This window comes from Sorex fumeus, unplaced genomic scaffold, assembly GCF_029834395.1.
Source record: "Sorex fumeus unplaced genomic scaffold, SorFum_2.1 ptg000042l, whole genome shotgun sequence".
NCBI lineage: Eukaryota > Metazoa > Chordata > Mammalia > Eulipotyphla > Soricidae > Sorex > Sorex fumeus.
Genome location: NW_026606099.1, coordinates 1,401,324 through 1,518,749, shown reverse-complemented (window position 1 = coordinate 1,518,749; position 117,426 = coordinate 1,401,324). Strand labels below are relative to the sequence as shown.

Genomic DNA, 117,426 nt, shown 5'->3' with positions numbered 1-117,426 from the left:
AGCATCCGGAACTGGAAATCTAAAGAGAAAAGGTGCAAAACAAACAAAAGTGCTTGAAACCCACTTTCTCTAGGAGGTTTATGAAGTTCCAAATTCGCCCACCAGATGGCGGCCTTTCCCGCTAATTGCTTTAAGTGCTACCCGGGTAGGGGAGGAGGCAGAAAAGCGAGTATCTTGTGTCCCAAGTTGTCCCAGGAGTCGCTTGCTTGCTTGCTTGCTCGCTCGCTCGCTTGCTCGCTTCCTCGCTTGCTCGCTTGCTCTCTGATACTGGCACCCATAATGCCTATGGCCAGAGAGACACTTTTCTCTCTCCCACCTGACTCTGACTAGTTATCAGGGTTTATTCATTCTTTAGTCAAAGCAGCTACGGGACATTTCGGCCGAAATATAGTTTCTTTGGAGCCAGAACAATCGGGCAGGGTCCTTGTCTTTCATGTGACAGATCAGGGCTCAATCCCCAGCACCACATATGGTCCCCTGAGCCCAACAGTGGCAGAACCAGGACTAAATTCTGACTGAGCACTGCCAGATGTGGCACAAAAACAAAAACAACTATGTGTTCCAGCATACTGCTAAGCTCTCTCTGGCCCTCACCAGTGGGGGCAGGGAAGGGGCACACCCAATGGTACTCAGGCGTGCTTCCATCTCTGTGCTCCTGGTGATTCTCAGGGGACCATGTGGGGTGCCAAGGATTGAACCCAGATAAGCTTTGCGCTAGGCGAATGCCTAATCTGCTGTGCTCTCTCTGACCTTCAAGTGACTTTTTTTGAAGAGGTCCACATTCTGCAGTGCTCAGGTTACTCCTAGCTCTACACTCAGAGATCACTCCTAGCCTAGCAGTACTCAGGGGACCAAATGGGGTGCCGGGGATGGAACCCAGGTTGGCCGTGTGCAAAGAAAATGCCCTACCTGCTGAACAATCTCTCTCTGGTCCCTCACCTGACATTTTGGGTCTTTGGGTTTTGGGAGTTTGCTTTAAGTGCCACCCTGTTGTTCGTTTTGTTTTGCTTTGTTTGCTTTTTCTTGGGGGTGGGGGGGTTAGGTCACATTCAGCGATGTTCAAGGATCACTACTGGTTCTGCACTCAAAAATTACTCCTGGTGGGGCTGCACAGCAGGTAGGGTGTTTGCCTTGCACACAGCCGACCTGGGTTCGATTCCCAGCATCCCATATGGTCCCCTGAGCACCGCCAGGAGTAACTGCTGAGTGCAGAGCCAGGAGTAACCCCTGAGCATCGCCAGGTGTGACCCAAAAAGCAAAAAAAAATTACTCCTAGTGATGCTCAGGGGACCATACGGGATGTTATGGGATGTCAGCAATCAAACCTAGATGTGACATGTGCAAAGCAAATACTCTGTCTCCAACCCCTCACCTGACATTTTTTGGTTTGTTTGTGAGTCACACCCAGCAATGCTAAGGGATTACTCCTGGATCTGAGTTCAGGAATTATTTCTGGTGAGCACATATTATTCTGGGGGACCATATGGGATGCCAGGGATCGAACCCAGGCAGCTTTGTACAAGGCAAACACACTACCCACTGTACTATCACTCCAGCTCTCACCTGGCATTTTGACCAGTAAGGTTCGCCTAGTGCTGTGTCAATTCTATATGCTCCCTGAGGAAAGGACTTACTTATCTCTGTTTATTTTTATTTATTTATTTATTTATTTTATTTTGGGGTTTGGGGCTATCCTTGACTATGCTTAGGACTTACTCCTGGTTCTGCGCTCAGGAAGATCACTTCTGGTGGGCTCAGGGGACTATATGGGGTGCCAGGGATTGAACGTAGGTCAGCCACATGCATGGAAAATAGCCCCCCCATCTTTATTTCATGGATTAGAAGTAAGAGGCACACCGGGTAGTGCTCAGGTCTATGGGATGCCAAGGAGAACCTGAGTCTCCTACATGCAAAGCATATGCTTTATCCATATATATATATATATATATATATACATATATATATCACGATCACGATCACGACCACCCTGTTGTTCGTTGATAGCCTCGAGCAGGTGCCAGTAACGTCTTCTTCGTCCTAGCCCTGAGATTTTTTTAAAAAGTGCCATATTCAAGGCTTTTTCAGGGTTAGGAGAATGAGACCCATCATTGTTACTGGTATTTGGCATATTGGGTATACCACGGGGAGTTTGCCAGACTCTGCCGTGTGGCAGGTTACATTCGGTAGCCTGCCAGTTTGTCCAAAGTAGGAATGAGATGATAAGATGTTGCGCGCTTCCGGGAGCTGAGTGTGATAATCTCTGGATCCTGGCCATTGTTGGAGTTACACGACAGTTGGTGGGTGTAACTGTCTAGTTACTGGCAGGTCCAGTCCCAAACCGTGCAGGTTTGGAGATCTCAGCCCCAGGTCCCACACACCTGGGTTCCTCTGCCAGTTCTTTTATGCGTGAGGCTCATCCAAGTGTGTGGAGAGTGGTCCCAGCATGGCCCTGGCTGGGCCCCGGAGGTCTTCAGCTGTTGGGCCCTGGTGGAGACAGTCAGGCACAGGATAGGAGACTCTGCCTTGTTCTCTCCCGGGAGCTGAGTGTGATAATCTCTGGATCCTGGCCGTTGTTGGAGTTACACGGCAGTTGGTGGGTGTATTAAATATATATTTAAATAATTCCTTTTTATTTATATATTTATTTGGCTTTTTGGGTCATACCCGGAAATGTTCAGGCATTTCTCCTGACTCTGCACTCAGGATTTACTCCTGGTGGTGTTCAGGGGACCAGTGGGTTGCCAGGGACCGAACCTGGGTCTGTCGCATGCAAGGCAAACACCCTCCCCACTGTACTATCACTCCAGCCTCTATTCATAATTTTTGTTTTTGTTTTGGGGCTAGGGCTTACTCTAAGCTCTGTACTCAGGGGCTTGGGAGGGAATATTTACAGTGTTGGGGATCAAACCCGAGTTGGCTGTGTGGAAGACAGATACCTTAACCTCTGTACTATCTCTCAGGTTATTTATCCTTGAATCTCTCTCAAACCTACCACATATTTGGTGAGAAGGTGAAGGCTGTGCTTTCTCCTGTGAGGGAGAAGGAGAGTCCATGACGCCTTTCCTCACAGGAATCTCTAATTTTGCTGAGGAAATGTTACCAGAGAAATATTCTGTAGCACGGGATATGCCAAGATACATGATAAAGGCATGATCTGCTCTGAGAGATCAGAAAGGAAAGAAAAAAGAATCACCGGGGCTTGGAGCAATAGCACAGAGGCTAGGGTGTTTGCCTTGCACACGGCCAACCTGGGTTCGATTCCCAGCATCCCATATGGTCCCCCGAGCACCGCCAGGAGTAATTCCTGAGAACATGAGCCAGGAGTAACCTCTGTGCATCACCAGGTGTAAGGGGGGGAGAGGAGGAGGAGGAGAAGGAGGGGGGAGGAGGAGGAGGAGGAGGAGGAGGAGGAGGAGGAGGAGGAGGAGGAGATCATAAAGAAGTAGTCCATGGGAGTGGTTAGGGAATTTGCCTTGCCCTCTTATGAGCCATATTTGATCCCGGCATCCCCCAATCATGGCCTGGAGTAATTCCTGAGCGCAGAGCCAGAAATAACCCCCAAACATCATCAGGTATGATCCAAAAACAAAAAGAAGAAAAAAAGAGCCCATGATCTCCAGTTGTTAATCTCATTTCTGGAGTAGGGAACCTTTTTTCTTCCAAAGTTTGATATGTATTTTGGAGAAGGTCACACCCAGGTGTGTGACCAGGTGTGTCTCTATCCCCCAGTTAGATATTTAGAACATAATTTGTGGGTCATACAATACAGGCAGATGAATCACAGGCAGCCAATGAGAAGCATTTGTGTCCTGGGCCAGAGTGATAGTACAGTGGTTTAATCCCTGGCATCCCATATGATGTCTCAAACACCACCAGGAAGAATTTCTGAGCACACAGCCAGAAGAAAGCCTTGACCACAGCTGAATGTAGCCCCCCCCCCCAAAAAAAAAAAGCATCCATGTCTATCTCATCAAGTACCAGTGCCTGATCTTATATGGCCTGCGGGCTAGATGTTCCCCAATCCCCAAGTGAAGAAACTTCTTGAAATGCTAAAATGCCCATGTCTTAGTTCAAAGTAAGGTCAGGAACCTGTTGTTTTGTGTTTGTTTTCCATTCTGTTGTGGTCTTCATGACTATCCTGCTGAAAATGGATCCTTTAAAAAGAATGTTTGGTTTGGGCTTGTCCAAGGGTTATTCCTGGCTCTGCACTCAGAAATCACTCCTGGTGGGTTTAGGGGACCATTTCATATGCTGGGCACTAAATGTGGGTTGAACACATACAAGGCAAGTGCCCTAGCCACTGTACTGTTGCTCAGACCCTGATCCCTTTTTTCGAAGTCCCAGGTTGGTAATTCTTACCCTGTATTTCTCCCTCAGGCTTAGACACCCCAGTTTCTTCCCTCATCCCATTTCAGTTCCCTGCCCAACACTATTCTTACACCTAATATTCCTTCAAACCTACCTTTTTGGGGAGGGGAAGAGGGAACCATACCCAATGATGCTCAGGGGTTACTTCTGGCTCTGCACTCATGAATCACTGCTGGCAGTGCTCAGGGAACCATATGGGATGCCAGAGATTGAACCCAGGCGGGCTTCATGCAAGGTAAATGCTCTATCCGCTGTACTATCCCTCCAGCCTTCAAGCCAACTTTATAACACTCTATGGGGGCTCGAGAGATAGTAAAGTGGATAAGACTCTTGCCTTGCACGTGGCCAACCCAGATTTGATCCTTGGCCCCATTTGTGGTCCCCCAAGGCTCACTAGAAGTGATTTCTGAGCATAGAGCCAGGAATAAGCTCTGAGCACTTCTGGGTGTGGCCCAAAACACCAAATAAATAAATAAACACTCCATTGGGCTCTGATCCAGAGAGGAAACCAATATCCCTCTGTTGCACCAGAGAAGCCCATTAACGTTCATCCTCTTATTAATAAGCATTGTGTTCCAGGAAATGAGCCAGGTCTGAATCCCTCAAGCATTTTCAATCTGTTATTTGTCTATTGAGCTCCAAGACTACTTTGTTTTTCACACATATATGAAGTACATATATACATATATATGTACATATGTGGTAATGGGGGGCAGGGGAACCACACCAGGCTGTGCTCAGGGTTCACTGTCAGTAGTGCTTAGCTAATCATACGTGGTGCAGGGATTGAACCAGGGTTAGGCCTTACCCACTGTACTATCTCTGTGGCCCTGACCTCCAAGGCTTTGGACTCAAAGAAGAAGCCTGAAGAGAAATGGGGCAAGGGCTCAAAGCATTCGAGGGCATGTTTGATATCATGCAGGAGCCCTCGGGTCAATCCCCGGCACTGCATCCCGCGCCCCAGCGTGGCACAAGAACAAGAACAAAAGCCCAAAAAGGCTGGGAGAAAATTTTTCTCTGCAGCATGGTGCTTCTGCTTCAGGAGTTAGCGGCTTCCCTTCCCCTCCTCATCCCTGCCGCTCCTTCCTTCTCTGACTTCCAAGCTCCTGCAGGTCCCTAAGTCTAGCTGGTACCCAGAGGTCCTGCAGACAGACAGCCCCTGGCCTTGGCTGCTTCCCCTCCTACGGAGTCCTTCCCACCCCGGGACGCCGTGGTCCCCACGCAAGCTTCAAGTTCACATTCTTCCCAGCTAAGGCTTCCTCTCGGCCTCTCACCTCCTGCCCACCTCCTGGGACGGTCCCCAGCCTCGTCCTCTCCGGGGCGCCCTCTCGACGCCCCAGGTCCAGCCCTTTCATCTCACGCTTCCCGCTCCCCCTCCTGCCCCACTCCGGTCTCCTTTCGGGGTCGGCTTTCCCCGTCTTCTCTCCGGATCTTTTCTTTGGGCGTGGGGGCGGAGAGCACACCCAGAGACACTCGGGGGTTTCGCCGGGCTCCGCACGCAGGATCACTCCGGCGGGACCCCGTGGGCTGCCGAGGACCGAACACAGGTCGGCGGCAGGCTCGGCGGCGGGTGCCCTCTCCGCGGTGCTGTCGCTCCGGCCGCGCGGGGCCTCTTCTGGGCTCGGCCGGTCCCCTCCTCTGCTGGGCACTCCCTGCCCTCCCGCGGACGGACCGGCCTCGGGGTCTCCGGCGCGGAGGGAGCCCCCGGCGCCTCCCAGCCTCCGCCCGGGGTCCGGCCGCCCCGCTCCCCTCCCGGCTCCGGGACCGCCGCGCGGCCGCCGCCCCCTCCCTTCCACGGGGACCCCGCCGGTGCGTGTCCCCACCTTTGTCTGCACTCCGCACTTAAGTTCCGCGCGGCGCCTCCTCGGCCCCCGAGTGTCCGCCCCCTGCGCGGCCCTCGCCTCCCCCTTTGTCCCTCCCGCGCCCTCCCCCGGCCCCGCGGGGGCGCCGCCCGCGCGCCCGGGCCTCCCCCAGGTGCCCGCGGGCTCCCGGGCCCCTTCCTGCCCCCCACGCCCGTGTCCGTCCCTCCGGCGCTCGCGGGGCCCTCGCTCCCTCCCTCTCCGCGACTCCCTCTCTCGCCTCGGATGACAGCGCTGCCTCTTTTGTTGGCTCCGCAGCCAATCGCGGCCGCTGACGACACGGGGGCCGGGGCTATAAAGGGCCTGGCCCGGGCCCGGGCCCCCCCAGCCGCCCGCCCCGGCCGCCCGCCCGCCCCGCCCGCGCGCCCGCCGCCCCCGGCCCCCCCGGTCCCCCCTGGGCCGGGCAGCCCCCAATCCCGCGCCGCCCGGGCCCCCCTCCTCCTCCTCCTCCTCCCCCCGCCCTCCGCCCCCGCCCCCTCCCCGCGGGACTCCGGCGTCCCCGCCCCCCAGTGCTCCCTCCCCTCCCCTGCAGCATGGTGCTCGCGGCCCCGCTGCTGCTGGGCTTCCTGCTCCTCGCCCTGGAGCTGCGGCCCCGGGGGGAGGCGGCCGAGGGCCCCGCGGCGGCGGCGGCGGCGGCGGCGGCGGCGGCGGCGGCGGGGGCCGGGGGGCAGCGCTCGAGCCGGCCGGCCGCGTCCGCGGCGCCCGAGCCCGACGGCTGCCCCGTGTGCGTGTGGCGGCAGCACAGCCGCGAGCTGCGCCTGGAGAGCATCAAGTCGCAGATCCTGAGCAAACTGCGGCTCAAGGAGGCGCCCAACATCAGCCGCGAGGTGGTGAAGCAGCTGCTGCCCAAGGCGCCGCCGCTGCAGCAGATCCTGGACCTGCACGACTTCCAGGGCGACGCGCTGCAGCCCGAGGACTTCCTGGAGGAGGACGAGTACCACGCCACCACCGAGACCGTCATTAGCATGGCCCAGGAGAGTAAGTGGGCGCCGACGGGGGGCGGGGGGCCGCGGGCGCCCGGGGCTGCGGACGCCAGGGCTCCCGGCTGGGCTGCTCCGGCCCGGAAGCCGTTTCTGCAAAACTTGACGGGCTGGGGGCGGGGGCTGCTCCGTGGAAGTTGTTTTCCAGCGGCGGAGGTGGGCTGCGGAGTTGCGGGCACGCCCATCGCCCTGCGGTGTGGGAGGGGGCGCGGCGGCGACCCTGGCCCGAGCGAGGTTCCGCTTCCCCGGGAGCCCCGGGTTTGGCGGGGGGCAGCCGTGGGGGAGCCGCAAGGGGAGGGGGTCGCGGCTCGCGGCGGAGAGAGAGGCTGGGGCACTGGACCTGCAGTCCGCGCCCGCGGCGGGGCCCGGCGACCCCGGGCCGCCCTGGCACTAACTCTGCACCCCGTGCGCCCCGGCTCCCCGCCTCGCCCCGCGGACTGCAGAGAACTGAGCGCGGCGCTCCCAGGAGCGAGGTCCCGGGCAGGCGGCCCCGCGGGCATCCTTTCCGCCCCCTGCCCCTCTGACTCCGGTGCCCCGCGCGGGCCGAAACGCCGGTTCTTCTTGGGACTCAGGAGCCCCGAGACTCAGCTCCGCGCGGGCCGGGGCTGAGGACACCGGTTTGAGGCGCGTTTATGCTCCACCCGCCCCTACCCTGCCGCCTCCCTCGAGAGGAGAAGACCCGGGGAGAAAGAGAAAGAAATAGATGGGGAGGGAGGGGGAACCCCAGCATCCAAGCCCCCGGCCAAACGGAAGATGAACATGTTAATAGACTTGAGCTGCTTTGAAATTTTATGGCCTGGAAAATCTAAGCCAATACTCCCCCCCCACCGCCCCCCAGCTCTCCCTAAGGTCAGATGACTGCCCCTTCCCCTCCCCCACTCAGGCCCCCCCACCCCAACTCCAGAGAAGCTGGGTCCCAGGGGCTTTCTGATTTCCTAGTAGATTGGCAAAGCCCCCCCACCCCCCCAATACGCACATACACACACTCGCTTCTCTGTTTGGTTTTATGGCTCTGAACAGAAGAGGGGGAGACTGGTTTATTGGCAGATGGGTCATAAAAAGCTGGGGGCCGAGGGGCGTCCCAGCGGCCCACCCCCCCACCCCCCGTGGGAGAGGCGGGAGCCCAGGTGTGCCTGAGGCTGATGCCCCGGTGCCGCCTGCGAATCTGCACACCCTAACTCCACAGGACTTGGCCAGGGCTGTAAAGAAAGGAAAATTCAAAGGAAAGTAACCTGAGGTGGGTGGGTGGGTGTGTGGGGGGAGGCCCGAGGTCTGGTCTTGGGTTCCTCCGCGCCTCTCTGTTCTCCAGGCTTCTGCTTTATGGAAGCTCGGGTCAGTCCGAGATTGACTGAGGGCAGGGGTGGGGGTGGGGATGCGAGGAAACCGTCGCGGAGGAATTCTGAAGAGTTTGCTGGGGAGCATGAAGGGGATGTGGAGAACAGATGCTCCGGTGTCCTTGGCACGGAGTGTGAAGGCTTCCCCGTGGGCGACGGACTGGGGACCCCTTCTGCCCCTTCTGTGCTGAGCATCCCTCGGCCAGTGGTCCTAAGCTCAGCCCGTCTGGCTGCAGGAAGCAAACAGACCCTGCACTCATGGATTGGGAAGTGCAGGCGGGGTTGACGGCAGGAGAGGGAGGACGGGGGCAGGTGAGGTTCCACCCCAACTTCCACCCCTCTGACACCCCAGGACTTGGCTCTCTAGGGAACTGGGTCTCGGGCCAGGTATTGTACGTCCCCTTTAAGAGGCAAACGGCGCTCGAAAGGGAGGGAGGGGGAGCCGCGGGGAGGGGAGGGAGAGAGTGGAAAAGGAAAAAGGGACTTTTATAGTCTAATCCCCAGGGACCCGCTTTAATAAGAGACTTGTGCTCTGCTAATCGGGGGAGGTGTTTGTCAGCAGAGATGGCCTCCGCTCCCCTCCTCCTCCCTCCCCTCCCCCAGCCCTCCACCCGGGACCCCAACCCCCACCTCCCCGAGGCGGCAGTGCCTGCCCTAGTTCCCTCCACATTCTCTCGGTCTCTCCCACCCCGCCAGCATCCTGGGAATCCAGCCCCCTTCCCTTCGGGGAGCCAAGCCCGGCCCCTCAGTTTCTCTCTCCTCCCCAGGCCCGGAGGCCCCTGCCCGCGCGGCGCAGCGCAGCCCGCAGCCGGGGCAGGGAGAGTGGCCGGGGAGGGGTGGCCCGGGAGGAGGAGGAGGAGGAGGAGGAGGAGAGGGTGAGCGGGAGGGGGTTGGGCTTTTGCTGAAAATAGTGCAATGACCTCTCTCCAGACCAGCGCCGCCTACTAAACCTGACCTGCCGCCAACCCATCAATCCAACACAGATGTGGCTCCTTCCCCTCCCCTTGCGAGCCCGCCTGTGTGTGTTGGGGACTCTCTCCAGCCCCCTTGTTTCCCTGTGTTCTACCTGCTCCTCCTTTGTTCCTTCTCCGCACCCTTCCATCCTTTCTCTTTATCCCTCTAGGCTCAGCAAACCCCTTTTAGCTTCTTAACCTCCACTCACTCCCATCACCCCCATTGCCTCCCAGTCTTCTCCGACTCCCAAACTTACTTAGTTCCACTGTGGAGTTCCACGCTCTTCCTTCTCTCTCTCACTTCTTTTCTAACCTGCCCCTCACCCGACTTCTCTTCTCTGTTCTCTCTCTTACCACTTCACCTCCCCTTTCCCCCGTTTCTCTGTACATCAGCACTGTCCCTCACCGGGGAGAAGCGATCCAGACTTAGAGAGGTGGGGTCTGGGTATCCACAGGGCAGTGTGCTGAGAACACTACCAGCAAGCCAACGTTTGCTGAGAAGCTACTTACTTGTTCAGTGCTCAGGCTCCCGTGAAGCAAGTTTGGCTGGAAGTTTGGGTAGTTAAGGAGGCGGTGATCAAATCGACTCAGACTAGTCAAGAAAGTTTGTTTACTTCTGAATAGTTCCGGAAGACTTTCAGGCACTCACCTGAGTAATTTAAGATTGGGATTCAGGGAATCCATTCATCTGTTGAGCACTGTATGGTATAATTGCGAGGCACTTATACCATTGTGAGACTCATGGCAATTAGTACCCAGTCATTAAGATGGGCAGAAAATAGACGGATCCCTCTGCCGAACTGAGGCATACGCAGTGTGTCTTTGGATTGATGGCTGCTTGTCGCTCCCAGCTACTCTCCTGTTCCCACCCCATTGTACATATGCAGCTCCAGCAGGAAGATAACTAGGACTACCAGAATCCTGGGGCCTCATAAAGCAAAACGAAACAACCTGCAGGAAGTGGGGGTGGGATGCGTGAGACTTGGGATTCAATCCCAGCACTGCACGTTTCTTCCTTCACCCTTCATTGCTCCCCAGCACAGACCCAGGAGTAACCCCTGAGCACTGCTGGATGTGCCCCCCCCAGTAAAAACAAAGAACCAAGGGAAAAGAAGCTGAAAGATAATTCTGTCAGTCTCATGACCTGAATGTTGAGAAACATTAAGCACTTTCCTCCGCACCTCATCTTGGAGGGTCCACCTTCTCCGGGGGGTCCGGGTTTGGAGAAAACAGGTGCTATCTTTCACACTTATGCAGAACTCACAAGGCATTGGACACGGGGGTGTGGATTTCCCGATCACACTTACATGCTTCCAGAAGCTTTCCGCTGATTCTCCTTTCAGTCTATCTTAGAATAAGGATGTGTACAGCAGAAGCATAATCTTTTATGATTTAAGACCACAGAAAGAGAAACGGAGAGGATCTAGAATGGAGATAGTAGGGGGACTCAACCGTTAGCTAGAGAAGGTCAGTTTAGGAACAAAGGAGAAATGGCCTAATGTCACATGGCATGTTAAATTTTTGTAAAGATTTACTGGCACTGCACTGCGAAAGTAAAAAGGCTCAGGGCGGGAAATAACGGATTACGCTTAGTTTGGTTGATTGGATATTATTTCTGATGCAGGGGCACTAGAAAGCAACAACATGGAGGTCGTTTTCCCTTCCTCAAAAACTGAGGCAGTGATGAAGCTGCCGAGAAAACTTACCCTCAGGACTAAGGGACTGGGTTGTCAGATGCACTGCAGGGTGTTACTCTCATGGCATTCATGTAAAAAACCTAGATTCAAATTCTAGCGGACTTCATAAAATAAATTCTCAACCATCTCCCTCTCTGGATCCTGGGTTGTCCGCTCAAAGGCCATGCATTTCGGGGAGTTGTGCCAGGTTGCACCTGCTCACCAGAAACATTAGCAGAAATGAGGCAAAACTCACCTGAGGCAAGCAGGTGTGATGTGAGTGCTTCGGCTTCTAGGGAGAGTCAATAGAGCAGGGGGAAAAAAGTGGAGCCCTGTAGTCTGAAGAAAGTTGGAGGGGAGAGTGCAGGTAGAATTCCCTAGTAACCAGGAGCTGGAGTGATAGCACAGTGGGTAGGGTGTTTGCCTTGCACGCGGCCGACCCGGGTTCGATTCCCAGCATCCCAAATGGTCCCCCGAGCACCACCAGGAGTAATTCTTGAGTGCATGAGTCAGGAATAACCCGTGTGCATCACCAGGTGTGACCCAAAAAGCGGGGAAAAAAAAAAAGAATTCCTAGTAACCTTCTTCGTAAATGATTCTGTGTCTGGTGGCAGGCCAGACACAAGTTCTCGTCTTGCCTGTGGCCAACCCGAGGCATGGTGCGGTCCTTTGAGCACTGCCAGGAGCGACGATTTCTGAGCATGTGGGAAAGGGATGAGGGAATGGGTACAGATCATCAGGAAGGACTGATAGTCATCATCCTGTAGGGACCAGAAGGCTCTGTACTGCATGCTAGCAACAGGCTAGTCAACGTGAAGAGCATAGGAAGATATGGAATTGAGGAGTCCAAGAGTGAGGAATCCAAGTTGCCAATACCATCCATGGCCACTTGGCCCCCACCTGTGCTGACGCTGTGTCCCTTTCTCTCTCATCAGCGGACCCTGCAGTGCAGACGGATGGCAGCCCCCTTTGCTGCCATTTCCACTTCAGCCCCAAGGTGATGTTCACAAAGGTACTAAAGGCCCAGCTGTGGGTGTATCTCCGGCCTGTGCCCCGCCCAGCCACAGTCTACCTGCAGATCTTGCGACTGAAGCCCCTCACTGGGGAAGGGACTGCAGGGGGAGGGGGCGGAGGACGGCGGCACATCCGTATCCGCTCTCTCAAGATCGAGCTGCACTCCCGCTCCGGCCACTGGCAGAGCATCGACTTCAAGCAAGTGCTACACAGCTGGTTCCGCCAGCCACAGAGCAACTGGGGCATCGAGATCAACGCCTTTGATCCCAGTGGCACAGACCTGGCTGTCACCTCCCTGGGGCCAGGAGCTGAGGGGCTGGTGAGCAGGGAGCGTGAGATGGTGGCCTAGCTAGTGGAACCTGGCCCCGAGGTGGGACGTTCTAGCAAAGGGAGAGCAGGGATGCCAAGGGGACTGGGGAACCAGCGTGATTTCTCTGGGATGAGAAGCTGATTGCGGAGGAGTTGGGGAGGGAGTGGCAGCTATCGTTTTTCAGAGATTCAAGCCGGGTGGCAGCTAAAAATTGGAGTTGGGTGACTTAATGGAAGATCCGTGGGAACACAAGAATGGGCTATTGAGGAGGCCTGGGGCCAAGGGCTGACGAGGGTCAGGTTGCTAGGTCAGGGAGAATTAGGGAAGGCGGGCGGGAGGGGAGATGGAGCCCAGCGGCCAAGAAAACTGGGTGGAAGATCCAGGGCTGGGAGCCGCTGAGGCTGAGGTCGGTGTTCTCTGTTGTGAGCGGGAGATGCTCCCTCAGGCACAGGGAGTAGGGCTGCTTCGGGGCTGGCTCACATCTCTTTCTCCTCTCCTCACTTCCAGCATCCATTCATGGAGCTCCGAGTCCTGGAGAACACCAAACGGTCCCGGCGAAACCTGGGCCTGGACTGCGATGAGCACTCGAGCGAGTCCCGCTGCTGCCGATACCCCCTCACAGTGGACTTCGAGGCTTTTGGCTGGGACTGGATCATCGCGCCTAAGCGCTACAAGGCCAACTACTGCTCCGGCCAGTGCGAGTACATGTTCATGCAAAAGTACCCACACACCCACTTGGTGCAACAGGCTAATCCAAGAGGCTCTGCCGGGCCTTGCTGTACCCCCACCAAGATGTCCCCAATCAACATGCTCTACTTCAATGACAAGCAGCAGATCATCTACGGCAAGATCCCTGGCATGGTGGTGGATCGCTGTGGCTGCTCCTAAGGTGGGGGACAGAGGATGCCTCCCCCACAGACCCTTCCCCGAGGCCCCCAGCCCTGACCCCTTCTCCCCCCAGCCAGGCCCTAGAGCCCCCTCTACCTCTTCCCATGGACGTCACACCTTGTTCCCTGCCCAAGCAGTGTGCAATACAACAGAGGGAGGCAGGTGGGGACTGGGGGGTGAGGGGTTCGGGGGGGAAGGTAGGAGAGGGGCACCGTCAGGTGGGGAGTATTTGAGGTTTGCAGGTGGTTTGGCAAGACAGAGAGATGTAGAGACAGGTAGAGCAGAGAGGGATAGAGACAGGAACAAAATGCGCAACAGCGAGAAGGCAGAGGGATCGAGATGCGGAAGAGACTGAGACTAGGCAGAAATAAACAAGGAGAAAGAGACGGAAGCGGAGTTCCAGGAGGAAGTCCCACACCTCCCTTCCACTGGCAAGGGGAGGGCCTGCTGGGGTTTAGGGAGATCCCTTGATTCCCATTCTCATTAGGAGAGGAAATAAAGAATCCATTCCTGGCTTCTTCCCGATTTCCCTCCGACAGTGGCCAGGGGAAGGAAAGTGAGGACAGGGGCAAAAGTGAGGATTTGGGAATTTTATTTATTTATTTATTGTGAATTTTTTTTTTTTTTTTTTTTTTTTTTTGGTATTTGGCTTTATCGAAATAGGCCCTGCTCACCGTGCCCCATTTGTTCCTTATTCCCCAAACCCTGTTCTCCCTCAATACCCGCCTACTTAAGCACTTGTATAAAGCCTCCACGGAGGGATGGGAATGGGAGGAGAGGGCCAGAGGACTGACACGTGGAAGTTTCTAACCCATAATCACCCTATCTTCCTGAGCCAAACGGGTTGAACTGAATTCCAGTGGTCCCAGAAACAAGAGGTTAGAGTTTAAGAGCTGGGGAAGAGGGGAGAGAGAGCCCTCAGCATCCAGGATCTGTATGAGAGCCACCCAACTAACCCTCAGGCCCACCCTCCCTCAGAGCACCGAGATACTCAGCCAGAGGGTAGGGTCTGTTGATGCCCAAATTTTCCCCAGCCGAGAGAGACCAAAGAGCCTGTGGAAGGCCCCTGCTCGAAGCCTCTATCTTCAGGTCAATTAAAGGGAACGTAGACAGATCCCAGAGCTCCCAGGTCTGGGAAGGGACAGGAGGGGTCAGGAAAGCAGCAAGGAGGCTGAAGGGGATCGGGCATTTGAATCCAAATCATTGCTCTGGGCTAGGGGTAGAGCCAGCAGACCAAGGTGAAAGGAATTCTGGAGAGGGGACATTTTCGTTCCCCAACCCCAAAGCTCAGGGTGGAAGGGGGGGGGGACAAGGGAATAGAATGTCTATAATTATTTTTATCTTTATTTTTGGAATCTAGCAGTAACTGGCAGCAGGGAGGGGATCATAAGCGGGTGGGGGGAGGGGAGGGATGCATCTGACAAGGCCGGTTGGAACAGAGGACAGGAAGGACGGGCTCCGTGGCTTGGAAGGCTGGAAACGAGCAGGGGCTGGCTGTCAGTCCAAGCCACTCGCTGGGCCCATTCATTCCTCCCACAATCCTGCCCCACCTTCCTCTGGACTCACTGTGCCTCAACGGATTGAGAAATAGCAGCACCCGCCACAGCCAAGAGATGAATTCTGAGCACTTACCACGGGCACTTTATGGACAAAAAAATACCTCTCGCTGTGGAACAGATAACCAGGGCACCAGAATAGTGGTGAAGAGATGAGGCTTAGAGGAGTCACAGGCTTCAGAGAACAAGTCTTCCCCTCTGCCTCCCAGCTGGACAGTGCCTACGCCTAGGAGTCGAGAATCTCCTGTCCGTACCTATCCATACCTCGCCATCAGACCTCTTGGCCGCAGGCAAGCGCCTCCAGGACGACAGGAGAGGAGGGGAAAAGAACCTTCGGCAAAACGATCTAAGTGGAGCCAGCAATGATGAGTCGGATGCAAACAGTACGGAACTGAAGCAAAGCCCGAGTTGGAGAGATGGTGGAGGAGGCTGTTCTTCCCCAGAGCGTGACTCCCACCTAGTCCAGCCGGGGAAGGGGCAAAGGTATGTGACTGCCCTTGGGAAGGCATTGTAGAGCGCCTCGGCAACTTATTCCTGTTCCCGTACTGGAGAGACAAGGTGTTTCCGTATAGGAACGGGCGTGTGCTTACCAACTAGCCTTCCACAGAGCAGCTATGCCAACCCGCTGCCTCTTCTCTGGCCCTGTTCTTCATCCTGCCTTCTACTCCCAGTCTTCAAGAGCAAGTTTCATCCAACCATTCGCATTTCCTTAGTGGAAAGAGTGGAACAGAGAAGAACAGAAGATGCCTCCTCCAAGGTCAAATGTCCATGTCTCTTGATCTTGGCACACGGCAGGGGCTGGGCAATAGGTATCGGGTGATTTCCCTCTGCAAGTTTTAGAGAGCTGGGGCATTAGAGTTGGGGGACACTTAGAATATGTCCCTTAATACCACCAAATAAAGACCTTTGTTGGGGAGGGGGGGTGTCTTTCTCTTATGAACAAAAATCTAGGAGTTCAAGTCTCATTCCCCTGGTCCTCCCCACTCCTAAAGAGGCATGGGGGTAAGTAGAGGCTTGGGGGCACAGCCCAGAGACCTATAGTGGAAGGTAGCACCCCCTTCTCCCACCTTATGATGTGTGGATCTGGCCAGTGCCCCTCTGATCATAATTAGTGTAATTATTATTTGTGTTGTTACACCATGTGCGTGATTGCCTTTGTTTGTTAAGGATGTCTGAAGAGGACGGGGCTGACAGGGGCACTGGAATGCCAGGAAAGGACTTCTTCAATGAGATCAAGGCTTCCTGGAGGAACCACTGCAAAAGGCCATCAGGCAGTTTTCAAGTTATGTGACAGAGGGCAAAGATGGCCATAGGGTGCTCTGAGTTTTGGGATGGTCACATGACACAATCCAGCACTTGAAAAAAAGAAAAATAAAAGCAGTCAAAGAGTGACTGATGAGTCATGAGTCATCACTCATTCAGTGATGAGCTCTTCTCCCTAACCAAGCGCCACATTTTTTATACCCTGGAGACTAGGAACAGAAGAGGATGTGAGAAGAAGCTGCATCTCCGGGACGAAAACGATAGCCCAGGGGAAAACACTAGGGGGCATCTGGGATGAGGGGTTGGGACATCCACATGAAGGGAGAATGGGCAAAAGATGGGGACCCAGAATAACGGTCATCTGGATATCCTGTCCAGAACAGTCCCAAACATTACAAAAGCCCTTCCCGACCTCCAAGGAATAGCTAAGGGTTTTTTTTTTCCTTCCCCTTTTGGATCACAACCGGTGATACACAGGGGTTACTCCGGGCTTTGCACTCAGGAATTACTCCTGGTGGTGCTCATGGAACCATATGGGATGCAGGGAATCGAACCTGGGTTGGCCATGTGCAAGGCAAACGCCCCATATATGAGGTTTTTAATTTTTTTTCCCCCTTGGTGGGTGGTGGTGGTGTTAATACCAGCTCATACCAGCCGATGCTCGGGGGTTACTCCTGGCTATACACTCAGGAATCACTTGGGGTGGTGGGCTTCTGGGACCATATGGGATTGAACATGAGTTGGCCACATGCAAGGTAAGAGCCCAACCTGCTGTACTATCTCTGGCCCTGATCTGAAAGTACCTGAGATGATTTAGCTAATGTGAGTTTTATTCTCCTGCAGTTTCAATCCTGGGTTTTCTGTTTCACCCAAATCCACAAAACAAGTCATTTAACTTGCCAGTATACCTACCAAGAGTAGTTAAGCATCTCAAGTATTCTTTATGACTCTATCATAAACCTAGGTACCTATGTAGTATCTCTCCCAGGGTAAGACAGTTGAAAGAAGCCCAAGAATATTGCCTAACATTTATTTTTGTTTTGTTTTTTTGCTTGTTGGGTCACACCTGGCTCTGCACTCAGGAATTACTCCTGGCGGTACTCAGGGGACCATATGGGATGCTGGGAATCGAACCCGGGTCAGGTGCGTGCAAGGCTAACTAACGCCCTACCCACTGTGCTATTGCTCCAGCCCTAATGTATTTTTTAAAAAACAAAACACTTCCCTGACAACCTGATCCAGAAGACAGTACACGGTCACTGGTCAATGTGCTATTAATCTTTCCCTGTCCTGTGAATGGACGGATCAAATCTCACCGCACCTTACAGCGGCTGTAGTCCCTAAGCTGATAGGGCTGAAGAGTTACATAGTGTATCCATAGAAAATGAAATTAATAAAGTTTTTTTCCTTGGGCCACACCATACCTGGTAGTGATGGATTGGACATGTGCCACAGAATTGCCCACATGCAAGGCAAATGCGCCTCCCCCCACACACCATTTTTTAGGGCCACGCCTATTTGTGCTCAGGGCTTACTCTTGGCTCTGGACTCAGGGATCACTCCTGGCAGGGACTGGGGAATCATATTGGGTGCTGGGGACTGAACTCGGGTTGGCTGCATGCAAGGCTTGTGCCCTACGCACTGTACTATCTCTCCAGCCCCAAGGCAGGCACCTTAACCGCAGTATTCCTGGACTAAGGTACTTTTGTTTCCCCCTCTACCTTCACCCCTCGACGAACTATTTTTGGCAGAGGAACGGAACTCACGAACCAGGCTTGCTTAGAATTACTCCTGGCGGGGCTCAGGGAGCCATATGGGATGACAGGGATCAAACCTGGGTTGGCTGCGAGTGCAAGGCAAGCCCCCTACCCACTGTACTATCTCTCCAGCCCCTCAAGGAAACGTTCCCCCCAATACACAGAAAAGTTTATTGGAAAGTAGAGGAGAAAGGAAAAGGATCTCCTCATGTAGGGAGGAACTTAGTATAAGACTGTTACCCCAAAGAAACTTTTACTCACATCTACCCCTAGCTTTAAGCCTGGCTAGAAATACTCTCTTCTGTACTTCTTGCCTTGAGAGGATACCCTTAAGAGGCTACAAGATGACTTTTATTTTTATTTTGGGGGGCCACACCAGCTATACCCAGGAGTGCAGAGCTTACTACCTGGCTCTGCACTCAAGAGGTCACTCCTGGCAGTGCTCGGGGGGCCATATGGGATGCTTGAGACGAACAGCGCAAGACAAGTGCTCTGCCCACTGTTTTACCTCCAGCCCCAAGATAAATCAAGCCCTTTCCCCCTTTATCCTCAAGTACCCTCCAATCCCAATGTATGAGTAGCGACCCAATACTCATATATATATATATATATATATATGTGTGTGTATGTATTTTTTTTTCTTTTTGGGTCACACCCGGCAATGCACAGGGGTTACTCCTGGCTCATGCACTCAGGAATCACTCCTGGTGGTGCTTGGGGACGATATGAGACGCTGGGAATCGAACCCGGGTTGGCCGCATGCAAGGCAAATGCCCTACCCACTGTGCTATCACCCCAGCCCCCTACTCTTGTATTTTGGATCAAGGGTCCCATGCTAAGAACCAGTAAGGAATGGCATTTACACCTCTGTTGTGTGCAGTGAGTGAGTCAGAGGCAGGGAATCAATGTCCCAGATCACTTCGAGTGAGAGAAAAACGGGGTCTCCTTCACGTCTCTCTGAATCTCCATATGCAGCTCTGAATCTCCGCATGCACATATGATGAGACGACGAATGAACTCAAATCCCCTAACTGTCACCTACTAGGGAGAAAGTATTTCCAATGTAAATCTCCTAGTAAAATAAAGAGTGAATATTTTCTAAAAGATTACAATACAGACTACATATTCTAAGTACACAATAAAACAATTCTCAGGACAATCTTTTTGTGTGTGAACCACACTGGGCAATATTTAGGGCTTACTCCTGGCTCTGTGTTCCTGGTTATGCCTGGGGGACCATATGGAATGCCACGGATTGGACACGGGATGGCCATGTACAGGGTAAGAGCCCTAAACCGCAGTACTACCGCATCACTCAGGACAATCTTTTTTTTTTTGCTTTTTGGGTCACACCCGGCAATGCACAGGGGTTGCTCCTGGCTCTGCACTCAGGAATTACTCCTGGCGATGCTCAGGGGACCATATGGGATGCTGGGGATCGAACCCGGGCCAGCCGCGTGCAAGGCAAATGCCCTACCCGCTGTGCTATCGCTCCAGCCCATAGACAATCTTAAAGAACAGGATCGCTATTGGTAGTATAGAAAAAGTCAAAGATAAAAGGCAGGGGAGACAGCTTAGAGGGCTGGAGAGAAAGCGTTGCATGTATAGCTCAAGAGTTTGATCCCCAGCACTGCACGGTATCAGGAGTGGCCCTAGAACAGCATGCTGGGCGTAGTCCCCAGAATCAAGGAGGCAGGAGGAATTGGGTGACCGAGTATGACCCAATTCCTCCCACTTAAAAAGAAAAATGATTACATAATTAATCTGCTCTGATTCTCAGACCCAGTGTAGTATGACCAAGAATTATACCTAAGTAATTGCCACACAATACCTCATTCAAATCTATCCTATTAATAGTGCTCTAAAGGAAATAGTGAACTAAAGGCGGAGCTGCCTGGACTCGGCAAAGCGTGAAACCTGTTACTATTCAATCCCTTTGGAAGGACAAACAAGATGTGTGTGGACATGTGAAGCATGCGAGGGGCAAGTAACGTTTAGTCAGAGGTGAGTCACACTGTGTATCAGAGGCCCTCATTAAAGACAATAAGGAAAAAGCTTTCTCCCTTATTTATGTAAATCCCTTCTGTAATTTCCTTAACCCCCTCGTCTGTATTTCATATGAAATCAGACAGTACTCAACACCAAGTCCGGATCTTAGTCACGTCTTCCCTCTTAGAGACTTACCACCGTGGGTATAGTAGTTTCCAGGAACTGGGTGGGGGAAAGGGCAGTTTATAGTGATGATGGAGAAAAGAAAGAACAATCCTAGAGAACCATAAAAAGGTGCAGATTTATAGCTGAGGAAGCGAGTTCCCTCCACATCTTTTATAGACTTTCTCATTAAGAATGCTCAGGCATGCAGAGAATGTCACAGCTTCAGGACAGGGAAGTCTGGAGCCAGCTACACTCGGGACACTGGACGATAGGACGAAGGTGTAACTAAATCCAGGCAGAACTGCAAGCTGCCCGCCACACGTCCAAGGGGCTTACAGCTTGAGGACGTTAGCAGGAAGACATAGGTATCATGAACTATTCTTGCTCCAAACACCTGAATAACGGGATGGAAAGGATTAGCAAAAAAGTCCACACTAATTGAGAAGCTGACTCAAACAGTTACAGGAAAGTGAGTGAAAGGAATAATCAGGGCTAGAAGAAGGGCTCTTGACTTGCAGGCCGCCAACCTGGATTCAATCTCCAGCCTCTCATAGGGTCCCCCACATACTGCTAGAATTAATTCCTGAGTGCAGAGCCAGGAGTAACCCCCGAGCATTGCTGGGTGTGGGTCCCCCGACCCAATAGAGAACATTCTGCACGGGACTGTGGGCAGGCTGCAAATCTTTCTCAAGATAGAAAGAAAAGTCAAGTGAAGAAGATACCTGAAAAACCTAGGTAGGACTCAATTCTATTCTGTTCTATTCTTTCTATACTATTCTTTTATATTCTGTTCTATTCTTTCCCCCTTCTCTTTTGGTAGCCAATCTTATCATCTCTCCTTGGTCCACTTGTTTTCAAATGAAGACACAGATTCTATTGTGAAAAGTTAGCCTCTAATCGGGACCTGAAATAAAAAGGAAGCATAATGAGGTCAAAAGCGAGAGAAAGAAAAATTAAATAAGTTTTTACTTTTACTCTTTTAAAATAATTTACCACTACAGTTCTATTTTATTTACTTATTTTTAGTTTTGGGCACTGTGATTTATAATATTGCTTATGATAGGGTATTTCTGATCATTTCTCCTGTCTCAGAATGGGGCAAAATTCACAAGGCAAAATTTTTAGATTCTAAAGTACTTAAAATTAATTCTCTAGCCTACCACAACCAAAGAAACTTTGTGGAAAGTGACTCCTATTAGGAAGGGAGATCGTGCCATTTATTTACCACAAAATCACATTTTATTTGTTTTTTGGGACACATCCAGTGGATATCAGGGCACACTCCTAGTGATGCTTCAGGGACTATCTGGGATACTGAGATCAAATCCAGGTCAGCCGTGTGCCAGGCAAAGGCCCTACCTGCAGTACTACTACTCTGGCCCCCAAAGTCCCTTTTTAATGAAAATAATAATACAGATCAGACTGTGATCTTTTTGTTTTGGTTCTTTTTGCCCTACCAGCAATGCTGGCTCTGCATTCAGAAAGAGCCCTACCCACCGTGCTATTGCTCTAGCCTCCAGATTATGATCTTCAGGTAAAGTATCAGACTTCCAAAAAAAAGAAAAATCAAAACCAAACCAAAAAACCATATGCAGACATGCAGAAATAAAGATTAAGAGAGGAAAAAACCAAAACAACCTGGGGCTGGAGAGATGTGGGTAGGGTGCTTGCCTTGTACACAGCTGACTGGGTTCGATCCCCAGCACTCTAGTCCCTTGAGACCTGCCAGGAGTGATCCCTCAGAACAGTCAAAGAGTAAATCCTGAGCACTGCTGGGCGTGGCCTCAAAATAAAAAACAAGACAGAAAGAAGAAAACCCTCTATATCAACACATCCCAAACTAGCAAGTCTCAGACCTGTAGCACCCTCTCTCCCACCCTGAGGAGCAACTCTTGGCCACAAAGCTGGGAAAAGCCACTCTAGAACTGCCAGGTGTGAGGTCCCAAAATAAAAAACAATCTTTTGAAATGACAATACTATACTTCTTCAATAGAAGAAGACCAATAAAATGCGGGGCTTGATTAGAAAGCTGAAGCCTAGCAGAAGGCTAAGGATAAATCTCAAGCGGCAGAGCACATGCCTGGCATGTTCGAAGACCTGAGTTCAATCCCCAGCAGTGTACGGTCCCCCAAACACCGCTGGGTGGCAGTGGTGGCCTCCAAGCACTGTACTGTGGGCCAGAGAATCAACTTTCAGGGCACACTGCTGCGTCAACAATAACCAGAGTGACCCAATTTAGAAAAGGTCCAGTACCACTACTTAGGTTCTCAATGATTAGGTAGCAATACTTAATGATCGACATTTTCTCATGCTTTGAATCTTCCCTCTAACTTTGAGGGGTATCTTCCACTTCTTTCTTGAACTATGTAACTACAAGGGTCCTACACAGTGGCACCTCTGAAACAACACAGTATCGTTATCAGATCACTCCCCCCAAACAGAGTATGTCTGGAATCCATTTTATCCAACAAAAACAATTCATAATTAGCCCATAATAGAGAAATACAAATTATTAGTTCTTGGCTCTATATCCTTTGCATATCCTAAAACAGTGTTCTCTCTATTTTATTCCAATTGATCATGCCAATTTGCTGAGGCAAAGATTCTGGATAAAACTTGGTCTTCTCTTGGAGGATAAAAGGAAAAAGGATTCTTGTGAATATGAGAGAAAGGACTAAACAGGCTTAAAGGGACAGATTCAATCCTTTTCCTTGTCCTCTTTTTCAAAAATGCCTTTTAAAAGGCATTATAGAGAATTTGCTATCCCTGAATTTCTTCTTATGTGGTCTAATCTGGTTCTAAAAACTCAAAGAAATACCTAATAAAACAAAAAGTGCTATCCTTTAAAAATTTTTTTATTAACAAGCAAAATAATAGTAAGAAAAAAAAACAAAAAACAAAAAAACAAACCACACAACAAACTGAAAGTTGAAACAGCAGTAAGTCAAATGGCTGCCTAAGTTCACAGATGCACCTGGGGTACATGCTCCCTTATTGCGAGACAAGACCTAGGCACATGACTGTGCATTGAGATACACATGTGATCAAGAAGAATCAGAGAGCCGGAAACCACTGGAGAACAGAAAGCAAAAGCTTTTCATCAGGCAATTCCAAAGCGCTCTGCTCTTTTCCTCTTCTTTGCCTGTAAGAAAGATGCAACAAGAAAACATTTAGATTGTTAAGACAACACTGGCCTAGGTTTTTGGCTGCCTCAGTCCAAACTCACACAGATAGTCACAAGGTCCAAGGAAGAGGGAAAGCCCAAGCTCAAGCTTGGCAGGCCAGAGATTTCATTTCTGAATCTCTCCAGTTAATTCCATCAGGGATAGGGAGGTTTGGTGGAGAAGGAGGGTGAGGAAAGGACAGGAAGGAAAGAGGAGGAGTAGAGTGGTAAAAACAGAAAGACTTCTGAAGGAGAGGTTCTCTCAGTCTTAAAACAATGAACGGCTCTTAATAGGTAGAGTATGCTCTGGGCCCGAAGGGGTAATACAGCGGGCAGGGGAGTTTGCCTTACATGCAGCCAACTACCTTGGGTTTGATCCCCAACATCCCATACGGTCCCTTGAGCCTGCCAGGGAGTGATCCCTCAGTGCAGAGCCGGAAATAAGCCCTAACCATAACCAGGTATGGCCCAAGCCCCTCCCCCCAACAAAAACAAAGGAACAACAGGAAAAAAAAACCCGTTGAGAATGTTTTCCAACCAATGTGAAGAAGGAAGACCTGCAAGGAAAAAGGGTTGAGCAAAGCCATGCAGGGAGTAGGTGAGCTGTTGCCCTTCTGGACAATCTAGTTCCAAGCAACAGTAAGTAAGTCCTTAGCTCTCCAAACCCCCAAAAGGTAAATCAATTTCCAACGTCAACAGAATACAAGTTGGGTGAGGGAAGGCCCCAACATAGATCTTTTAAATATGAGACCATAGACAGCACTGGAATAGGGTATAAAAGCATGAACAGTTTTGTTCTGGGAGTGATTTACAAAACAGTACCAAATCCTACATTTTCACTCTAGTCACTGCCCTGCAGCAAAAAAGGGGAACTACTCCCCACTTCCACCCCCCACCCCCAATTGCTCCATTCACAAAGGAACTCTTAAATAGAAAAGCTGACTGGAGCAGACAGGAGGCCTGGGTTCAAACCCTGGCATCACGGAGTTCCTCTGTACTACTGGAAGTGAACCCTCAGCATTGCCAGGATATAGCAGCAAAACCAAAAAAGGAAAGAAAAAAGCAATCTACAAACCCCAAATCCAAGCGTGGAAATCTGCCCTAAGGCCTCCAGTAAACCGCGCGCTTCTCTGCCTTCTTTTCCTTTCTCTTAAATAAAATTTCTTGAATTTGGTGGGGTGGGGGTGGGGAAAGCGAAGTGTTTGTAAGCAAGTCTATTCTACCTATACGATTTACACAAGTCTGGCACTAAAGGAAAAGCATCCGGTTCAAGTGAACTCCGTTATACTCCCTAATATATACCTCCAAAGCCATCATTCCTTTCTACCAAACTCCTCACAAAAGTGATGCACTGGGGGGAGAGAGGGAGAGACGTGGTGCTGAGGATCAAACCCAAGCCTCTTACATGCAAAAAAGCCTTTGCCCATGCTCAGCCCACTGAGCTATCTCTCTGGCCCCAAAAGCCTCATCTTTTTTTTTTTTGGCTTTTTGGGTCACACCTGGCGATGCACGGGGTTACTCCTGGCTCTGCACTCAGGAATTACCCCTGGCAGTGCTCAGGTGACCATATGGGACGCTGGGAATCGAACCGGGGTCGGCCACATGCAAGGCAAATGCCCTACCCGGTGTGCTATTGCTCCAGCCCCAAGCCTCATCTTTGAAAGGTCAACTGTACCAACTTCATAAGCATATCTGGTGTTTAATAATAACTTTCTTGGCAAAGGGGGAGTAACAGTAACTAGATTTAAGACAAGTCAAAGTTTATTTCAAGCTGATCTTGGCAAGTAAGTAAACAAACAAAAATTCAAAGGACAAATATTTTGTCATTTGCGCTTAAAAAGCAAGCAGGGGGCTTGAGAAAATAGTACTGCCCCTAAGGCAGTTGCCTTGCATGCAGCCAAACCGCAGTCAATCCCTGAGCAGAGCCAGGAGTAAGTCCTGAGCACTGCTGGGTGTGCCCCTACCCCCTCCAAAGAAGCCTTTGCTTAGGCTTAGGCCCAGACATATGGCACAGTGATCTGTCTGCCTTCCAAGACAAGACACCCCTAGTTTAATCCCCAGCACTGCTGTTGACTGTTACATAGGTTGACTGAACTCTTGGAGGTACTGCATGGCAATCCCTGCTGCCAAACCGTGCATATGATTTCTGTTGCACCATGACTAAATGTGTGAGATCTCCAATCATCACAACATAAGGGACGAAGAAAAATAAGTGAAAGAAATAAGTATTTTTCCAATTGAGCTTTTTCACCCTTAATCCCCTTCAAGGGTTCTACTAAGCACTATGGGGTATCTTACCTCTGTATCTTCTGTAGTTCCGGTTCCAGCAGAACTTGTGACAATCCCAAATCTCTCCTTCCTCTTTTTCAGCTTCTCATCATCTTCAGACTGTTCAGGGATAAAGAAATTGGTTGAAACAAGGAAGGTAATTTGCAAAGTAAATTGCAATGAAATCACATCTTATTGCACACACACACACAAACGTGTGCACAGAGATAGTACAGAGATTAAGGCATTTGCTTTTGTATGCGGCTGACCCAGGTTTAAGTCCCAGCAGCACATCTGGTTCCCTGAGTATCCCCAGTGACCCTGGAGCGCAGGGACAGAAGTAAGCTCTGACAAATGAGACCTAAACTCCTCTTCCTCCATCCCCACAACAGATAGAAAGCTGAATAACTAGCATTTTTGTTCCTAAGCTAACAGATCTTAATTTTAATAGAACCTCAACAGATCTAAGAATAAACAAACAAACATACAAAAAACAATAAGGGAGGAGGGGGAATAGCTCAAAGAAGAAAGCTCATGCTTTGCATGCTTGAGGCCTGGCTGTGGTCTCCAGTACCATATGGTCCCCTGAGCACCAAGCTAGTAATATCTCCCAGAACCTCCAGATAAAGCCCCAAACCCCAAAGTAAAACCAAACAATATCAAGAACGAGCCTGCATGGCTCATTTGACCAGAGTGACCTCCACCACTGACATTTGTGACCACCAGTGCCACAACAAAGTGTGTGATCTCCTGATCTCCAGAGAGCACTGCAACCAAAAAGTGTGAGACCCCTGGTGAGCAGTGAGACCAGTAAGCACGAGCACAACTAACTGTGACCAAGGTCATTATAACCACCACAACAGGGGCTAAGGGCTGGGAGAAAACAGTAAGAACAATAAAAAAAAAAAATTGCACTTAAAAAAATATTTTTTGTAGTTCAGATGTGTGGAAAACAGGCTTCACTTAAAAATGAAACACAAAAGGCACCTATAGGGGCCAAAGTGATGTTGGAGCAGGTAGGGTGTTTGCCTTGCATATGGCCAACCTAGATTTGATCCCCGGCATCCTATGTGGTCCTCAACTCCTTGCCAGGAGGGATCCCTGAGTGCAGCACCAGGAGTAAGCCCTGACCGCAGTCAGGTGAGCCCTACCCCCCCCCCCCCCAAAAAAAAACACCTATAGGAAGCAGGTTGACTGGAGGCATAATTTGTTGAATGATGCTTATTCTATTGCCAAGGGAAGTAGAGCATTGAACATGAACACTAAGCAAAATTATAATGAATGCTCTGAATAATTTCAAGGAAGTCTGATTTGTTTGTAGTTCATTTATGTGGCTACACTCAACACTACTCTGGGACTACTACTGACACATTGCTTGAGGTCCCTCGGGGCAGTGCTCAGAGACTATGTGAAGCTGGGGATGAAACCTGGGCCTCCCGCATCCAAAGCATACACATTAGCCCTTTGAGTTTGCTCTCTCCAGGCCCTGAACTGAATTTTTTTTTTTGGCTTTTTTTAGCCACACCCAGCAGTGCTTGAGAATAACTCCTGGTAGTGCTTGGGGGACCATATGGGATGCCAGGAATTGAGCCCAGGTCAGCCACATGCAAGGCAAGCACCCTACCTGCTGTACTACTGCTCTGGGTCCTGAATTGATTATTAAAAATTATTTATTAATTTTTTGGGTTTGTTTTAGAGTCATACCTGGTGGTGCTCAGAGGTTACTTTTGGCTCTGCAACCAGGCCACCATATGGGATGCTGGAAATCAAAACCTGGCTGGCCACATGCAAGGCAAGTGCTCGCCTTGCTAGACTATTTCTCTGGCCCCCCTGAACTGATCCTGAAATAAGATGCATCAAAGAAAGGGCTGTAATAATTTCTTCTTTTGGTTTTTGGACCACACCCGCCATGGGGTGCTGGGGATTAAACCTGGGTTGGTGCTGTGCAAAGCAAGTGCCTTACCAATGTACCATTTCTCTAATCTTAATTAACCTACTTTTTGTTCGGTTTTGGGCCACACCTAGTGAGGCTCAGGGGACCATATAGGGTGCCGGGGACAAAACCATGGTTGGTCACATGCACCCTACCCACTGTACTATCTCTCCATCCCTGTATCCCACTTTTAACAATTATTTTGTCTTGTATATCTTCCCCTCATACCCAGACACTAGCTATCCAAAGTCTAGTGTAAGCATATAAAATCAGGTGGGTTCCAGGAAAAATATAGCTCAATAAGGATTGGAGCAATAGTACAGAGGGCAGGGCACTATTTGCCTTTCATGTGGCCAATTGGGTTCCATCCCTGGCATCCAAGATGGCCCAAAACCAATGAATAAGGTAAAGGCAATCAAACCAAATCAGGTGGGTTGCTTAGCTGACATGCAGCTCAGTGGGATAACACATGCTTTGTCATATATGTACAAGGCCTTGGGTTCAATTCCTACTACATAAAGTAAAACTAAAACAAACAAGAAAAAAAAAAAGAACTGGGATAGGAGACTTCAATAGAACATACTCTCTGCAGGCAGGAATCCTGGGTTACACTAGATCACTGGCATCACATGGTCTCCTGAACACCACCAGGTGTGGCCCCAAAACAAAACAGACAAAAAAAAAAAAGAGGGGATGGATGGGATGGGATCATGGGACATTGGTGGACAGAAGTTGACACAGGCGGTGTGTATGGTGAGGATTCTATGCAGTGAACTACTATAAGTAGCACTGTAAAACAATGCCTTGGAGTCAGAGCAATAGTACAGTGGGTAAGGCGTTTGCCTTGCACGTGGCCAATCTGGGTTCAATTCCTGGCATCCCATATGGTCCTCCGAGCACTGCCTCCTGAGTGCAGAGCCAGGAGTAATCCCTGTGCATCGCCGGTTGTGACCCCCCCCCAAAAAAAACCAATTAAAAAAAACCCCAAACACAATGTCTTAAACACGGGAGGCAGGGAGCAAACGGAAAACTGAATTAGGTAGGCCCCATAAGCATTTCCCCCTGCCCAGTGCAAGAACAGTTTTCTAGAATGCAGCACATCCAGAAAAAGATCTTATTCTTGTATGTATTTACTTCTTTTGCAGGGATAGGGAGTACTCCTGGCAGTGTTCAAGGGCCATAGTCAGTGTGAGGTACCAAACCAACGCACAATCTACCTACACAAGCACCTTCCTCCAATCCTATCATATATTTCAAGAACATTTCCAATTCATACATATATTCTACCCTCATCATTGGCCTGGAGAGTTTAAGTTAATTTTTGAAGACTTTATATTATTTTAGATTTTTTGCTGAGTGGCAACACCAGGTGCAGTGTTTGGGGATCACTCCTGGTTGTGCTTGGTACAATGTAGTATCAGGGATTGAACCTGAGCACATGCAAAGTATGTGCCCAACCTGGTGCTCAGGGTTGCTCCTGGCCCAGCCAAGGTGATGTGATGCCCACCTCAAACTAGGGACTTTGGTATGCAAAGTAAACACTCAGTCCACTGAGTTCTTTCCAACCACTAATTTAGTTTTTTTAAAAAAAATTTTAAATTTTGGGTTTTTTTTGGGCTACATCTGACGATGCTCAGAGGTTACTCCTGATTGCACTCAGAAGACACCCTGTAGGTGGTCGGAAAACCATCCAGGATGCCCCAGGTAAGTTGCGTGTGAAGAAAGTGCCCTACCTGCTGTACTATCACTCTGGCCCCAACTAAAGTGTTGTTGCTGTTTTTTTTTTTTTAAGTTCAATGTTTCCAATTTTGACTATTTCATCTGTTGAACTATAATACAAGAATTAAGTTGGGGTCAGAGAGATAGAAAAGTGGGTAAGATGCTTGTCTTGAATGTGGCTGATCTAGTTTCAATCCCCAGTACTGCATATGATCCCGAAGCAAAGGCAAGGACCACTCCTGACTGGAGAGCCAGGAACACCCACTGAGAATCCCCAGGAATGGTTCAACCACCCACATAGCCCCACCCCCAACAAAAGTTTTAAGAGGCTTACCAATGAACACAGGCATCTCTAGGTTTTTTGTTACCAGACATTAGGAAGTGTTTTGTTTACCACAACTAACATGCATGCAACAAAATGATCTAGATGAGTAAATCAGAATGAAAGGGACCAGAGATAAAGCTAAAGTGGTAAGAGAAGGTATCTTGCAAGTGCTAAGTTTGATCCCCAGTACCAAATGTGGTGGCTCTGTGAACCCCTAGAAGAAGTTCCCCAGTGGGGGAAAAAAGACAGTGAACCTCTAGAGTATTTTGGATAAAATAATGCCATTTTGCCCAATCTCAAGGCCAAGCAGAAAATTTCAGGGGATGATATACTCTCCGACGGAGGAGGTAAGATTTGATTTAACCATGATCCATTTCTTCAGGGGTGGCAGGGCTTGGGCCACATTTGGGGGTGGTTCAGGGTTTACTCCTGGTGCTGTGCTCAGAGACAACTTCTGACAGGGCTCAGGGGACCATATGGGCTACCAAGGATAAAACATGGGTTGGTCATGTGCAAGGCAAGAGCCCTGCCTACTGTACTATTTTTCTGGCCCCTGTTCTTAGCTCTGTGTCCAGAATCACTTCTGATGGTACTTATGATACCATATGTGGTACCAGGGATCAAACCAGGGTGGGTCACATGCAAGACAAATGCTTAACCCTTGTACTAAGTCAGATCTCCTGACCACTATTCTTCCTTTTTCCCATTCAAACCTTAAGTTCCAATTACAGACAGTGAGATGCCACCTAAAAACCCCAGTGATTCTGTCAGTTCAAACCAAAGGACTACTCCTTTCCAAATCTTATTATAAAGTCTATGTCCATTTGCCTTGAGTCGTCTTTTCTCTAGTTCTCTATTTGCAAAGATGTCAAACAAGGGGGAAGGAAACCTGACTTCTAAATTAAATTCGCTGTACTTCCTTTGCAGCTCAAAGAAAGAATAAGGGAATAAGGAACAACAGGGGATGGTTGGTATGCCTCTGTGGCCATCAAGGCTAGTACCTGAAATTTTCCCATGAATTTCCTTCTTTACTTAGATTGCCAGGGCCTCTCCTAGAGATCCAGGCAGAGCATCTGCTCCAAATCTACCAGAGGCTCCAGGGGGAAGAGAAACAATACCACTCCCCCCACCTCTTACCCTCTACAAATAGCCTGACCCACACCCCTCACCCTCAGAGACTTTATTCAATTTTATTTAATTTGTGCATGCTTGTCCTTCCCTCCCTACCCAGCACCCCTCATAGCTCCTCCGAAAGCCTCTTATTCCTTGCCCTGCAGGGAAAGCGCACAACAGGCCCAGTAAATCAACACAGTTCTAATGATCTCTCTCACTTGACCCTTCTAGCGTGACGGTGTCGCATGGAAACAAGCATACAATAAACTTCACTCCATCTTTAGCTCCTTGCTGACAGGATTTGATTCATGGGATGGTGAGACCCCATCTGAGGGAAATTACCTCAATCAAAACGCATCCCCGTCTGCATTCATCAGGCCAATACTCCCCCAGGCCATGCTCAAGTGCACAAATGGGGTTGTGCATCTGGAGGCAGCAATGACCCCTCGAGCTCAGTGTCATCTGCATTTGCAAACCTTTCCCTTCTTAGCCCTCCCCCACTTCCCTGCACACCCTCAACCACTAGCCAATCCTTTTTTCCCCCAATCATCCTCAGAGTAGTGTTTGAATCGGAGTATCTTTTTTTCCTAAATGCAAACCTTCTGAACATTAACATACATCCAAGACCAGAGACAGAAATCTGTCCTCACTAACTCAATACTGGCACTGGATGAACATTCAGACTGTGCCACATACTTCACTTTCACCATTCTTTTACTCAAGATTTAAGTAACAAGGAATCTGATGTCAATTTTTTCTTTTTGGGGGCCACTATAGGGTGCCAGGGATTGAACTGGGTCGGCTGCATGCAAGGAAAGCTGTATCTGCTGTATCTCTCCAATCCTGATGCCAATATTTTCAACATACATAATTCTACTTCCCAATAAGTGCTATTTTTAAAGAAAGGCTCATTAATAACAAAGAGAAAGGTGGTTGTGCAAAAGGACAGAAACACAGCTCAATGGGCTAGAGTCATGATCTGCACATAGGCCAAGACTTGGGTTCAATCCCTAGTACCAACTGGTCATCTGAGCACTACTAGGAAAAAAAGCAGCGTGGAATAGAAAGCCTATTATTTAACATTAGCAAATTCAAATACTCTTATGCATCACCATCATTGTGTTTTCCGTCAATGAATAACAGAATTCCAAATTGGGCCCTCCAGAAGAAATACTCAATTTTCCAATATTCTTTTTTTTCCTTACCACCCTTCATATTTGGAAAATCTTCAGGCAATAAAGAAACTACCTCCTGAAAGAAAAAGACGGCAACATCCAAGACTGCCCCAATACACAAACTACGCGAATGAAAGTGCTTACTACAGAGAAGTTCTATTCCATAGGCTTTCCATGAATGTAAGCTATTATTATTACTTTGAGGTCCACACATGGTGATGCAGAGGGAAGAGGCTACTCCCAGCTCAGTGTTCTGGGGTAAGGTGGTGCCATCCTCAAACCTGGGGATCCTGCATACCAAGTGCGTGCTCCACACATTTGAGTCATTTCACCGAACCTTCCCTATTATTACTTTTATTGTTTTTGGGCCACACCTGGCAATGCTTGGGGGTTACTCTTGGCTCTGTGCCTAGGGATTATTCCTGGTGGTCTTGGAGGACTGTATGGGATGCCTCAGACTGAACCTGGGTCAGCTACATGCAAAGCAAATGCTCTATCTGCTGTACTATCTATCTGGCCCCTTACCAAATTTTTTTTTTTAATTTTTTCTTTTTGGGTCACACCCAGCAATGCTCAGGGGTTACTCCTGGCTCTGCACTCAGAAATTACTCCTGGTGGGTGCTCAGGGGACCGTATGGGATGCTGGGAATCGAACCCGGGTCGGCCATGTGCAAGGCAAACGCCCTACCCGCTGAACTATCGCTCCAGCTCCCTTACCAATTATTATTTATTTTTTTTGCTTTTTGGGTCACACTTGGCGATGCACAGGGGTTACTCCTGGCTCTGTACTCAGGAGTTACTCCTGGCGGTGCTCAGGGTACCATATGGGATGCTGAGAATCAAACCTGGGTTGGTCGCGTGCAAGGCAAACGCCCTACCCGCTGTGCTATCTCTCCAGCCCCCTCTTACCAATTATTTTTAATGCAACATTCCTCTCTTCATCCTTGAAACAAAGTCTGAGAACATCAACAAAACTCGAAGCTAATAACAATACAATTTACTCTTCTATATTAGAAATTGTCTTCAAAAGTTAGTAAGACAGAAGCATTACCAAGAAAACAAGAAATTCCCTTTAGCTGAAAAATTTAAATGCTGATTTAGAGTACAAACACTGATTTAGAATATAAAAGAATATCTACTAGACAAAGACTTCCAGGAAACACAAATCAAAACAACAATGAGCTACCATTTTCTACCAATGAGAATGGAATGTATCAAAAAGACTAGAAACACCCCCATCAGTATCGGTGGGAATGTGGTGAAAAGGAACCCTTTTTCTCTGTTGTTGGGAATGTTGTTTGGTCTAGTCTCTATGCGAAATATACTAAAAAGTAAGAATAGGGGCTGAAGAGACAGTACAGTGAATAAGGTGACCTGGCATGTGACCAATCTGGGTTTTATTCCCTGAAGTGTAAAATAAGGAGCAAGAATTGCTGGGGGTGGACTAAAACCCAAAGAAGTAAGACCTGAGCTTCCATACGACCCGGTGAGTATACCCTGACATCTATCCCAAGAATACAAATATGTGTGTGTGTGTGTATATATATATATATATATATATATATATACACACACACACACACACGTATATACACTATGTTCTTTGTAGTACTAAGTACAATAACAATGATATAAACAACCTAAGTGAATGGTTAAAGAAGTTGTAGTATGAGCCAGAAGAAATAGTACTGAATTCTTGTTTTCCACATGTCCCATCTGCCCCTGGCTCACACCCCTGCCACTACATATGGTCCTCTAATGATCAGGGGTCATTCCTAAGGAGAGTGAGAAATAGCTTCTGAGTACCACTACAGATGTGGCCCCAAAATAAAATGAAACAAAGGGGCTGAGGTCTGGAGCATCAGTAGTACAGTGGATAGGGTACACGCCTTGCACGCAGCCAAGCCAGGTTCAATCCCCAGCAGTCTATATGGTTACCTGAGCCCAACAGGAGGCATCCCCGAGTGCAGATCCAAGAGAAAGCAAGAGTAAGCTCTGAGGATAGTTATGGGCTTGACCCCTCCCCACTCCCAACAAAAAGCGTCAGAGAGACAAGGGGTTAAGGCCTTGCATTGCACATGTTCAACCCTGGTTTAATCCCCAACTGTCCTCCGCCAGGCGTGATCCTGAGCAAAGAGTAAACTGTGAGCCACCAAGTGTGACCTAAAAAAAACCCAAAATCCCTCAAATGTCCACTGAGTGTCTGCTCTGCATTAAGCACTATTATGCACTGAGGATAGGGAATCATTATCAGTCCTTTATCTGTGGGGGACACATCTAGCAGTGCTCAGACTTATTCCTGGCTCTCTGCTCAGGGATCACTCTTGGCACTATTAGGACCAGATGTAGTATTGGGGATTAAACCCAGGTTGTCAAAGGAAAGTGTCTTAAACCCCTATACTATCTTTCCAGTCCCATAATAAAGATCCGTAACCCATTGGCTTATAAATTCATGACTGAATTACTTCCTCTTTGTATTGACTGCTACAAAGCCTGGAGTCACATGTTTCTGGTAAGTGGTTCTGAAAAATCTTTGTTAGAAAGAAGAGACTAGAAAAACAGAGAAGAGAAATATGAAAGTTCAGCAATGGAAATACAAGACTATTTTGTGTGAAGGTGGGGGTGGGGAAGGGAGCAAACCCACCGGTGCTCAGGGTTTATTCCTAGTTCTGTGCTAAAGGGAGGGACCACTATGTGGTGCCGGGATTTGAACCGGGCTAGCCATATGCAAGGCAAATGCTCTACCCGCTGTACTATCATTCCTGCAGCAATAGAGGTCCAAAACTCAGATCTTGAGGTAGAAGCTTAAAAGATGAAGCATGCAGTTATTTATAGGGCTGCTGCTAGTCACTTTAACTCCTTTCTAGATATCATAGGATTAATAAAATATCACCTTGATGCCCACAAAAGAAAAATAAGGGGCAGGAGTTAACAGATTGTAACTATGGAAATAAATGGAGGGGGCTAGGGTGGGGGAGGGAGAGAAACACTTGATGGTGACCAGGGACTATTCCTGGCTGTGCTCAGGAGGAATCCCTGGCAATGCTCAAGGATCAAACTGGGGTTAGTTATACACAAGGCATGTACTGGAGCACTGTAGCACCGTCCTCCCGTTGTTCATCAATTTGCTCGAGCGAGCACCAGTAACGTCTCCATTGTGGGACTTGTTACTGTTTTTGGCATCTCGAATACGCCACAGGGAGCCTGCCAGATTCTGCTGTGTGGGCGGGGTATTCTCCGTAGCTTGCCAGGCTGGGGTGGGCGGGCTGAAGGCATGCACTATCTCCCCAAATTCATAATAAAAATTTTAATTAAGAGTGCACGTCAGGGGTTGATGAGATAGCACAGGGGGTAAGGCTCTTGACTCGTAAGCAGTCAACTTGTGTTTAATCCCCAGTATTCCATACAGTCCCCGGAGCCCCAGTCAGAAGTGACCCAGAGCACAGAGTCAGGGTAAAGCCCCAAGGCGCCAATGGTGTGACCCAACCCAATCAATCAATCAACCTAATATACAAAACACCAATATATTGGAGAGATAGTACAGCTGGAAGGGTGTTGCCTTGCACAAAGCCTACCCAGGGTTCTACCCCAGCATCCTATATGGTCCTCTGAGCCCACCAGCAAGCATCACTGGGTGTGGCCCAAAAACAAAATGCAAATTAAAAAGGAAAAGAAAAAGAAAAGAAAATTCAAGGGCCAGAGAAGTAATACAGGAGTCAAGCCTTACATGAAGTTAACCCTGGTTCAATCTCCAGAGAACAGAGCTAGGAGTAGCCCTGGAGCACTTCCAGATGGGCTCATACCTCACCTCTACCAAAAGATTAACCTTCAAGGGAACATATTCAAGATTTAGGAAGTTTATCCAGAATATACATTAAAGCATACTTGGAGACGCTTAGTGTGCTGGGGCTACTTTGCCAAAAGCACTTCACTTTGATTTAATTAGCATCCCCAGGGGCCATGTGCTACAAGTGTTATATATTCTTCAGTCTTATTATAAGTGCTGCTCTTTAATCATAAAGAAAAACTAGGAGAAACAGTGATACAAATGTCACTCAAATTTCTTTAGGGAATCTGAAATCTGAATTATTTTCCAAAACACAAAACATTGACTTAAAATATAAAATAGCTTCATTACTCTCAGGAGACTGAAAGAACTATCCGAGTCGGTTACTTTTCAGATCAGTGCAATAATCTCTCACAAATATCATCTCACTTTATACTATGAGGAAAAAGCAGAATTCCAATCTAAATAGTTTAGTCAGAAATATACTTACAAATGAAAGAAGCATGTCAGAAAAGCTCAGGTACTACTATAAGTATGAGCTGGCCATTCTCCAACAGCGTTTTTAATGACTAGCTATTATTCACATCCAACCCTGTTCAATGTACTCACATACATTCCCATTAAGGCCTACAGACTACCCACTTTATACTGCAACAGTTTTTTCCCCTCACAAAAATTTTCCCAGAACTGGTGACAGAGAGGTTAAGAGTGAACCATGAAAATTATATCCTACAAAAACAATAAATATTTTTTTCCTTTTGTAAATGAATCGCCATACTATTATGTTAATAGTTCTCAGCCAAGCAAATGTAAGGTAAGAGTGAGGTAAAAAGGAAAAGCAGCGGCTTTATGGTCACTTTCCTCTCACTGCACGTGACTGATGGCAGGATGAAAAGCAGACCCTGGAGGCTTTTCAGGCGATGGTAGATTAATAATGACATGGCCTTGACTTCCCAGAGGTAAAGGTTATGAAACACTCCAGGGTAAGTGGGCTTCCAATTTCATACTCTCAGTGTGAATGACAGCAACTGATGGTTTTTCTCTCAGAAACACTTCAAGGCTTAAACACACAGCTGTCACCTCCCTGCCCCAGTTTCAGAAGTTCATTTGAACATGTTTATTCCTGAGTCTTTATGTCAACCAGACTGCAGAACATGGGGTGGTCCTAAAAACCAAAGCTCAGAGACTATGCAGGGCTGAAAGCAAAGGACTGGACTAGCAGAGGGTATTCAATTGTCGTAAGTACACAGTAAAGAGATTCCAACACTCCCCATACACATATTCATGATGCAGTTTCCAGCACAGCCATCATATATCTGTCAACAATATCTTTCAACTGTGAGATAAGAATCAAGTTTTTAAAACCGGAGGGGTGCCAGGAATTTTTAAGCTACACCAGAATTAGAGACCACCAGGAAACATATCTTCTATCTTTACAGGATTGTAAGTCCCCAGACACAGTCACCTCAGAATCAAACATTCTTCTAAGTCACTTATTCCCTGTACTTCCTCATGTCCAAAACAAGCTTTCTCCCCAACCCCCCACTCCTTTCCAACCCCAGAGGAGGTCGTTTCGGTCTTGCTCTAGCTGATTGTAGGACAAAGCAAGGCAGGTGGAGGAAATGAAGGCTTCACACTTGAGACCCCCGGAAACCAAGTTTCTATGAAAAGTTCCCACCTCCCTCCCTTAAAAGTCAGGAAGCTGCCCCTTTTAGGATAAGTGATGCAGAGCTTGGCAGAAATGTCACAAAGTTAATAGAGTGAAGCTAAAATCTTCTGAGAGTTGAGACAATTTGACTAATATACAATAGAGACAGAAGGATAGATACCTAAAAACTCTGGGGAAAAACAAACAAACAAACAAACACTTTTCTCTTGCTAAGTCCACTTGTACACTCTAACTTTTCCCTACAAGCACTAGGACCATATCAAAAGTTTACTTTCCACAAACAAGGTTTCTCAATCACAAAGATATGAAGTAAAAAAAAGTTATGAAGGAATCATAGCTTGATTTAAGAGGTATTATTTGTCTCTGCTGCCTTCAGAGTTAGAAGAATAGACAGACTCTTTTACCAGAGGATCTCAATATAAAAGAACATGTAGGGGCCTGGGGAGATGGCTCAAAGGGCTGAAGTGTAGGGTTTGCACGTGGGAAATCAGGATTCAATCCTGCACTGCATGGTCCCCTAAGTGCATGCTGGGTGTGACGCCCAAGTACTGAGACAGGTGTGGCTCACCAAAACAGAAAACCAAAACAAACAAAAACAACATTCCAAAACAAGATCAGGGAGCACCTCAACATCTCAGGTTCATAGGAAAAAAAGGAAAAATAAGTACAAGCACACAGAATTTTTTAAATTTTGGTTTGAGTTTTTAGTATTCATTGGTGCTATTTTACAGAAATGATAGAGAAGAAGAACCTCAAGCTGGAAAATACAGAGGAATTAATAGGTTTTGCTGGAACTCTCACATGTTTTGGTTATTTATTTGAAGTATTAAAGAGGTGCATCATGGGCCAGAGCGACAGTACAGTGAGCAGGGTACTTGCTTTGCATGCAGTGACCTGCGTTTGCGACCTGGGACCCCATATGGTCTCCCGAGCACTGCCTCCTGTGGCCCCCAAATAAAAGCAAAAAAGAAAAGAATTGGAGCACATGTATTGCATGCACAAGACTTGTGACCAATGTCTGGCATAGCACGGACACTCAAGTACTGCCTGGTGTAGACTAGTGACTCCTAAACACCACTAAGTGCTCACTGAGTTAATTTATCTACTTGTTATTATGGAAGGGGGTTGGTCTATACCTGGTGGCTCATAGGGCTTTGCTATACTGTGCTCTGGATCAAACAGGTTGCCAAGCACCTCAATGAGCTACACTAACAATAATAATAATAAAAAGAATCAAAAAGCAGTAACACATGCCCCCTCACATTCTTGGGAAGAAGAAATAATGTAAACCATACTTCGGATTCCTACTTAGTCACCAGATTGGTGTTTTTTAGAAAAAAAAATCTTTATTTGTTCATGTTCTGGGGCCAACCCCAGCTGTACTCAGGGATAGAACAAGGGTCTCCCTCATACAAAACATGTGTTTAACCTACTGAATAACCTCTGCAGTCCCAGTGTGTTTTAAATACTTCCCTAGGTACATTTTTGATAATTTGCCTTTTCATCTTGGGCCACATCAGCATGCTCATGGCTTACTCCTGGCGGTGCGGGGGGGTCACATGGGGTGCTGGGGATCAAACCAGGGTTGGCCATGTGCACAGCAAACACCCCTCCCTCTTACAAATATTGTCCTGGATGAAATTTTCAATAATTTTTCTAAATTTATTAATCTCTGGCAGGGAAGGGATCCACTTGTTTTTTGTTAAACTTTAAGCCTGACTTACTTTGAAATTAACTTATTTTTATTTAAGCACCATAATTTTAATAGCATTAATACTGTTTTCAAAATATGTTGCTGTACCATATCTTCCAGAGTGCCAAAAATTCCTGTCTCTAGATCCTTTCTCACCCCCTTACTCTGCACCTAAAAAACTCAGGTTTACAAGCAGAATCTCAGGTCTGTTTACACTTTGTGATTGTTTATTTCCTTACTAAGAAGTTCTTTTATTTGGTGGTGATAGTGCTGGGAATTGAACAGATTATAATATGTTGTTAACTGGTCTGATTTCCCATCTTTATTTCTCTATGCTTTTCTCATTCCTTTCAGAGATAATTTTTTTTTTCAAATGCCAGGTCAAATCCTATTGTTCACCTACAGGACCAACTCAAATACTACTTCTCGGGAAACATGGTGGGGGGGAACCACCAGTTAAGCACAAGACTGAAAAAATCTAGCAGGTGATCAATCACAACCAATTAGGCAGAAGATATTTATCTGGGTTTTGTTTGGTTTGCAGGGGTGGGACGTTTCTGAGCCCTTAGTCACCACGAGGCTTCTATGAGAAAAGACATGCCATTCTATCCTCAAATAGTCCAAAGAGTTGGAGAGGACAATTTACAGCCTCTTGTGTAAAAAAATGTCTATAAATGCCAGGGTCATTCTTTTCCCCATCACTTCCCTTTATTCTAAACCAACAGGACTCTATTCACTGAGATTTGAACTGGAAACATGAACTAACAGGCCTTTCTTAGGCAGGAGAAGAAAAGGGAAGATGACTGGGGGGTGGGGGTGGAAGACGAAGGGAAACCAGATTTCTTTAAGTTTCTGTGTACTGTGTACCTAACAGTGATAAAGTAGAAGATCAAACTATATGAGTAGTCATGTAAGAGTCAACCTAAGAAAAACTGACATGATACTTCAAACGTACAATACTGCAGACCACAAATCGAAAATATAAGAAATCTGCAGTATTTTTTTTTGGTTTTGGTTTTGGGCTACATCGGTGGTTCTCAGGGGTTATTCCTGGCTCTGCATTTAGGAATTACTCCTGGTGGGATCAGGAGACCATATGAAATGCCAGGGATTGAACGTGGATCTAGCCCCTGCAACGCCCTGCCCGTTTCAGCCCCTAAAATACAAGAAATTTGGAACTGGGAGGAGGCGGTGTGAGGAGCAAAGAATAAAAGGGACCAACGAACTGCGGCGGAGAATTCCTGATATTTTACTGCTGGTGCTAATATATACAGAATTGCATCCAGTACTGTAAACCAGTGTCACCTTCTAAAAAATATCAATAGCAAAAATATCAGCCACCTGAGGAGGGCAGGGAAGGAAAGAAATCAAGAAGAGATAACAAGGGGAGGGATCAGGAGATTCGGACACAACAGTGGTGGAGAGGTATTAGCTATATATATAATAACCAGAGACAGTACTGAAAGCCTGAGATCTAATCTACAACAACCAAACTTAATGTGTCTGTCAAGGAAGCAGACTGGGGGTGGTAGGGAACCCGCAGACACTGATGAAGAAAAGTTGACACTAGTGGTGGGACTGACTGAAACATTGTTTGCCTGAAATTCACTAACTTTGTAAATCACAGCACTGCTATTTAAAAAAAAAAAAAGGAAAAAGAAAAGAAAAATTGAGGGGGTATTTGGGTCTTACCCAGTGGCGCTCAGAGTTTGCTCCTGGTTCAACACTCAGGGACCACTCCTTGTGGGGCTTGGGGGATCCATATGTGGTACAGGTATTGAACCCAGGTCAGCTGAGTGCAAGGTAAGCATCCGACCTGCTGTACTCCAGCTCAATTTGAAAACTGCCAAACAACAGTCATAAATATGGCTTACTTCCTGACATACTTTCCTTATTATATCTAATAGTATGCAGCAGATTCTAATTACAAGAAATCAGCAAACGATCAGGGTCTTAAAAATTGGGTCAAACAGAATGATCTCTCCCATATGTCAAATATAAAGATGCATAGTAAGGGGATTACAAATGACTCAAAACAACAGATTATGTGACACTAGTCCCATCAATGTGGGGAGACAGGGGTGTTTGAGGCAGAACCGTAAACAGTGGTGGAGGCAAACAGACACTCTAGTGGTGGGGTATAGTGTTGGGATGTTGTATGCATGAAACCTTATCATTGACAGTACTGTATATCATGGTGACTAAAAAAAAAATTTTTTTTTAAATTAAAAAACAAAAAACTGGATTAAGCAAACACAAACTATGCAATATAAATGATAGGAGGTGAAATGGTCAATGACCTTTTTAGGACACTAGGGCAAGGAATTTTATCTATACCTTATTAATTTCTACTACTTACACCATACCATTTTTAATCTGTACCTTAAAAATGGTCAAACTTGGGGCAGGAGGGACAGTACTACAGGTAAGGCACTTGCATATGGCCAACCTGGGATCAATTCCCAGCACCACATGTTCCCACATAGTCCCCCAAGTCATGCCAGAAGTGATCCCTTAGCATACAACCAGGAATAAGTCCTGAGCACTACTGAGTATGGTCAAAAAAAAAATAAAAAAAGGTGAAACTTAAAAGGCAAGTCAATAGGGCTGAGAGGAAGCTTAATGGGCTGAGCCCATGCTTTGCATGCCGAAGGCCCAGGCCCTGGCATCACATGGTCACTTAAGAATTGAGCCCAAGAATTAAAAAAAAAGATACAAGTGATCAAATTTATATAGAAGGTTATACTATAACCTCAGGATGAAGTGCACAGACACCTGCTGATCTATCTGTCCCAGAATACAAACTTAATCATGTCATTAACCCTATGTTACTAAACATAACCAACAAAACACCAGCAGCAACTTATTTCTGGTGAGATGGTGAGAGAAAAGTTAAAATACTAGATTCTGAGTCAGGTAACTCTCACGAGGTAACAGCGAGCTGCAATCTAATCTCACTCCCTTGCCTACAATTTTTCTCCTTTTAGAGATTCACTCTGGTATCACATATTCTGTAAGTAAAAACTTCTGACACAAAAAAGTAGTTCTCAAAAAAGTAGTTCAAATCTGTGGTCTGTTAGAGGATTTCAGCCTTCTTTTTGTTTTTGGGCCACACCTGGCAGTGCTTAGGGCTCACTCCTGGCTTGCACCCAGGGACCACTCTAGCAGGACTTGGGGAATCATTTGGTGCCAGGGATTGAAAGCAGGTCAGATATAAGGAAGGTAAGTGCTTTCCCCGCTGTTCTATCTCCCCAGCCCCAATTTCAACCTACTTTCAAATGTTAACTCTGTGAGGGAAATAAAAGCTAGTCTTGTGTTTAATGCGGCTACATAAAATTTACAAGTTCCTCTAGTAGACTTCATCCTGGGTGTTTCCCAGAATACCTGTATTTCAGGTGTGCAACTTCTTCCTTTTATTTTATGACAACTCCATTTTTGGAATTCGTCAGCATTCTATCTTGAGTTTTTATAATTCTTTGTTTTTTTTTAAGCCACACCTGGCTCTGCTCAGGGATCACTTCTGATGGGGCTTCAGATGTGCTGTAGATCAAACCCAGGTCAGCCATGTGCAAGGCAAGCTGTACTATCGCTCTGGCCCCATGTAATTCCATTTTTTAACTTTATGAGGTTCCCTTCTCTCTCCTAAATAAAATTATTTTATTTCACATAAAAGATACTTCGTTAGGGGCTGGACTGATAGCACAGTGGGTAGGGCGTGTTTGCCTTGCACGCGGCCGACCCGGGTTCAATTCCCAGTATCCTATATGGTCCCCCGAGAACCGCCAGGAGTAATCCCTGAGTGCAGAGCCAGGAGTAACCCCCGTGCATCGCCAGGTGTGACCCAAAAAGCAAAATAAATAAATAAATAAATAAATTCTTCATTAGAGGGCCAGAGTGACAGTACAATAGGCAGGGCATTTGCCTTACATGCAGATGACTCAGGTTCGATCCCTGGCACCAAATATGATGCCCTAAGTCCACCAAGAGTGATCCATGAGTGCACAGCCAGAAGTAAGCCCTCAGCACTGCTTGCTGTGGCTTCCAAGAAACAAGAATAAACAGTTCCTCAGTTACACTAGCTACATTTTAAGTCATCAATATATGTGACTAAATGCTACTGTACTGCTATAACGGAATTCGCTTTTCCAATCACACCAAAAACATAATTTAGGGAAGAAAACAAGGAGATGTAATTATTAAATGTCAAAACAGAATGCAGCTGGGCAATCAACTTCGGCTCAGAATAGTTCAGAGCACTTTAAATAGGAAGATTCCTGGTAACATACCACACTCATGAGACAAAGGGGTGAAGAGCAAAAAGATGGGTTTTGCAATTGGTTACTTGGTGACAATACACTGAGTTACTCAGGCAGGAAGGGCACAACAAAGACTTAAAGCAGGGCCTTACTGCTGAAAATCTCTGTGGTTGATACAAAGATTTAGGTCCTGTATAGGCATTAATCTATTAATTGCTTCGGTGGCCCCACTCCCCTTCTAGCCCAGGTGGGTTTGGATCCTCTGTTCTATTCTGGCCAACTTCTTGACTTATGATTTATTCATCGTTGCATGGCTCCCAGAAAAGGACACTCAGAGCCCCTGCCTTTGGCCACCTCCCACCTGTGCTTATTTATCTGCTCATGTTTCTAACTTTCTCATCACTACAAAAACATATAAAGATAAGGCATTCTTAATTCAAAAAGTACAAAAAGGATCAAGCAAAAGCTACAACTTAAACCTTATATCATGGTGTCAAAGTCGATAGTATCATTAGGGTACGAAGAATGAGACAATTTGGAGGGCAAACCTCCAAATTTTATTTCTAACTAACTTTTCAAAAACAGCACTGTCATGGGGCCAGGGCTATAATACAGCAGGTCAGGTGCTTGCCTTGTACCCAGCAGTCCCAGGTTTGATCCCCAGAACCCCATATGGTCCCCTAGCACTGCCAGTCATGATCCCTGAGCACCACTGGGTATGGCTCAAAAACAAATAAAAAAAACCCAAGATGATATAATTTAATTTCAATTATGCCAATTTTAGAAGTTTATGCAAATATGTTATACCATTGAACTCTACATCTACTTCTGAATTCTACCAGGGATTTATTCCAATAATTAAACATTCATAACAAACATAACATGTTAAACACCAAATTCAACATCTACATCTGAATTCTACCCAAGAAATATAGACAATAAGCTCTAATAGCCAGGTTAAAGCAATGAAAACCGCCTGTAGTAAAAAATTATTAGCTCTGAGAAACAATTCTTACATGTAAGCAACAGTCAGCAAGAAGAAGACAATCAAATCACAGTGTGAAATGAGTGTTGAGTAGCCAGCTATATTCTCAGTATGGGCTGGAGTGATAGCACAATGGGTAGGGAGTTTGCCCTGCGCGCGGCCAACCTGGGTTCAATTCCTCCGTCCCTCTTGGAGAGCCTGGCAAGCACCCCATGGCATATTCGATATGCCAAAAACAGCAACAAGTCTCACATTGGAGATGTTACTAGTGCCTGGTTGAGCAAAATGATGAACAAAATGATGGATGACAGTGCGACAGTGCGACAGTGCTATTCTCAGTACAGTTATTTCTAGTCTATGTAGTCAAATCCCCAAGTTCTCTAATGTTGCAAAAACAGAACCTTACCTTTCTGGAGATTGAAGAGACATTCAAACCAAATCTTTGTGCTCGTTCCTTTAGCTTATCCAGATTAACCTACGTAAACATGAAGGGAAAGAAAAAATTATTAAAAATGAAACAAAATGTAGAAGGCAATGGTACCCAACCCTCTATACCACATAAAGAACTAAAGCAATTCCCATTCAAGCTACTAAGTATTAAACAGTGTCGGAGCTAGAGAGACAGTACAGAGGGTAAGGTGCTTGTTTTGCACGCAGCCAACCCTAGCATCCCATACGGCCCCCTGAGGACTGTAAGGAGTCATTCCTGAGTGAAGAGCCAGGAGTAAGTCCTTAGCATTGCTGGTGTGGCCCAATAAATAAATAAATAAATAAATAATAATAATAATAAAAAGTATTACAGTCTCTTCTGGAATGCAGTGAAATATTCAGCTCTGCCTCCTTCAACTCATAAAGGCAGTAAGAGCCTAGAGAAGGTTTAACATCAAAGCAGGCAAAACACTGCTTGAAAAAGCCAACAAATGCCTAAATCATCACCTACAAGCAAGTCTATCATTTATAGTCCGAGTCATTAATTCCTATACATGTGCTATAACAGTTCTCTACCCATTTCCCATCCCTGTGTTGTTCCTGCAATGACTGGGGTTGCACGTTTTGTTGTGGCCTCAGTGATCCCAAGAGCAGAGTCACTGGGGTTCCAACCCAGGCATGTGGAGTGGCAAGGATAAAATTTGAGGTATCACAGGCCTCTATTGTTGGGTTACCCCCAGGGCTCCTTAATGAATTCTTCACTATACCTCCTGGTATAAAGCAACTATCACTGCAGCTCTCCTCCCTTCAAATTATAAATCTATGATCAGTACCCAACTCAATCTTCTTCCGTTTTCTTGGACGACTTGATGAGTTATTATTGTCAGGGTAGATGTGGAGCATTTTTATTTCCAATGAAAGCTGTTACTGCGATTGTTTCTGCTGCTGCTACCACCATAATATCAGTACAACACTGACACATTACAGCACATTACAATGTTGAACTGTAACCTGAAGAACAGAATTTCATAAAGCTGAATGCATTTTCCCCACAGCATTTGTTCCTATTTCCTGAACATGCCTAATAGTCACAATGGTCTAGAATGTGTCTTACAATAGAATAAGCTTATTATCCCCTGAAACAGTTATAAGTATTGTACTTTAAGTTCAGGAAGAGTGCTGAAAAGGAAGATGTTGATAATGGCTTTGTTTTGGGGCCACTCTAGTGGCGCTCAAGGATTACTCCTGGTGGGACTAGAGAAACCATATTAGGTACTGGGGATTTAATCCACGTAAGCCCATGCAAGGCAGGCACTCTACCCATGGTACTAACTCTCTTGTCCTTATAATGACTTTAAAGATACGGTAAGATACGGTAATTTTTCTGACCTCTCAGTATTTGAATATTTTCTAAAATTCAGAACTTCAAACATGGTAGCACTGTCCTCCCGTTGTTCACTGATTTGCTCCAGCAGGCCCAGTAACGTCTCCATTGTGAGACTTGTTGTTACTGTGTTTAGCATATCAAATACGTCACGGGTAGCAAACATGGTAGTGGGGGGAAAAAAAGGTCACCATGTTGATCTTTTCTCAGAGCTTCCTCTGAACTGGAAAAAGGGAAGTATTAAACTGGAAACTGTATAGATTTAAAATTTAGCTCTCAAAGTATAAAAAAAAGATTTCTTACCATAGGTTTGGAGTCAGATGACAGTCCTACGGAAGCAAATAAAAAATTTAATTTATTGAACATATTTAAAAGACACAAAGGAACTGAAAGTCTTCAAACCAAATTCAACAATATAGAAATAGTATAGGACTAATGTCCATTATCCTATGATGAAAAAAACAAAAGGCACAGACTGTGTTAAGAGATCATGTCTGAATTTGTAACCGATGGGAAAACTAAATGGTGTAGTAACTTTAGAAAAGTTGGGCAGTTCCTCCAAAAGTTAATACATGGAACTTACCATATGACCCAGCAATTCCACTCCTAGCTATATATCTGAGAAACAAAACCATACATCCACACAAAAACTTGTATATGAATGTTCAGAGTAGCATTATTGGTATTAGCCCCAAAGTAAAACTATCTCAACACAGACAAATGAATAAAATGTGACAGTCACGCAATGGAATACTGAAAACATAAAAAATAATCTGGACTGAGGTAATAGGCACACAACTTAGAAAAAGAGTAAAAGCCACTGAAAGTTTCATTTTGAAATACTTTAATGATACGTGAATTTTGCCTCAATTTTAAGAAAAATTCATAGTAATAATACATGTAGGGCTGGAGTGATAGCACAGTGGATAGGGCATTTGCCTTGCAAGTGGCCAACATGACTGACCCGAGTTCGATTCCTCCGCCCCTCTCGGAGAGCTCGGCAAGCTACCGAGAGTATCTCGCCCGCACGGCAAAGCCTGGCAAGCCACCCGTGACGTATTCGATATGCCAAACACAGTAACAATTGTCACAGCGGAGATGTTACTGGGCCCGCTCGAGCAAATCGATGAACAACGGGAGGATAGTGACAATGACAGCAGACAGTGACAATAATACAGCAGATAGAGTGCTCGCCAGAAATAAATAATTCCTGAGTACAGAGCCAGAACACTGCTGGGAGTGCCCAAAAACAAAAACCAAAAAAATCTAAGGGGAGGGGGAGGGAGGGGAGGAAGAAACAAAATGGGGCAGGGAATGAGCTCAGCAGTAGAGCATACGCCTTGCAAGTGTGAGGCCTGGCTTAGTCCCTGGTACCACAATGCCCACCACCCCCTCCCAAACCCCACCTTACAAAAGTCCCCGCATATGCTACAACATGGATGAATGTTTATTATGGTAAGAGAAAAAGAAAAGCCAATCATAAGAGACCAGATGGCTGATACCATTACTTATATCTGGCACAGTAGCACTGTCTTCCCATTGTTCATCGGGGGGGAAAAAAGGTTTTTTAGGATTGAAGGAGAGGTTTAAAAACTTTTTATTGGGGGGTGGGGGCTGGAGCAATATCACATTGGGTAGGGAATTTGCCTTTGCAGGCGGCCGACTCGGGTTCGAGTCCCAGCATCCCATATAGTACCCCAAGCACCGACAGGAGTAATTCCTGAGTGCAATGCCAGGAGTGACCCTTATGCATTGCTGAGTCTAAAAAGCAAAAAACAAAACAAAACAATGTTTTATTGGGGGGGGGGGTTATACTTGATGTTCTCAGGGCTTACTCCTGGCTCTATGCTCAGGGATCACACCTAGCAGTAATGAGGAGCCACGTGGCACCGGGAATTGAACCTGAGTGGGCAGCGTGCACAGCAAACACCCTACCCACTGTAATATGGGTTCAGCCCTACAAGGTTTTCTTTTAATGGCATGATGAAAGTCTAAAAATAAATAACTAAAAAATAAAAAATTTTTTAACCCACTAGATTATATGGATTTTAATTGTGTAGTGGATGAACTATTTGTCAATGAAGCTGTTAAGAAGAGAGATTTCAACAAATAAATGTATTCAACAATAGAAAAACATGGCTTAGAATAACATTACAGACCAAATGAACCAACACACATACACAGAACATTCTATCCAACACTGATGGGTTACACTTCTCTAGCGCCTATGGGATAATTTCTAGGGAAGATCATATGAAATGACATTAAACAAGTTTTAGCAAATTTAAGATTGAAATCAGATCAAGTACTTTTCTCTAACCACAAAACTAGTATAGAAAACAAGACAAAATCTGGAAAGCCTGGGTCTGGAGAGATAGTATGGGGGTAGGACGCTTGCCTTGCACATGACTGACCCAGGTTTGATTCCCAGCATCCCAAAAGGTCCTTTAAGCACTACCAGGAGTGATTCCTGAGCAGAGCCAAGTGTGGCCCCAAAACCAAATAACAATAAAAAACTGGAAAGCCCCTGAATACATAAAAATAAAAATTACATCTTCCTGAACAACCAATGAATTAATGAAGAAATTAAAGGGTAACAAGCAAAAATGGAAACACAACTTGCCAGAATGTATGGGACAAAGCAAGAACAGCTCTAAAAGTAAGTTCACAGCAATAAACACCTACCGATATTAAGCAGCATGATTCTAACTCTCTATACCTAAAGAAACTAAGAAAAACAAATTAAGGGGCCGGAGAGGTATCTCGACAGATTGAGCACATGCTTAACTTGTGGGAGGTCCAGGTTCGAGTCCCAGCACTGCACAGTCATCAGCACCACTGTGAGTGACCCTTAAGCATAGTCAGGAGCAACCCCAAAACACCACCAGGTGTGGTCCACCCCAAAAAAAGAAAAACAGAGGCCAGAGAGGCAGCACAGGAAGCAAAGTGATTGCCCTGCAAGGGGCCAGTACTAACATTGCACATGATTGCCTGAGCACCAGCAGAAGTGATCCCAAAACACAGAGGTAGGATTAAGTCCTGAGCACCACTGACTGTGGCCTAACCCCTTCCCCACCCCTAATATCTTACAATAAAAAAAAAAAAAACGGGGGACAGAGAGACAGTAAAGAGAGTAAGACAACTGACTCACACATGGCAGACTAATGCCATGCCCCAAACTCCATGTGGTCCTCCCAGCCCTACCAGGAGTGATCCCTGAGGACCATCGGGTGTGACCCAAAAATAAAAATTTTTTTGAAAAAAGAGAAAAACCGAATTCAAAGTTTTTGAAGTAAAGAAACAACAGTAAATCTTCAGCTTAATTAATGACTAATAACAAATCAACAAGATAATAAATGAAAAGAGGAAGCATTGTAACTGATACCACAGAAATTCGTAGGATTGTAAGAGGCTAATAAGAATAACTATACTATAACTAAAGAATAACTAAACTATATAACTTTGTAGAAATAAAAAAAATTCTTAGAAACATACAACTAAAAATCTGAAGACTAATTACGGGTGGGCTCGAGAGCTAGTACAGTGGGTAGGGCGTTTGCACACGGCCAACCTGGGTTCGATTCCTCTGTCCCTCTCGGAGAGCCTGGCAAGCTACTGAGAGTATCCCCCTGCACAGCAGAGCCTGGCAAGCTCTCCGTGGCATATTCGATATGCCAAAAACAGTAACAACAAGTCTCAGAATGGAGACGTTTCTAGTGCCTGCTCGAACAAATCGATGAACAATGGGAGGACAGTGCTACAGTGCAATTATTGGTAAGGTGATTAATCAGTAATCAGACTCTCCCAACAAAATAAGTCCAAATGGAGTCACTGAAAAAGAGATTTGACAAAGGAATCAAGAATACTCAAGGGAGAGAAAACCATCTCTCCAATAAGTGATGCTGGGATAATAAGAAAACATAAACCTGAATGCCTATATACACCACTCATGTATCACAAACCTCCTGGGAAAACATCAGAAACGAAACTTCCTTAACCATTTTGGGGGCATGAAAAAGGGAGGGGCTGGGGTACGGAGCCAGAGAAACAGCATAGGAGGTCAAGTGCTTGCCTTGCATGTAGCTGAGTCTGGATTCATTTTCGGTCTACATATGGTTCTCCTTTCGAGTACAGAGCCAGGAACAGCCCCTGAGCACCACTGAATGTGCTCTGACCAAAACAAAAAAAAAGCCACACAAACAAAAAGGGCATCAAACTAGAAGCTACTGTACACCAAAAGAAACCATCAATAATAAGGTGGAGCCCAAGTGACAGTACAGTGGGCAGAGTATTCGCTTCATATGCAGCCTTCCCAGGTTCGATCCCCGGCATCCTATATGGTCCCCTGAGTACCGTCAGGAGTAAATCCTGAGTGCAGAGCCAGAAGTAATCCCTGAGATTCACCAGGTGTGATCCAAAAAGCAAAAAAAGTAAAAAAACTTTAAAAAAGAAACCATTAATAAGGTAAAAATTAACCTACATAGAAAAGCAAAATGATCGTGGCAAGAATTATGTTGACTGAAAAAACAAAAAACTCAGAAAAACACTGTATTCTTTTTTATTATTTATTATTATTTTGGGTTTTGGGACCACACCCAGCAGTGCTCAAGGGACCATATGGGATGCCAGAAATTGAACCAGATTGGCTGCGTACAAGGCAAGCACCCTACCCGCTATACTATCTCTCGGGCACCAAAACACTATAAATACTTAGGAGACATTTTCTTAACACACTCAAAACATTATAGGTCATTAGGAAGACTGGATCGGAGGCCAGAGCCATAGAAGGAAGGCTGTCTGCTTTGCACATGGCTGACCCAAGACTGACCCCCAGCATCCTATATGGCCCCCCATGCACCACTAGGAGTAATTCCTGAGTGTAGAGCCAGAAGAAATCCCTGAGCATTGCCAGGTGTGGCCCAAGCCCCTCCCCGCCAAAAAATGGAAGACTGGAATGAACCAGGAAACGCCATTTAAAATGCTTAATTCTCTTCAGATTGGAGCAACAGTACAGGGGGTAGGTTTGCCTTGCATGTGGTCAACTTGAGGTCAACCCCTGGCATCCCACATGGTCCCCCAAGCATGCCAGGTGTGATTCCTGATCACTGCTGGGTGTAGCCCAAAACCCAAAACAAAAAAAAAAATACACAGATCAAAATCCCACCAACCAGAAGTGTTAAATATATATATATATATACACACACATATATATATAGAGTGTTATATATATCCTTCTAGTTTTATTACTAAAAAGGGAACATTCTGCTAATATAATTTTATAACATTTTTACTATATATCTTGCTGGCAAAGAGTATTACTTTTGACATATGCAGCCTTCTATAGTACACATTCACTTAGCTAATTGTCTATTGTATATACTGATTACTGAAAATAATGCAGTGTTAATCCCTATGGATAAGTACCTAAGATTAGTCCCTTGTAAGTGCTTAGAAAAGATCGCTGACATTAAAAAATACTCTTTTCCTTTGTATCACTCATACTAGGTAGCATTGCACTGAACAGGTACACAGGAATTATATGTTGATTTGAGACACTAAGTAAGCAAGAAACAAAATTCTTTTCTGGAGATGTGCAAGAAAAATAAAACAAACTTAGTATTTCCACCTATTTTCTCACATTTTCAAGGCCTTCTCTAAATTGCCCAGGAAGGCTTAAAAATGTATAGTTTTATCTAAAGAAGACAAACCTCTAAAATATTTCTTGAGCTACCACATTTATGTTAACTTAGAGAAAGAAAAAGATAAATATATTTTTCTCATGAGAATCTGTGTTCTTACCTTTTGATGAAACTGTGGAAATTCCAAATCTGTAGAAAGAAAAACAAACTCAATTTTAGGAAGCTGTTCACACTCCTGGTGTCTGTCTTCATGTCAAGTGTACATATGGCACTTCTTGCTTGTGATCTCAGCCTTGCAATCATTAGCTAATTCTAACAACCCCATGAAAGAGGTTCAGTGTACTTTTTTTCTCACCAAGAGCTCAGAGAATCGGATACAAGGAAACCTTATTAGAATTGGTAGTAGCAGCCAGTTCCTGCTAACATTTACCTATTAACACACACACACACACACACACACACACACACACACACACACACACACACACACACACACCCCCATTATACCATCACTACTACAGACCCAAAACATTCAGGATACTCACCTAGCTGCTCGGGCAGCTTTCTTACTCTCCAAACTCACAGGTACATTGAATCGTTCGGCTCTCTTCTGCATCCTCTAAGTGAGAACAGACAAAAGGAGGAAGAGAAAAAACTTCAATTTCTGGTTTATATCTTTTAAGAGAAAGAGGATATATTTTTAGAACATCACAAGTAATTTCTTGTCTGTAGTGAGAAAACTGATAATCCTAGAGGATATCAGTTGTAGCGATCCTAAGGTTTAATTCGACAGCTCTATCCTGAAAGCAACACAAAAAGACTATTATTGTATTCATGTCCTCAAAAACAAAAGGGAAGGTATAAAATAAAACCCACATTCTGCATGAAGTCAAAGAAGACAAAAGCTTTGTTTGGTTGACCTTTGAAAAGGGATCAAAGGAACAGCTTGGTTCCAACACTAGCGGTACTATTTCAGTTAGAAATGAGGAGGCCTATTTCAGTTAGAAATGAGGAGGCAGTGTTGTCCTATGCCCTTGTTACTTTAATGGTAACTAAAAAAGGGCAAAGATCTGACTAACTCCTAGTTTTGAGATTCTAAAAGAGAATTCAGAGAAATTTCAATTTTACCTGCTAGCGTAAGAGTGACATATTTCCTTATTATTTTTCATTTCTTCTAAGGTATAATTCCCCCAGTATCTGATGTCAAATTGTAAACATCTTGAAGATCTACTAAGAACACAGTACTGTGCACATTAAAAAGTAGGGTTTCATAGCTAACTCCCACTTAGTCCAAATATTTTCTTAAGTTTAACTGGTAGGAAACTGTATCAACACCAGAATCTGTCAACAGAGATTTTTGCCTATGAGTAAAATGTCCAACATGAATATAGAATAAAGGGCCAATACAGATCAATACAGAGCCAGAGATAATACAGAAGAGTAAGGTAACTGATTTGCAAGCAGATGAGCCAGATTCAATTCCTAGCACTGCACAGGTTTCCTCCTACCCCCACCAGCCACAACAGGACCGATCTCTAAGCAGAGCCAGGAGTTAAGCCCTGAGCACTTCTGGGTGTGGTCCAAAACCAAACAAAAAAGAAAGAGAAGAAAAATCAATATAGAGGGATAGAGGGGCTAGAAGGACAGTACAGTAGGTAGGGCATTTGCCTTGCATGCAAACGACCTGGGTTTGATCCCAGCATCCCATACGGTCCCTGAGTACTGCCAGGAGTAATTCCTGAGTGGAGAGTAAGCCCCGATCACCTGATCATCACACTGGGTGTAAAACAGAAAGAAAAAAAAAATCAATCTAGAGACTACTATTTTATTAAGGAGCAGAATACCAACCTCAGTCTGTGGTATTTCAGATGTAATTTTTACCACTTTTTTCTCTGTTGCCCTAGAAGAAAAAATTTTAATAAAACTTGAGAACAAATCATCAAAACCAACTTGTAGAACTAAGAATTTACCTTAATCCTATCTATTACCTCATAGCAGTGTCACCTACTCTTTGGTGCAAAACAAAACCATGATGCTCATTAGAACTTTAGTTCCTTGAATTCATCTATTAAATAATAAGTTTCTATTACAGACTAAACTAAGGGATGAGAACGTCAACAAGAAGTCTGGTTAAACACACTGAACTAAAGGACACCAAAAAGCATTTCACTTATTTTTTTGAAACTTGGCATTTATTTCTGGACTAATGACTATTACACTAACCCTTATTTAAATAGCATATCATTTCTCAATTTTCATCACAACTACTAATGAGTGCTCTACAATTTCTGGCTTCTTTAACAAATCCCTTGTTTCTTCACAGGGACTGGAGCTCCAGTTGGAACAAAGCGTAACAAATAAAAATGCCAAAGGAGGTGGGAAAAAAAAAGCTAAGGAGAGTTTGAATTAGGAAAACATTGTAAGTTACTAGTCAAAAGGTTTAAGGAAAAAAAACAAAAACAAAAGAGGGGGGACCAGAGGGGTGGGAGTCAAAGTTCGGAAGTATCCAGGATAAATGGGAGGGCATTAACCTTCCACCAAACAACTCCCATAAAACTGTGGGTCATAACCAGTCTCATTAAGGTCCCTCATTTAGAGACATGGGCAGCTTTTGTTCCAATATCCCGGACACTTTTCCCATTTGATGCCCTGAAAGGTAGTAATGGTTTAATGGTATTTTCAGAGGAAGCAATTCTAAAACAGGAACTTACTCTCTCCTCCCTTTTGTTGAAGTTTCATAGACTGACAGACAAGCAATGGGTGCCCCCTGTTGACCATAGCTAAGTCTTACAACATTTAACTGAAGAAAATTAAAAATCAAACTAGAAGCAGATATATTTTAAAGAACCTCAAGTCAACTATGAAGCAAGGGGAATACTCAAAGAACTTAAAACTCGGCCTGAACATTTGGACTTTTGAAGATATTTCTGAATTCTGTTTCCCACTCATTCTCCAACTCTATCCGAAAAAGGGCACTGAAGTTTAATGTTTTACTTGAAGTCCAATGCCATTAAGAAAGCAGTCTTCTCCACCAACCTCACGTTAATGACTTCCTCCACATTCCCATCTTAAGCACAATCATTGCAGCACACCTCATGGCAGAAAAGGAACCCCAGAGAGGAAGCTTCCTTGTGCTATTCCAACTCCCTTAGGCACAATTAAGCTCAAGCAGTAAATACACATCACACCTAGGAATTCATGGGGAATGCCTCTCATTTAAAGTCACACACAAAATATCCTACAAATTGCAAGGACCGGAACCTTTCTGTTCATGTACTGGCCTAACTATAACCCTTAATTTTCTTGTTTAGAAATGCACCAGTAAAATTAAAGCCGCCTAAAAAAAGAACTGCATATCTTCCATATACTAAGGATAATGAACTTTTACAGTTTTTAAACGTCAAGATCTTTAACCCATACAAGCCAATTATCCCTGAATTTTATTTTTTGGTTCTGGGGTCACACCTAGCAGGGCTCAGATTTGGTCCAGGCTCTGTTGCACAGGCACCATCACTCTTGGTGGGGCATAAGGAGATCATATGCGGCACCAGGGAAAGAACAGGGTAGGGTGCAATGCGAGCACCCTACCCACTATATTATATCTCTGTCCCCTATTAAACAACGCCAATGTTGCCTTTTATTATTACAAATTCATGTAATTATGAAGAACAGAAATGTTTAAAAGACGAAACTGCCTTAAAAAATATATGCCACTCTTTCTTTCAGTTAAGAGTAACCCCAGTGATGTTCAGCAGGCCCAGTACCACTCCTGAAAATTCTGAGCTGGGCTGTTCAAATACTCCTGAGCCTCAGGGCTATAACCGGCAGTGCTCGGGTACCCGTACCCATTCGTTCAATAAAGCCAATCCCCAATACAGCCCCAATGTCAGGCATGACTCTCGCTGGCACTACTGTTATGATCCTTGACACAACTGGAAGTGTGCAATCCTCACCAAGCACTATCATCACAACAACAAAAGAAAAGCAGGGAAAATCCAGAACTGCTTTGTATTCAGATTATAAAAACAATAGTTACACATCAACTGTTTTTTCAGAGGGTTCTTCCTCTTTAACGGGCAGTTCTAAGGGCTTTGGTTCTTCCTCCTAAAATCAAATGAAACAAGAAGGTTAACATAGATCCATAGTACCCACCCACCAATAGAATGAGAACTCCCAAAATGAACCAGTCTTAATCTTTTTTTTGGGGGGAGGGGGGCGAGTAGGAGGGATGGGAGTGGGCGCAGAGAACATTTGCTCAGGGCCTACACCTGGCTCTGTGCTAAGGGCCCACACTTGGCAGTGCTCAGGGGAACCTATGTGGCTCCACGCTTTGAACAGTTGTGGGCACAGCCACGTGCAAGGTAATTAATTTTTATTTAATTTTTATTAGTGAAACACCATGAGGTACAGTTGTAGACTTTCAAATTTTTGTGCTTGGGTTTCAGTTATACAATGATCGAGTACCCATCCCTCCACCAGTGCCCATTCTCCACCACCACTGATCCCAGTATCCCTCCCACCCCCACACACACCCTACCTCTGTGGCAGGGCATTCCCTTTTGTTCTCTCTCTCTGCAAGGTAAATGTCTTAATCTCTAAACTGGCACAGACCCCAAAATGAACCAGACTTCCAGAACCTTCATTCAATGCACCTCTAAACTCTTCTAATGAGTTAGTGTATTTAAGCCCTCTATAGTAAGCAAGGTAGCAAAGGTGGTGGCATGCTGTCAGGTCAGTGACTAACCAGTTTTTTCCAAACTCACCTCTGTTTCATCTCCCAGTACATCTTCTTCATTTGCCTCCTCTTCAGCTAAAGAATAGTAAAATATTTGTCAAACCCTGCTTAAAAAAAACAACACCTTGATAGTGATTCTTAGGATAAAATTATAATCGCTTGTTTTATCATAGTAAAATTCAATAATGAAGGCAGAGCTGACATTTAAGAAACAGTTCCAAATGGATAAGACTCCATTTGGAGAATACATAAATCCAAATGGATAATATATAAATAGTATTAATGTTTAATACCAAGCTGAACTCTTTTTCTTTTTTGCTTTTTGGGTCACACCGGCAATGCTCAGGGGTTACTCCTGGTGGTGCTCAGGGGACCATATGGGATGCTGGGAATCGAACTCGGGTCGGCCGCATGCAAGGCAAATGCCCTAACTGCTGTGCTATCGCTCCAGCCCCACAAGCTGAACTCTCAACTGAACTAAAGTACTAATTGTGATGATGTTAAATGACAGCATTAATTAAAGGTAATGTGAGGAAAAATCTTTTAAAATTTACTCTGTAAATCAGTGTTTATATAAAGTGTAAGGGGAAAATAAAATTTAAATTAATAGAACCTATCAATAGAAAAGACTAAAAGCTAGGTTTCTTGCACCTAACAGTTAAGTTGTGAATTCAAAGGAAAAGATTTTTAAAAGAAAACTAAAAATGCTGAGCCAGTGAATACACGTATCACAAGCATCACCAGCAGTCTTATTTTGTTATGAAGAAAGTCTTAACTGCTTTAGTTTAACTGTATAAGTTAAACCACCCACAACTCCCTTACATCAAAGCTTAATCTAAATCAAGGTCCTAACCCTTCAATTTTACACAGGCTGTGTGAGGTTGAAAAGCTATAGAATAGTTTGAGCTAGATGACATTCTAGAAGTTTAAGGAAAAAAAAAAAGCTGTCTCCTTAACATCAAAATGCAAGGTAAAGCAACAAATGCTGATAAAGGTGGCTACCCTAAACAGATTTTCAAAACAGACAAAAGATGCCATCTAAGACTCCACAGCCAGAGGGAGTTAATACGGTTTCAAAGCTTCAGGAAGCGAGTCTCTTGTTAAGGGCACCTGAAGCTGATGCTGTCTTTTTTTTTTTTTTTTTTTGGCGTTTTTGGGTCATACTCGGCGATGCTCAGGGGTTACTCCTGGCTTTGCACTCAGGAATCACTCCTGGTGGTGCTCAGGGGACCATATGGGATGCTGGGAATCGAACCCGGGTCGGCTGCATGCAAGGCAAACGCCCTACCCGCTGTGCTATTGCTCCAGCCCGCTGATGCTGTCTTAATGCTTTTCTGAAACCCATTCATTCTGAAATCCATGAATTGAGGAGTAATTTCTACTTTCAAGAATTTTTCATTTGCTCTTGGAGAAAGAAAGCCTCCAAAGTAATATTCAGGGGATCCTGGGGTCACTTTTGACAATACTTAGTTAACCAAACAGGACAGTTCAATGTTTGGGCCCAGCAGTGCTGGGTGCCATTAGGGCCACACTTGGAAATGCTGGGAGTGCAGGGAGAGGAAGGCAGGAGAGGGCAAGGGGTCCATATATTGCTGAGGACCAAACTTGGGGCACTTCACCCCTTTCCATACCTCCCTGGCCTTGTTTTTATTAAATTTAAACACACACACACACACACACACACACACACACACACACACACACCCCATAAGGCTATAGTTGCCATAATAATTTCTAACAGATCTGGATAAAAGAAATTAACCTTCAAAAAATGATTCACCATTCTAGATGCCAATATTCACAATTCACAAGAGGAGAAATGTATTGAAAGAAATTTGGAAGAAATGTGTACCAAGCCTCATGAATGACTTTGAGGTGTTGAAAACCTAAGTGGAGGCAGGCAGAGGATGTAGTGCAGTGGTAGAGCTACACTATCTTGCCTTGGGTTCCATCCACAGAACCAGGAAATCTCCAGAACCTGGAGTGGGGGCGAGGGGATGACTTCAGCTAAGAACTGAGAATATAGCTCAGAAGTACAAACTCAACCAGCAAGTGTGAGACCCTCTGTTCAAGGGAGGGGAAACTTCTGTGGAATAAGTAATTGCAGGTCTGGGACATAAGCAAGAGAATTAGAAGTAAAGCCCCAAAACGTGACTGAATTGCTGAAATCGCAAGATAAAATTTGAACTATAAGGAGTTGTTTCTTATGCATTGGTTTAAAAAAAAAAAAGCCACGTCTCCTGAGGTAGATCTACTCCTGGTGAAGATACCGTGAACACAGGTGAAATGAGAACGAAGAAATTGGAAGATGACACAAACTTAGTTGATAAAGCAGCAGTATGGTCTGAGAGCACTGACTCCAATTTTGAACGGAGTTCAACTGTGGGTAAAATGCTACCAAAAATCCTAAACAAACCAAAATAAAACTGGGGCTGGAGAGATAATACAGTGGGTAGCATTTGCTTTGCATGCTCCATCTCTGAACCAAATATGCCATGTCCCCCAAGCCCCACCAGGAATGATCCCTGAGAGCAGAGGCAGTAGTAAGCCCTGAGCACTCCCAGGTGTGATCCAAAAATTAAAATAAAATGCAATCAAAAACATCACATGCTACTGTGAAATTTTTGTGAAAGGAATCAATCTATGCAGCAAACTATACAGAAGACTGAAGAACTGCCACAGTCACCCAACACCACCCTGATCAGCCAATAGCCATCAGCAGTAAGGCCAGAGCTTCCACCAGCAAAAACAGGACTGGGGAAGATTTACACAATGGTTAGCATTTCTAGCAATAATTTTTAATTATGTATATTTTATTTTATTTTAGCTTTTTGGGTCACACCCGGCGATGCATAGGGGTAACTCCTGGCTCTGCGCTCAGGAATTACCCCTGGCGGTGCTCAGGGGACCATATGGGATGCTGGGAATTGAACCCGGGTTGGCCGCGTGCAAGGCAAATGTCCTACCCGCTGTGCTATTGCTCCAGCTCCAAGATACATATATTTTAAGTAGATAATGCTATTACATATTTAACAGACTACAGTGCAATACAAACATAACTGCTTACATGCATTGGCAAAGAAAAAATTTCTGACTCACTTTACTATATTTACTTTATTGTAATGATCTGGAACGAAACCATTAACACCTTCGTCATGTGACTATGTGCCTTAAATGAAGTTGCCTTAGTTTGCAACAAGCATTTAGAAACTGTCAGGATGCTTACCACAGGGGAGGGATGGCAAGGGAGTAGGGGGTATTTGAAATGTGGGGAAAACATGGTAGAAGGTAGTGGACACACTGGGGGAGGGTGTGGTGAGAGATCATGTTAAGCATGAAGCCCTTACCATTAACACAATTATAAACAGTAAGTCTCCAAAATAAAATTTAAAAAGAAACTGTCAGTGCTGAAAGGGACCAGAGATTACCAAGTTTATTTTTTTGGGGGGTGGAGGGTGGGTGGGTTTGGGCCACACTTGTTGGCACTCAGGGCTTATTCCTGCTCTGCTCAGGTGACCATATGGGATACCAGAAACTGAACCATGTCGGCACTTGCAAGGTGCTTTACTATCTCGCCAGCCCTCAGATTTATTAACTTCTAGAGTAAAAGACATTTATCTCATTCCACAGATCAGAACATTATCTAAAAACTGTGACTATCCAAAGCAACCTAGGTACATTTCTGACATAAGAGAAATTAGAATCAAAATCTAATTCTCAATTTAATACTTGTTTTAACATACTTCCTTTAATTTGCTGAGAAGCTGGGGATACAGTAGCAGACCATTATATATATATATAGCTCTTGGTGTAATTCCCAGCACTCCCCTTCCCTCCAAAATTTATTTATTGAAATAAAGTCCTAAAAGAGTGTATGTGGGGGGAAACTTTCTTGGCATTGTAGCCACTCTTATTTTTGTACTTAGCATGTTTATTTATATTTACTAAGATAATAATCAAAAGGGTCTCCCATAGGTGAACAAAACTGTATGCATATAGGTAATGGACTATTAGCACTGTAGCACTGTCCTCCCGTTGTTCATCTATTTGCTCGAGGGGGCCCAGTAACGTCTCCATCATGAGACTTGTTACTGTTTGGCATACTGAATACATCAAGGGTAGCTTGCCAGGCTTTGCCATGTGGGCAAGATGCTATCAGTAGCTAAATAGCCATAGAGCCATGAAGACTGAAGGGAATATAAATGCATACTGTTGTAAGAGAAACTAATCTAAAACGGTTAATTCATGGAGTCAATATGATCAGTTATAACCACTGTTTCAGGTTAAAAAATTTCTTGATAATTAAGGGCTTCCATCACAAACTACCACAACAAAAAGAAAACTCCATAAGTGCCTAAAATTTTAATCTCCTTATATCAATCTTTGTGTCCACAAAGCACTTACCATGCTCTTCAAGATACGCTTGGAGTCTGTTAATGAGATCTTGTTTTATTCCCTTGGTCTCCAATCCACGAGCAAGACATTCCTGCTTCAGCTCAGCAAGCTGAGAAAAAAGATAATTTTTCCTTTAAATAAACCTAATAAATAAAAAGAGGTCATTCTCACAAAAAGTTAAAAGAAAATACAATTCCTAGGGGTCAGAGAAAGAGTACAGTGGGCAGGGAACCTGCCAACCCATGTTTGATACTTGGCACCCCAAGGATACTCTCCCCAAGGATATCCACCAGGAGTGATCCCTGAGCACACAGCCAGGAGTAAGCCCAAAGCCACACAGGGTGTGGCCCCATGAACCATGAACAAACAAACAAAAACAATACAAAAAATAGAAAGCAAACAATCCAAAAAAATAAATTAATATATTCTATTTAGAAAGAAAAACGTGTACTTATAAAGTATTGTATTTATATTAGAAAATGGTTCAAAAATCAGTTAAGTTTTGGCTCAACAATTATTGAAAAATCTGAGGGTTGTAGATAATTACCAAAGCAGACAGATATTACTATGTGGAGAATTGTCCCATTCAACAAGTCAACATCCTGGTGGAGGGAAGTGTACACTGGTGAAGAGATTGGTTTTGGAATATTGTAAGCCTAAAACTCAATCACAAATAACTTTGTAATTCACAGTAACTAAATTAAAAAAAAAAAAAAAGTCAAGAGCGCCTAAAAAAAATCTCTACTGAGAAACTGTGGTGTGGGGCCTAGGAGATTGCTTAAAGTGCTGGAGTGCATGCTCTGCACGTGAAAGCCTTGGATTTGCTCCTAGGTACTCCACGATCTCCTACAGTGCCATTATGTGTGTTTCCCACACTCAAAAAGGTGGGCGAAAAGTGTGGCGTGGGACACAGAGCAAAACATGGTCTCTGAAGTGAAGACTTCAAATTCCAGCTTTATTACTTAAAAGATCTGTAACCTTGGGTACAGTACAAGTAATTCTTAAATTTCTTAGGAAATGGCAATACAACTATACTTTGCCACAGGATTGTTGGAACCAGTGAATATAACGTTATTTAAGATAATCCTGGCAATTAATAGCACTTTTAAAATGGTTATCGGGACAGGAGTAATTGATAGTGCAGCAGGTAGAAAGCTTGCCTCGCTCATGACTGATCTAAATTCAATTCCTAGAATCCCATATGTGGTCCCCAGAGAACTGCAAGTAGTAATTCCTGAGCACAGAGCCAGGAGCAATTCCTGAGCATCACTGGGTGTGGCCCAACACAAACCAAAAAGACTCTTGGTCAGAAATAAATGGTCAAGAAAATACAAGAGGCCATCTTACCAACAGAGCTCCACAACTAATCTCGGAAAGAACATGATGTTGCCCAGTCTTCCCAGGCATACTGGTCTGGACTGACAACGCTAGGGCCTTCTAGAAATGGGGTAGATTACCCTTTCTCCCAGAAGGTACAGAAGCCTGCAGCCACACCTGACACCCTTTGACACAGAAATGGTCCAGCTCCACAACTGACACTCCTCAAACTGCTAAACACCAAAAGGTTCCAGCTCTATGGTTCATCGAACAATCTGTACTGTCAGCCCAGTAGGCTCACAGCAAATCTGATGGGAAAGTTGCATAAAAAACTAGCAAGCTCGAGGCTGTAGCGATAGCACAGTGGGTAGGAGCGTTTGCCTTGCACATGGCCGACCCGGGTTTGATTCCCAGAATCTCATATGGTCCCCTGAGCACCGCCAGGAGTAATTCCTGTGTGCATGAGCCAGGAGGAACCCCTGTGCATCGCCAGGTGTGACCCAAAAAAGCAAAAAACAAAACAAAACAAACTAGCAAGCTCACTGAGCCTAAACAAAAACACAGAAAGCTCAATTAGGGGCTGGAGAGGTAGTACAGCAGGTATGGTACTTGCCTTGCACATGGCCAACCCTGAGCATTGCTGGATGGGACTCAAAAACCTAAATAATTTTTTTTAAAAGAAAACTCAACTAGTACCAACCAGCCCAGTAAATCCTCAAAGACTTTGTGAGATACTGTGAGACTGTGAGATACAGCAATTACCACAAACTGAGTTTTACTGATCTAAGTTTTGATAATTCCATTTGTATTTGTGTTATAACCAACAATATGAAGTAAATTTGTGCCCACAAGGGATGGTGAATGGAAAACTGGATGCTGGGGAGGGAAAGGCACACTGATGATGGGACTGATGTTGGAACATTTATGGAAACAACTATATTATAAAGCACTTGGTAAATCACTGCATTATAATAAAAAAAAAATTTTTAATTCGACAAGATCTTGGGGGATGGAGATGGGACCACACTCATCAGTTTTCAGGGCTTACTGAGCTCAGGGGTCACTCTTAGCAGTAATCAGGATATAATAATCTAGTGCCAAGGATTAAACATGTATGGGTTATATGCTACAAGTTATATGCAAGGTAAATGCCTTAACCCTGTATTCCCTCTCTCTAGTTAAGACTGACAGAACTACTGCTTCTCAAATTTCTGAAATTCATGGATCATACTTTTAAAAATGTATACTGGGCTCCCAACTTTTTATAATATTCCAACCAGCTTGCAGACCAAAACTTCTCATCACTAACAAGTTGTAGAACAGTGCTTGACTGCAGTTCATATCTTAAATAGTATTAATCTAAAATCTAGACTCTAAGTGATCTCTAAGATTAACTTTTTTGTTGCAGTGTCTGTATTCAAAAGTAGGTCTTAGGCATGCAACACATGCATTCCAGGGACTGGACAATAGCACAGCGGGTAGGAAACTCCCAGCAATACATAGGGTCTCCCAAGTCCACCTGAGAGCAGGGCCAAGAATAAGTCCTGATCACCACCAGGTGTAGCCCCAAACCAAAATGAAATAAAAACAAAATTGACTTTCTAATAGAACTTTTCCTCCCTTCACATTCCCATCCAAAACTGTACTGATACAGGCAAAAGTTTACCAAAAACTTCCACTTAACAAGAAAATGGATAATTAGTACTGTTTTTTTTTTGCATAGGATATTATCAGTATAGTCTGCTCTAAACTTAAACAGATTGGTACAACTGGTGACAATAACTGTAAGTGTAAGTTCTGCTGATCACGATCACGGACTTTGTCAGCCGCCTTTGGTCAAAGAAACCTCAAGCCCCACAGGCACTCTTCAGTTCCTAACCCCAGATCTCTGCCTCATTCATGATCTTTTCAGCACCTCCATGTTCCCCCTTGGGTCAATGCAAATGTTACAGTTTGTGCATATTGTTTTACTTAGTTAGGTTATGTATGTTTTCATATACTGAGACCTTTTCTGTTGTTTCTGGGACCCCTGCAGCACCTGGATTGACTTAAGTTCACTCATCTGTATCTTCAGTCCTGAAATATTATGTAATAAGGGAACTACTTCAGGAGTATTTGATCTATTTCTAATAAATAAATGGGAAGCAGAGGGGCCAAAAGGCTGTGTTTGCTTATACACGGCCAAGCCTAGTTCTATCCCTAGCAACACTTAGGTGGTCCCCTAAGTACCACCAGGGGTCACTTCTGAGCAGAGAACAAGAAATAGCCCCTGAGCAGTACCAGGTATGGCCCAGCAATAGCACAGGGCTGGAGCGATAGCACAGTGGTAGGACATTTGCTTTCTGCACAGCCAGCCCGGTGGAGTCGAGCCGGGTTCGATTCCTCCGCCCCTCTTGGAAAGCCCAGCAAGCTACCGAGAGTATCTTGGCCGCACAGCAAAGCCTGGCAAGCTACCCGTGATGTATTCAATATGCCAAACACAATAACAACAAATCTCAAGATGAAGACGTTACTGGGCCCGCTCGAGCAAAGCCTGGCAAGCTACCCGTGATGTATTCAATATGCCAAACACAATAACAACAAATCTCAAAATGGAGACGTTACTGGGCCCGCTCGAGCAAATCGATGATCAACGGGAGGACAGTGTTTGTTTGACAGTGACACTTTCAAGTTACAAATAAGAACTTGTAATATCAAAACTTACTCATGTTTATGGTACTTACTTTATAATATTTTAAAAACAAGGTATGTGGCCAGAGAGATAGCACAGCAGGTAGGGCTGACACAAATTTGATTCCTGGCACCTCAGATGGTACCCACAGACCACCAAAAGTGATCCCTGAGTGCAGAGTCAGGAGTAAGTCCTGAACAGTGCAGAGTGTGGCCCCAAAACAAACAAAATAGTCAGATACATTGAACGTTTTATATAGTGCGTAAGTTATAACTCAATAAGGCTGTTTAAAAACTAAAATTTAGGGGCTGGAACAATAGCACAGCGGGTAGGGCGTTTCCCTTGCACACGGCTGACCCAGGTTTGATTCCCAGCATCCCATATGGTCCCCTGAGCACCTACGGGTGTGACCCCAAAACAAAACCCCTAAAATTTAGGGGCTAAAGCAATAGTACAGTGGGTAGGTGCTTGCCTTGCACATGGCCAACCAGAAGTGATCCCTGAGCATCACTAAGTATGGCCCAAAAAAATTTAGGGGTTGGAGAGATAGTACAGTGGATGGGGTATTTGCCTTGCATGTGGCCGACACGGGTTCGATCCCCAGCATCCTATATGGATCTGGAGCCCTGCCAGGAGTGATTCCTGAGTACAGAGCCAGGAGTAAGCAAGGGGCACCACTCATATTGTAAATAATATAAAAAATATACAGAGACAGAGGTTACCTAGACAAGGAACAGATAATTATACTTGAGAAGAAATTTGTTGGGGAAACTGTAGCCACTTTCTAACATGTATCTTTTGGTACCTTGAGAATTGTGACTTTGCACATGACTTATCTATTTGAAAATTAATTTCTAAAAATCTTATTTTTCAGCGTTATTTTTAATAGTACCTGTCCAGCCTGCAAAGAAAAGACTGAACTAGAAGGCAGCTGGGATTGAGAAGGGATCACTAAGCCAATGATGGTTGGAGGGATCGCTTGGGATGGGAGATGTGTGCCGAAAGTAGATAAAGGACAAAAATGTTGGCCTCTCAGTATCTGTACTGCAAACCATAATGCCCAAAAGTAGAGAGAGAGAGAGAAAGAGGGAAATTGTCTGCCACAGAGGCAGGGGTAAGGGTGGGATGGGAGGTGGGGAGGGATATTGGGCACATTGGTGGTGGAAAATGTACATTGGTGGAGCGATGGGTGTTTGATCTTTGTACAGCTAAAATTCAAACATTCAAACTTTGTAACTATATCTCATGGTGATTCAATAATAAAAAAAAGACTGAACTGACCATACATTACATTTGACATTAATCATTTTTTGCCCTTTTGCTTTCTTCTACTTTACTACTCCTGAATTGATTAAAAACTTTTTCATGTTATCTTATGATACGTTTTAAACTTTTTGAAAGCAGATGCTATCTCTTAAAATATTCATCATGGGAATTCAAATTTATTTATTTTGGGGTCGCACCTGGTGATGCACAGGGTTACTCCTGGCTCATGCACTCAGGAATTACTCATGGTGGTGCTCGGGGAACCATAGCAAGATGGTGAGATGCTGGGAATCGAACCCGGGTCGGCCTCGTGCAAGTGCAAGGCAAACACCTTACCCACTGTGCTATTGCTCCAGCCCCGCCCCCCCCCCCTTTTTGCCTTTTGGATCACACTTGCTGATGCTCAGGGGTTACTCCTGGCTTTGCACTCAATAATTTCTCCTGGCGGTGTTCAGGGAACCATATAGGATGCTGGGAATCGAACCCAGGTTGGCTAAGTGCAAGGCAAACGCCCTACCTGCTGTGCTATCACTCCAGTCCCCAGAAATTTATTCTTAAGTGCTAACACAGTCAAAAGCATAAAGATACTGCAATAGGGGCCAGAGTGATAGTACAGCAGGTTTGGGATGTGGCTCACTGGTAAAGGGAAGTGCCTTGAATGTTTAAGGCCATGGTTTCAATTCACATACATATAAGAGAGAAGATACTGTTCAAGAGACTCAGTAACTTGCTTAAAAATATACAGCTGGGGAGATGGAGAGATAGTATAGCATGTAAAGTGCTTCCTTTGCACGTAGCTGACCCAGGTTTGATTTTCAGCGCCACAGAGGTACCCCCAAGCACTACCAGGAGCGATCCCAGAGCACAGAACCAAGAGTAATTCCTAAACACAGCTGGGTGTGCCCCCACCCCACTCTGGGCTGCAATAATGCAACTACAAAATAGTGAAGCTGATATACGCCAGTTCAGATCAGGTCTCTAACTTAAATCCAATCTTAACTACAAAGTAACAGCCTCCATTCTCATGCTCCTTTTCTCTCTTGCTTTCCACCCAATCCATTTTTTCTATATCCATTTTCCTTTCACCTCTTACCCATTCTCTCTCTCTCTCTGCTTTTTGGGTCACACCTGGCAATGCACAGGGGTTACTCTTGGCTCTGCACTCAGAAGTTGGGTGCTCAGGGGACCATATGGGATGCTGGGAATCAAACCTGGGTCGGCCGCGTGCAACGCCCTACCCGCTGTGCTATCTCTCCAGCCCACCCATACCCTCTCTTCTTGCTTCCTTTCTTCCACTAAGATTCTTCTTTCACTAAGATTTCTTCCACTCCTGACAGTGCTGGGGAACCAAATACAAACATACTCATTTCCATTCCTGGTATTGTATACGGTTCCCTATTCAAGCCAAGTGCCTTAATCCCTATACTAATCTCTCCAGTCCTACAATTTTTTTTTTTTTTGAATAAGGGCCACCCAGAGAACTCAACCTGATACTATAGGTCAGATGGGTCAATGCAGTGTCAAGGCAGTTGTTTGGGATGGATGGTGCTTGGGGACCACACAGCCACATTATGTAAGGTTATAGGGGCCATAGGTGCCAGGGACTGAACTCGGGGCTCTGAGCATCCTAGGCATATGCTCTACCACTTGAGCAATCTCCCCAGGCCCTACAAATACTCTGGGTGGATCACTACTTTTTTTTCCAGGTCTTGCATGCTCATTCACTTGACAAAGAATATTCACTGTCTATCAGACATTATCTTACATACAGGAACATAATATAAAATAGACTTGAAATCCAACCCACATGGAGCTTACTAGTATGGATATTTTTAGCAGATTATTCATAACAAGCAATACAAAATTATTTAGGGCATGCTTTTGGGGCAGGCTTAGGTGGTAGTTGCAAAATTTGAAATAATGGTGGTGGGAAGGTGTAATGGTGGTGGGATTGGTGCTGGCATATTAAATGTAACAAATTATTGTTAACAATTTTATATTAAAAAACTAGTATGGGAATAAGACAATCATGTTAAATTTTTTCTTTGTAAAATGTTTAATTTTTTAATAAAAGAGGGCCCTATGATCACATTGTGGGGGAGGTTGGGGTACACATGCAGTGCTCAGGGTTTATTCCTGGCTCTGAGCTCAGGGACCACTTCTGGCATGTTCATATGCAGTGCTAGGGATTGTACCATGGTCAGCCACATGTAAGGCAAATAAACCAATATATTCTCGCTGGACCCTATGAACACATTTTTTAAAAAGTGTCTAGACCCCAGTTCAAAATCAAGCACTACATGCTCTCCTGAACATCACCTAGAATGACCCCAAAGCACAGAGCCAGTAGTCCCTAAGTATTATAGGGTATAATCCCAATCTTCCCGCCCCCCCCCCCAAAAAAAGGGAGGTATGTGTCTTCCCCCAAAGACAAGGGAGATGGATCAAAGTGTTGGGAGTACACTGCATGAGGAAATCCTGGTTTTGATGGCCAGCATTGCATGGTCCTCCAAGAACTGTCAGGAGTTAGCCCTCTAGCACCTAGCACTACAAGTAGTCTCTGAGCACTCATTGGTATGACTGAAAAAAAAAATTTTTTTTAGTGGTATGGTCCAGATACAAACATCATTCTGGAACGTGTAAAAGTTATGTCTCAAAGTCTTCACACTTTCATTTTTCACTGAATAAGTAAACTATGGTATTTTCATTTTTCAGACAGTTATGGTTTGGGGGGAATTCAAGTCTTACACTTGCAAATAAAAGAGAAAAACATAGGATGGATCAAGCTTTGACACTTCAGGTGCCCCTAGAGAGCTCTGAATTTACAGATGCTACAAGGCATATAAGTGGTATGGGATAGACCGTCTATATTGCTATTTGTTTGACTCAGTGGTATTTTCCTGCTTGCCAGTTACTGCATCACACATGGTCCCCAGAACCCTGCCAGGAGTGATCTCTGAACACAGAGACTAGGAGTAAGCCTAGCACAGCCAGCAGTGGTCCCAAAACTAATAATAATAATAATAATAATAATAATAATAATAATAATGCCTAACTGATACAAAAGGGCAATTAGCAGTTAACTGAACAAAGATCTGGGGACAGAGGTGGCAGGAGCCAAGTGTGAATAAAGGTCTGGATTCTGGGGTTGGGAGCGATAGTACAGCGGGTAAGGCGTTTGCCATGCATGCAGCTGACCAGGGTTTGATTGCTGGCATCCCATTATGGTCCGCCAAGCACCACCACAATAATTTCTGAGGCAGAACCAGGAGTCACACCTGAGCATCACTGGGTGTGACCCAAAAAAAAAGTATGGATACTAAGGTAAGAGAGGAAATAAGGCAAAGTGATTTTTTTTTTGCCTTTTTTGGGTCACACCCAGCGAAACTCAGGGGTCACTCCTGGCTCTGCACTCCTGGCAATGCTTGGGGGACCATATGGGATGTCGGGGATCGAACCCGCATGCAAGGCAAACGCCCTACCCGCTGTGCTATCGCTCCGGCCCCCAAAGTGATTTTTTAAATCACCCCAGCCCCCACAAAGTGATTAAGAACATGAATTTTGAAAAGATTGCCAGGACCTGAGCATCACTTATTAACTAGGTGACTTAGGACAAGTTAATTAATCTGAGGCTATTTTTCTCATTTTGAAATAAAAATAATCAACACATTTACGTTATAAGCTTAAATGAGTTACTGTATGTAAACAGTTTCCAGCAGTGCCACATAATAAATGCTAGTTAAGTATTAGCAATTACTGGACACACATACTGAGGAATGAAAAACAACAAAGTCACAGTAGTGGGAAAGTGAGAAATTAAATTGCAGAGACTGGCAGGGACATAATTAAAAAGTTTTAAATAAGGGGACTGGGGATATGACTCAGTGGCAGAGTACAAATCTTTTCCATATGGACAAGCTTTTTGCCCTGGGTCCAATTCAAGGCACCACAGAAACAACATAGGTGTGGCGAGGAAACCCAGAGAACAGCTGGGTATAGTACAAAAAACAACAAAACAAAAACCCAGCAACAAAGATTGGGGCCAGAGGGCAGGGCATTTGCCTTCAGCTGACTCTTAACTTCAATGCCCAGGATCCCTTATACCTTCAAAGCAGAGAGCCAGGAGTTAAGTCCTAAGCATCACCATGTGCTGCTCAAAAGCAAAACAAACAAAACGAAAAGGCTGTAAGAGAGGCAGGGTTTACTGTAATAATTACTCATGGGACTAGGAAGATCAATGGGAAACTCCAGGTTTGATCCCAGCACACGGTCCCCAGAACCATCAAGAACAACCTGCAAGAACCAACAGGTGTGACCCCAAATCATCATCATATCCAGGTCGGGGCTGTGGCACTTGCTTTTCAAGTTTAGAGGCTCTGGATTAGATCCCAGCCTTGGCATACCCTTCAGCACCCCTAAATGTGGCCTTCCGATAACAATAAAAAGTTGGGGACTGAGAGGTTACAACGCAGTGACTTAAAAGTGCCTCCCTTGTAAGTGTAATGCCATCAAATTCAATCCCAGTTGCTACAACCTGTTCTGAGAAAGGTCTGAACATCTCTAATTGGAGTTTTGTTCTGTTTTGTTTGGGGACCTCACCCTTTGGTGCTAGGATGAGAAGGGGGTGGAGGGAGATATCTCTAGATATGTGCTCAGGGATTGCTCCTATGATTAAAAACTGGGTCAACCATATGCAAGGCAGACCCCGGTATTATAAATATGGCTGCAGAAAAATTGGTGTGGAAGAAACGCAAAGGGTACAACCCCCCTGTAAGGACCAAAACTAAGAAAGATGTGTGATCACCAAGGACAGGAAGTATGACCCCTAGGTAGCATTATAACCAAAGTGTATGAGAGGCTAAGGAGTGTGACCCACAAAGGACAGTAGCTAAGTACTGTGAGCAACAAAGTCAGGCATGTGTATGTGACCTCAGGTAATCAGAGTAGCAACAACTTTAGCTAAAGAAAGAGAAAAAACCCTAGGCCATTAAATTCCCCATCCCCATGCCAGACCACACCTTTCATAAATTAAAGTCAGTTTGTGATGTTTCTTTCTAATCTATGTTCAGCTACCAACAAATAAACACTTTATGTTTCAGTATTCCAAATGTCTCACTGTTCTCATCAGTACTAGTCCACCTTTACTCTTCTGCAGTAGTTCCTTTCTCACCACTGATTTGGAAATCTAATACTTTTACAATTTACAATTCAAAATTCAACAAAATTTACTACAATTTCATTTCCACATTTTCACTCACACCTTTTTTTCCTGCACTCAGGAATTACTCCTGGCAGTACCTGGGGGACCATATGGGATGTCAGGGATTGAATCCAGGTCAGCCACATGCAAGGCAAACACTGTACCCGCTATACAATTGCTCCAGCCCCATAATTCATATCTCTTTCCAAGTAAAATGATGCCATTTCCACAAGCACTGTATATAGCACTGTCCTCCTGTTGTTCATCAATTTGCTCGAGCGGGCACAGTAACGTCTCTGTTGTGAGACTTGTTGTTACTGTGTTTGGCATATCGAATATGTCACGGGTAGCTTGCCGGGCTCTGCGAGATGGGCGGAGGAATCGGACTCAGGTTGGCCAAGTTGACTGCGTGTAAGGCAAACACCCTACTGCTGTGCTATCGCTCCAGCTCTATTTCTATTTCTATTGCTCCAGTTCTATTTCCATAAAATCTTCAGAAATTTGTAGTTGATGCAGATTGACATTACAATTCAGGTAACATTTTTTCATCTTACTTTAGCACAGCGGGTAGGGCGTTTGCCTTACACGTGGCCGACCAGGGTTCGATTTCTCTGTCCCTCTCAGAGAGCCAGGGAAGCTACCGAGAGTATCCCGCCCGCACAGCAAAGCCTGGCAAGCTTCCCATAGCATATTCGATATGCCAAAAACAGTAACAATACCAGTCCTCACAAGTGGAAATGTCACCAAATGGATGCAGCAAGGGGATGACAAGTGATACTTTAGAACCTATTCTTTCAGTCTGTGATCCTATCCTAAAGCCTTAAATTCTCTTTGTAATGATAGAAACAGCCAAAGAGGTTGGGCTACTTCCAGTAATACTTGACACCACAGTGTGAGCTTGACAGTTAAGTGCTCAGGTCAGGCAGTGCTGAGGAACTACTAGGGTTACAGATGGGGATGTTCTGGAGAGTCGTGCAGCACCACGGGGTGAACTCTGGGCTGGTTTTCCATTCCTTCCCAGACTCCTTATAAGAAGTTTTAAGGGCTAGAGTAACAGTACAGTAGGTAGGCCGACTACCTTGCATGTGACCAATCTGGGTTTGATCTTCACACTACATATGGATCTTCACACTACACACCAGGACTACTCCTGAATCAGGAGTAAATCTGAGATAGCTCAGAAGGGGTGGAAAACTGGGCCAGAGTTCAATCCCTGGTGCTGCATGACTCTCCCACACAGGTGTGGCCCCAAAACAAAATCAAATCAAAGAATATTTAAAAGAGATAAAATCCTAAGTCAACCCAAAGGTCAGGATCACTCCATCAAAAGGAACAGTGAAATCAAATATTAAATGTCCTTGAAGTCAGAATTAAAGGCATGGGTTCTTAATTAGAGAGAGGTCCATGGACTCCTCGGGCTACAAACTTCTATGAAGCCCTCAAATTTCATACAAAGTACATGTACAAGCCTTTTTCGAGGGTCCATACCTTTCATCAGTTTCAAAAAGATCTGTGACCTCCAAAAGGTTAAGAGGTTGCTCTAGAGAAAAAGCAAAGATAAGCAATGGTGATTGCAGCACTGTCCTCCTGTTGTTCATCTATTTGCTCGAGTGGGCACCAGTTACGTCTCCATTGTGAGACTTGTTACTGTTTTAAGCGTATCGAATATGCCACGGGGAGCTTGCCAGGCTCTGCTGTACGGGCGGGATATTCTTCTCGTTATCTTGCCGGGCTCCCCGGGTCAGCCGTGTGCAAGACAAACACCCTACCTGCTGTGCTATTGTTCCAGCCCAAGCCATGGTGATTATGAGAGTGAATCCTTTTTCTAGACTGTCTAGAGCACTTCATGTTCTCTTAAGATTATAATATCTGAAATTAGGTCAGAAGATCTTATTCAATCAATTTTAATATAGCCCTTAATATATACAGATTTTATGGCAGCACTACATAAACAAACATAAAGTCTTTATAAGGCTTCTGACTTACTCCAGTGGCTTCAAGAACAGAGATGATAAGAAATATTCAATACTCCTACTCCAATTTTTATAGGAATATAAAATTTTTCAAAAATTCCTTTTCTGATTGTTTCATAACATACAAAAATGTATAGTAAGCCCTCACTTTATGTGGCGGGTTCTTAGAAACCGTGACTTTAAGCATCGGAGAAATGTAATACAGCAGGCAGAGCACTTGACTCATACACTTGGGTTAGGTCTCTGGTACCACCTTGACACTATTTAAGATCCCTAGAGCATGGCCAGGAGTGATCCCTGACAGTCAGGAGTAAGCCCCGAGCACTGGGTGTGGTCCCAAAACCAAACAAACAGAAAACCGAGACTTTAAGTGCAACATGGCAAAGTACCAAAGTAAGTCCAGAAAAACTTAACTTTTCATTCAGTGTTCTCTCAAGATTACAAAGATTAAGATGTAGTTCAAGGAGCTGCTCTTCGGTAATATATCTTATTTAAGACTACATAGACTGGTGGTGGTTGTTAAATTGTTTGTTTTGTTTTGCTTGTTGGGTCACACCTGGGGATGCACAGGGGTTACTCCTGGCGGTGCTTGGGGAACCCTATGGGATGCTGGGGGGACAGCAGCACGCAAGGCAAATGCCCTACCCGCTGTGCTATTGCTCCAGCCCCCAATTGTTTGGTTTTTATTGAGATCCTGTAAACTGTTTAACTCTATTACATTAGAAGACTGTTAATATAAGCTACACATTCAGGGTCACCAAGTAAAAAAAAAAAAGTAAACCCCAGGAAAAATACAAAACCCCACTAGAATAGTTTTGAATCCAAGTGTAGATCTATAAACATTCACAGAAAGGCTCAATGTGAGTTAAAAAAAAATGGCTAAAGGCGTCTACCTACCCTTATTTTCCTTACGAGTTTTCTTAAAGCTCTTCAAGCTTTAAAGGCATTACGTTTCAGCTCTGGCTAACTCAGCCTGGTTTTTCCAAAGTTCCCCGGAATGATGTGACTAAAACATGATGGGAAAACTGCCCGTGAAACCACAATGTATAGCTAATCACAATACTCTCTTAATTCACCCTAAAAAACAAACCTACGCTTCTCTTTGAGGAAAAAAGACCGATCTGAACGTGGGCAACGCTTCCCAGGAGTTGCAGACCTGACTTTCAAAGCTGTAACAGAGTGTCACCCAGCGGTGACACCAGGAGATGCAGGGCAGGGGACCCTGGGCCGCAGGAGAGGAGCGAGCATCCCAAACCCGGAACGGCTTTGCCCACTCGTGCGGCCCGGGGTGGCTCTCCGGCACCGAGGGGTCCGGCCGGAACCAGGCGGGTGGGGGAGGGGGGACGCGGGGGACCCGCGCGAGGCATCCCACAACTTCTACGTCGGGGTCTGCCTGCACTTCCAACTCTTCACGTCCCCCTTACGAGGGCGCGTGAACCCACGTTTCGTGGAGGAGGCCTCATTCCAAGTTCGCCCGGGAGGTTTGCCCCCAAGTTCAAAAAAGACCAAGCATTTTTTTTTCCCGCGGAAGGGCTCGACAAGCAGAAAGACATCAAGGTGCCACTTGCAAACGGGAACAACAGACAGGAAAGCAAGAAGCCCGGGGAGAAAAGGGGTTTTCTCGGGCAGGGCAAGGAGCTCAAGAGGGGAGCACTGACGTAACGCGGCCCCGGCGAGAACCCCAGGGAAGTGCAACTTCCACAACCAGGTGAGGAGAGGGGACTGACGGCACAACCATGAAGGGGGCCAACACTGCGAGGACAGGCACTGAAAGTACACCGAAAGAAACGGAAAACCCAGGAAGGCGTAGCGGGGAGCGAAGGGGAAGCACAAAAGAGCAGAACTAGGCTGGGAGCTGAAAAAACGAAGTGGAAAAGCCTGCGAAGAGTTCACGTGGGAAAAGGCGCATGCTGCCCGGCAGAATTCAGTCCCCACAAAAGCCCAAGTCAGTCCTAAGCCCCCGTCCCCGGTACCTTCAGCTTATGCAGCTCCACCGTCTCCGTCGCCATCTTGCTGCCCCCCCCACGCCCGCAGCCTCCGCCTCCGAGAGCTCCCGCCTAGGGCAGGCAGCCCGGGCTAACCAATCGCTGCCACTTTTACTCCACCTCAAACCATCGGCTCCTCCCATTAGCCGACAGCGGGCGTCGCTCTCTCGCCTCTACACCCCTTTCTCCACCTCTCCCGAAAGGTGGGACGGGGAGAAGGGCGGGTCCTGCGCCTTCTGAACGACAGCAGCGGCGGCCAATTGCGCCTGCCCCTCGTAACCCGCGGACCAACGAGCGGCGGCAGCGCCAATCCGGCCCCGCCAATCAGGAGGCGGCAGAGGCGGTGAGGGCGGCAGCTTCCTGGAGACCGCAGGTGTAGGAGCGAGCGCCGCGCCCCGAGCCCGACCGGCTTCCGAAGCTGGCAGGTAGGGGCTTCGGGGGCGCGGGGGGCCGGGTGGTGAGGCAAGATGGTGGGAGGCTCTGGGTGAGGCGGCGGGCTCGAGCCCGAGCTGGGGAGCACGGAAGGGCCCCGGACGAGTCGGGGACGCGTGAGAGCAGCACGGGGCGAATTTAGTACTAGGATTCAGGGGGGCGAGGTAGAGCGGGGAGGACAGAAGCTGCTTCCGAGCTGGGCCTCCTCGGCTTTCCAGCCAGCACGAGTGGGCACTTGGCCGTGCCAGATGCGACAGCTCGGAGAACGCCCTAGAGTCGGAGCTCGGGCTCGTCGTCCGAGACGCCCAGCCCGGGTCCTTTCTTGCCGCGACCAAAAGCCTTGGGCCAGCGGGGGAGACGGGACGGGACGAGCCCCAGAGGAAACGACGGACGTTCGAGGGGCGTCGTCCCTTCAGCCCTCCGGGGGTCCTCGTTTCCCGGAACCCTCTGTGAATCCCGGGCGCTTGTGAACTTCTCCAGGAAAGGAGACGGCGCTGTCCGGAACAGGCGCCCCACCGGCAAGCTCCCCCGTCCCGGTGCGCTGAGTGCGGGGATCCCGGTGCCGATGAGCGATTGGAGGAAGTGACAGAATGCTTTATTCCCCGTGAGGTCAGGGGGTGTGGGCTGTTCAGGAGCCCACTCGGGGGAGCGCACACCTGGGGACGGGGGAGGGTGGAAGGAAATTGGACACCTGCCTGCTCCCCACCCTGGCAGGATGAATGTGGGGGTGGCACACAGCGAAGTCAACCCAAACACCCGAGTGATGAACAGCAGGGGCATCTGGCTGGCCTACATCATCCTCGTCGGCCTGCTGCATGTGGTCCTCCTCAGCATCCCCTTCCTCAGCATTCCAGTCGTCTGGACCCTGACCAACGTCATCCATAACTTGGTGAGCATTAACTGGCCCTTATTACCCACCCACGTGCCTTTCCCAGCCAAGAGAAAATCTCAGACTTGGGGGGGTGGGGGGGAGCGTGTATCTTCATTTGGGACAACAGCCTACTACTTGAACTGAAGAACTATTTTCTGCCTCCCCTTTGCCTCCTCCCAGGCTATGTATGTTTTCCTGCATACAGTGAAAGGGACACCTTTTGAAACCCCTGACCAAGGAAAGGCTCGGCTGCTGACACACTGGGAACAGATGGACTATGGGCTACAATTTACTTCTTCCAGAAAATTCCTCAGCATCTCTCCTATTGTACTGTGAGTTGCAGGGTAGAGTAGGGAAGGAGATGGGAGATTCAGGATGTGCTTCAAAGCCCACATGGAAGCCTTAAAGTTAAAAAAAAAAAAAAACAGCTACGGGGGCCAAAGAGATAGTACAGAGGTGAAGGCACTTGCTTTTTGCCTGGTGCTTACCCTGGATCAATTCATATGAATGTGGTCCCCTAAGCCCTCCAGGGGTCATATCCAAGCAGATCCAGGAAGAGCTCTTAAACAGCACTGGGTGTGGCTCCCCAAACCCAAATATATATATATATATTTTTTTTTTTTTAAATAAAGTTAAATCTTAAAATAATAGACTACTCTGGTCTGGGGAGATAGATCAAAGGTAGAGCACAATGCCTTGCATGCCAAGGTCCCAAGCTGACCCCTGGCATTGGCACCTCATGGTCCCTCAAGCAATGCAAGGTATAATCCTAGTAGCGCTAGAGCACTGTTGCTAAGCACTTCACTCCCCTTATCCCCAAAAAAGTCATACTACTCACTTAGACCCTTTGAAGATAATTATGGTACAGTAGATGATCTAAATCTGGGGAAAGCAATAAAAAGTAGAAGACAGTAATTAGGCAATTCACGCCATCTTAGCAGAGAAATGGATAAGTAAGGAATGGAGAAGCAATTGAGAAAAGATAAAACACCCAGTAAAACCAAATGATTTTACACTAAGTAAATGATAAAAGGCAGAACTAATGTCAAGTCTTTTAAAATAAATAAGCAAACAAAAAATCCCCACAACTGGGGAGAAGCAAGTAGGACTCAAGTTATCCAGCCTTGAAATTGCTTCAACTATCATCTGCCACATAATAATTTAAGAACATAAATTAAGGGCTCAGGATACAGCTCAGTGATACAGCTCAAGAGCACATACTTGACTTTCCTGCGTGAGACCTGTTTTGAACCCTAACACCACAAAATATATATTTACAAAAAAAATACTAAAGATAGCTCAGTGGCTGGGAGATCCTGGTTTGATCCCTGGCACTGCATCATTCCTAGGAACAATACTCAGCACTGAGCCAGGAGTAGCTGAGCACTATCAGATGTATCCAAAAGGCCCTAATATACACACAAATTACTAACTTAACAAGTCTCCCAGTAAGAGGTGCTCTCTGATTATCTTCCCAACCATAAAATAAATATAATGGATTTTTTTTTATACCATAAGATCCCTCTGCCCCTCTCGGAGAGCCTGGCAAGCTCCCTGTGCCATATTCGATATGCCAAAAACAGTAACAAGTCTCACAATGGAGACATTACTGGTGCCTGCCTGAACAAATCGATGAACAATGGGATGACAGTCCTACAGTGCTACCACAGGATTAATGCAATAAAACTGATTATTTAAAATAGAAAAAGAGTTGGGGGTACAGCTCAGTGGTAGAGTGCATGCCTTGTATGTATGAGATCCTAGGTTCAATTCCCAGAACCCTGTGTGTGTGCGTGCACGCATGCACACACACACACACACACACACACACACACACACAAGGCACTAGAAAGCTATGGATACAAATAGGGAAGGCCAACTTCACTTAAACCTGTTTTTTCTTTCCCCAGCTACCTTCTGGCCAGTTTCTACACCAAATATGATGCTGCTCACTTCTTCATCAACACAACTTCATTGCTCAGTGTACTACTTCCAAAGTTGCCCCAATTCCATGGAGTTCGTCTCTTTGGCATCAACAAGTACTAAGGGATGTGCCAGGGGAAAACTGCTGGAACAAAGGGCTGTACCATTACAGTCTCTTATCTTGAAAGCCTAATAACTATACAACTTTTCCCAAACTCTAAGGACAAAGACATTGGACAATGGGGTTCCTGGGTCCAACCCTGCTAAGAGCAGATACTTTTTTGAATCAGGGAAGGCAAGTGAGATAAGGGTCAAATGGTTCCTCTGTGATAGGAAGCCATGTCTGGGCAGCTTTTTTCGTAGTTAAATTTTTCTATGTCATCCACCCTCACACCCTTACAGCATTATGCTGTTTTCTTTAAAATAAAGTTCTTTTTTTTTTCCAGATGTGACTACAATTTGGTCAGCAGTAAGGGTAGGGAGATATCTTCATAAGGCTGGGGAAGAAAGATGAAATGCTGACTTACTGAACAAAACTTCTGTAAGGTATTTCTTATCCCCTCTCCCTTGATCCAGAAGGAGGTACCCTTCACTCAGCTAACAATTAGTAGGGAAATGAATTCTCAAGTGAGAAAGGGGGCTCCAGCTATGTGAGCAAAGAAAGAGAGGGAAGATACAGATTGCCAGTTACATATTTATAGAAAGATAATTCCCTGGCTTTAAATAGATATTTACATACAAATATGAACAAAATTTTAAAAATACAAACCCTTGGATCATAAGGGGGCTGCCTGAAGTTCCTCTTTCCTTTTCCCTCACCAAAGGGCAGAGGGCTTTTTAAAAATTATTTTGGTCATCCCTGCATCAACAGGACACTGGGTGAAAGTCAAAGAAAAAATTCATCAGAGTTCCTACTCTCCAACTTCCGTTCCTATAGTAAGGGCTACATGTTTCTTGTTCTCTCTTTCAACTAGTTCTTCTGGGTAAAGGATGGAATTCCCTCCTGAAATGGGTTATGAAGTAAGAAAACTTGTAATTTAAAGAGGAAGGAAAGTGTCATCTGCTCTAGAAGCAAAAAATAAGACAATAGCTCTAGAACCCAGGAGATACCCACATTGCTATGGGAGATACTGTCCAGCCCAGGTCTAGGCCCTAGATCTTGCTCTAGTTACTCCCTAATTTCTTTGGTATTGTCAGAAGACAAAATTCAGTTCCTGGGTGCTGGTGGAAGAGGGAGAGTAGTTTCAGGGCTTCCTATAAGTACTGAGTGAACAATATGAGCTTGAAAGTTTCCCTTTTTTTTTAAGTATTTAAAAATAAATCAAACTCCATCCTGTGCTGTACACAGCCCTTTGGACTCCCTGACATTGATTTGAGGAAGAAAGAGTTGGGGCGTTAACGTTGGAAGGGCCTCCTCACTTTCTTCCGCCTCTTCGGTTTGGTTTCTCCCTTGGGTACTGTGTTGTTGGGCTTGGAGGGTGTAGTGGGTCCGGGGCCAGGCTGAGGAGCTGCAAAGAAGTTTCCATTGGACATATGGCCTGGGGGTACTTGAAAGATCCGACTCAAGAAATCCTGAAGGTCTGCAGGAGGGGAATCTGGAGTGGCTCTGGGAAGAAAACAGAAAAAATAATGAAGCAAAAAAAAAAAAATGAAGCAAGAGTTCTTACAGTTTATCAGTTCCCAAACTTCTTAAAGAATACGAAATCTAGGTTCCTAAACATCATGTCATCTGAAACAAGATGCAGAACTACAATAAGGTAAATTATTGAACTGTCACCTACCTCTGCCGCCCACTGGTGCCTGGGAGCCGAGAACCAAATGAGATGTGATAGGGGACTCTGTGGGTGTCTGGAGAGATTCCCACGCGCTGGCATCCAGCCCATTCTGTAAACAGGAGAAATAATTAGCAAAAATGACAGTTTTGTGTATATATGAGCCAAAGTTTCTTTTTTTTGGGGGGGGGGGTTGGAAGGTAAGGGGTGCCAACACCTGGCGATGCTCATGGCTTACTCCTGGCTCTACACTCAGGAACTACTCCTGACAGAGCTAAGGAGACCATATGGGATGCCAAGGATCAAGGCAAGGCAAATGCCCTACCCACTGTAGTATAGCGCCAGTCACTTTTTCATTCTTTTTTGTTGTTTTGGGGTTGTACCTAATTGTGCTAAGGGCTTATTCCTAGCTCTGTACTCGGATCACTCCTGGCAGGGTTTGAGGAATGATTGGTACCAGGGATTGAACCTAGGTCAGCCACTTGCAAGGTAAGTACCCTACCCACTGTACTATCCCTCCGGCTCAAACCCCTATTTTTTGTTTTCTGGGAAAAAGGTTGGGCCATATCAAGTGGTACTGGGGACTCATCTCTGGTGTTCAGGCAGCCATGTGGTGCTAGGGATCAACCCAGGGTCAGCTGCATGCAAGGCTGTAGCAATAACCCCTATATCACCTCTCCAGTCCTTGAACCCATCTTTCTAGAGGACAAAATCCTACCTGTGATGTCGTACACCTTTCCATCCATCAGTGCAAAGTATGTGATCTTGAGACCAAACATGCTTGATTCTGCCCAAAAGTCTCCCTCCTCAGCAGGATGTAGCTTATTACACTCAGCACAGTATCTGGCACTCTTTGCTTCCCGGTCCATTTCAAACCTCCTGCAATCCAAAAATGAATAATTCCCTCATAATTTGTTAGGTCTACCTAGCACCTTGCAATAGTCTTATTATTGCTAAATATGGTTGCAACATGTAAAACTATCCCCTCTCAGTTAAATATGATAGATGGATATCATTAAGGTGCTCAGGGCCAACCTAATGCAGGGATCGAACTCAGGGTTTCACACATGCATGGGATGTGCTCTACTTAAGCCACATCTACAGCTCAGTTTTCCTTACTGTTAATTCAAATCCCAATTTCCTGAAAATTAAGACGAAAGCAGAAACCTCAAGTTCCTTCTGTTTACCATCTGTATCCCACAAATCACAAATCATCCTGTTATTCGTCGATTGCCTCGAGCAGGCCCCAGTAACGTCTCCTTCATCCTAGCCCTGAGATTATATTCAAGGCTCTTTAGGAGAATGAAACCCATCATTGTTACTGGTATTTGGCATATTGGGTACGCCACAGGGAGTTTGTCAGACTCTGCCGTGTGGGCAGGTTACATTCGGTAGCCTGCCAGTTTGTCCAAAGTAAGGTAAAGGTAAGGTAAAGGCCCTCCCGTTGATCGTCGATTTGCTCGAGCGGGCCCAGTAACGTCTCCATTGGAGACTTTGTTGTTACTGTGTCTGGCATATCGAATACTCTCGGTAGCTTGCCGGGCTCTCCGAGAGGGGCGGAGGAATCGAACTCGGGTCGGCCATGTTGGCCGCTTGTAAGGCGAACGCCCTACCCGCTGTGCTATCGCTCCAGCCCTTGTCCAAAGTAGGAATGGAGCGATAGCACAGCGGGTAGGGCGTTCGCCTTACAAGCGGCCAACATGGCCGACCCGAGTTCGATTGCTCCGCCCCTCTCGGAGAGCCCGGCAAGCTACCGAGAGTATTCGATATGCCAGACACAGTAACAACAAAGTCTCCAATGGAGACGTTACTGGGCCCGCTCGAGCAAATCGACGATCAACGGGAGGGCCTTTACCTTGTCCAAAGTAGGAATGAGATAATAAGATGTCATAATAAGATGTCGCACGGCCGCGTGGTTCCGGGAGCTGGTTTTTATAGTCTCTAAGTCTTGGCCGCTGATGGGATTCCAGGGGGCCGGTTGGTGGGTGTGACCCCCACCTACTGGAATTTGGAGGATCTGGGTGGAGGATGCTCGGCCCAAATCCGAGTAGGCTTGGAGATCTCGGCCCCGGAACCTGCGTGACTTTGTCCCTCTGCCAGTACCTTCATGTGTGCGGAGAGTGGTCTCAGCATGGTGGTGGCTGGTCCTGGAGGTCTTTGGCTGCCGGAGCCCGGGTCGGGGCGGGGAGGAAAGCTCAACCCGCTCCCCTCCAAGGGGCCCCGGCGGCGAGGACAGTCAGGCGCGGGGGCAGGAGACTGCCCTGTTCTCTTCTGGGAGCTGGTTTTTATAGTTTCTGAGTCTTGGCCGCTGATGGGATTACACGGCGCCAGGGGGCCAGTTGGTGGGTGTGACCCCCGCCTACTGGAATTTGGAGGATCTGGGTGGAGGATGCTCAGCCCCAATCCGAATAGGCTTGGAGATCTCGGCCCCGGAACCCGCGTGACTTTGTCCCTCTGCCAGTACATTCATGTGTGCGGAGAGTGGTCTCAGCATGGTGGTGGCTGGTCCTGGAGGTCTTTGGCTGCCGGAGCCCTGGTCGGGGCGGGGAGGAAAGCTCAACCCGCTCCCCTCCAAGGGGCCCCGGCGGCGAGGACAGTCAGGCCCCCCGCGCCTGCATCCCACAACCACCAATAAAAGTTCTTGTCTGCCCGATCCCCGTGCTGTCTCATTACTGTCCTGTGTCATACTTATGCTTTCCCTGGCATCGGCTGCACATCATAGTATTCATTGCCTCCTTGAGGTCATCCTGCAGCTTGGAAAGAAATTCATTCACTGAACGGCTCAATTCATTCTCTGCCATTCGTTTCCTAAGTGAAGAAAGGCATTGTAAGTCATGGTATTAAGTAAGGGATGAAGAAATCAGATTTATCAACATTTTGGAGACCCTGGCTAGCTAGAAAGACAAGCAATTTATTCTCTCCCTTGGAGAGCCAACATTCACAAGTCCAGGAATATCTGCTATTAAAGATTAAACATCAGCCACATCTAACAGTTTCCCAGCTTCAACTTACATCTCATATTCCTTCCGCCTTTCAGGGTTGCTGACAATGTCCCAAGCTGCCCGCAAAACCTTGAAAGCCTCCTCAGCCCGGGGATGGTGATTTTTGTCAGGATGAACCTACCAAAACAGATTTCATTAAAATCTATCCCTTCTCCCCAATTGGTCAAAATAACATATTAAAAGATTTTCTTAGCACCTTTTTGGAGAGTCAGTATAGCTTAATGATTAACTGCTCTGTCTGCAGACAGCTCTCAGTTAAAGACACAAATCAGTCACTTACTTGCTATATGACCCAAAATATTTTATCTCCCATGAATTGTTGGGAGTAGTAAATGAGAACAGTGTATAGCACAGTACCATCCAAGTCTATAGCTGTCCTAACTTTAGTGCTGTTTAACTTGATGCCTTTAGGAGACAACACCAATCCTAGGCAAACCCAGATGCTTGTTTACTACCCTACCTGGCTGGTACATGCGTACTGAGCCTGCACATTTGACCCTTATTGTCATACAGCATTCTGACAATGTTACATACTCAAACCCATTACTCTGTAAATTGAAAATTCTATCTACACAAAACTTCCTACAATAGCTGCCTTTCTCCTAAAGATGAAATATTCTATTTCAACCTTCAAAGACTTTTAATCCATTTTTCAACCTTTTCTGCCAAAAAAATGGTATTCTTTTCCTACAGCCTCCTGTTAAGTCATTGACAATTCCAATGTACATAGAACATCCTTATAGTCATGGTTACTCTGGGGCTTAGCAAGGACAGTCAAGGGTTCTATTTAAAAGAAATCCACACTATAATAACTCAAAATTTTATATTTATATATGTGTTGTAACACATTTATATGTGTTAAAATTCCATATATATTTATATGTGTGTATGTATATTTAAATGTATATATTACATATGTATATAAATTTACATATGTATTTATATATGTGCACACACATACGCACATATCAGAACTGCAACTAGGAAAAAAAAACCCACAGAAAATTTGGCCCAGAAAAATAAATGAGAACTTTGGAGTACAGGGAAGATGGGGCTAGAGATAGTACATTGGGTAAGGTGCTTGTCTTGCATGTAGCCAACCTGGGTTCAATCCCCAGCACCCCTTAGCCCGCCAAGCCCTGCCAGGAGTGATCCCTGAGTTCAGAGCCAGACAAACCCTGAGCACAATCAGGTGCCCCTCCCCACCCCCACAAAAAAATTCAGACTATCCTCTAAACTGTATACATTTCCTACCAAATTAGTTTTGTTCTTTGCTAAGTTACAGGCCTCATCCTTTATTAATAAAATGATTAATAAGCACCTCAGTTGTCTATTCCACTTGAGTGTCATAGAACCCCGGATGGCTTGCACACTATACTGTTTTGCCAGTCCAGTTCCACATAGTAAAAGAAACTGCTAATATAATTTACCTATATTTCTTATATTCATTATAAAGTCTTGCACTGAAATAGTAATAGAAATGGTATCCAATAGGAATCTAGGGCCAGAGAAAAATAGTTCAAAGGACTGGAGCCGATGTTTTGCCTGTGGGACCCCTGGATGTGGTTGCACTACATGCTCCCATCCCCTCCACCCAAGCACTGCTGGATAAACAAAATAGAAAAAAAAAATCAATTTTCAGGGCCAGAGAGAGAGTGCAGGTAGTAGGGTACTTGCACGCAGCTGACCGGGGTTTGATCCCTGGCATCCCATATGGTCCCCAAGCCCTCCAGGAGTAATTCCTGAGTGCATAGCCAGGAGTAACCCCTGAGTACTGCCAGGCATGGCCCAAAACAAAATTTTTTTTTTTTTTGCTTTTTGGGTCACACCCAGCGATGCTCAGGGGTTACTCCTGGCTCATGCACTCAGGAATTACTCCTGGAGGGCTTGGGGACCATATGGGATGCTGGGAATCGAACCTGTGTTGGCCATGTTGGCTGCGTGCAAGGCAAACGCCCTACCCTCTGTGCTATTGCTCCAGCCCCCCAAAACAAAAAATTTTAAATAGTAATATTTATTTTTAATTTGGGGGTCACACCTGCTGGTGCTCAGGAGCTATTCCTGGCTCTATGCTCAAGGGTCACTCCTGTCTATGCTCAGGGAACTGAGCTGAGAACTATACCGGGGTCAGCCCTGTGTAAGAATAGCACCTTAGCCCCTGTACAATCTCTCCAGTCCCATAATCTAATATTTCATAGCAATTTGATCACATGATTAAACCATTTCTCTCATCATATAGTACATCACAACTCCCATCTTTACCCCTCTAAAAAACAAAAGCAACCATATTTTCATGCTTGATATACAGGACTTAATGTTCATTCTCTTTCTTGTTTTTCCCACCTGACTGCTGCTCTTAAGATGGTTTGTTTCTTCCACATTTTCTTCCAAAATCTTTTTTTTTTCCTTTTTGGGTCACACCTGGCGATGCACAGGGGTTATTCCTGGCTCATGCACTCAGGAATTACTCCTGGCGGTGCTCGGGGGACCATATAGGATGCTGGGAATCGAACCCGGGTCAGCCGCGTGCAAGGAAAACACCCTACCCACTGTGCTATCTCTCCAGCCCTGAAAATCATCTCTTTCATGACCTTCTGAACCTTCCCCAAATAGAATGACATCCATACTTGCAGGTCTGGGACAAGTAGATTTCCCAGTGCTCAAAAAACCTTTTGTTCAAGAGAGAGCAACTGACAGGCTTTTTGTTTGTTTGTTTGGGGGCCACATCCCAAAGTACTCAGAGCTTACTCCTAGCATGGTACTCAGGAATCACTCCTGGCAATGCCTGGGAAGTATATGGGATGCCAGGGATTGAACTCAGATCATCAGTATGCAAGGCAAGTACCTTTCCTGCTTGTATTATCTCTATGGCAGGTTTGCTAACTCAGCTTCTTTCTCTATGCTAGTCAGAGGAATTCCAATTGGATATTCCAAGGTGAATGGCTCCAACACACTCAAGAGACCTCTACATTCAGTTCATTTCACTTAAATAAGGGGGGCAGGGAGAGTGGGAGCTGCTTACCTTGATGCAGCTGACCCCAGTTCAATCCAAAGCACCACTGGGGACACTTCTGAGCACAAAGCCAGAAAGAGTCATTGAACACCACTGGGTATGGTTCAAAAATCCATCTCCACCCACCCTCCCCCCGCAAAAAAAAAAAAAACCACTCAGCGATGTAGGTCAATACTTAACTATATGCCTTGCATGGATAAGACCTGAGTTTGATCCATAGCACCAACAAAAATAAATCTCAGGACCTAAAAAACCCCTAAAAAATGTAAGAATCCATATTAGAGGGGGAAATGTCTTTATGACTTCCCTAGGAATTAAAGTTATCCTCTTCAATCATTAAAATGTTTTCAGGGCCAGAGATAAGGTGTTTGCCTTGCACAAAACTGGCTGGGGTTTAATCCCCATAAGTCCACGTGATCCTCCAAGCCCCACCAGGGGTGATTCTTAAACTGAGAGCCAGGAGTAAGCCCTCAGCACCACTTCATATATCCCATCAAACAGAAAGTTTTCTGGGAAAGGGAGCAATAGTACAGCAGGTAGGGGGGCTTGCCTTGCACATAGCCAATCCACATTCAATCCCTGGCACCCCATAGTAACCCCCACATACACACTGCCAGGAGTGATCTCTGAGATCACTGAAATCAGAGCCAGGAGGAGGCTCTCGACACAGCCGGTTGTGAGACTCAAACACACCCCCAACCTCAAAAAAAAAAGTTCTGGGGCCAGAGAAACTGTACAGGGGGTAAGGCATTTGCCTTTCACGTGGCAAATCCTGGCTCAATCCACGGGAGTACATATGGGTCCTCTGAGTACCTCTTGGAGTGATCCTGAAGCACAGTGCCATGAGTATGCCCTGGGTATCGCTGGGTACAGCACCCTCCACCCCCATCCCAATAGACTATTTTTTAATTTATAGTATTTGGGGATTGGAGAGATAGTACAAAAATAAGGCACTTGCCCTGCATGTGGCTAACCTGGATATAATCCTCAGCACTAATATGGTCCCCTGGTCCCCTGAGCACTGCCAGGAGTTTATTCCTAAGCACAAAGTCAGGGACAAATCCTGAGCACTGCAAGTTGTGGCAAAAATAATTTTAAGTTTCAAAGAGTTACCATCTAGGACTGAAAATGTAGTACAGGAGTTAAGGTGCTTTCCGTGCATACGGTTAACCCTAATTTGTCACAGACACCGCATAGTCCCCCTGAGGATCACCAGATGTGACCTCCCAACACAGCCAGGAGTAGCCTTGAGTACCACTGGTGTGGCGCAAACACCCTCCTCCCACACAAACATTACCCTTCAGCTTCAAGTAATTGTTTATTCTGTCTTTCCCTTAATTCTACTCCCTCCAAAATTACAATAGAAAATGAAAATGAGTAAGAGTAAAGAAAGGATACTTACCATCACTGCCAGCTGCCGATAGGCCTTCTTCAATTCAACATCTGATGCTGTGGCTTCAACCCCCAACACGTGGAAAGGGTTTAGCTCATCTTCAGGAACCTCAGCCATAGTCAAGAGTCGAGCCACTTCCTCTTCAGGCTGGCAGAAGCGACTACTTGCTGCAGGTGCATTCCCTTGTCTATTGGTCCTCCGCTTCACCCAAGGCAACTCAAGCCAACCCCACTGAACCATTCTTACCAGCAGCTGCCATGGCCTACTCTCTCTCAACATAGTCACGCAACGCTGCAAGGTAGGAGAATCGAGCCAAGAGAAAAGCCAGGTAGCTCTACCTCTCCAGCCTGAACGGTCACCCAATCCCAGGAGAAACTGCCAGCTCAACTGCAGACAGCCCAAGAAGAGGGCCAGTGCCAGGAGCAACAAAGCACCCAGTAGTCTGAGAAAGCGGGTGAACAGCCCTGTCCCATAGAGAAATCCCTGGCTGAGAAAACAGAACACCACCTGGGCCCAGCCCCCAAGTCGCCCTGCCCAGACTCCCACCCAGACTCGAAAAAGATCCAGATCACTGCCATTCAGCTGCCTGCATGCATAGATCAGATGGCCACAAGCTTCCACATATTCTCCCACCAATACCAGCAGTTCGATCATCCACCAAAAGCCCGCCTGTCCTAGCTGACACAGTTCCTCAGCTCCCCACAGTCCTATGCCTCGGCGTCTCTCTGCCTGACTTCGTTTCCGGCCCAGCCGATGTCGACCAGGAGACCTGGGATCCCTGCGTCCACCCTCCCGAGTATCCTCCTTGGCTGGAAGCCGGTGCCGCTGTCTCCGGGCAGGAGGTTTCTTTCCACTGGGTTCTCGTGAAAAATCACTGGGGAACTTAAGAGGTTCCTCATCATTGTATTTCTCTTCATCTTCCTCCAAAGCTGGAGAGGTACAGTGGTGGCAAAAGGTGCTAGCCAAGCTCTCCTTTCCCCCGGAGTACAGCCCTTCCGAGATTCCATGGCAGTTGCAAGCAGACGGAATGGTAAGAAAAGAAGGGTTTCCATGCTCCTGGCACCTGGCCTCAGTTTCTCTTGAGAGTTCCTGATCCACTCCCGATTCTTCTTCTGAATATGCCTCACTCTGATCCGGGTCCTCTCTAGCCCGAGGTGGGCCTGGGCCTCTTGGGGAGCCATGGCTTGGATCCGACCAGTGAGCTGGGTTTGGGGGCTCTGTGTACTTAGGACTAGAGTGTTCTGTGAGGCAGCGGGTACCATTAGCAGCACGGCAGCGGGTACCATTAGCAGCACGGCAGCGGGTACCATTAGCAGCACGCCCCGCTGAGTCCCTGAGTCCTGAGAACGAAAGAATTTCAGGGCCACCAGAAGGCCCTAAAGTCCTGAGGGAAGTACCACCACCGTGGTGGGCTCTACACAACCCTCTTTCTCCGGGGTGCTTCTGGGCCATGACCCCAGGCCTTCCTGAGGGCTCTAAGTCACAGCCATCATGGGAAGTTAAAGCCTGTAACAAAGGTATCAAGGTGGGCATGGCAGGAAGAAGGGAAGGGTTCAGTTCCTCTTCAACTGGGGGAGGGGTCTAAGCAAATCCCAACTTCACGCCCAGCCCTGAGCCATCGCCGACATTAACGCAACCCTGCTCCCCTGCTCCCTCCCTCCTAGCCCGTTTTTTTTTCTTTCCCCAGGATCTAGAGAAGAGGGAGGTGCCGCACAGGGTGTGGTCCTGGCCCGATCTTGGGGGAAAGGCAAAGGCTACCGGAAAGGGGGGCCGCAGACAGCCCGAAAAGGGTGGGGACTGCGAGGCCCTCCAGGAAAACCTGGGGGCGGAGCGTGGGGTAGCCCCCGAGAAAAACCGTCGGGAAGCCCTCGAGTGGGGCCGGGAGGGCGAAGGTAACTCACCGGAGAGCGGCGGTGACTCCTCCCCCTCGAGCAGCTGAGCCTGGGGCCAGGGGGAGCTACTGGAGCAGCTCCCCCGGCTCCGCCTCCTGCTCACGCTCCGCTTCCGCCTTCCGTCCCCGCCGAGGCCGTAGACCCGCACCTACTTCCACTTCCGGGGTCACCAGGGAAGGGCCGAGAAGAAGAGAAGGCGCGAGCCCGTCTAGCCGACGCTAAGGCAAATCGGAGGCGGAGGCCTGGGGGCGGGGTTAGCTTCGGCCCCGCCCCTTAAAGTGCCCGCTGCCGGAGCCCTCCGCGTGCTGAAGAGGGATCCCCGCCGGGTAGCTCTGCAGGAAACGAAGAGAACAGGCTCCGCTGTAGGGGCAGGATTTCAAGGGTCCTCTGGCTGTGTTCTTGGGCTTGGCCGAGACTGGGAGATAAAGGACAGCCACCGAGCCTCTTTCCCTTGCAGACCAACTCAGGGACCTAGAGGAACCACAGCCCTGCTGGTTGCGGCGAAGACAGAGGCCTCTTTGTAGGAAACGGAGGTGGAGCAGAGGAGAGGGCGCCCCGGGCCAGCCCCCGCCCTGCCCCTCCCCCTTCCCCAGTGCGGCTCCCTCTTTCCCGGCAACTTTCGGCCTCCCCAGCGTCTAATCCAACTGGCGAGCTGCCCCCGCACAACTGAGCTCCCTCGGCCCGGAGCCAGCCCCGTTACGAAGCAGGACCGGCAGGGCCTACCTCCACTGGGCTCAGGACTGGCGCGGAGGGCCCCAGTTTACTGCACTCAACTGCGTGCTGCTTTGCATCTCATTTGCATAGCGGGCAGTTTGGTCGCCGTCCACCCGCCCCCCCACCGACACCCGACCAGCATCCGCTCGGTCGGTGCCTTCTGCACACGCTTCTCTGGGTAGTCGTCTCCCTTCCAGTGCCCGTCGTGCCCCGCAAGTTCTTCCACCCATGAACCCCCCCGCCGACGCCCCCAGACCAGTGAGAGCCCCTTCCCCGAATCCCCGATCCCGTACGCCGGGTTCTCCAGGAGACAATACTCCAATTCTCTAGGAAGCGGGAGAAACCAAACCCAAGGCAGGGGGACGCTGAGACCCCAGAGCGGGCGTTGAGAGCTTCTAGTGATTCATCGCCTAAGTATTCTGGGGCTTTTTCCTAAACCTCCTTCGATGTCCTCGCGACCTTACCCTGCTGTGGGTGGGGAAGGGTCCCCGGCCCCGGCTAGAGGAGTGGGCAAGCCGGGTTCCCCCGCACACAGCGCACAGAATCGAAGGGGCCCGCCCCGTGATGTCAGCCACCCCCCACCCACTCTTGGCCCCCTTGCTCCCCCCGCCCCCAGCCCCCCCAAGCTGGTTGCGTTTCTCTCACCGGGCTTGGGTTCAGACTTGCTAGAGTTTAAGGGAACGAGGAACAGAGTGGCCCCGGGGGTACCCAAACGGGACAGCCACCCTAACGCCTTAGGACATCCGGGCAGGGGATGCAGCTGGAAGTCTAGGGAAGCACTGCTACCCCCTCCTCTCCTCAACCCTGGCGGGGTGGTGAGTAGTGAACACCCCCTCCCCAACCTCTCCTTGTTTAGGGTCCCCCGACCACTCAAGCGGGTTAGGAGAGGAACCTCAGGAATTCCTCAGGCCAGCCCTCCAGGGTGCCTTAATGCCCCAAAGAAGACAGCTGCGGGGCACTCCGTCAGCCCTACCCGACCCTGTGGACCCTATGCCCGACCCTCCCTTCTCAAGACTAAACTCAAGTGTCCCCCCCCCCCCGTCCCCCCCCCGTCCCCCCTCCCCCGCTCCCCAGTCCTGATACCCCTGGGGCCAGGGAGGGGTGGGGTGAGACCTTCCACTGTGCAGAGGTGAGAAGTCTGTGGCAAGGTATCTGCGTGTCTCATGAGGTGCCCTGGGAGTAGGACTGTGGTGGTCTGGAAGCCCCTTCCCCCAACAATGCCATCTCTACTTAAAGCTGAGGCTTCAGACTCCAAAGTGTGGGGCGGCTGTCTCTACTTCATTCCTTGTTCCAGACTTTTTGGTTTTTTGGTGTCTAGTGGGTTTCTAGTTTTCTGGGTTTTGTCTTCCTTCTTCTTTCCCTAGTGTTGGAACAGCTGTCAGGAGACCCTTGCATGACTCATTCTCTCCTCTTCCTCCTCCTCTCCCAAACTTTTAACCCCACATTTCCCGGGCCAGAGAGCTAGTTTGGAGTCCTAACTGCAGAGTTCTTTCAAGAGGAACAGGGTGCTGGACCCTTACCCACCAGCCCCGTGTGCCCTGGCCCCCTCAGCCTTCAAGCCTTCCTCCTCCTGGTCCACCTTTGAAAGCTAGGGGCTAGGGAAAGACTCATTAAGTGCTAGGATTTTCATTTAAGTTTTATGTAGTATCCTTGGGAGTGGGAGGATGTCAAGAGCCAGTTAACTCCCCTCCACCCAATTCTCCACTTGACCCCATGATCCCAGCCTTTCTACAAAAGAAATAGCAGAGGCCAGAGCGACGATACAGTGGGGTAGGACGTTTGCCTTGCACGGGGGCCAACCCTGGTTCAATCCCTGCCATCCCATATGCTCCCCTGAGCACTGCCGGGAATAATTCCTGAGCACAGAGCCAGGAGTAACCCCTGAGCAACACTGGGTATGACCGAAAAAGTCCCCCCACCACCACCAAAAGAAAGAAATAGAGTGGGCCTGAGGGATAGCATAGCGGGTATGGCACTGATTGCCTTGGATATGGCTGGTCCAGGTTCAATCCTCGGCATCCTATATGGCCCCTCAAGCCCTTCCAGGAGTGACCCCAGAGCTCAGAGCTGGAATAAACCCTGAGCACTGCTAAGTGTGGCTCAAAAACAGACCAGAAAAAAAAGAAATAGAGGTACAAAGTCATCCGTGGGTACCTGAGCTCCTGTCCCTACCTCCCTCACAGGTTTCCCAGTCCCCTCAAAGGCATTCATGGACGGATGAGAAGAGCTGACACTCCCCCTCATGACTACCTTCTCTCCTTTGGCCATGGAGGAAGCCTTGCTGCCCTTGGTCATGACCTCTGACCCCAAGCCCTTTAATCAACAACTCCCAGAGCCTCCAGATCTAAGATGTCTCTTGAAATCCCAGGACAGTACTGAACTGGCACCCGCCCTGGTGTGTGCTCTTTGCTGCTGCTTTGGAATCATCTACTGCTGCTTCGGTGAGGGCAGAGCCCGGGTTCTCAGGGGGCAGCTGCTCGAGACTGTCACCCTCGAATATGATGCCAACTTTATCCTGTACTCCTGGGTCACCTCTGCTCCTCTCATGGGAGTCCTACCTTTAGTGTGACCCCTGCTATTCCTGCCACCTCTTCCTGTCCTTCCCATACTTCTGACCCCCTAAAAATATACTACCTCAAATCTCATCCCCACCTCACCTACCATGCTTAAGGCTCTTTCACCTTCTCTACTGACCTTATTCGGCCTCTGCTGATTTCTTCCCATCTACCTACCTGCAAGAACTAGCTCGGCTCAGTGCATCCATCTTGCTATTGACTTCACTCCCGTTCCCTCCCACTTGCTGCAAAGTCCCTGAGATCATCCCCAGTGCTGTTGTCTTGAAGTCACAGTGCTGCTCGTGTCCTCTGCTCCTCTGGTCAGACATTCCTCTCCTCATTCATCACATCCGTCCCCGCAGACCCTCTGCCCCGTACTGTGTCTCAGTGTCTCCTGCCTCCCTTCCCAGGCTACCGCTGCTTCAAGGCAGTGATGTTTCTCTCCGGTCTGCTGTCTGGGGCGCTGGTCATCTTCCTGTTGTGCCACAAGGAGCGAGTGCTAGAGACACAACTGAGCCTGGAGGTGAGCGCAGGCATTGCGCTGGGCATCGGACTCCTCTGCGGCCTGGTCACCATGCTGGTTCGCAGTGTGGGGCTCTTCCTGACTGGTCTCCTGCTAGGCGTCACCATGGGTGCTGGTGCCCTGCTCGGCACTGAGCCCATCTACCAGCCGCCTTCAGCCTGGGTGCCAGCTGGTGGATTGGTGGGACTGGCACTGCTCGGAGCTCTCCTCACACTTCGGTGGCCACGTCCATTCACCGTTCTGGGCACAGCCCTGCTGGGGGCAGCAGTGCTGGTGGCCTGTGCTGACTACTTCCTGGAGGGGCTGGCCCTGGGCAGTCGGCTAGGCCAACGTTTGCAGGCACTTCCGGCCTTGCCTCCTCTCTGCTGGTATAGCTGGGTCTTGCTGGGCACCTGGCCAGCCCTGGGGGCTCTTGGGGCCCTAGCACAGTGGAAGCTCATGGATGAGGAACATGGAGGTCATGCCAACGGTGAGTTAATGCCACGGTACAGAAGCAGTCAATCTATGCCTTCTGGCGTTCCCAGTCTCCAGACTGGAGGCAGACTGGGGGAAGAGGGAGGAGGTGCTAAGGTGAATGGGATGGAGCATTGAAAGTTCAAGTTAGAAGCACCGAATCAGAGTAAGAAGAGAAGGGCTGCGGACTGGAGAGATAGCACAGTGGGTAGGGCGTTTGCCTTGCACGCGGCCGACCCGGGTTCAATTCCCAGCATCCCATATGGTCCCCTGAGCACCGCCAGGAGTAATTCCTGAGTTGAGCCAGGAGTAACCCCTGTGCGTTGCCGGGTGTGACCCAAAAAGCAAAAAAAAAAAAAAAAAAAAAAAAAAAAAGAGAAGGGCTGGGCTGGAGGGATAGTTTAGTGAGCAGGGTGCTTGCGTTGCATGCAGCTTTCCCGGCTTCAATCCCCAACACTCCTGAGTACAGAGCCAGGAGTAAGCCCTGAGAATTGCTTGGTGTGGCCCAAATACTGAAAAAGAAAAAGAATGAGAAGAGAAAGTGTCAGAAGCTTCTGGGAAGAGTTATTGGACAGTATTTAAGAAGAAAAGCAGAGTTCCAGGGAGGTCCCGAGATTTCTTGTAGAATAACTGGAGTGAAGAGGAGCATTGAGAGCACCATCACAGGGAATCCAGTGGGTTTCTTCAGGGCGTGAGTACGCTCTTGGTGGGAGCAAGGGTCACCAAAGGTCTCCCTGAATCTGGGCTGCCCCCTCCCAAGCAGTGGTGCTGAGCCAGCAGCAAAGGCATCTCCAACTCCTCCGGCTCCGTCAGCAAGAGGCCAAGTGGCACCGGACGTCTCATGCGGTGGGGCTGCGTGACGGCAGCTACCGGCGCCAGCTGTGCCCCAGCACCCGCAGCCCTGCAGACAGTCTGGCTCCCGTGAGTGGGGGGCAGGGAGGCCTTCTGGGGTCTGGGAGGCAGGTGGGGGGGAGACTCTGGCCCAGCCCCTTCCCACTGCCCTCTCTGCTCTGTGCCCCTGCAGAGTTATCTCCAGAGCCTTCGAGAACGTCAGCTGGGACCAGGCCCCATGGCCACAGCACCTCACACCATAGTGGACTTGGATTCTGACTGTGGTTCTACTGTACCTCTCAACACCCCTTTGGGTCCCACCCAGACCTGAGCCTACTTCCGCATTGAAACTTCGTCACAAGCAGGGACCGGAATTTAGGTGGATGGGGCCTATGACCAAGGGACCTCCACTTGACCCTGCCGCTTCGTGAAGTTGGGATAGACTTTGTGTATAAGAGCGGGAGAGATTGTATAGGAGATAAGGCACTTGCATGCAGCTGCGTCAACCGTGACCCTGGTTCAAATCCCCAGCACCACATATGGCTCCCTGAGCACTGTCAGGGATCACTCCTAAGCAAAGAACCAGGAACAGCCCCTGAGAATGTCCACCCAGACCAATCCTGTAGGGATGTTCCTGGGTCAGATGGAAATGAAGCTAGTGGGGAGAGGAAATGGAAATAGGAATCAAATAGTAGAGGTGCCCTGGTCTGAATTTTTTTTTTTTTTGGCTTTTTGGGTCACACCCAGTGATGCTCAGGGACTGGACTGAGGAATTACTCCTAGCGGTGCTCAGGGGACCATGTGGGATGTCAGGGATTGAACCCAGGTCGGCTGTATGCAACACCCTACCCACTGTACTGTTGCTTTGGCCCCTGGTCTGATTAAGTCCTTCCAAACCAAGGATGTTCCTAACCCACACAGCCTTCTAGCCCACCCAAATATGCCTCATCATGATAAAATGAGGGGATTTAAGGCTGGAGCAATATATAGCAATAAGGCACTTGGCTTGCACGAGATAACCTGACTTCCACCCCAGTGTCCTGTGTAATCCCCTGAACCTCACCAGTAGTGATTCCTGAGCACAGAACCAGGAATTAGCCCTGAGCACAGCTGGGTGTGCCCCCACCCCCAAAATGGAGAGAAAAAAAGAAGAGGGAATTTATTGGTATAGATAGAGAAAATCAAGGAGTCTCCTACAGTACTTGATAACTTTTTGAGGGAGAGAAAGGCATCGAAGAGCTCTAAGACACCCCCCACCCCCAGACCCTCCATTAGGAAGAGGCAAGTCTGGTTAGCATTTCTTCCTGATCTTCTTACACTCAAAGCCTTTTCTCCTACCTCAACTGGAGGCACTGTCCTCCATGGTGCTTCTCTATCCTTTAGTGAGGGAAGACCAGGGGCAGTTCCTAACTTAGCACCCACCTTCCCCAAAAGCTGACTCTTGGCTCCAAAAAGAGAGCCTTGGCCCACATAAAGTCTGGTCCTTGGACCCAAAGCAGCCAGGTCTTTGGGGTTGCAGGAAAACAAGTGCCTTCTCTGCCTCTGAATTTAGTCGATACTAATCTCTTAGCTGGACGTTATTCCAACCACTAACCCAGTTAACTCCACCACCCACCCCCCACCCCAACCTGATTCTCCTGCACCCAGTGGTTCCCCAGTTCCCGGGCAGCATGAAGGAAGATGGAGGCTCCCCGGGGAAGCCCAGCCTTGAGGGGAGGAGGCAGAACAAGGGAGCATGTGAATAAAATGGCATTCCTCCATGAACCAAGGAGTCTGGCCTCTACTGTTGCCGCTCTTTTCTCTCTGCACCCGGAAGCGCTTAGCCATTCTGGCCACCCTGTCAGGTTCAGCCAGACTGTCCTCCAAAGCCAGTCCCCTGAGCACCTCCTCATCAGACTGGAGTGTGCTGGAGCAAGAACACTCACGCTGACAACTGTTCAGTCCTCCTAGGAAAACAGCCTTTATTAAGCACAAAGTGCCAGACACTGTGCCCGGCACCCCATGGGCAATATTCCACAGAAGGCCACGATCCTGCAGGGGTGGTATCGACCTCATTTTTGCCAACGGGCCATCTGAGGCTCCAGGAGTTTCATAAATTTTCTCAAAGTTCTAAGCAAGTCAATGGATTCTTTGTTTTATTTTTGGGGGGTAACACCCGGCCCTGCTCTGGGTTTATTCCTGGCTCTGGCTCTGTACTCGGGAGTCACTCCTGGTGTGCTCGGGAGGCCAAATGGGATGCCGAGGATCAAACTGAGTCATCCGCATTCAGGGTAGGCACCCTACCCGATGTATTACTCTCCAGCCCCAAGTCAATGGATTCTCTAGGATTCCAGAGCCTTTGCTCATTTTACTGGCCATCCCATTTTCTTGCACTTTATCAGGGAAGAACTGGACCAAGGCAGTCAGCATTCCAGCCTGCTGGAAGCTTAAGGCCTTGTTGATGGCTTCCTTCTACCACTGTCTTCTACAGAGTAATAACTAGTGTTGGAAAGTTATCTCAGACAGGGAAGACATGGATGGAGTCAGGGGCTGACCCAGTGTCACGGAATCACACTGCCCAGAGAGAAGGAACACAGGACAGTGGTGACTAGAACTGGGTCATGGAGAAGCCCGAGGTCTATGTTGGAGGTTCAGCACCTGCAGAATGGCATGAGCAGACATTTGATTGAGGTGTTAGGACTCAGGGCGGGTGACATGACCAAGGAATGAAAGGGCAGGAGAGCCTGTCACTGAGGGCTTAGTATCCAAGCTCGTGTCTGCAGGTGAGCGGTCAGTGCTCCAAGTGGTATTTACGACAGAAGGAACTGTGTTTGCAGTTGTTTCTGTGGCCCAGTAGCCAGTGGCTGTGGAAGAGGCAGCTCCCGGTAAAGGGGTGGTGGCTGGGCTCCGGGGCCGACAGTGCATCCAGTTGAGGGCGATGTCTTTCGGGTAGCCTTTCTCCACTCGAAGCTGCCGATTGAGGCTCCAGTATTGTTTGCCCTTGAAGAAATAGACTCGGCCATCCCGCCAACTCATGGCTGCTGACGGCCGGTCTGGCACTCCTGTGAACAACTTCTTAATGGGTTTTGGGTAACTTCTGAAGTCAGTTTTGGCCAGTTCATCCCACTGCCAGTAACCAGAGCCCTAAAAGTGGGAAGGAGGAGAAGAAAGTGAAGGGAGGGGGCTGGAGCAATAGCACAACGGGGCGGGGAGGGCGTTTGCCTTGCATGCAGCCAACCCGGGTTCAATTCCCAGCATCCCATCTGGTCCCCTGAGCACTGCCAGGAGTAATTCCTGAGCACAAAGCCAGGAGTAACCCCTGAGCATTGCCAGGTGTGACCCAAAAAGCAAAAAAAAAAAAAGTGAAGGGAAAGTGTAGGGACCCTAAGAAGTCTCCCCCCAGCCCTCCTGAGCTGGAAAGCTCCCTGAAGTGCAACTCTGTACTTCTGTGTGAGGTAACCCCTGGGTTTGACCACATACCTTAAAGAGGAACACCTTCTTGTTGAGAGGCCAGTAGAGAGCTGCATCCAGGTTGGGTTCTACCTTATTCAGTCTCTTGGGGAAACCAGGGGCCATCTTGAAATTAATGTAGCGCCACACCTTGTCTCCTGAGAGCATGTAAAGGTGGTCATCTCTAGTTTTGGGTTCCTCCATACCACCCGCTCACCTTCTCTTTTATGGCTCACTGGGAGACGCCCAGGTAAGACCCTGTAACTTCATCCCCTTACCTTTATTTTTTTAATTAATTAATTAATTAATTTTGCTTTCTGGGTCACACTCAGTGATGCACAGGGATTACTCCTGTCTCATGCACTCAGAAATTACTCCTGCCAGTGCTCGGGAGACCATATGGGAGGCTGGGAATCAAACCCGGGTTGGCTGTGTGCAAGGCAAACACCCTACCCGCTATGCTATTTCTCCAGCCCCAATCTCCTTACCTTTAAAAAAGTGAATCCACTGTGTTCGGGGAGAGTAGACAGCAGCATCCAGATTTCCTGGGAGTCCCTCCCACAGGGCAGACACTCGGAACAAGGGACCCAGCCCCGAATCTGTCACCGTCCATACATAGTTTCCCTTGAAGGCATAGGTCTTGTCCCGGGGCCCTGAGAGCAAAGATGTGTCATCAAGTTCAAAAATGGGTCACGTGGTCAGCTGTGCCTCACATGCTTCTCATGTAAGGCCATGAATCTTATCCCCACACCGCACATCCCCCAAATAACAGCATTAATATGTGAGTCATTCAAAAAAGAAAAGCGGGTCAAATAAAGACCTATGATGTTCATGAGGTTTTCTCCAGCTGGCTGTGTTTCTGGGTATGTTTTAACAGTCCGTACAGGCTGGAGACAAAGGAAATACCTGCCTGGCGAAGCTGAATTAGGGAAAGCTACTTCCCGTGCCATAGGCCTGCTCTCATGGCTGGGACCCCCTAGTTGGGATCAAACCCCTGTTATTCCTATTGGCCTACCCTCGAGGTCAGTGGGCAGCCCCCACTGCCTGGAGGAAAGGGCCTCCACCAGCATCATGGGCCTCACCTAGCATTATGGCATCCAGTTCACCTCCGCAGGGGTCTGGCATAGGTCCGGGTTCTGTGGGCACTGGAGGTACAATGGGCGCTTCTGTCTCTTCCTCCTCCTCTTCTTCTTCTTCTAGCTCAGGCCTCTTCTTGCCTGCAAGGTAAGGCAGCACTGCCGAGGGAAAGAACTCAAAGCACTGGGCCCCCACCCTAATAAGTTCTAGTTAGAAGCCCCAGAGAGAGGAATGTGAGGGCGTTTCCCGTGAGGGTAAGCAAGACCGTCCTGGTATCAGTAGGAGACATGTTTTCATTTTGAGAGGCACCAGAACAGGGAAAGAAGGTTAATGGGTTGCGCACTCTTCATTCCTAAGAATGGGGTGTGTTGGGAGTAGGAAGAGACTTGCAAGGAAATATTAGACCCAAAAGAGTCAAAGAGAAACATTTCCTGAAAAGGCCTGGAACCTGGAGGGAGCGCCACAGGCTGAGCGTGTGGGCGGCCTGCGTTGGATTTCTTGACCTCTGAGCACACTGGGATTAACTCCCAACGCAGAGCCAAGAGTGGCCACCAAATCCATACACCCCGCCCTCCCCTACAAAAAAAAAAAAGGAAAAAGCCTGAAAAATTTGATGAGAGGAAGAAAAGGAAACCAAGCCATTTCCTTCCATGGGTGTTAGACCTGTCTCTCCAGGCTGGAAGGGATACTCGTCAGACTGAACATCCTCAGAGAGGAAATGAACAAACCGTAGAGAGCCTGGATCCCAGCCACGTCGTCCGGGTGCAGCCTGAAGTTGGGCCGGTAGCCAGCATAGACGGGCGCCATGAGGGCCTTGGTGTACCGGGAGTGCCCAAGACCCAGGGCGTGGCCGATTTCGTGGGCTGCAATGATGCGCAGGTTCACTCCCCAGTAGGTGCCCTCAGTCCAGAGCTCGTCTTCATCAAAGTGCACACTGCCCAGCTCTGGGATGTCGGCATGGGCCAGCACCCTCCCTGGACAAAAGCAGAGGTGGACAGGAAGGAGATGAGAGGCCATTTAACTGGAGCAGTCCTACCTGTCATAAACCCCCACCTCTCCAGGGTCTCCAAATTCCCCCAGCTACAATCACCACCTCTGAGGTGTCTCTCTCCTTTCAGATTCATCTTGCCTCTCCCGGGGAGGCCCCACACTCAGTTTCTGTGCCTCTCAGTCCAGCCCTCTCCAAGGTGTCTGTTTTGCCTTTTGTTCAGTTTTTAGGCTACACATAGGTTTTAGGCTCTGCACTCAGGAGTCTCTCCTGGTGGTGCACAGGGGGATGCATCCGGGATGCTGGGGATCGAACCCCAGTCGGCTGTGTGCAAGGCAAGTATCTTACCCTCAGTGCTATCTCTCTGGCCCCTCTGAGCTGTCTTATACGGAAGAATTGAAGTCAGGGGAAAGTTTCAAAGGGGAGGTGTGATAGTGCCCTGCAGAGGCGACCAACTGCTCCCCAGAGAAAGTCAGAAGGTGGTTTAGAGCGAGCACAGGGACAACGTGAACAGAAAAGGTCAAGGTGATAGTGCTCATCTCAGTGGTCTTGACCAGGCAGTCAAAAGGCAGTGCCTACCAGGCCCATCAAAGTTATTGGAGCAGTAGCGACTTTCGCGGCCGTGGAAGGAGAGTCGGATGTCAGCCCAGCCACCATGCACCTCCCGGAACGTCAGGGGGGCCACCCTGCTCCAGTACTGGAAGGCCTGAAGCAGGGCTGTCCTGGCTGTGGACGCTGGGAGGGTGGAGGGCAAATTCACGATGTGGAAGGTCAAGTGCTTCTTTCTCCAGCGGCCTGGTCATTGGAGCAGAGAAGAGATTAGAAGCACGATCCTTTCTGTCAGCTCAAAGAACCGCCCAAGCCAGGGTACTCAGCAAAGCTCTCTCATGACACCTTCAGAGAGGGGATTACCAGATAATCACTCAGTTCTGAGCTGATATAAACCGCCTTGATGCCGTCTAGATTTCAGAGTCATGCCCACTTCCTCTCTTTAGGCTTTGTTCTCACCTAGCAGAAGGTATTTGAGGGTCTTCTGGTTGAAGGGGTCCTCCAGGCCACAACGAGGCTGCCTCATGCGGGCTCTTGTGATGTCATCCAACTGACCCGAGACTGGTAGTTCAGATGCTTCCTGGAAAGCTCTGGAACGAGGGAGAGGGTTGAGTAAAGCAGGACAGGGAATCTGGAAGGTCCAGCGCTGGAGCAATAGTACAGTGTTTGCCTTGCATGCTGCCAAACCAAGTTCAATTCCCGGCATCCCATATGATTCCCCAAGTGCTGCCAAGAGTGATTCCTGAGCCAGGAGTAACCCCTGAGCACTGATGGCTGTGGCACTCCCTTCCACTCCCCCCAAATAAAATGGCACAGAGTCTCTGAAGCTGTTAGGGGCACTCCAGTGTCCTAGCCGTTGTTATTCTTGTTTTGGGGCCATATAGGGAATGCTTAGGGGCTACTCCTGGCTTGATGCTCAGGAGTCACTGCTGGCAGTGGAGCCCCTACAAACACTCCAGCCTATGATGCTATTTCTTTAGCTCAAATATCTAGTCCCCTTAACTGGAACTTTCTTTTTCTGTGGAAGTGGGGATGGAGCTGTGGGGATATTGGGCCATACCCAGCCATGCTCAGGGCTTACTCCTGACTCTAAGCTCAGGAATTTCTTCAAGACCCTGGGGATACTCCAAGTTGACCTCCCGATCTTTAGACTCTGCTTCTTCCCCTTACAGCAGTGCCCAGCATTTCTTTTCTCCAAGAAAGTGTTGCATGGAGCTGCCCTGTGCTGGTCAGTGTTCAGGAGACCCTCCCACCCCTGCTCCCTCCAGAGGGCTTGGTTCCCTCAGTCCTCCCCCTCTAGACTGGGTCTCCCTCTTGGTGCAGCTTGCTTTGATGCTCTGGGGTAATTTCATTCATCAGGCACTGAGGCACTGTGGATTTTCAAGGAAGTTCAAAACAGCTGAGAGCGGGAGGAAAGTGACCGATTAGATCCACATTATGAAAACTTCAAAATAGAAATTAACAAGTGCAGGCTGGAGCACTAGCACAGTGGGTAAGGCGTTTGCCTTGTATGCGGCCAACCCGAGTTCGATTCCCAGCATCCTATATGGTCCCCTGAGCACCACCAGGGGTGATTCCTGAGTGCAGAGCCAGGAGTAACCCCTGTGCATCGCTGGGTGTGACCCAAAAAGCAAAATAATAATAATAATAATAATTAACAAATACTGGGACTGGAGTGATAGTACAATGGGTAAGATTCTTGCTTCAGGTCAAACCCTAGCACCACATATGGTTCCCCTGAGCAACATCAGGAGTGATCCCTGAACACAGAGGCAGGAGTAAGTTGTGAACACTGCCAGGTGTAGTCTCAAACCAAATCATCATCATTGAAATAAAAGAGTTCTGCTGAAGAAATAGTACATAGGCATTTGCCTAGCATATGTCTGTGGCCACAACCCAGATTCCAATTGATACCACATATGGTGCAGCCCTGAGCACAGAGATAGGTGTGTGACCCAGAGCACTGCTGGGTGTGCTCCCCATCAAAAAAAAAAAAAACGAACCAAAGAAACAATGATGAATTAAACGTTTACCAAAGGCAATATCATGTGAACAACCCAAATCTAAGTTAATTCAACTAACTGGAGTTTGTTTCTCATATTTTTCTTGTCTTTTGGCGGGGTGATTAAGGTTGAGATCACACCTGGTGGTGCTGACAGGCAATTCTGGGCTCTCTGCTCCGTGCTCAGTTGACCACGTGCTGTGCTGGGGATCAAACCTGAGCCTCCCACGTGCAAAGTATACGCTCCAGTCATTCGATAGCTTCAGTCCCTCAAGTCAGTTTTACGTATAAATTATAACTCATGTGGGATGTGACTGAATATTTCCAGTCACAGTACAGGGTGTGGGATGGAGCCTGCAAAGGAGCACAAAGGAGCCAGGAAGATTCCGTGAATGTGTGCTGCATCCCCCTTGGCCCCTGTCTCATTGCCCGATGTTAGAGTCCCCTGACAAGGATTGAGCCAGGCTGAGGTGGGCCTGGGAAAGGAAAGGAAGAGGAGGAACAGGACCTTGTCAACTTGACCCTGAAGACACGTGCCTTATAACTTCTCACCTCAGAGCTTCTTTGATATCTTCTGGCCTGAAGTCTTCAGATCTTTCTAGAGGCTTCTGTAGGTACCCATATTGCAAGAGGTAATCCTATGATGAGGGTGGGCAGAAGAAAAGCTTAGCCTTCAGGCGAAGCTTCTAAATGACCTAACAAGTCCATGAAGCTAGTTGGGAATAGACTTAGAAGGACAGAAAGAGCCTCATCATGGGCTTGGGGAAGAGGGAGGGGGAGGAGGGGGAGCCGGGCAGAGTAGACCTCGGAGTAATGGAAGGAAGGGCAGGCAGATTGACGGCCAGGAAGAAGGCAACTGTGAAGACATACCCACCTCATCCCTCCCAGCCTGGGTCCCTCTTTCCGCAGTGGGGCACTCACCATTGCTGCCTCCTCTTCTGCAGGCCCCAGGGCCCGGCCTGAGACTGTCATGGGGAATAGGAAACCCAGCCAGAGGCACTGCCAGTTCATTGTCCCAGCAGGCAGGAGCTCCGCAGGCTGTCTATGCCCTCTCCCCTGCAGTTTCTGGAAGCTTAGAGGAGTAGGGTCTGGGGAGGAGGGCTCTTACCTCCAGTATTTTCACTCTCCAGCCCCTGATCCTCTTTATAGAACTTCAGCTAGGGGAGTTGGGGGGAGTGGCAGTGGAAGATGACTCAGCCCCCAGATATGTTGCAATTCACCATTAACCCCTGTCCTACCAGAGAGCAGAAGTTAAGAAGAGTCCCTAATTACTGTCCCGCCCATCCTCTGTTGGAAATGGGGAGAGCTGCACCTTGGCAGGATGAAAAGAATCTCCACAGAAACTGGAGACAAGGTCCTGGCCATACCCTGGACAACCAGCTGGACAATTCTGTGCCCCGGGACAGCCAGCTTCTTATCTTCTTCCTCAGTTCTCCTTTATCTGTTACAGGAGAGAGAAGTACAATAAAGCTACAAGATAGGACGTAGCTGGAGTTTTCTTGCATTTCAGAGAGAAGAACCCAGTGAGATGTCCATTTCTTTGCATCTAAGACAAAGTTGGAAATTTAAGTTCTTAAAGTCTACTTGTGTCTTTATTTTTTGGGGGGGTGTCACGCCCGGCGATGCTCGGGGGTTACTCCTGGCTCTGCACTCAGGAATTACTCCTGGCTGTGCTCAGAGGACCATATGGGATGCTGGGGATTGAACCCAGGTGAGCCGTACTTGTGTCTTTTTTTTTTTTTTTTTAGTTTTTATTAGTGACAAACCAAGAGGTACAGTTGTAGACTTACAAACTTTCGTGCTTGGGTTTTAGTTATACAATGATCAAGTACCCATTCCTCCACCAGTGCCCATTCTCCATCCACCACCACTAATCCCAGTATCCCTCCCCCCAATCCCCCCCATCCCACCCTGCCTCTGTGGCAGGGCATGCCCTTTTGTTCTCTCTCTCCTTTTGGGTGCTGTGGTTTGCAAAAGAGGAATTGAGTGGCAATCATGTTCAGTCTATAGTCTACTTTCAGCATGCATCTCCCATCCTGGGCAGATCTTCCCAATACCCTTTATTTGGTGCTCCCTTCTCTATCTGAGCTGCCTTTACCCCTAGAGGGTGATCTGGAAAAAACCTGAGTGCCCGAGAACAGATAGCTGGTTAAAGAAACTTTGGTACATCTACACAATGGAGTACTATGTAGCTGTTAGAAAGGATGAAGTCATAAAATTTGCATACAAGTGGTACTACATGGAAAGAATCATGCTAAGCGAAATGAGTCAGAAAGAGAGGGACAGACACAGAAAGATTGCATTCATCTGGGAACATAACGTAACAAAATAGGAGACCTAACACCCAAGAATAGCCAAGACACTTGAGTCTTTTTAATGAAAAAAAAAAAATTTTTTTTTTTTTCAGGGCTGGAGTGATAGTACTGCTTGACTTGCATGCAGCTGACTCAAGTTCGATCCCTGGCACTTCCTAAGATCTCCTGAGCACCTCTAGGAATGATCCCTGAGTGCAGTGTCAAGTATGACTCCTAGGAGTCACCCCACCCAGGAGTGACCCCACTAGGTCACTCGTGATTCCTGAGTGCAGAACCAGTAGTAAGCCCTGAGCAGCACGGGGTGTGGCCCAAAAATAAACAAAAAGTCTTTCTCCTCCCCCCACCCCACTCTCAGCCTTAATGAATCCAGGACATGGAGGTACCAGGTTGGGGGTGGGAAGGCAGGGTGTTAGAAGGACAGAAAAAGCAGAGGTCCTGGATAGAGCGTCCCTGCAGGGAGCTGGGGCCAGACTGAGGCTGGCTGGGCTGGCTGAGGCAAAGGAGTTCTAAGGGACAGTCAGGGGAGGGGCTAGGCTGGAAGTGCAGAGATGAGAAGGTGTGCTCAGGGAGAAAATTCCTGGTGTCCTCACCACTGGGTCCTTAGCTCCATCCTTCAGGCAACACTTAATAAATCTTTGAATAACTGGGGTGGGGCATGATGGGGCGCCAGCATTTAGAGAGAGCTCTAGAGACTGAATGCTATTTAAGAAGAAACACTCAGTTTGTTTGTTTGTTTTTGTTTTGAAGTCACACCCAGCAGTGCTCAGGGCTTACTCCCGGCTCTGTGCTCAGGGATCCCTCTTAGTGGAGTTCAGGGGATCTTTTTTTTTTCCTTTTTGGGTCACACCCAGAGATGCACAGGGGTTACTCCTGGCTCTGCACTCAGGAGTTACTCCTGGCGGTGCTCAGGGGACCATATGGGGTGCTGGGGGTCGAACTTGTGTTGGCCACGTGCAAGGCAAACGCCCTACCCACTGTGCTATCTCTCCAGCCCCATGGAGTTCAGGGGATCTTATGGGATGCTCGGGAATCAAACCTGGAACAGTTGCATGCAAGGCAAGTGTCCTAACGGCTCTATTATCGCTTTGGCCCCAAGAAACACTAAGATTTTATTGTAAAGGAGAGGATACAGAGAAACAGTACAGGAAGTAAGGTGCTTGCCTTCCCAGCAGCTGACCCTGCTTTGATCCCTGGCACAGGTGCAAAGCACACTGGGAGTAACCCCTGAAGTGCAGAGTCAAAATAGTATTAAGGGGTTGGAGCCATAGCACAGAAGGTAGGGCGTTTGCCTTGCACATGACCGACAGGGGTTTGATTCCCAGCATCCCATATGGTCCCTGAGCACCGCCAGGAGGAATTTCTGAGTGCAGAGCCAGGAGTAACCTCTGTGCATTGCTGGGTGTGACCCCCCCCCCAAAAAAAGACCGCTTGAGGTGGCAAACCCCCAAATAAAAACAAAACAAGCAAGAAACAATCAGGTCCAGAGATAGCTCAATGGGCTGGAACACAGGTTTTATAAGCACTTACCACCAATCGAGGAAATAAAAGTAAAGCAAATTTTTTTTTTAATTAAAAAGAATTTCCCCTCTCCCCCAGTGTTTCTATTTACTCAGGTTGAGGATAAACCACACCCAACAGTGCTCAGGGCTCTGTGCTCAGGAGTGTCCCATGGTGGTGCTCAGGGACCAGGCATTCAAACAGGGTTGGCACATGCAAGGCAAGTGCTCTTTGTACTAGCTCTTTGGCCCAGCATTTGTATTTTATCTCATCTAATTCCTCCCTCCACTGAGGGAAGAATTCTTCTGGTTATTTTCCATAAAAGAAAATGGAACGTCTGGGCCAGAGAGATGATGGGTAGGATGCTTGCCCTGCACACAGTCGGATGACCTGGGTTGGGTACCCAGCATTCCACATAGTCCCTCGAGCACCACCAGGTGTGACCCAAAAGCAAGCAAACAAACCGACCAAAAAATGGAAACGATGGAGGGTGGGACGGATGCTGGGACCCGTGGTGGTGGAGGATGGGCACTGGTGGAGGGATGGATACTTGATCATTGTATAACTGAAACCCAAGCACAAAAATTTATAAGTCTATAACTGTACCTCATGGTGTTTCACTAATAAAAAAAATTAAAAAAAGAAATATGTGAATAACCTCAATAAATTTGATGTATTAAATAAAAAAATGGAAACTCAGAGAGAGACATTTAAGGTGGAAACGGAGCACCCACTTGGTCAAGCTCTATGCCAATCCCTCTGCTACCTCCAGAACCCCAGGCACTCTCCAGGCAGCCCATTGACAGGGCACTTTGTTTTCTAAGTGGTTGGGACCCGCTGAAGTTATGCGTCATGTGACATCTGTGGTCCATCCAAGCACACAGAGAAGTTACTGAGTCCTTGTTCTCAGAAGGAACCCAACTCTGAATATTTCCCCACACCCCACTCTTAAAGGTTGGCAGCCTACAGGGGGCCCCTTCCCACCTCAGGGGAGACAGGGGGCAATTCTGACTCATGTCGGTAACCTCCCTGATGCTGGGTCTCCAGACCCACCCGACCTCTCAACAGGGCAACAATAGGGTGACTAAGTTCCATGGCCAGTGACAGGCAAGGAAAGACAGAGAGCCACCGACAGCTGCGTGACAGGCCCTCATCAAGGCACCCCACCCAGGAAATGATGACATTTGAGGACCAACTCCTGCTCAGCCCCCTGCAGGGCATTCTTTGCCCGCCCTTTTCCCTCTCCTTCCACCCCCATCCCCCGTCCCTTTTCTTTGATAACATGACATGTCTCCTTGAAAATCATATTTTAGGGCTTGGAGAGATAGTACAGTAAGTAGGACACTTGCCTTGCATGCGGCTGACCCAGGTTCGATCACTGGCATCCCATATTAAACCCAGAGCACTGCCAGGAGTAACTCCTGAGTATAGAGCCAGGAGTAAGCCCTGAGCATCACAAGGTGTGGCCCCCAAAATGAAAAGAAAACGTCATGAATTATCTTTGGTTTTTGAGCATCCTTGTAGGGGATGCTCCTAGCTCTGTGCTCAAAAGTAATTCCTAACAGTGTTTAGGGAACTATACAGGGCTGGAATTGAACCCAGGCCTCTTGTATACAAAACATATACTCAGCCCATTGAGCACTCTCTCTGGCCCCTGAAAACCATTGTTATTTTCTAACAGAAGTTTCCTAGGTTGTTTTTTTCTTTTCTGAATAAAACATATTCATTGCTCTTTGTAGTCATTTTGGAAAGTACCCAAATAAAGCAAGGATGAAAATTAAAACCACCGGTAAGTTCTACCCAGAAGAGACTCATTAGAACCGTTTTGAAGCACTTACTTGAACTTGCTCCTGGCTGATTCAGGGCCTGCTCTCCCTGCCCAGCCTCAGCTCTCAGACATTGCAGCTGGCACGGAAGGAAGACCAAGGGAAGAGGATGATGGGAGGAGTGAGTGCTGTGGGGGTACGCAGAGGAGGATACACAGACGGGAGCAATAGAAGGAGAATATCGGCTGGGATACAGTCTAATAACCGGAGCACGTTCTTTGCATGTGGGAGGACTGGGATCGATCCCTAGCACACAGAGTCCCCCAGCATCCTTGGGAATGACCCCCCAGTACAACCCAATAACCCAATGTGGAAGAAAGAAAGGAAGGAAGGAAGGAAGGAAGGAAGGAAGGAAGGAAGGAAGGGCAGGAGGGAAAAAAAGAGGAAGGAAGGAAGGAAGGAAGGAGAGAAACAGAGGAAGATGAAAGAAAGGAAGGAGGGAAGGAAGGAAGGAAGAAGAGAAACAGGAAGATGAAAGAAAGGAAGGAGGGAAGGAAGGAAAGAAGGAAGGAAGGAAGGAAGGAAGGAAGGAAGGAAGGAAGGAAGGAAGGAGGGAGGGAGGGAGGGAGGGAAGGAGGAAGGGAGGGAGAGAGGGAGGGAAGGAAGGAAGGAAGGAAGGAAGGAAGGAAGGAAGGAAGGAAGGAAGGAAGGAAGGAAAGGAAGGCAGGCACAGACTGTGAGGGCAGATTACTCCCTCTGCAGGCACCTCTAGTAAGCAAAGCAAAGAAGGGATGTATGTGTCGTGTGTCTTGTGTCTCAAGTGTCTTGCTGTGAGAGAGATGAGACATGGAGAGGGGGTTGTTTTCCCCCTGCGTGCTTGGCGTGGGGGCCACATCCAGTTGTGCTCAGGGCTTAATCCTGGCTCTGTTCTCAAGGATCACTCCGGGCAGGACAAAGGGGAACCTTACGCAGTGCCTGGTGCATAAGGACCACAAAGACAAAGCCTGGAATCCCGGGGCTTTCTCTCCAGCCTTTATTTTATTATTTTGCTTGATTGTTTCTTTTTCGGCCACTCCCAGCAGTGCTCAGGGTTTATTCCTTGCTCTGTGGTCAGGAATCCCTCCTGGAGGAGCTCAGGGAACCATATAGGATGCTGGGAATCGAACCCAGGTCAGCTGTGTGCCAGGCATCCCTCCTACCCGCTGTCTCCCTCACTCTGGCCTTTAAAGCCTTGGAAATGAAACCACTTTCTATGCCCTAAAGTGACGGCAAAGAAGACAGTAAAACAATAAAGAGCTGTCAAAGAGTCCTCATGTAAATCTCACCTGCAGAACTTGCTATTCTCACCTTTTTATAGAAGGAAACCAGTGTCTGTCTAATAAATTGCTTCAGGTCTCACAGCAGCAAGCCTCACACTGAAGCTATTATCTTCGCAGCCACCCCCGTTTCTATAGACACCCAAACAAAACCCCCTAGCGCCTGGAGCTGCCAGCTGCTAATGCAAGTACTGTGTGACTAACTCCATCCCACATGGCGTCATAACCACCCCCCCCCCCCCCCCCGACTCTGACCACTTCTTTTTCCTCCAAAATCTGTCATCTCTGACTGGGGGAGAGTGAGTATGAGTGAAGGGTTAGGACCTGTGTCTGCCTGTCCCCCCAAGAGAACTTGATTGCAGAAGAGTACAGGAATGTTTCCCCAGGAATTTTTGACTGTGGCGGGGGATGACACACGGAGCAGTGCTTGGGGACAGTTCAGTGCCAGGGATTGCAACGGGATCCCGCGTGCAAACTATGCCCTTCAGCCTTTCAGTCCTGGAGCTATATGATCCCCCAAGCAAAGCTGGCAGCTACCCTTTATTTGAGTGGGGGTGGGGTCACACCCAGCAAAGCACCGGGGTTCCTCCTGGCCCATACACTCAGGAATCACTCCTGGCGTTGCTCGGGGGACCATATGGGATGCTGGGAATTGAACCTGGGTCATCCGCGCGCAAGGCAAACGTCCTACCCGCTGTGCTATCGCTCCAGCCCCTGGCAGCTACATTTGAATGCAGAGCTAGCAGAAGGCACTGTACGGCCCAAAAAACAACTCTTAAAAAATTCATTTCCCCTCCCCTCCTCATGGTGGTTGTGGGACCAGAGGTCTCGCACTTGATTACTGTGCTCAACACTTGGTGCTCACGGGAGGGAGGGGGGCGGGGTGTGAACCCTTGTCATCATGGTGCTCCCACCTAGCTGAAGAGCTCCCCAGATACAGTTTGTTTCGGCTCCAGGGATCCTAAGGGCAGAGCTCCAGGCTCAGGTTCAGCATATATGGACAACCCTAGGGCTCAAACTCATGCCTCGCAAGGCTGCTACTTTTATCACTGAACATCGCCAGAGCCTTTTATTTATTTGTTTGTTTGCTTATTTATTTATTTATTTATTTTTGCTTTTTGGGTCACACCCGGCATTGCACGGGGGCTACTCCTGGCTCGTGCACTCAGGAGTTATACCTGGCAGTGCTCCGGGGACCGGATGGGATGCTGGAAATCAAAGCCAGGTCGGCCGTGTGCAAGGCCCTACTCGCTGTGCTATCGCTCCAGTCCTGCCAGAGCCTTTTAATTAAAACCTTTTAACTTGGGGGACAAAGCAATAGCACAGTAGACAGGGTGTCTGCCTTGCTCGAGGCTGACCCAGGTTCAATTCTCAGCATTCCATATGGTCCCCTGAGCTCTGCCGGGAATAATTCCTCAGTACAGAGCCAGGTGTAATCCCTGGGCATTGCCAGGTATGACCCAAACCCTTTTAAATTCAGCAGGGGCAAGTAGATTAAACCTTGGTTAGAGGAAAATTTCTTAATCAATATGTTTTAATTTGGGGGTTTATAGCCCCGTATGAAACACGTTCTCCCACTCTCTAAGCTATCTCCTTGGACCCCTGAGAATATTTTCTCTCTTTTTTGGCTTTTTGGCTTTTTTTGGTGTTTGTTCTTATTATGTTTGGAGACCGCACTTGGTGCTGCTCAGAACTTATTCCTGACTCTGCACTCAGGAGCCACTCAATTTTGGGATGCCAGGGATCAAACCTGAGTCAGCCACATGCAGAGCAAGTGCTTGACCCACTGTCTATCACTTCTTTTTTTTTTTTAATGTAGGAGTACTGCTATTTATTCAGTCACTGATTAGCTGATTGAATTGTGCATGAACTCCACCTTACTTTTTTTTTCATTTTTTATAATTTTATTTATTGAATCACCATGAGAGCAGTTACAAAGCTTTCGGGTCTAAGTCTCGGTCATACAATGAAACACCCGTACCTTCACCAGTGCCCATTCTCCACCCCCAACAACCGCAGTATACCCCCATCCACACCCTCCCCCTACCTGTGGGGCAGATGATTTCCACATTACTCTCTCTCTACTTTGAACACATTCAATATTTTGACACCAGACCCACCATTATTATTTGAGATTTTACCCCATCACTAGGATCTGCTGAAAAGGCAACAGTGGACAATTTGTGTTCTATTGCTAGTTATGATTAACATATGATGTCGCGTGGCTGCAGTAGGGCCATGTGATTTTGAAATTCCGAAATTTTAACACTTAAATCTGGAGGGATTTTTGCCAAAAGCCACTGGGTTTCAAGATTTGCTCCTGAGTCTCTGGGATCATGGCTGTTGAGCAGCTTGATCAGGAGCCAGAGAGGCCGTTTGTGGGCGATGACTTGGGGTCTCGTTGGGGTGGGGAGGACAGGCCTGGCTCCACCCCCATCCCGTGAGGCCCAACAAGTTTCATCACTGCGGGCCCAGACCTGACTGTCCACTGGCCTCTGGAGGATGATGTCCACCGAGCTGCCAGGGGGAAGCAGGCGGAGGGACAGCACCCCTTCCCCCCTGGGGTGACCCGGCGACAGTAACCTACTGTGTGGTCCGGACGCATTTCTGCCAAAAACCGCTGGGTTTCAAGATTTGTTTCTGAGTCTTTGGGATCATGGCCGTTAAGCAGTTTGATCAGGGGCCAGAGAGACTGTTCGTGGGTGATGACTTGGGGTCTCGTTGGGGTGGGGAGGACAGGCCCGGCCCCCCCCATCCCGTGAGGCCCAAAATGTCTTGTCACTGCGGTCCCAGACCTAACTGTCCAGTGGCCTCTGGAGGATGATGGCCACTGAGCCACCAAGGGGGAGCAGGCAGAGGGACAACACCCCTCCCCCCTGGGATGGCCCGGCGACAGTAACGTACTGTGGGGTCCGGACGCATTTCTGCCAGAAGCCGCTGGGTTTCAAGATTTGTTTCTGAGTCTCTGGGATCAAGGTCATTAAGCAGCTTCATAAGGAGCCAGAGAGGCCATTCGTGGGAGATGACTTTCGGTCTCGTTGTGGTGGGGAGGACAGAACCGGCTCCACCCCCATCCCGGGAGGCCCTGCATGTCTCATCACTGGGGGCCCAAACTTGACTGTCCAGTGGCCTCTGAAGGATGGTGGCCACTGGGCCACCAGGGGGAACAGGCCAAGGCACAAACCCTATTCCCACCTGGGTTGGCCCAGCACCGGTGACCTACTGCAGGGACCAGACGCATTTCTGCCAAAATCCGTTGGGTTTCAAGATTTGTTACTGAGTCTCTGGGATCATGGCCATTAAGCAGTTCAATCAGGAACCAGAGAGGCCTTGCCTCCAATTATATAACTGAGCTGGAGGTGGTTTGTGGGTGTGTTTCCCACACACCTAACTTTTGGCCGTTTACTTTCTTGGTAAACTTTGCCCCAAGTTTTGGGGTCTGGCCAAAGGCACAGCAGCAATTTTGGGGTATCTGGAAGTCTGAAGGTGCCATCAGGCTGCTGATGCACTCGCCTCACAGGTACAGATAGACCTGCAGGCGGCACCATACCCCCATGTCTATCACTTTTGTCCAAGAATATTTTCTAATGTTCAAGGACTGGTTGGGAAGTTGGGAGGGGGAAATGGTATGGACGGAAAGCAAAGGTTTACAGGGGTCTCTAAGCTCAGGAGGCCCCAATCTCTAAACTGTCTCCCATCCCCCTGACAACCACTTTTAACTCACGGAGGGGGTCTGAAAAGTTTCACATCCTGTTTCATAAAGGGCAAGTCCAGGGTCCAAAGCTGGACCGTGGAGGTGAGAAAAACCTTACATTAGGCCCTAGTGAGGGGCCCGTCAAGCAACAACCCAGAAAAAATGTGGGATAAATGTCTTAGCCTCTGGCCTATTTTCCCCCTCAAAGCCCTTCACTAGTCAGAGATAACTTTCCCTGGCTGAAGGGATTTCAGTTCGCTGAGCTGTTACCCTGGAAACCTCTGTTTTTCAGAGAGCCAGAGGGCCACTCTGCGCCCCCCCCCCCCCCCCCCCGCCTCCGGCACACACACACACACACACACACACACACACACACACACACAGAGGCCTTTAATTAGTCATGAGTTCCTAGAAGCCAGATGGGAAACCACAGTCAGGCTTATGTGCAGCTGGAATTGGTTTGTGACCAGGGAAGGGGCGGGGCTTGGGGATGGCTCCGGGCCCTGGAGCAGCACAATCTGTTCTCAGGATGCCCCCAACTTCCTCAACCCCCATCCCAGACACTTCCTGGCATTCCCACTCACCCTTTACCCCTCAGACACGCACCTCTTCAGTCACTGGCCTGAAATGACTCAGTTGAGAGGACAAAAGCAAATCTAGGAGCTTTCAGTTCCCATCAAAGGATGAAGGAGACAGACCATGATGTGCCTACCTTCTCCAAATCATGGGAGGGGAAAAAAAAGTGTCAGGCTACTGGACTTCCCCTGGGAGAGTGCCAGAAACTGCTGCCGTTGGTGCCCTGACTGGGCCCAACACCAGAGGGCTGCAAAAAGGCTCCATTCCAGCGTCTGGAAGCAGCAGGGGTATGGAGGAAAAGAACTGGGCACTTTCAGCCTTTGGGTGGAGAGAGAGGAGAATAAAATGCTAATGCCAGAGAGTGTTGCTCCTTCTGGGAGTTGCAGCCTTTAACAAAAACACAAAAGCTAATCTTTCTTGTCTCCCCCAAGGAGGATGCGGGGCAGGTTGGCCTTCTATCCTCACTCTGTAACTCAAGATTTGTTCTAGTGCGTGGAGACCATCACTAGACTGCAAAGTCTGTACTTGTTTGGCTTCGTTTTGTGTTGGCAAAAGGGATTTTCGAGGGGGTGGATGAGGGAAGAGGCCCAGCACTGACTTCCCCTTTGGAAGAGTGTCCTGATTAGAGCGGGCAAGTGGACCTGGATAAGGCCCAGTTCTGATCCCCCAGGCCAGCCACTGTGGAAGGCTGCCCTGCCTGGAGGGGGTCTGTAGTCTCCGCATCCACTCTTTCATCCTTACTTGCTTAAGAAGGGTAGAAGGTGTTCACGACTTGCTTTGCGTGTGTGCATGTGTGTGTGTGTGTGTGTGTGTGTGTGTGTGTGTGAATTGTGTGTGAATTCATCATTTGGGAATGAGAGAAGATTACTACTGTACACAAGTACCATGCACAGAGAGAGGGGAAAAAAAGAGCAAAAGGATTTTAGCGCCAAAGAGGCACCATTCCAGCTTGAGTCTGAGCTGCCTGCAGCTTTGGCAGTGAGTACCTCCCCTCAGCTGTGAAAGAGGTGTTTGAAATGAGAAATAGAAAGAGAAAACTGAAAAAGAAGACTGCTGGGCCAGAGGAAGACCGAATTCTCAGATTGGAAGGTGTTCCCCAGGCCTAGAGCCACTCTGGCTAATACTCAGTCTATAAGTGCTCACCTCAGGGGTTCTTGGGCCCAGTTGTGCTGCTCAGGTCTGCTAGAGCTGGGGGGTGGGGGGGACGGGCACTAGGGCCACCCTAGATACATTCAATATCAGGGATCTCCAATCTTTTTTTTTTCTTTTTGGGTCACACCCGGCGATGCTCAGGGGTTACTCCTGGCTTTGCACTCAGGAATCACTCCTGGCAGTGCTCAGGGGACCATATGGGAATCAAACCCGGGTCGGCAGCATGCAAGGCAAATGCCCTACCCACTGTGCTATTGCTCCAGTCCCTGTTCAATATTTTGTACTGTCTCCCCGCCCTTGTATTCTCAGATTTTTGTTTGTTTTGTTTATTGTTTTTGGACCATTCCTAGTGATACTCAGAGTTATTCCTGGCTCTGCATTCAGGAATTACTCCTGGCAGTGCTTGGGGGCCATATGGGATTTCAGGGATCGAGACTAGGTTGGCCATGTGCAAGGCAAATGTCCTACCTGCTGTACTATTGCTCCAGCCCCTCTCAGATTTTTTAATCCAGAAGCTATTCCTAGCAGGCTGTGTGTGCCTGCTATTGACCGCTGTAGTGCACATGTGTGTGTGTGTGTGTGTGTGTGTGTGTGTGTGGTTTTCATTTTTTTTTTTGCTTTCTGGGGTCACATCCGGCAATGCACAGGGGTTACTCCTGGCTCTGCACTCAGGAATCACTCCTGGCAGTGCTCAGGGGACCATATGGGATGCTGGGAATCGAACCCAGGTCGGCCACGTGCAAGGCAGACGCCTTACCCACTGTGCTATTGCTCCAGCCCCTCATTTGGTTTGTTTTTGTAGTGCTATGGAAGGAACCCTGGGCTGATGAGGCCAGACAGTATGTGTTGCTTTATTATAGGAGTGATACTTTCTTATTATTAAAAAATATATACATAAATAAAGCCCAGGAAACTGAGGCATTGAGTAATAAACAGTGTCGGGCTCTGTTCATTACTCAAGATCACCATTCTGCCCCCAGATCAGAGGAAGGGGAAGAGAAAGTGGGAGGCTGCCAGCCACCCTGGCTTGGCTCTGCTCAGCCCTGGTCCTAAACGATACACACAAAAAAGGATGCCAGGAATCCCAGACTTAGAGCCTGCTTTGCACGTCTGAGGTTGCTGAGACTTCAGTTTGACCACTAGCCCAAGTGCGACCCCTACAGCTCTGCTGTTTGAATGCCCCTACAGCACAGCAGAATGCTGGGGGCGGAGAGGTAAGAGTGGGAAGGGAATGGTCCTTGCACAGGGCTGACACCCAGCATGCCACATGGTCCACTGAGCACTTCCAGGCATGATCCCTGAGCATAGAGCAAGGGTTAATCCCTAAGCAAAGTCAAATATGACCCCCCTCAAATAAACAAACATAAAAAGAAACTGTGTGCTCACCAGGACACCACAACCACATGTGAATGTACACCACAACTATGTGATCCTTGGGAAGCTTTGCAATCAAGTGTACAAGTGTAATGAGCCAAACAGAAACAACCATAGCAATAAAGGAAAAGGGGAGGGAGGAAAAAAGGAAGTTAGACATTGATGGTGAGAGAGAAGTGCTCTGGGAGATCTTTGGAAAAGAAGAGCTGGAACAGGAAGAAGAAGAATCATCTGGGGGTCGGAGAGTTAGTAAAATGGGGAAGGCACTTGCCTAGCACTCAGATGACCCAAATTTGATCCCCGGCATCCCATAAAGTCCCCCAAGCTACACCCAGGAGTGATCCCTGAGCACTTCCAGGTGTGGTCCCCTAACTAAAAAATAATAAGAAGAAAAACTACCTGATAGTCTGCCACAAAGTTGTCACTGTTCCCTCACCACCCATCCTTTATGAAGGGATTTCTGAGGCAAGAAGAGAAGCAAATGAAAAGGTCCCCCTGCCAAAAAAAAAAAAAAATGCCTTCTGGAGCTTCTGCCTAGTTCCAGAAGGCATTCTTGTTCTTGGTTATCTGTAAACAGAGATAGGCTGACTAATGCCCCACAATCATGTTCTTATCCCTGGAACCTGAGAGTATTATCTTCCAAGGTAAAACGGCTTTATTGGAATGATTAACGAATGGTACAGTGAAGAGATTATCCTGGATTATGGCCGTGAATGAACTTGGGGTAATCATAAAGGGAGGCAGGAGGATCAGAGAGACAAGTCTGTCAGAAGTAGAGGTTATAAAGAGGTGAAATCATAAACCAAGAAATGAAGCCAACCTTGAGAAGCTGGAACTGGCCTGGCAGATCCTCCCCAGAGACGCCAGAAGGAGCACAGCCCTGTCAACACCTTCGTTTTAGCCAGTCACATGCATTGTGGACTTCTGACCTTAAAATCCCTGGGATAATAAATGTGCTGAGGTTTACACAGCTAAGCCACTGTAGCTATGGTCACTTTTTAACAACCGGAATAGGAAACTACTATAAACACTTATTTATAAGAAATTCTCTCTTCTGTCCTTTCTGCCCCTCTTTCTTTTGAGTTCAAATTTGCTTCTGCAACTTGCAACCAGTGATCCTTAATT

At 47.4% G+C, this 117,426-nt stretch overlaps 6 protein-coding genes across 11 annotated transcripts; 3 read left to right on the top strand and 3 right to left on the bottom strand.

Moving 5' to 3' along the window:
• The first annotated feature begins 6,706 nt into the window (after window positions 1–6,706).
• Window positions 6,707–13,447, top strand: GDF11 (growth differentiation factor 11). 2 transcript variants are annotated; one of them, XM_056120039.1, is made up of 4 exons: window positions 6,707–7,205; window positions 12,106–12,182; window positions 12,336–12,503; window positions 13,002–13,447. In XM_056120039.1, the coding sequence occupies exons 1-4, from the start codon at window positions 6,761–6,763 to the stop codon at window positions 13,380–13,382; spliced, it is 1,071 nt and encodes a 356-aa protein (XP_055976014.1). In that variant the 5' UTR covers window positions 6,707–6,760; the 3' UTR covers window positions 13,383–13,447. The 2 variants fall into 2 exon arrangements, with proteins under 2 accessions (XP_055976014.1, XP_055976013.1); XM_056120038.1 differs by having other exon boundaries at window positions 6,711–7,205; window positions 12,106–12,503.
• A 9,502-nt stretch (window positions 13,448–22,949) lies between these two features.
• On the bottom strand, window positions 22,950–75,233 carry SARNP (SAP domain containing ribonucleoprotein). Its single transcript, XM_056120047.1, has 11 exons — window positions 75,181–75,233; window positions 60,790–60,889; window positions 56,414–56,460; window positions 55,687–55,754; window positions 53,499–53,550; window positions 52,196–52,269; window positions 51,811–51,839; window positions 46,315–46,340; window positions 44,605–44,673; window positions 25,574–25,663; window positions 22,950–23,254 (listed from the first exon to the last, which is right to left on the bottom strand). The coding sequence occupies exons 1-11, from the start codon at window positions 75,214–75,216 to the stop codon at window positions 23,213–23,215; spliced, it is 633 nt and encodes a 210-aa protein (XP_055976022.1). The 5' UTR covers window positions 75,217–75,233; the 3' UTR covers window positions 22,950–23,212.
• A 263-nt stretch (window positions 75,234–75,496) lies between these two features.
• On the top strand, window positions 75,497–79,744 carry ORMDL2 (ORMDL sphingolipid biosynthesis regulator 2). Of its 2 annotated transcripts, none has more exons than XM_056120050.1 (4): window positions 75,497–75,617; window positions 76,339–76,513; window positions 76,676–76,827; window positions 78,406–79,744. In XM_056120050.1, exons 2-4 carry the CDS (start codon window positions 76,340–76,342, stop codon window positions 78,539–78,541), a joined length of 462 nt encoding a protein of 153 aa, XP_055976025.1. In that variant the 5' UTR covers window positions 75,497–75,617; window position 76,339; the 3' UTR covers window positions 78,542–79,744. The 2 variants fall into 2 exon arrangements, with proteins under 2 accessions (XP_055976025.1, XP_055976026.1); XM_056120051.1 differs by lacking the exon at window positions 75,497–75,617 and adding an exon at window positions 76,142–76,233.
• DNAJC14 (DnaJ heat shock protein family (Hsp40) member C14) lies at window positions 79,381–89,659 on the bottom strand. 2 transcript variants are annotated; one of them, XM_056120019.1, is made up of 8 exons: window positions 89,500–89,643; window positions 88,919–89,104; window positions 87,608–88,870; window positions 83,203–83,309; window positions 82,879–82,998; window positions 80,909–81,069; window positions 80,200–80,302; window positions 79,381–80,024 (listed from the first exon to the last, which is right to left on the bottom strand). In XM_056120019.1, the coding sequence occupies exons 2-8, from the start codon at window positions 89,048–89,050 to the stop codon at window positions 79,814–79,816; spliced, it is 2,097 nt and encodes a 698-aa protein (XP_055975994.1). In that variant the 5' UTR covers window positions 89,051–89,104; window positions 89,500–89,643; the 3' UTR covers window positions 79,381–79,813. The 2 variants fall into 2 exon arrangements, with proteins under 2 accessions (XP_055975994.1, XP_055975993.1); XM_056120018.1 differs by having other exon boundaries at window positions 87,608–89,104; window positions 89,500–89,659.
• A 1,188-nt stretch (window positions 89,660–90,847) lies between these two features.
• Window positions 90,848–94,929, top strand: LOC130029158 (transmembrane protein 198-like). Of its 2 annotated transcripts, none has more exons than XM_056120041.1 (5): window positions 90,848–91,019; window positions 92,388–92,645; window positions 93,170–93,751; window positions 94,499–94,656; window positions 94,760–94,929. In XM_056120041.1, exons 2-5 carry the CDS (start codon window positions 92,447–92,449, stop codon window positions 94,895–94,897), a joined length of 1,077 nt encoding a protein of 358 aa, XP_055976016.1. In that variant the 5' UTR covers window positions 90,848–91,019; window positions 92,388–92,446; the 3' UTR covers window positions 94,898–94,929. The 2 variants fall into 2 exon arrangements, with proteins under 2 accessions (XP_055976016.1, XP_055976015.1); XM_056120040.1 differs by having other exon boundaries at window positions 90,851–91,019; window positions 94,496–94,656.
• Window positions 94,930–96,534: 1,605 nt separating this feature from the next.
• Window positions 96,535–117,226, bottom strand: MMP19 (matrix metallopeptidase 19). 2 transcript variants are annotated; one of them, XM_056120034.1, is made up of 11 exons: window positions 117,122–117,226; window positions 103,924–104,052; window positions 103,533–103,845; window positions 103,164–103,249; window positions 101,069–101,199; window positions 100,640–100,855; window positions 99,801–100,046; window positions 99,078–99,212; window positions 98,484–98,648; window positions 98,026–98,153; window positions 96,535–97,689 (listed from the first exon to the last, which is right to left on the bottom strand). In XM_056120034.1, the coding sequence occupies exons 3-11, from the start codon at window positions 103,620–103,622 to the stop codon at window positions 97,240–97,242; spliced, it is 1,647 nt and encodes a 548-aa protein (XP_055976009.1). In that variant the 5' UTR covers window positions 103,623–103,845; window positions 103,924–104,052; window positions 117,122–117,226; the 3' UTR covers window positions 96,535–97,239. The 2 variants fall into 2 exon arrangements, with proteins under 2 accessions (XP_055976009.1, XP_055976010.1); XM_056120035.1 differs by having other exon boundaries at window positions 96,537–97,689; window positions 103,720–103,845.
• Between the last annotated feature and the right edge of the window lie 200 nt (window positions 117,227–117,426).

Bases quoted from the DNA above. Each gene is read 5' to 3' on its own strand.
- MMP19 (XM_056120034.1), bottom strand. From the start codon at position 103,622: ATGAACTGGCAGTGCCTCTGGCTGGGTTTCCTATTCCCCATGACAGTC. The intron at 100,856-101,068 runs GTGAGAACAAAG...TCCAATGACCAG, and splicing joins CCTCAAATACCTTCTGCTAG to GCCGCTGGAGAAAGAAGCAC. The intron at 100,047-100,639 runs GTAGGCACTGCC...GCTTTTGTCCAG, and splicing joins CAATAACTTTGATGGGCCTG to GGAGGGTGCTGGCCCATGCC.
- GDF11 (XM_056120038.1), top strand. From the start codon at position 6,761: ATGGTGCTCGCGGCCCCGCTGCTGCTGGGCTTCCTGCTCCTCGCCCTG. The intron at 7,206-12,105 runs GTAAGTGGGCGC...CTCTCTCATCAG, and splicing joins CATTAGCATGGCCCAGGAGA to CGGACCCTGCAGTGCAGACG. The intron at 12,504-13,001 runs GTGAGCAGGGAG...CCTCACTTCCAG, and splicing joins GGCCAGGAGCTGAGGGGCTG to CATCCATTCATGGAGCTCCG.
- ORMDL2 (XM_056120050.1), top strand. From the start codon at position 76,340: ATGAATGTGGGGGTGGCACACAGCGAAGTCAACCCAAACACCCGAGTG. The intron at 76,514-76,675 runs GTGAGCATTAAC...GCCTCCTCCCAG, and splicing joins CCAACGTCATCCATAACTTG to GCTATGTATGTTTTCCTGCA. The intron at 76,828-78,405 runs GTGAGTTGCAGG...TTCTTTCCCCAG, and splicing joins AGCATCTCTCCTATTGTACT to CTACCTTCTGGCCAGTTTCT.
- DNAJC14 (XM_056120018.1), bottom strand. From the start codon at position 89,050: ATGGCCCAGAAGCACCCCGGAGAAAGAGGGTTGTGTAGAGCCCACCAC. The intron at 81,070-82,878 runs GTATGACACAGG...TTTGGATTGCAG, and splicing joins CGATGCCAGGGAAAGCATAA to GAGGTTTGAAATGGACCGGG. The intron at 80,303-80,908 runs GTAGGATTTTGT...TCCTGTTTACAG, and splicing joins AAAGGTGTACGACATCACAG to AATGGGCTGGATGCCAGCGC.
- LOC130029158 (XM_056120040.1), top strand. From the start codon at position 92,447: ATGACTACCTTCTCTCCTTTGGCCATGGAGGAAGCCTTGCTGCCCTTG. The intron at 92,646-93,169 runs GTGAGGGCAGAG...CTCCCTTCCCAG, and splicing joins AATCATCTACTGCTGCTTCG to GCTACCGCTGCTTCAAGGCA. The intron at 94,657-94,759 runs GTGAGTGGGGGG...GTGCCCCTGCAG, and splicing joins CTGCAGACAGTCTGGCTCCC to AGTTATCTCCAGAGCCTTCG.
- SARNP (XM_056120047.1), bottom strand. From the start codon at position 75,216: ATGGCGACGGAGACGGTGGAGCTGCATAAGCTGAAG. The intron at 56,461-60,789 runs GTAAGTGCTTTG...ACTATTCTTTAG, and splicing joins AGCGTATCTTGAAGAGCATG to CTGAAGAGGAGGCAAATGAA. The intron at 51,840-52,195 runs GTGAGTATCCTG...TTCTTTCTACAG, and splicing joins AAAGCTGCCCGAGCAGCTAG to ATTTGGAATTTCCACAGTTT.